This window comes from Notamacropus eugenii, chromosome 3 (assembly GCF_028372415.1).
Source record: "Notamacropus eugenii isolate mMacEug1 chromosome 3, mMacEug1.pri_v2, whole genome shotgun sequence".
Taxonomy (NCBI): Eukaryota; Metazoa; Chordata; class Mammalia; order Diprotodontia; family Macropodidae; genus Notamacropus; species Notamacropus eugenii.
Window position 1 is genome coordinate 46,576,672 of NC_092874.1, and position 140,445 is coordinate 46,717,116.

Below are 140,445 nucleotides of genomic sequence, written 5' to 3' on the forward strand. Positions count from 1 at the left end.
TTAGGAAATGGAAGCAGGCCTTGGGACTGGCCATTCTTGCCTGTCTTAGCATGTGGGTTCCTGGAAGGGACAAACTTCTGCTATCTGAAACATGCTTACTGTGACAAAAGGTAGAGGAAAAGGAGTCCAAAGGTGCTGCCTTCACCATCACAGATAGCAGCCCACCCTATCTCCTCCATCAATCAACCAATCAGTCAGCATTTATAAGTTCCTACGTATGAGCCAGACACTGTACTCAGTACTAGGGATACAAAAACTAAAAAATAATAATAATAAAAATCCCTGATTTCAAAGAGTTTACATTTTCTCTGAGGGGATTACCATGGTCTCAATCCTGGGGGAAGAAATGTTGGCAATAGTGGTCTGGGAGAAGAGAGAAAGGGTCTAACATTTCAGGGACATCAAGCAGTCATCCCTGTTTTCCATGAAGCACCAGAATGTGTGGGTGCTAGATCTCTGCTCTCCTTCCGCAGCTCTGCTTCTGTGCCAGCTCACAGACCAACCTCTGGAAACCCAAGCATGTCTAATTGGGCATCACCACATGCTCTAAAGTAGGTCCTCTCAAACCAACATCCATAGAATCACAAAAACACAGAATGGTGTGTGCTGGGTAGGGTTAGTTCTGGGTGGTGAAAGGGACACAGGGAGAGACAAAGTAGGGGAGAGAAGTGAAGAACCACATAGCATCAGGAAAAATGCTGGCACAGAATGCCAGAACTTAAATCCCAACCCCCTTATTTTATAGAAAAGGGAGCAAAGACAGAGAAAGTCAGAGTGATTGACTTACCCAAGTTCTGACAGTCAATTAGTCCCAGGTCTGGGACTATCATCACATAACCAAATAACCATGAAATTGTGAGATGAAAGAACCTTGAACTATAGAGACAATGTAGTGGAAAGAGCCCTCAAGTTGAAGGAGATTTGGGTTCAAATCTCAGTTCTACTTACATGCTACCTGTGGGACCTTGAGTGAGTCTCTCTACTCCCACAAAGTTCTTGTGAAGAATTAAGAAAAAAATGTACATATGTATAAATCCACACATAATCACATATACACATATATCTATATACCACTTTGTAATTTTACATATGCTTTATAAATGTAAGCTACTATAATAAAAGGTGAATGCAAAGCATTGATTTGTCCAAGTTTCATGATCAGTAAGTAATACAGCTGGGATATGATCCCTAGATTTACAGAATCATGGGCTTTTCCACCTAAATTCAGTTTTTGAAGACTTTTGTTGGGCCAACGCTTGACTAAGATGCAAGAGACGAGTCTTGAGCAGAACAGATATTCCATCCCACAGAATTGACAAAAGTTATTTGGCTTCATAAAATCACAGAGTTATAGACTCACAGCATCTTAGGGTCTAGCCTGGCTCTCACCTTAATTTTCACATGAAAGTCCAGAAAGCGAGTAAAGGATGGATCACAGAAATATAAAATCATAGACATGTGGGACTGTGTTATCTAAGGCCAAGGGAGGTAATGTGATGAGAGAAAAGATCCAGTCCTAGAATCACAGAAAATCAGAGAATCGTGGAATCAGAAAATTACATCCCCATGGAATAAAGAGATCATGGGGTCATAAATTAAAGGAATCATAGATCACAAAATGTTAGCACTAAAAGGAATTTTTAAATTCATTTACTCATAGGATCATATAATTACAGATTTAGAACTAGAAATGCCCTTAGAGGTCCTCCAGCCCTATTCTCTCATTTTATAGGCATCAAGGCAATACAATGGATAGACCATTAGGCCTGGAGTCAGGAAGACCCAAGTTCAAATCTGGATTTGGACACTTACTATGTGACTCTGGGCAAGTCACTTAACCTGTTTGCCTCAGTTTTCCTGTCTGTAAAATGGGAATAATAACACCTACCTCCCAGCATTGCTATGAGGATTGAAGAGATAATAGTTGTAAAGGGCTTGGCTCATAGTAAGCATTTAGTAGTAGTATAGTGGTGGTGGTAGTAGTAGTAGTAGTAGTAGTAGTAGTAGTAGTAGTAGTAGTAATAGTAGTAGTAAGCATTTATTAGTAATAGTAGCTATAATCACTAGCTGTGTGACTCTGTTTGCCTCAGTTTTCTCATTTCTAAAATGCGGATAATAGCACCTGTCTCACAATTTGCTGAGAGAATCAAATGATAGTGTATTTATAAAGTATTTAGCACTCTGCCTAGAACATAGTAGGCACTATAAATACTGTTACTGCTATTATTATTATTATATAAGAAAATAGAGAGATAGATTAGATGAAATTATTTAGATGAGAGAGATGGAGTGACATGTCCAACATCATAACAGAAAAATAATTTTTTCCATTGTATGGAATTTTCAAATCCATTAGCCACTCACTGTCCTATTGCCTGAAGGTTAAATTTACATCAGTTTGCCTGTCAGAGTACTATCTCAGTGCTTCTTTTTTAAAAAATAAATAATCCTAGATGTGATGATAAGGACCATTTTGTGAATTGACTTCAAAAGTCATTTCCTTAAAATTTTCTTCTAGCATTTGCAGAAAGATTAAATCCATCTCATATTTCTCTTGAAGATAAAGAAGAAAAAGTTCAGTACTATGGAACTAACACCATTCTATTCAATGCAATGCCTTCTCTCCCCATGTCCAAGTCCTTCTGCCACCGCCTCTGGCTACACATTCACTATCACAGGACCTGGAAGGATCATCAGAGGTTACCCAGTTCAGGACTCCTATTTTACAGCCCAGCTAGGGCTCCTGGAGAGCAAATAGTTTGCCCAAGATCACCCAGGGAGTGAGCAGCAGAGCTAAAATTCTAATCTGATTCTCTGATTCAAAATAAAATATTTTTCCACTACAATACATCAGAAACACACCAATAAGTCTGTCTAAATGGCACCTCTAGGATGACCAAGTTGAGCATTTTTCCATAGGAGACTTGGTGGCCACTGTTTAAGATGAACATTCAACAAATGTTTACCAAGTCCTCACCCTGTGTGAGGCACTATACAAAGCACTGGGGATATGAAAGTGAATTAAGATTCAGACCCTACCTTCAAGAAGCTTGCAACTAATGGTATGTGTGTTCGTCCTTTGTTGCCAAAGAAGACCATGCCATCAGAGAAATAATGACATGACTTGTACTTGACTTTGCTTTGAGTGAGGGAGGACTGTGCAGGTTACCAGCCTCACTTCTCCTCTAGAGCCATCTGAATCCAGAGACCAGATATTCATCAGGATGACTGGAGATGACCCAGGATGAAGTAATTGGGATTAAGTGACTTGCCCAAGGTCACACAGCTAGTGAGTGTCAAGTGTCTGAGGTGAGATTTGAACTCAGGTCCTCCTGACTCCTGTACTGGTGCTCTATCCACTACACCACCTAGCTGCCCTGCAACTAATGGTGGTCTAGGAATGGCTTTATATCTAATGAGAATAGGTAGGTCCCTATGCAATGAAATCTGAAAGGCATTGGAAATATACCCTCCAACTCAAGTGTTTCCCCCCACTGACACCTCAGTTTTTGTTTACTACCACTTAAAGTCGGTCATTGCCATGGAAAATCATGGCAGCAGCAAGAGTTTTCCTGGTCGCCTCCGTAACCATCTTTTAGAGCCAAGCCATAACAAACTTCACTGTGGTATTTATTGTGACCATGTTTCTTCTTTAGACACGACTGACCTCCTCTGAGCCTCAAGACTTCTGATTATTGTTTGTACAGTGATCCTTCCCACTTACCAATGCAGGAGCTCCCCATCAGCCACTGCCTTCCCCTCCATCAGGCTCTTCCTTTCAGAGAACAAAAGGTCATTGATCAGTATTACACTGCTTGCTCAGCTGAAGTTCATGACTGATAGAGCCAGAGAAACCAGGGTAATAGCAACGACATTTATAGACCATGCTGCCCCAAAGCCCTCCCATATGACTTCTATAGGCATTATTATCCTTATTTTACAAATGAAGAAACGGAGGCTCAGGGAGGTTGTGACCTGCCCAAGGTAACACAAAAAAAGAAGCTTCAGAGATAGGATAAAAGCCCAAGTCTTGCTGACTGCAAATCTGGCATCATCTACTAGCTAGCCATTCTGATCTCAGTGCAGACCTCTTCCTGGGTCCTCTTCCCTAGCAGGGGTACCATTATGTCCTTAACACCTTAGTTCAAGGAATTTGCCCAAGTTAACACATCAGATCCTTTTCTATTTGTCAGGAAGAATTAGAATGGAGATGAAAGGAAGATGAAAGGACAGAAAAAGATAATAAAGAGGGAAAGGAGGACGAAGCACAGTGCACTAAGCCTCTGCCCTAGGAAGGGAGGCTGAATTCAAATTTTGAGAACTCCACATCCCATGTCCTGCTTCCGTGGATTCACATCAGCCATCTCCCACACCAGAAATGTTTCTACCTCCTCTTCATTTCTTTCTTCCAGATCTTCCTCTTCCTTCAGGGCTCAGCTCAGGCTTCACTGCCTTCAGGAATCCTTCTTTGATCTCTTCTTTTCTCTCGGAGAAACAGAACCCTACCCAAGCAGTCACTCCTATTCTCTACCTCTTTAAGTTTCCTTGAGCCACATCCATTTATGTTCATGTTGCATCTCCACTGTAGAAGGTAAGCTGATTGAGGGCAGGAACTGCTTCATTTTTATTGTTACATCTCTATGTTTATCAAATGACTTCACAATTGTGCCCAAGACTGGCTGTTTATGGAACTGAGATTGATTGGATAATGTTGAACAGTGAAGAGCTTTTATTTCTCCTTTCAATTTTCCCTGCATTCAAAAATTATTCCTTAAGTGGCTGAATGCTGTCAGGTAAACATAACCCTTTATGTCAAAGGTAAGAGGGCAGAAAAGGTCCTAGTTATCATTTGGAAGTTATCCCTCTTTTCTAAATTTGAGCCCTAACCCAGTGATCTCTTTGGCAAGCTGGGTCATTTGAAAGTACTCACAGCTTGAGTAAACAAATGACTTTTCCTAACAAGGTTTGTAGAATTACATGTGTCCCCTTTAGGACCATTGACTCAAGTTCCTGTTTACTCTCAAACGGACAAACACCTTTAGTTCTCAGCTCATTTCCAAAGCAGAGATGACTAACTAACATAGCCTGAGTTCACTCAATTATCAAACCTTTACTTGTTTGTTCCAAACTCTACTCATTTCCCCAAGGTCTCTCTCTCTTGAACCATCCCTTAAATGAGCTATACTGACCTTCTCCCAACCCCCAGGTAGCAATCTTCCAAAATCTTATGATAGTTTTAAAATATCACATCAAACACCCCTCAGAGTAACATCAAATAGACATAATTCACAGATTTGAGAACTTGAGACCAGTTGGTACAATGTCTCATTTTGCAGGTGAAGAAACCAAGACCTAAAGAGATTATGACTTACGCAATAATTTAGCCCAATAACTTACCAAGGGATGAAGAGAATGACTCTCCCAAGTGGGAAAGAGGCCAGACTGTTGGTGCATTGGCACTTGAATACCAAAATAGAAGTCTGAGAGGACCAAGAATATTTCTGAGGATCTCCCTTTCCTAGGTCATGGTGGGAGCCTTGATATGTAGTAACTATAACTAGTGAGCTTTACATGGACCTCTACTAATTTCATCACACAGCCATCTATTATTAGACCAATGCTTTCTGATGAACTGGAGGGTTGAGTTCCTAAACGATTTGGCAACTAAAAGCCCAATACTTTTTTTTTTCATTTTATTTCTAATGTGAAGCCTTAAGCCTGATCAGTCATTGATTTAACTTTATATTCCTGTCCATAGTCAGCTCAACATTTTCTCAAGTATACTGTTTCTCATTATATCAACAAAGCTGAACACATAGTATGCATCTATTAAATGAAGATCAACCTTCAAAATACAGAGATGATTTTGTTCATAAATAAAACAATGCCCAGAAAAAATGACAATGCAATGGAGGCATGTAGTTTTGAGATGTTCACCTTGAGTAGTACTCACATTAGTGGGCAAGCAATATTTCTCCCCATTAGAATAGTTTTTACCTATTTTCACAGCATCCAACTACATTTTAAGGTCAATAACTCACCTGGCACTGAAGTCATTTACAGGGAAATGGAGTCATTTGACTTAAAGCCTAAAAAGGATGTGTTTGCTTTGATTTATTTGCTTTTCTCTCATTCATTAAGTTCCTGATTTCCTGTTTGTTAAGTTCAATTTGTACTTTTCCTCTAATGAATGAAAGCTACACTGATTTTTATTTTTGGAATGAGAATTGTATCTGTGAGAAAGGACTTTCTCATTACATTTAAAAACAAAAAAGAATGAATCATCATTAGATTGTGATTCATCCCAATCACATCAGAGTGCCTGAGCTGGGCTCATTACAAAGACAAAGATGGTCCCCCTGCTATTGGTCCCACACAGTTCTCTGCTACAAAAACAGCCATTAGGAAAAAAGACATACCTGGTAGGATCAGAACATATTACATAGAAGGGCAGCCCTGAGTGAACCAAATGGCTAAAAAGGAGAAGCCAAAAACACTTGGATCATAATCTACAAAGGCAAAACACTAAGAGCTTTTCAACAATAAAGAGGTATGGTTGAATAGATTGTGGCACACTAATATAATGGAATATGAAGCATCCAAACTGACAAGGATGAAGCAAATGGAGAAACCTGGAAAGACTTTTAGGAAATAATGCAAAGTGAAAAAAAGCAGAGGCAGAAGAACAGTGCATACTAACAGTGACCATGTAGGAAGAAATGGGACTGAGAATGAATGGGAAAAGAATCCTTTTGAAAACTTAGAACAAGTAACCAAAAATTATGCTTTAATATGCACTAAAATTAATTTGTTTAAATATAAGTAATTGTAAAATGTGTAACTAGTATTGATGTCTAATATTAAGTCTTAACAAATCACTAAACACCTGAATCAGAAATGCATAGAGCTGTTGCTGTACTTGTCCTTCATTCTCAAAGAATACCATGACATCAAGAAGATGATGACATGACTTTCAGTTGACTTATTTGAGTGAGGGAGGGCTGGCATAGAGTTATCAATTTTAGAAGTCAAGGGTCATGGGACCATAGATTTAGACCTAAAAGAGACTTCAGAGGTCACCTAATCCAATCCCCCTCATTTTACAGAGGAGAAAACCAATGCTTCAGAAAATCAAGTGCCTTGCTGAAGGTCACAGAGGGCATAAGCATTAAAGATGGCATTTGTACTCAAGTTCTGTGACTTCAGAGTTAATGCCCTCTCCTCTACAATGGGCTGTCTTTTATATCATAAAATTTTTAACGAATAGTTTTTAAAAAGTTTTAAAGAATAGTTTGGGAATGAATTAAAGGAAGTCCTACTTTGCACAATAAGAAATCATTTTCCCCAAGAAACTCTACAAGCTGAAAATATAAGTAGTTTAGAGATAAGTTTAGATACATAAGTTAGTTCAGCCAACAGTCTGTGGTTGCCAATGACCCTTTAGGGACAATCAGAAGGATTGCAACCCTCTCCTACACAATGATCTTCCTATAAACATAGTATTGACCTAGAGAAGACATCACTCTAACCAACATAATTTTCACAGGTTCATGGAATCTAAATATAGAGGAAGCTAAAAGACCATCTAGTCCAACCTATGTCTGAACAGAAATCCCTTCGACTGTGTCTCCTTAAAAATAGCCACCCAGTCTCCATCTGAAGGCATCCAAAGAGAGAGAATTCACTACCTCATAAAGCAGTTCACTTCACTTCTGAACATCTCAAATCATTATTTTTTTTCTTTACAACAAGTTTAAATTCACCTCTTTGACATTTCCCTCCATTATTCCTATTCTGCTTTCTGGAGCCAAGTAGAGTATAAGGCATATGGGAGACTGTGGAAGAGATAAAGACTCTAATCATTGAACAAAATCTATCATGCTTTAGGTAAATCCAGTAGCAGCTATTATCTTAGCCAACACAACAACAAAAACAGACACGATTTAAAAAGATAAATTGTGAAGCTGCATGAATGCTTATATTCATAGAAAATGAATTCATATCTCCCCAACAGATTAATGCTCAAGGGATATGAACTGACAGTTTTCAAAGAAATCAAAGCTATCTATAGTCATATAAAAAAGACTCTAAATCACTAATATTAGAGAAAATCACTAGGAAAAAACTCTGAGGTGCCACCTCTCAACCATCAGATTGGCAACATGACAGAAAAGGAAAATGACAAATGCTGCATGGTGGAGTGTGTGTGTGGGAGTGGGAGTGAATTCAGACACTAATCCCCTGTTGGCAGAGTTGTGAACTAATCCAGCCATTCTGGAGAACAATTTGGAACCATGCCCAAAGGGCCATAAAACTACATATCCTCTGACCTAGCAATACTCCTACAAGGTCTATACTCCAAGGAGATCAACAAAAATGGAAAAGGACTCATATGTACAAAAATATTTAAAGTAACTTTTTTTGTGCTGGGGAAGAATCAAAAATTGAGGGGATATTCATTAACTGGGAAAATGCTGAACAAGTTACATTATATGAATGTAATGGAATACTATTGTGTTGTAAGAAATTTGAAGAAGATAGATTAAGAAAAACCTGGAAAAACATATGAACTGAGAAAAATTGAAATAAGCAGAACCAGGAGAACACTGTACACAATAACAGCAATATTGTAAAGATAATCAGCATTGAAGGACTTAACAACCCTGATCAATACAATAATTCACCACAGTTCCAAAGGACTCATGATGAAAAATGCTACCCACTTCTAGAGAGAGAACTGATAAGACTCAGAATACAGATTAAAGCATATTTTTCCTTTATTTTTCTTGCTTTCTTTTAACATAACTAATGAAGAAATATGTTTTGCACAACTACATGTCTATAATTGGTATTGTATTTCTTGCCTTTTCAATGCATGGGGGAAGGTATGGAGGGAGGGACAAAATTTGGAACTGAAAATAAAAATAAAATCTAAAAATAAAAAAGAAAGCAATTTGGGATGGTACCCAAAAAGTTATTAAACTCTGATGCAGCAGTATTGCATCTTGATCTATACCCTAAAGAGATCAAAGGAAAGGAAAAGGAACAAATGCACAAAAATATTTATAACAGCTGTTTCTATGGTGGTAAAGAATTAGAAACTGAGGGGATGATCATCAACTGGGGAATGACTGGACAAGTTATGATATATGAATGTGATGGAATATTATTGTGCTAAATGAAACTATATAGGTGAAGTTTCAGGAAAAACCTGGGGAAAATTAGATGAACTGAAACAAAGTAAAAGGGGAAGAAATAAGACAACAGCACAGTAACTGATATTTTAAAGATAATCAACTGTTAAAGACAGTAACTGATTGATATAATAATCCACCATAATTACAGATATTCATGAAGAAAAATGATATCTACCTTCAGATAGAGAACTGATGGACTAGAGTGCAGACTGAGACATATTTTACTCTCTTTCTTTTTCTTGAAGTGTCTTTTTTTAAATGGCTATGCAGAAACTTATTTAGCATGACTTCATATTTGTAATGGGTTTTGTACATATTTCCTTCTCAATGAGGAGGAGAGGGATAGGGGAAGAGAGAGGATTTGGAATGGAAAATAAAAATAAAATTGAATTTAAAAAGAAAATGAATTATTATCAATGTTTTATATATATATACATATATATGCATATATATCTACACATATATACACCAAATGTCATAGCACCTAAAAACAGTTAATCAATTTATAGAAATACAGTAAAATTATATCAGACCTAGACAAATCTAATCAAAAGATTAAAAAAAAAGTTAAAGATCTGAAAATTTCTTTAGAAAAGTTAGATATAATAGATGTCTAGTAACTAGTGGATGGGAACAGAAAAGAGTGCTTATGTTTTTTATCAACTGTAAATGGGACAATTTTTTTTAAAAACTGACCATATATTAAGGCTTTTAAATTTTTTTCAAATTTTAAATATTAGCGAAGAGGCTATAGTAATATATCAAAAAGATCATATGTTATAGCCAACTCATGTTTATGCCAGCCATGCAATATTTGTTCAATATTAGAATTGTAACATTGTAATGTAATACACTATCCTAAAATTAAAATATAAAAAATTCTGTGGTAAAAAATAAACAACAAAAACTAACAGGAAGAGATAGAAAAAATGCATTCATAATAACCAAAGAAAGCATAAAATATCTAGGAATCCACCTACCAAGAAACACACAGGAACTCTACAACTACAAAACACTCTTTTGCAGAAACAAAGACAGAGTAAATAAGTGGAGCAATATTAAATGCTTCTGATTGAATCAGTCAGTCAACAAGCATTTATTAAATATCTGCTTTTTGCCAGGTACTATGTAGACTCAGAGGAGACAAAGAAAGGTAAAAAGCAGTCCATATGTTCAAGAAAGTCACCAATATAGTAAAAATGACAATACTACCTAAATTAATGTAATGATTCAGCATTATTCCAAAAGATTGCCTCATTTTTTTACAACTCTGAAGTTAAACACCAAGTAAAATACGCATTTTCATATATAAATGTAAATAACCATACAAATACATAGAAAAAGAGGATTTTCCATGAAACTGTGAGTTTCTCTTATGGACAGCTTGCTTTTCTTTTAAAATATATGATGACTTTCAACACATAACTTTCAAAGTTATCTTGTTTTGTCTATGATTCTCTTTAATTTTTCTATTCTCTTCTGTGTCTTTTTTTCCAAAGATTCTTCAATGATCTTTGTTTTCCTTTTTCTACTTATTTTTGCTAGAAAATTTGATCAGTGGAATAAATTAGGTACTCATCATAAAGAAGTAAATAAACCTAATAATACAGCATGTGATAAATCCAAAGACCACAACTAGGTAAGAATTCACCTATTCACTTATTCAACAAGAACTCTTGGGAAAATAGGAAATCAATGTGGCAGAAATTAGGTTTAATCCCTCATCTCACATTTTTTATAACAATGTTGTTGTTCATCATCAGAAAGGTGATGCCATGACTTGCAAGTGAATTGGATTTAACTGAGGGAGGGCGGTGCAAAGTCACCAGCCCCAAAGGGAGATATGACCTATATATATATATGGTCACACCATAAACAAATTAAGGGAGGAACAAAGGAAACACCTTTTGCAACTGTAAGGGGAAGAGTTCATGACCAGACAAGGGATAGAGAAGATGAGAGAGAATAAAATGGACAATTTTGATTTAAAAAAAAATTTTTTAAGTTTTACACAAACAATCAATATTGTTTACACAAACAAAAATCAATGCAGCTAAAGTTAGAAAGAAAACAGTTAACTAAGGGGAAATATTTTGCACTCACTTTCTCTAGATAAGTCTGATATCCAAGACATAAGAAACTGATTCAAAATATTAAAATGACATTCCTAAATAAATAATCAAAGAATATGAACACTTCTTTTTAAATAACTTTTTATCTCTTACAAGCATTTGCTTTTTCTACCTATAGACTGCTACGAATATTTTTGCTCATATGGGTCCTTTTTCTCTTTTTAAAAAATTTTTAAATTTTTTTAAAATCTCTACTGCAGTATCTCTGTGTCAAAGAGCATACACCATTTAGTAATTTTGGAAACATGGCTCAAATTGCTTCCTGGAATATCTGGACCAATTCACAGCTTTGCTGTTTTTCTATAATCTCTTTATCATTTGTCATTTTCTTCTTTTGGCATCTGTGACTAATGGTAAGTGAGAGCTTCAGAATTGTTTTAATTTTCATTTCTCTATTAGTAAACTGAAGCATTATTTCATTTAGCTATTGATAACTTAGATTTCTTTTTTCTGAAAACTGCCTATTCATATCTTTTGACCATTTATGTATTGAGGAATGACTCTTGTTTTTATAAATATGAATCAAATCCTTTCATATCTTTGGTAAGATAACTTTAAAAGAGAAAATTATTGAAAATATTTTCCCCCAGTTACCAAAAAGGCAGTCTCAAGAGGAAAAAAAATAAAATCTATCAAAAACCATATGAAAAATTTTCTAAAAGTAGAGACATGTAAATTAAAACTCCAGGGTTCCGCCTTACCAGTTTGATAAAGATGACAAAAAAAATCCAATGACAACTGAGAGGTGAGAGGAAGACAGAAGGTAAACACACTGGCTCACAGTTCGTTAAATGTCCCAGCCTGTGAATTATTTGGCCATTCTGAAAAGAAATTTGGAGCTATACCCCAAAAGACACTAACTTGTGTATATCCTTTCACCTGGCAATGCCAATACTAAGTCTATAGCCCCAAAGAAATCAGAGAAAGAGGAAAAGGATTCATGTGTACAAAAATATTTAAAGGAGCTCTTTTTGTTATAACAAAGAACTGGAAACTTATGCTTATCCACTGGGAAATGAACACATTATGGTACATGAATGTAATGGAATATTATTGTGCTGTAAGAAATGACTTTTCAGAGAAATCTGATAAGACTTAAATGAACTAATGCAGCATAAAGCAAGAATCAGGAGAATTTACAAAATAATAATTGTAAAAATAAATGACTTTGAAAGTCTGAAGAACTCTTATCAATGCAATGACAAACCACAATCACAGAGGATTTACATGAAGTATAGTAACCACCTAATGACAGAAAGGTGATGAATTGAAGATGCAGAAGGAGATACACATTTTTCAATGTGGAAATTATAGATTTGTTTTCATTTGACCCTGGTTACTTGTTACAAGGATTTGGGGGGGGGGGTTTCCCTTTTTTCTTTGTGTGGAGAAAACTGGAGATGGGAAAGAGAAGGGAGCTAGTGATGTGTTGTCAAAAAAAGAAAAGAAAGATAAGAGAGCTATTGAAGCAAATTTTAAAACACACAGAAAAGAATCTAAGTTCAGAAATTAGAGTAAGATAACTTTGAAAGTAATATGATGGATCTATTTTTACTTTTTTTAAAAATCAGACTGTATATAATAAAGATTCTTGCTATCATCTATCATCCTCTATTTCTACTCTACTTCATATAGGGAAATATCATCTCTGTTTTTGGTGTTCACTAAATTCAGAATAAAAACAACAAAAAAATTTTTTAAAGATTCCTGCTCTTGGAAGAAACATCAAGCCAAACTTCAGTACATGCTTGGCACCAAGGAAGCATTTATCAGAAGCTTTCCCATTTATTTCATTTACATCCAATTAGTCTTCTTAATTCTATACCATAACTTCTGGCACATCTGTTGCCTTCTTTCTCCTTATATGCACCATTCTAATTCAGGCCCATCACTTTTTGCCCACACTATTGAAATGGATTCTTAATTGGTCTCCCTATACCTTTCTCTGATCAATCCTCTCCATAGCTTCCAAATTAATATTCCTAAAATACAGGGTCTGACTACATCCCTTCCCTGTTCACAAATTTCTAGTGGCTCCCTATTGCCTCTAGGGTCAAAGACAAACTCCTCAATGGCATTGACAGCCTCTGGCTCCAATCTACCTTTCCAGACTTATTTCACATTTCTGCCCTTCTAACACCCTATAGTCCAGCCAAACTGATTCTATAAACTTGGTGTTTCATCTTCCATCTCTTGACTTTTTTTGGAAACTGTCTTCTATATTTGCAACGTATTCTTTCCCAGACACCACTCCCTGTAAGAGTCCTCAGCTTCCTTCAAGATTCTTTTCCTGTAGACAGATAAACCTTGATCTGATTCCCCTAGTGCTTGATGCTCACTCCCTTCTCATGATCCTGTATTTACTTATCTATATAAATGTTATAGCACTACTTTCCACCCCATTACAGTTTAAACTCATTGAAAGCAGGGAAGGAGGAGAAAGAGGAGGAAGAGGAACAGGAGGAGGGGAGGCATCAATTAAGAACTTTATAATAATTATATATAAAATTCATACATACATAGATGGGTTTATACCGATATATGTATATGGTTATATGTATATATATGTACATAAAAAGTCTGAGGTGGGAGGGAGGAAAGACAGAGACACACAGACAGAGACAGACAGACAGACACAGTGAGATGGAGAGAGAGAAAGAGACAGACAGAGAGACAGAGACACAGAGAGACAGACAGATAAACAGAGAGAGAGAGAGACAGAGAGGGAGAGTGTGTGTGTGGGAGAGACAGACAGAGAGATAGACCAACAGAGAGAGACACAGACAGACAGACACAGAAAGAAAGAGAGAGAGAGAGAGAGAGAGAGAGAGAGAGAGAGAGAGAGAGAGAAAGAGAGAGAGAGAGAGAGAGAGAGAGAGAGAAGGAGAATCTTCTTGGGGGAAAATTGAGAAGCAAACTGGCAGCTTTCACCATTTTTTCCAGCAGACCAGCAGTTTCTCCTGCAGTATTGCAAGTGCCTCCTAGGCAGTCTCTGGGCTTCCCCTATCTGCCACACTGCTACCAAAATGATCTTCCTGAAGCACTAGTCTGACCACATTCCTCCCAGGCCTCAGTGTCTCCCTATCATCATCTCTAGGAAAAAAGACAAACTCCAATCTGGCAATGAAAGCCCTTCACAAACTAGTTTTTTCCCAGGGGTGTCAAGCTCAAATAGAAGCAGGACCATTAAACCAAACATAAGGATCCCTGCAGGTTACATATTGTCTTAGAAAACCACATGTTAGATGGATAGGACTAGAGCAAGCTTCAGGGCACAGAATCATGGGTAGCAGCTGTGGTTCCCAGATTTCTCAACTCACAAACAAAGACAGCTTCAAAGGTCAGTAAGAAAGCTCTTTCACCTGGATGAGAGGAAAGCACAGGTCTAGTCTCAGCTCCAGTCCCAGGGCAGCAGTGGCCACTTTGGCAGCACCACCCACTTTTAGAACCCTCAGCCTAAAGACCCTGGGGGAATCAAGTGGCTAATCTGGATCTCAACCCTGAGTGATGGTCCAGGGTGAGGAGGAGGAGTGCTGGCCTGGTGGAGCTGGTGGTGACAGTGGAGAGGGAACCCTACTCATAGAACCTGGCAGAAAAGAGTGCTTATGCCTGCTCCCAGACCAAAGCACAGGCCAAGAAAGGAGCAAACTCCTCTCCCTTGATGGTGGTACCTTGGAGAAAATGAGAATTTACAGGTCCCTAGAGAATACCCCCCACTTGACAAAGGACTCATAAATCAAGTAACTGACTGGAAAAATGCCCAAAATGGGGGGGGGGGATAAGACTATAGAAGGATACTTTCTTAATGAAAAGGTATTTTCTTCCATCTTTTCCAATGAGGAAGAACAAAGCATATCATCAGAGGAAAGCATCAAAGTCAAGACTTCTACATCCAAAACTTCCAAAAAGAAAAAATACGCAATGGTCTCAGGCCATGGGAGAGTTCAAAAGGGATTTTGAAAATCAAGTAAGAGAGGTGGAGGAAAAACTGGGAAGAGAAATGAGAGCAATGCAAGAAAATCATGAAAAGCAACTCAACAGCTTGCTAAAGGAGATACGAAAAAAAATGCTGAAGAAAATAACACCTTTAAAAGTGGACTAACTCAAATGGCAAAAGAGATACAAAAAGCCAAGGAGGAGGAGAATGCTTTAAAAAGCAGAATTGGCCAAATGGAAAAGGACTTTCAAAAGCTCACTAAAGAAAATAATTATTTAAAAATTAGAGTGGAGCAGGACTTTATGAGAAACCAAGAAATTATAAAACAAAACCAAAAGAATGAAAAAACAGAAGACAATGTGAACTATATCACTGGAAAAACAACTGACCTGGAAAATAGATCCAGGAGAGATAAATTATCAAGGAAAACTGCACTGATATTCTAGAACCAGAGGGCAAAATAGAAATGGAAAGAATTCACCAATCACTTCCTGAAAGAGATCCCAAAAGGAAAACTCCTAGGAATATTGTAGTCAAATTCCAGAGTTCCCAGGTCAAGGAGAAAATATTACAAGCAGTCAGAAAGAAACAATTCAAGTATTGTGGAAATACAATCAGGATAATACAGGATTTAGCAGCTTCTATACTAAGGGATCGAAAGGCTTGGAATATGATATTCCAGAGGTCAAAGGAGATAGGATTAAAACCAAGAATCACCTACCCAGCAAAACTGAGTATAATATTTCAGGGGGAAAAAATGGAATTTCAAAGAAATAGAGGAGTTCCAAGCATTCTTTTTGAAAAGACCAGAACTGAATAGAAAATTTGACTTTCAAATACAAGTATCAAGAGAAACAGGAAAAGGTAAACAGGAAAGAGAAGCCTTAAGAAACTCATTAAAGTTGAACTGTTTACATTCCTACATGGAAAGACATTTTTCGAAACTCATGAGACCTTTTTCAGTATTAGGGTAGTAGGAGGGATTATATATATGTAGGTGTGTATGGATATGTATGTATGTTTATATTATATATGTGTAGGTGTGTATATGTACCTGAGTATATGTGTGTGTGTGTGTGTGTGCATCTATATATAGAGAGAGAGAGAGAGAGACACACACACACACAAACATAGACAGAGGGCACATGGAGAGCTGAATATGAAGGGAGAATACCTAATTAAAAAAAAAATAAAATTCACTGTGGAATGGAATGTACTAGGAGTAAGAGAAAGGGAGAAGTAGAATGTAGCAAATCATCTCACATAAAAGAAGTAAGAGCTTTCACAATGGAGGGAAAGAGGGAGGAGATGAAAGGAAATAATTGAGCCTTACTCTCATGGGATTCGGCTTAAGGAGGGAATAACACACACTCAATTTGAAATGGAAATTTATTTTACCCTGCAGAAAGGCAAGGGGGAAGGGGATAGGAGAGGAAAGGTAATAGAAGGGACAGGAAATTGGGGTAAGGGATAATCAGAAGCAAACTATTGTGGGAGGATAGATTAAGGGAGAGAGTAGAATAAATGAAAGGCAGGATAGGACAAAGGGAAATTATGGTTAGTCTTTTTCAACATAACTATTATGGTTTGCATTGTTACACATGTATGACCTATATTGAATTGCTTGTTTTCTCAATGAAGGTGGGTGGGGAGGGAGGGAGAGAATATGGAACTCAAAGCTTTAAGAATGAATGTTAAAAATTGTTTTAGCATGCAACTGGAAATTAAGCTATAAAGGCAATGGAGTATTCCTGCCCTACAGGAAAATAGAGGGGAAGGGGGATGGAAAAAGGCTGGGTAATAGAAGAGGGACAGACTGGAGGAAGGGGTGCATGGGGTGCATATTGTCCTAAGGTGGGGGATGGGGAGAGATGGGGAGAAAATTTTGATTCAAATTCTTGTGGAAATGAATGTTAAGAACAGAAAATAAATAAATTATATACTGGAAAAAAAGAAAACCACATGTTGATATTACCTAAACGTATTATATTTTCATTTATTTTGTTAACCCTTTCTCAATTGCATTTTAATAAGCTTCCAATCCCACTAGGAAGTGTTGTGGCCAATGTCTGCCATCTCTACACTAACCCATCTCACCAGATTTGACTTCTCTTGAGCTCTGTTCCAGCCAAAACCCTGTAGTTGCTAATCTCCAAACTTGCCCTTCCCCTCCTCTGCCTTTGTCCACCCCTGGCATGTCTTCCCTTCTCCCCTCCACCCCTTACAATCTCCAGCTTCTTCCAAGAATGAAGTCATGTACCATCTCCTACAGCAAGATTCTTCCTGTTTCCAAGAGCTGTTGACATTTTGTGCTTATAAAATCCTTTCATATACAACTTCTCATCTGATCTTGACAACTCTGTGAAGTAGAAAGGATAAGAAATATTATCTCCCTTTTTTGAGGGGAAAACTGAGGCACAGAGATAGTAAATTATTTTTCCCCCAAGTTCACACACAGAGTTAATAAAAAGCCAGGATTTAGAAACCAAGTTTTCTGAGAAGTGTTATATCTTTCCCACTCTGCAAAGATATTTTTCACATAGCAGTCAGTAAATATTTGATGAATGAATGAATGTATGATTGAAAGAATGAATGAAAACTCAAAGAAACCTTCCCCAGGCAGGTTCACAATCTCTCTGTCCTGCTCTGCATGTAGTATAAACTTTCCTGAGCTACCTGACCCATTCTATCAGAGAATTCTGTAATGTAAGCCAGAGGTATCAAACACTCTATGGGCAAGACTCCCAAATGTGCTGGGGACCAGATTAAAATGAAATTTGGAAATTACAAGGTAAACCTGTAATTGAGAAACTCAACAAATTAAATATAAATACAGTGAGAAACAGCAGGCACTATATAGACACTTATTCCTTTCCCCTCCCCCACCTACCTAATGTTTTCCTGATGGAACTTCCTATCTCCCCAAAACATCAAGGATTTTGGCCAGTTGCTCCAAAGCAATCGTGCATGTGCCATTTATCTTAATGACTGACAAAACAGCGATCTGATATTGAATATTAAGGAATATATTCTTTTAACTTGACAGACTATCTCTCATCCTTGGGAGAGGTCCTTTAGGGTCGAGGTTACAAACCGTCTTTGGCTACTCTTTTCAGCTAACAGACAAGCAGAGACCCTGCTCTCTTAATTAGCTGAAATTCCTGTAGCACCAGTTGGCATTGGTGCCATCTTGCCCATCACAAGAGTTTGTTTGAAGATCAGTTGTCGAACATGAGAAATCCAGAGGAGCAAAGCAAGATTTGTATGAGGCATCTGTAAGGGCAGAATAGACGGACCCAAGAACGACGCACACAATGATCACAACAGTAAAAACGGAAAGATCACTACAAGTCGAATTCTGAGTAACCGGAAAACCAAGGACAAGCAGATAATCTACCGTTCTTCTTCCTCAAAGCAGGGCGGCTGGGGACCACCAGGGCAGAATGGGGTATGCCTCCTCAGGTGTAGTTATTGTACCAGGTGTTTTTCACTGGGATTTGTTGTTGTTTTAAGGATGTGCTCAATGTGTAGGGTAGAGATGGAGTTTCTATTTATTTCTTATTTAGCTGTTTTTCAGTGATATCCGACTCCTTGTGACCCCATTTGGGGTTTTCTCGGCAAAGATACTGGAGTGGTTTGCCATTTCCTTCTCCGGTTCATTTTACAGATGAGGAAGTGGAGACAAACAAGATTAAGCAACTTGCCCAGAGTCACCCAGCAAGTAAGTGTCTGATGCCAGATTTGAACTCAGGAAAATGAGTCTTCCTAACTACAGGACCAGCACTCTATCCACTGCACCACCTCGCTGCATAAATAAAAGATTTTAAAAAGATTAACAGTAGAAAGAGATGCTGCCCCCCCTGCCATGGTGAAGCACACCTCCAACTCACCTAGATAAGAAAGTGGCACAAAAAGAAGGAAAAGGCTGAATGGGGGCTACTCAAGAGGCAAGCACGTCCTTACATCACTGGGAGAAAACTGGGTCCAAAATCTGGCCCAGAGTCAAACCAGTTATGGCTTGGCCTTTGTCAGAGGACTCTGCCTTAAGAAGCCACCAGCAATGCCCCCGTGAAGGGGGACAGAGTGTCCCATTATGTCTCCCTTTCATAGAGATGACCGAAATGCAGAGCATTAGAGGCAGAGCCGAGACTGAGGCTCACCTCCACGGTGTGTGTAGTTGCCAGATGCCCCCAAAAACTGACTCCTCAGGTGACTGCAGATAACAAAAAGCCCCCCTCAACCCATCGAAGATTTATGAACCATCTACTATGTTCCAGACACTGTGTGTATATGTATATGTATCTAGATATAGATATAGCTCAAAACTGCACTAAGACTTTTGAGACACCCTCTATATGAACCTATTTAGACACTGTATGTGGTAGAACTTCACATAGATGTAGAAGTTCTTTGTGTCTTGCAGTGTTTGTGATTATTGAGAGTTAAATCTTTGAATTAATGAACTCAACTAGAAGAATAAATATTGGTTGAATTCGCTCTCTGTTCACCTTTTTTTTTTTTTAGTTAGTTGTTATTTTGGCCTTCGGCAATGAAGGACGAACACACACACACACACAGTTAGTTATTTGTATATGTATTATATTCCCTTGTTAACTCATGATGAACTCCATGAGGGCAGTAATTGTGTCTTATTTAATTCTTGTTCCTCCCCCAGGAAATGCAGGGTACCCCAAGGGCAATGGAGAGACACAAGGAGAGAACTGGTAAGTAAATTCTGGCAAATTACAGGCAGTGACTAGTGCCCAGGAAGTGATGTTAAAAATATCATGGGAATAGGAGGTGAGATGGTGAGGCAGTAACAGCAAGGAATAATGCCAGGGTAGCCAGGGTCATGTCACACTGGGTGGAAGGGTGGGGCAGGACATAACATTAAGAGACCTAGAAGAAAGGGCTCCTGCACATCTGGGGAGCTAGGGGAAGAACTCCAGCGCATCTGGGGGGCTAGGGGAAGGACTCCAGCACATCTGGTGGCTTCTCTACAGAGCATCTCTAGGGGGGACATGGACAAGAGCCACAAAGGATGAGAAGACATAGATGGGCTGCCATTGACCCCACTGAAGAGCACATTCACATCAGCAACATCATAGAGTCATTGAAATACTGATGTGTTAAACCCAGTTCCTGGCATCATGTTCAGCACAAAATAGGGGCTTCATAGGTGATTGCTGAAGTTGATCCTCCACCCTAATGCTGCAGGGAACTGATCTCAAGCCAGAGAAATCATGCTTCCAAAGCCTATCCTAAAGCCATGGCTCCTCCTGCACAGGGGTTCTGAGGCATAGGACACAAGTCAGCCTTGGTAAGGCAGCGTGTCCCCAGCCCGTCTGAAAGCCAGTGAAACCCAGCAAAGCAATCAAAGGTCAGGCACAGAGAAAAGCTTAGGGAAGCAGGCAACATTCACAATCCAATTAGGCCTTAATAAGATGTGAATTTGTTTCCCCTCAGAACGATAGCTGCTTACGTTCTAAGCAGGCATATTTTCCAATGCAGCGATGCCTCCTAATAACATCAGCATTATTACCATTCCAGTCATTGCCATGGGATGCAAACCTTGAAATAAAATGTCATTTCTCTAACTAAAGAATGTCCCTACAGGAGATTATTTCCATGGCCTGTAACTTGGAGCCTTAAAGAGACACTGATAGTCTTTGCCGTGTCAAGGGCCATATATTTAATTTACTTGGCATCTATCTGAGAGCTGAACAACTGATTTACTCAGGGTGTTTGAAAGCCTACAAATGTCCTCTCAAAGAACTATCTCTGTTAAAAAGCTAGTGTCTCAGCATCTCTGGGAAGGTTCAATGTGGCCAACTACTCCGATTTATTTACCTGAGCAAAAATGTTTTCCTCTTTTCCATGGCTCTTGTAGGGTAAAAGTGGGGTTTAGAGACAAGAACAAGGGTTCAAATTCTGTTATAGCCACCTACTATCTGAAGGCAAAGCACTTCAGTTATCTAGACAGAGTTCCCTTATCAGCAAAATTAGGGGATTGAACTAGATAACCCTCTAAAACTATGAAGAAGTCAAATAGTCAACTTACTTTTCTAAGCAGTTCGGTTAAGGAATGGATGAATCCAATGGTAGAAAAGAAATGGTAGAAAGAAAACTGGGGCAACTGGGTGGTGCAGTGAATAGGGCACCAGATCTAGAGTCAGGAAGGTCTGAGCTCAAATCTGGCCTCAGACACTAACTGTATGACGGTGGAGAAGTCACAAACTCTATTTGCCTTGTTTCCTCATCTGTAAAATAGGGACACACTGGAGAAGGAAGTGGCCAACCCCTCCAGTATCTTTGTCAAGAAAATCCCACAGATAAAAGTCCATGGGGTCATGGAGAGTCAGACACAACTGAACAACTCAATAACAAAAAAAACCTCAGTTTCCATCCAGACTTCACCACTTTCCATGATGCCTTGGGAAAGCACTCAATTTCTCTGTGCCTCAGTTTCTTTATCTGCAAACAGCAAATAACCATAGCTTCTCTGCCCTGCCTCGCAGGATTGATGTTCAGACCAGGTGAGATAACCGGTGCAAGCATGCTTTGAAAACAGCAACATGCAGACGTAAAGTATCCCTACCAAAATCCTCACTGTCACTGTTATTTTAACTTCCCAAGAGAGGTTTTCTCCTGTTCCCCAAGACTACCAGCTTTTAAGTGCCCACAAGACACAAACCTTAGATTAAAAATGGGCTCACAGCACCCTCTGCTGACCAGCATCAAAAGCTGCAAGGATAACGAATGAAACTGCATTTCTACTTCCTGTAGGGCTTCTGGGAATCATAGAATCTTAGCTTGGAGATGATCGAAATCAGTGATGTCAAACCGTGAGCAGCATGTTTACTTGGAAAGTCACAAGTTCACATTATCTATGTTGTATTGTACTTTTATTTTGTTCAACATTTTCCAATTATATTTTAATCTGGTCCACATCTTACTGGAGAGTGTTTGGCGAGGCAGGTCCTTAGTTTTATTACATAATAATTAATAATAATAATAAAACATCAGTAACCTTGATATTTATTTAAGCGGAAAGATGGGGGGTAGTAGAACTATATAGATATAGGCATACTTGATATGAAAGTAAAATTCTATGGGAAATTTCTTCAATTCATTTTTTAACTTTTTATTATTTTTCTAAAATAAAGTTCTCCCATTGACTTTTTTTATAAAGTATCTTTATTAAGTAAACTAGGGTAGGGGCTCAGAACTGATTAATGAGAGAAGTTACAATTTAAGTAATTAATAAGGAAATCTCCAAATAGGCCCCTTGATTGTTTAGAGACTTACAAGGAAAATGAGCTATACAGGTAGAAGGTCAAACCTAAAACAAACCCACTGGAAGTGGGGATTTACAGCTAAAATTCTGCATTTTTTTCTTTCCTTCAGATATTTTCTCTCGTTTTCAACTGTATTCCTCCCCACCCCGTCATGTAGGAATTGTTTCATTCACTGTATTTGCTTCTAGAATAATAGTTCAGTAACTGATTTGCCTATTTTATTTGTATTTGATACATGTTAATTGTATATAACCATTACTTCGGATTATTACTGCACATAAATATTATTTCATAAGTTATTACTGCATAACTATTGTTTCCTAGGTTATTACTGTTTATGTTGCATGTTTAATCATTAGTTTGGTATAAATAGAATTTTTTAATTACCACTACTTGAAAAAAATGGAGGCTGCCATGTTTAATAATAAATATAATTTTTTTAAACTATAAACTCAGGGATCTATCTTCTGACTTTAAGAGTTGGCTAAAAGAATAAAAACAAGGACATTGAAAGCATATTGAAATAAAAGGTCAAAGAACTAGGAGATTAGAAAATAATTCACAGACAGTTCAGTGCTGGGGATTATGTTGCCAAGCAAGAGTCAAATGGGCAGTGCTGGGCTTCAAAGTTTGGAACCAATATTAGGTACCCCCCAGCTCGGTGACCCAGAGCAAGTCCCCTGTCTGAGTTTCAGTTTCCTCCTTCAAAAATAGGGAAAATAATAACTTAATAACAATAATAATTATAATGAGTTGTGAGGTTCAAATTATATAATGTATGTTAAGGAGTATGCAAACCTTAAAGCATGTAAATAAACATGAGCTGTTGCTTAAATATTCATGTCAGAATAACTAGATTCAAATTAGAAGGCTCTTTTCTCATCTGATAATAATCAACATATGATGCTTTGAGATTTATACGATGTCTTCATTTTTTTTTCAACTGGGCTTAGATGCCTATTTTGAAAAATCGTGAAGCTTGGAGGTCTTTATTTTCCATTCTTTTTAAAAAAAATATTTTTTTTCCAATTATATGTAAAGACAATTTTTAATTTTCATTTTTTTTTAATTTTGAGTTCCAAATTTCCTCCCTAAGACAGCAAGAATTTTAAATAGGTTATATATGTGCAGTTAAGTAAAACATATTTCCATATTAATCATGTTATGAAAGGAGAAACAGACCAAAATGGGAAAAAAAATGGACAAAGAAAGTGAAAATAATATGCTTCCGTCTGCACTCAGACTACATGAGTTCTTTCTCTGGATATGGATATCATTTTTCACCATGAGTCCTTTAACGTTGCACTGGATCACTTTATTGCTGAGAAGGGCTAAATCATTCAGTTGATCCTGTCATACATTATTGATGTTACTCTGTACAATGCCTACTGGTTCTGTTTCCTTCATTTTGCATCAGTTCATGTAAGTCTTCCCAAGTTTTTCTGAAATTCGTTTGCTCATCTCCTTAATAGCACATTACCATTTATATACCACAAATGGTTCAGCTGTTCCCCAACTGATGGGCATCCCCTCAACTTCTGCTGTTATAGCACTCTCTTGATGACTTCAATGGGTCCTTTTGTCAAAAGACCTGGCTCTGGCCAACCAGCAGTAATTAACCTTCATTTAATTTCATTTAATTTCCTATGCTCTCCAGGCATGGCAGACAGCTCCCATATTTCAAGTCTCAGAATCCTGGAGTTGAAAGCCATTTAGTTTCACCAGAATCTGAATGAGAATTCCTTCATGTTCTAATGGTCATCCAGCCTATGTCTGAAGACCCTGGGTGATGGGGAATCAACCCACCACCTCCTGAGGCAAATCGTTCCATTTGGGGGCAGCTGTCACCAGGAGAAAATTTTCTCTTATGTCAAATCAGAAAGGAAGAAATCATATGAAGAAACTCTTTGCTTAGAAAGCAAATTAGTGATTATTAGCCCCCAAATGGAAACTCTTCCTTGGCAATGCCCTCTGAGATGTTGGAGAAAGATGGATGAGATTTTTGAAAGCTTCACTTCTGAGTACTCATCTCTTCAAAGACAAGACATCAAGCTAAGTGCCCTTAGAAGGCGACTGTCACCACCACTCACACATTAATCAAATACAAATCCTCTTCAAGATTTGACTTTATATATGGGAATTCCAGACATTGGCTACTTGTACAATGACAAAACCTAAACTAATGTTAAATCTCTTGAAGTGATTTTTCTCAGCTACCCAAATAACCCTGGTAGGGAAAGCAGAGTGGTAACATGGAGATGATAGATCATAGATTTTATAGCTAGGAGTCTTAAAGGCTATCTCACTGAACTTTCTCATTTTAGTAGATGAGAAAACAGATTCTGAGAAGCAACTCTCCCTTAATCACATAACAGAGGTGGCATTTAAACCCCAATTGCTCTGACTTGAAATCCTATATTCTGGGGCTACGAATTCCAAACCTTCACTTAGGAGACCTCAGTTCAGACCAGACATCACCTTATTCCTCAAGTGGCTACACTACCTTTACAGTTGAGGAAACTGAGGCAGAGATTTAAGGGTCTTGCTCAGTTACAAATCTAGGAGTGTCTGAACTCCTGGTCCATTCATCTATCCAGTTGCCTCTAAGAATTGTTGTTCCATCAGTCATCCCATTCTTTCTGACCCTGTTTTCTTGGCCAACACTGGAGTGGTTTGCCATTTCCTTCTCCAACTCATCTTACAAATGAGGAAACTGAGGCAAACAGGGTTAAATGATGTGCTCAGGATCACAATTCTGGAGGCTGAGTCTTCCTGACTCCAGGATCATACGGCACCATCTAGCTGCCACCAACGGCCTCTAAATAATATTGCCTACCATTTCCATAGCATTTTAAGGTTTGCTTTCTATCTTATTTGGTACTCACAGGCAACCCTGGGACATAGGTTGTTATTTTCCCCATTTTACAGATGAGAAAACAGATGCCTCCTGAATCCACATCCATATTTTGTAGTGTTACACAACCAGATACCATAATTAAAACCCTTGAACACCCAAATTTTTTAAGAATCGAGTTTTGCCAGATCTTTGGAGTACTGTACAATTTTCTGAAGTGTTCTACACACACCTTCTTGGGGTCTCTCCCACTCTATGGATTAGGTATCCTACAGATGGCAAATCAATTCCAGGACCAATCAGAGCCTGCAACCGAGTTCTCTAATTTGAAACAACAAATGAATTGATCTGAAGGGACCGAGAAAGTGCCCTCCACAGACCTCTCTTCCTACCATTACACTCTTACATAGTATTAAAAGACATTTGTAAGTTAGACTGTGAATAAAAAGTTTTTCCTCCACTTTCTGCTTCGAAATCCAAACAGATCATATCACTCTCCTATGTCCATGGTTTACGTACAAACATCACTTAGGGTTATCTGATACTTCCTTAAGTCATCAGCTTTCAGGGCTTTTTTGCTCTGAAGAAAATAGCAGCCTAGCCTAGCATTTAGCAACGTGATTTTCCATGTTAACTCAACCGATCCTCACAGCTGTAGTGGGTTAGGCCTAATACCATTTTACAGACTGGGAAACTTAAAAGAAGCCAAGAGAATTGCCTAGGATGACAGAGCTAGTCAGTATCCAACTCAGGCCTCCCCAACTCCATCGTGGGCTCCACCCACTACACCTCCATTTCTAGGGTCCTTTCAACTGCCCATAAAACCTAAAAGCGTTCCAAAGCACTTCCTGGTCCATGTTCTTGACACGGTCTTCTTACTGACTTTTGGCTGAGGTCTGTGAACTTTGGCTTTTTTAAACTTTGGTATAGATTTCAATACAGCAGGTTTCCGTTATAATCTTTTTAAGCATCAAGACATTCTGAAAAGGGGTACAAAGGCTTCAGAGGCAAACAAGGGGATCCATGACACAAAAAGCTAAGACTACACAAAACCAAAACCTTCTGAAACAGTCTTGGTTTTGAAATGATTCATAAACAATTTTTTAAATCACATATTCTATTAGCAATCATACCTTGGGCTTGACCATCCTCCCTCCCCACCTTTCAAAAAAAGCATATACTATCTGGTCAGGCAAAGAAATAAGTGCCTGTAACATGCCTTTTGCTGGGTGAGCATTATTCTCAATTCCCTGAACAAAGATGGAAATATATAGAGGGTAGAAATGCCAAACAATGGCTGGTCACCAGGTCCCCATGTTCTGGGAAAAGCCCAAGAGCAACAGGCCATTGACAAGCAGCCACTGTAAACACATCCTTATCCCTGTTGGGGCAGCCAGGCTGACGTTCCGAACACCACCAAGGCTTCAGGTGGCATCCATCTATTGGCTCAGGCACACTGTACTGAGAGCTTTGCTTATGTCTGGTTGACCCGAATGGACTCTTTTTTTCAGATTTGAAGCACTTATAAATTTGCTAAATTTCACCATCAAGGTGCTTCATTCAATCTTTGGTCCAGAATAATACAACAGCATAAATGTTATAAGAGTGATTCAGAAAGGATTAAATCCACACCCTAGTTACACTGAAGCTGCTGCTCAATGTCCATGCCACATTCCTAAAATCTCTCTGGCACCAAATCTCCTCAAATCACTCAATAAAAACAAATTTTGACCTTACAGTTAACTCTATGTCAAATGAAGAAATATCAAGGAGATTCCATAAGAAGTCTTACAAACTGCTCTAAGACAGATGGACAAAGTTTCAGGATGATTCTTCCTAAAGTGTGAAAAGCTGGGGCAAAAAATTGGAATAATCAACGTAAAGGATGAAATGACACCAAGAATGTAAGAAACCAATGTTTATTTTTCCATCAGCATTTTTTCCAACATTATTAGAGCATCTGGGGTAAAACTTAGGACCACTCTGTGGTGGTTCCTACCCACTCAGTGGCCTGAGCAGTAGGAGCTGCAGACCAGTCCTCAGTAGCAGGCTGAGCACTCCAATCTTCTAAAAATAGAAAAAAAAAAAGACAGCTCATGAGCTTTGTTCCCAAAGAACATATCCCCCACCCCACTTGCCTTTTAGTTCAATAAGCATTTCTACAAAAATACCCCATGAGAGCACATATATGAACATGCATCAATGACAATATTTTCAAAATCTCAAACATAAAGACAACTGTACCCAACTCAAGGAAATACTCATTGTTACCAACATGCCTGGCAGAAAATATTCACCTCATATGTATCCTAAAGCACAGCAGGATGAAGGTTCCCATTCTCCATGTCCTAATACACTAATTAGGATGCTATTTAAACCCAACACTTACCAGTAGGGAACTGCTGAATGGGTACAGAAGGCACCTGTACTCCCTCAGACCAATCAGCCACTTCAGGCTGAGTAGCAGTGAACTCTGGGGCAGGTGCAGTCCATTCACCCTGAAACTCCTCCTTTGTCACTGCCTTCTCAGCTGCAGCCTGCTCTTCCTTTTCAATCTGGTTTAAAAACATGGGACATAAAAACATCATTATACATGCTAAGTAATTCCCAAATCATTGTTAAACACAGCACATGTTAATTTTCTTAATTCCAGAAAATATACTCCTGTTCAGGGGTAAGCTATAGGACCCAACTATGCCCACATAACGCACAAACTACATTCAACAAGGACCCATCAATTTCAATACTGAACATGACTAAGTTACCTCCTCTGGATCCCTGTAGAAGTAAAGATCAGGCATAACCTCCCATGGGTGTTCACGGGAGATGGTGCCACGCATCCGTAGGACTTCACGGGCCAGCATCCACCACATCAGACCCACTGAGTGAGCTCCCTGCAAAAATCACACTGTTGAATACAATCATGCAAATATTATGATAGCTCTCTCATTTTATATCTGCCCACTGTCATACCTTCTCTAGTTTCCACAACAAAATAAAAATATGTAACATCTACCTGTATGACTCAAAGCTCAGTGTGGTACAAAGGACCTCTCTCAGAAAATCTTACACCAAAGTGCTATCCATCTGCAAATTCACAAAGTTAGGAAAAGGAACCTCTTAATAACAGAGACTAAGAAATTTCAAAGGCATAAAGGAGGAAGGAAGAGTAAAAGGTGCAGAAAAAAGCCTTTATTATACAAGTCATTCCCCAATTGATAAATAGTCAAAGGATATGAACAGGCAGTTTTCAGAGGAAGAAATTAAAGCCATGGTGATATGAAAAAATGCTCTAAATTGCTACTGATTAGAGATGCAAATCGAAACAACTCTGAGGTACCACATCACACCTATCAGATCGGCTCACATGACAAAACAGGATGATAAATGTTGGAGAAGATGTGGGAGAGCTGGAACACTAATTCATTGTTGGTGGAGCTGTGAGCTGATCCAACCATTCTGGAGAGCAGTTCGGAACTATGCCCAAAGGGCTACAAAAATGTGCATACCCTTTGACCCAGCAACACTGCTTCTAGGACTGTATCCCCAAAAGATCATAAAAATGAGAAAGGGTCCAACATGTACAAAAATATTTATAGTAGCTCTCTTTGTGGTGGCCAAAAACTGGATATCAAGGAGATGCCCATCAATTGAATAAATTGTGGTATATGAATCCTAATGGAATACTACTGTGCTATAAGAAATGATGAACAGAAAGACTTCAGAGGCCTGAAAAGACTTATATGAACTGATGCTGAGTGAAAAGAGCAGAACCAGAACTTTGTACACAGCAACAACCAGTGTGCAAGGAATTTTTCTGGTACATTTAGTACTTCATTGCAATGCAAGGACTTAAAATATTCCAAATGGTCTCTTAAGGCAAAATGCCTTCCACATCCAGAGAAATAAATATGGAATTCAATTGCAGAATGTAGATCATTTTCTTTTGCATTATGTTTTGTTTGAAGATTTCTCCCATTCATTTTAATTCTTCTATGCAACATGACTAAGACGAAAATATATTTAATAGGAACGTTTGCTATGTGTAGAACCTATATAAAACTGCATGCCTCCTCAGGGGGAGAGTGGCAAGGCAGCAGGGAAGAAGAGAAGGGAGGGGAAAAAAATCTAAGACGTATGGAAGTAATTATACAACACTGAAAACAAATTTAAAAAAGTATTTGTGATACATGTGAAAAAAAAAATAACACTTTCAAATCAGGGTTCCTGCTTCATGCTTTTCCATGAAGAAGAGATACTAATCTTTCCTATGCACAGAAAAGGTCATGTTATTTTCTGCTCAAACAACAACAAAACAGAAAAACAAACAGTAAAACATTAGCAGCTACCAATCTACTGAATAAATTCTCAACTCCTTTAACTGGAACTCAAAAGTTTTCCACAATTTGTGTGCACCTTAACAAAGGCATTTCATATTACTTGCTCCATGATATACCATAACCTCCACATAAAATATGTGATTCTGTGCCCCGTGGAAAAAAAAAAGTGTGTTAATTATCTGTTGCATGGAATACTATCAAACTCCACTCATTGGACTACAAAGGCCCTTGTGGTGTTAGCGAAAAACCTGCCATTAATATAGCACACAACCTACACTTGTAAGCTCATTGGCCAGTAACTGGCCTCAGCCCCAAGCTCTAACAGTGTGCAAAATGTTGCCCAATGTCTTTCCAAGAGCTAATTCAAGGCCAAACACCAAATGAGATGATTTAGCACAGTACCTGGCACGCTGCAGCCACAATATATGAATGTGCACTCCCTTCCCCTCTCCCCAACAGCAAAGTGGAAAGAAAAAGTGATGGTGAGATCCTGGCTAATACCTTGTTGTTACATGGAATGGCAATGTCCACATAGCGCAGTGGGGAGTCTGTGTTGCACAGTGCAATGGTTGGAAGGTTAACATATGATGCTTCAGTCAGAGGCTGATGATCTGCCCGAGGATCAGTGACCACCAAGAGGCGGGGCTCCCTGAAAGCTGCCTGGATCTGGTTAGTGAAGGTGCCCGGTGTGAAACGTCCAGCAATAGGTGTAGCGCCAGTGGCAGCAGCAAATTTCAGGACAGCCCGCTGAGGACAAAAAAAATGAACCAAAGGGTTACATGAGACCTAAACCACACTCCCCAGCAAGGACAGACAAGAGGATCCATCAACTCTTCCATGCACACACCCAATTAGCACAAGATATTCTCCCACATTTTTATTTCCTATCTTTATGTAGAAAAAGCCTCTCTCCATGATTATGCCAAGAAGAAACAAAATGGACAGTTTCAGAGGAAACTGAAAAGACCTCTATGAACTGATTCAGAGTGAACAGAACAATCTATACAATGATAACATTACAGAAAAAAAACAACTCTCAAAGACTTTAAAACTCAATGATAAACATAGGTCCCCAGAATTGAATATTAATCATACCACTCAGATCCTGTCAGAAGCAAGGGACTTAAAAATCCAAAGACACTCACAGGTTTAGCTGGACTGTATTTATTATGAGGACTTTCTAAACTGTTCTTTTGGTAAAAGAAGCCAATTAGAATAAATGCTCACAAAAGTAAGTTATTTTTTTTTAAAGACTCAAACCCAAGAATATATTCCTGAGAAAATCTTTAAATACAAAACAAGTACTAATGAATTTACTAACTTTTTTATGCTTTCAGTGAATGAACTACATAAAATCTGGCTCAAAGGGATGTTTCCATTTAATCAAGAGCCAGGTTTGCTAAGGTGGGTTTTTTTTTTTTGTTTTGTTAATACTATCACTTGTCTCTAGAATGGAACAAATGCAAACGTACAGAGTAATTCTAGTCAGCAAATTCTAATGGTTTTAGATATGGATCTCATCAGTCCCAGTTTTAAATTTTGTTCGCAACTTATATCACTTATTGTATAACACTAATGAGGTTAACAGGAAAGGCTTCAACAACATACAAACTTCTAATTTCTCCCCCTTCTACAGTGAGCTACCTCTTCGGTTTTATAATCAGCCTTTAGACACCTTCAAGATAGAATGTGCCTGGCTCTGAACTTGTGTTGGAATGTATATTATTCAGAAATACACATTCCTTATATTTATATTTTGCTGGTTCATCTTTTCATATTTACTCTTGACCTTATCACTCATTATACTGAAACAGTATGACAGCAAACCACCACCTAAAAATTATAAATAATTGGACACCAACAACTGATTGACAAGTTAAAGCAATGGATACCCTGTAAGTACCTCCAGATTCCCAGCTATTTAGGTCCACCTAAGGACCCTGGTCATGTAAGAGTGCTGCACTAGTCCTCCAGTGATATATCAGCTTCAGTCTGTCTGAGCCTCTCAGTCACTTCATCCGTACCATTTACCTGGTGAGGCCTGTTGTGAGGATCAAATGAGAATGTACCTGAAGAGCTATCAATGTGACTTTTCAGTCAGAGCCCCACATACCTGGCCAGTGTTCCTGGATGAGATGACACTAACATCAGCTGGGTTTTCAATGGCAACAATGGCACGAGCTGCCAGCAGAAGCTTTTCCCAAGTTCTCTTCAAGTTAATGATGTAGATGCCTAGAGTGGGCAGAACCAAGTTCTCAAAACCAACAACTTCCATGTTAACACTAAGAATACCACTTAAAATCAGAGGTGTGGCAGTGACTACTATCAAACTCCAGTCACAGAGGCAAGCTCTACTGGTGTTAGCGAAAATCCTGCCAACATCCTGTAGCACACTTCCGACACTCAGAAGTTCATTGGCCCAAAACTGGGCCTAAACTCTGGGTTTTAATAATGTGCAGGGTAGAATGAAGCAAACAGTAGCTTTTTGCTTGTGTTCCTACTTCTAACAACCTCATACATATTCCAATCACCTGGATTAGAGCTGTTAAGATGGCTTCTTCTGTTACATTCAATGCCTTTGTGATAACTGCAAATCTTCAGTTACACAGTGTTATCATTTAACTCAAACTACTTCAAGAGATTTAAATATGAGGAAAAGTTCACTATTTTTGAAAAGGTACTGCAATACCTATTAAATGTAGGCCCTAGAAGTCAAAAAACCTTCATTCAAATACAGTCTCATACTAGGTATATGACTCTGGCCAAAGTCACTTAACCTAACTGCCTCAGTTTCCTCAAATATAAAATGGGGATCATAAGAGCACCCAGCTCACAGGGCTACGAGGACCAAATGAATTATTTGTAAAGCCCTTACCCTATGGACCAGCACCAGGTCCACAGTAAACACTAAATAAATGGTTGTTCCCAACAACCCAAATGGAAAGAGATTACACAGTCAAAAAGGCATGGTGATAAACATGTACTCATGTTCGCTTGTCTATGAATTTATCAATTCTAAAATTCTAAACACACAGATGACTGTATTTGCAATGCTTTTTCCTTTTACAAAATGCTAAATTATTTTAAAGAATAAAATGGCAATTTATTGATTTCGTGTGATTACATAATTTATGAAATAAGCTAGATATTTAGCCCTATCACAGGCTGACCTTGAAAATTTGAGAATCCTTAAACTGCCACAAATATACACAATGATTTTGCCTACTGAATGAAAAACCCTACACGTCAGAAATATTTACTTAACACGAGACAAGAGAAGCCTCACTTTTCCTCATCTACAAACGTGGCAAACACTCTACAGAACACGAGCTCATTCCTCCTACTCCTCTCCTTCCTTCACCAGCTCCGAATGCCACTTTCTGGACGGGGTAAAGCCGCAGCCCAGGAAGCACCATGCCCTGGTAGCACTGAGCAGGCCCCCCAACCTGTGCAGCACCTCTGAGCACGTCAGAGACCCACCATCGCTCTTCCTTTTGTAGATGTACTGTTCCATCTGGAAGTCCAAGTTGGTGCCACCCAAATGGGTTCCCGCAGCAAGGAATTTGAGGACATCCTCCTCCTTCATCTGCAGGACATCTAGGGCTCCGGACATCGTGACAGTTTCCCTTTGAAGTTACGACGGAAACCTGGAACAGCAGAAAAAGTTAAGACTCCGGGCCCTTGGCTGCCTTTTCGGCAATGCGTTCGGGCGGTCTGGACCCGCAATCCCCGCACGGCCTGAGGGCGGCCTAACGCATCCGAACTCATCCCCCGCAGACTGCGGCAGGGCCGCCTCGGACGGAGCGCGGGGCTGGGGGCTCCGAGCCCGGCCGCGGGCACAGGGGGCGCCCCGCGCGGTCTGCGGATCGGCTTCCCCGACGCAAACGCGCCCTCTGACGTCTAACGACGTCCTTGGAGGGTTCCGGTTCTCCTGCCCTTGGCCCTGACACAACACCGTCCCGGGTGAGGGCCAGCAGCCGCTCGGCCAGCCGAGGGTCCCAGGCTGCCCACGTGGGCGGTCGCGGGCCCTCCTGCGGGGGAGGCACCCGCTTCCAGCCATGGGGGGCTGCTCGGATCGTGTTTGGGGGGCCCCTAGGAGGCCCAGGAGGCAGCGCGGCTCCCCGCCGGACACGGCCCTGCTGCCTTTCCCCCGCGGGGGAACCTCTCTGCGGAAGGCAGGGCGGGAGGCCGAGAATCGGCCTAGCGGAGCCGCCACGTGCGCGCGCGCGCCCGCCCTCCCGAGGCCTGGGGCCCGCGCGGCGTCAGCGCCAGTCCGTCCTGGGCCCCCCCACCGACCCCTGCGGCCTCCCGCCTCCCCCTTAGGGCCCGTGGCGACTGCAGCCGCGGAAACGCGACGCAGAGCACGATGACACTAACCAAGAACAACGCCGTATGGAGCCCCGCTCGGGGTAGCGCGGAAAGGGAACCCAGACGGAAATGACGTCCTTATATAACCCGACCTCCGGCAGTGGGCGGGGCGAACGCAGGAAGTGCTTCCCGCAAGCGAAGCTCCTTGGTCGCCGCCGGAGGCCGACAGAGAGCAGAGCGGTGCAGTCTCGTTCCAGAGGAAAGGGAAGCGGCTGCTCCCTCCCTCTCCCCTTCCGGTTCTTCCGACGACGACGCCGCGTCTCTGCGTGTGCGTGGGCCGGAAAGAGCGCTGCCGCCGCTGGGAAACACCGCCCTGCGCCTGCGCGCGAGCCTCCGGCCTTGGGCGGGAAGGCCGTAGACTTTCAAATAATTCAGTTATAAAAATAATAATAATAATAATAATTCAGTTATTAAATCCCAGTAGTGGCTTAGGGAAAGGGAAGGGCCAAGAATGAGAAGTAGGGAAGGGAGAGAGGAAGACAAGAAAAACGCCTGAAGCCTGACCGTGGGCCAAGCTCTGGGGAGGCCAAGCGGAAGCCCCAGCAGCCCCTGCGCGCAGGGAGCTTACGTTCTAATCAGTGCACGTGACAGTCACGTGCACGCGTCTGCTGAGACTCGGGAAGAGTTGGGAGGACCTTGTAACTGATTCCCAGAGGAAGAAACCTCCGCCTTCTTCCGGGCCTGGTGCCGCCCTTCGGTGAATTTTAAGTGAAATAACCCCCTCGGGTGTCCTGGGAACTTAGAACTTTGGTCCGTAAGCAGGGCCTGGGGGTGAGAGGCCGAGCCGGCGTTCCCCACGCTGGCCCGCTGGGCCCCCCACTGTTCCTCCTCCGTGAAGGGCTGCCTGTGCTACCTGCCCCAAGGGCTGTTGGGAGGATCCGATGACGTCATGTTTGTGAAGTGCCTGGCACGTGGCAGGCACCTGTCCTCATGGAGTCATTGAGTGTGTAGCTTTCCTGCATCCACCCGCTGTCTGCCTCCTCCGAAATTATATTTTCCTTTCCAAAAGTCCCTTTTCTACAATGTCTGGTCCTTAGCAACAAAGCATGGAATTGAATTAAAGCAATTCTCTATGGCACACTGGTTGGAAAATTAGCCTGGAACGAGTAAGACCTGGATTCAAGTCCCACGTTGGAGAGCTAGGTGATACAGTGGAAGGAATGCAGAGCCTGAAGCCAAGACACTAGCTGTGTGACCCTGGGCAAGTCATTTAACCAGCTTGCCTCGGTTTCCTCATCTGTAAAATGAGCTGGAGAAGGATATGGCAAATTACTCCAGTATCTTCACCCGGCAAACCCCAGATGGGATCAGAGAGTCAGACATAACTCAGAAAACAACTGAACAACTGTCTCGGCTTGGACAGAGAGCATCTTGTCTGCACAACCCTGATTACCTTGTTTATAACCTCAAGAAACTCAAGCAGAGAAGGGGCAGATCTGAGTTGGAAGGAGTTTCCCCACAGGAAATTTCCCACACTTTCTAAAAATAAACAAAGCTGCAGAAGATATATTTGCATTTTAAATGAGATAGTTCATCTAAAGGAATATTTGACTTGGAATGTTGGGGGGAGGAATTTTCAAGGAGAAAAGTCCTTCCTGTAAACCTTTGTCTACTCCAAGCCCACACACCTATGTTTTTTTGTGCATGATAAGTCAGCAATGTGGCTAATTTCATAGGTTCTTGAAGGAGATTATCACCCTTTTATACTTCTCTGGCAAATGCTATCATACAAATAAGATATGTAAAAATACAGATTTATAAATCAAAAGATTCCCTTCCCACTCCTAACCTTTACTCCATAATCCAACTAGTCCCTAAATCCTTTCATTCTTGTATTGGTTCATTCCTTTCTGAGACAGTTTTGCCAATTACTACCATCTTATATTAGTCCTGATTACGATTTCCGTGTAATATGTTAACTATCAGAACATATCTTTCTCCATTTGACTGATGCTCAAAGCAAAGCAGTAGGAGACATCAGAAAATGAAAGAAGCATCAGAGATTTCAGTCCAGTTTTACTGAACTTTATTAAAATCAAAGAACTGGAAACGAAGCAGATATCCACTGATTAGAGACTGGCTAAATAATGCACTTAAATGTAATAAAATATTGTGCCATAAGAAATATTGAATATGAAGGAATCAGAGAAGCATGAGTTTTATATGAACTGATGCAAAGTGAAATAAGCAGAACCCCCAAAAAATACCATGTTACAAGGGAAAGAATAGGAAATGAATGGGATGTAACTAAGATGACCAAATTTGGAATTGTAAAGGAAATGAAAAAATTTGTTTTCCTCTCTTCTGTTCAAAGGGACTATGCATATATCCTACCAGACTCTCTTGATAGGTTTGTTGGTTTGTTTACATTTTTTTCTCTCACTTTTAAAATTCTTTATTACAAAAGGCAATCTACTAACTAGAGGAGAGAATATATTCAGGAAAAAAAAGGTGACATAAAAACAAAAGAGAATAAAACCTTGCTAGGAAATTCTGTGACTAATATTTGTGATTTACATCTTTTATGTTTGGGCGGAGAGTCAAATTTTATATTTTGTTTCCATTTTATATAAATTCTTGAGTTTTACTAAAGGGCACAGAAATCTGTTTCATGACATGTCACTGAATCAAAGAATCACATTTTTATAACAATACTCAGAATTAAGTGGACCATTTTTTACATCTCTAATCACATTTTTCTCCCAAATATATCTGCATTTTCATCAAAAAATGTTAATAGGTATGTTACTAGTAGAATAAATAGATCTTATGTAATGATTCAGCTTCTTTGCAGAAAAAGCTCTTATAATCTTGTGAATTCAGGTCCAGACCTAGAAAGATCATGAACTAGTTGGATGACCTCTATGTCTCAGTTTTCTCATCTGTTTCAATGATGGGATTGAATAAGATGACTCTTTAGCTTCAGTCCTTTTCTAGAGCCTATGATATTAAGAAATAATTTAAGAATAAGATAATATATAGCAAATATTAAGTTGTGTTATCAGAAATTAAAGAAAGGAGAAACCAATGTTTGCTAAAACTACCTAGGAAAGTTTCATGGAAGAACTGGGATCTGAATAAGGAGAATAGCTAAGTGGAATTAGACATAGGAATTGCTCATCCATTGAGGAGAGGTTGAACAAGTTGTGGTATATGATTGTGAAGGAATATTATTGTTCTATAAAAAATGACAAGCAGGATGGTTTCAAAAAAACCTAAGAAGACTCATGAACTGATGGAAAGTGAAATGAGCGAAAATGGAGCAATATTTTACACAGTAGTAGCAATATGGTAATGATAATCAACTGCGAAAGACTTATATCTACTCTGATCAAGACAGTTCCAAAGGACCCAAGATGGAAAATACTGTCCAACTCTAGAGAGACAAGTGGTGAACTCTTGAGTGCAAATTGAAGTATAATTTAAACTTTCTTTTTCTAGCTTTTCTTTTCAACATGGGTAATATGGGAATATTTTATATGAATTCCTATGTATAATTGATATATTGTCAGCCTTCTCAATGGATTGGAAACGGGCTGGAGGGAAGGAGAGAATTTGGAACTCAATATATTTTTTAAAAGTATATTAAAAATAAATCCTAAAATTTTAAAAGAGGGAGAAAGAGAATAGTTAAGGTGAAGGTGTGTGCCTCAAGAGACTGAAAAAAGGGAATGAGTTGGCCTCATTCAGGAGCCAGGAGGATTGAATCTGAATCCTGTCTTGAACACTCAGTACCTTTGACGCCCTAAACAAGTCTCATCACCTGTTAGTGAGTTTTCTCATTTGTAAAAAAACAAAAAAAAACAAAAAACTAACTTAAGGGTAGTTGTAAAGATTAAATGAGCTGCTATATCAGAAAGACTTTACAAGCCACAGCAACAGCTGGTATTTATATAGTGCTTACTATCTGTCAAGCACTGCACTAAGCACTTCACAAATGTTATCTCATTTGAGCCTTCCTTACAACAACCGGGAAAGGTAGATGCCATGATTATCCCCATTTTACAGATAAGGCCACTGAGGCTAACAGGAGTTTAAGTGACTTACCCATGTTCACACAGCTAGAAAGTATCAGAGGGCAGGTTTGAACTCAGATCTTCCTGATTCCAGGCCTGGTGCTCTATCCATTGTTCTACCTAGCTGTCCAGCAAGGTCATATGAATGTTAACTTCCAGGCTTTCCTCACTGCCTTATTAGTGGCACTTCTCTAAGATTACCTTTCACTTACTTTCTCCCCTACTCTTTCTCTCCCCTTCTCTCCTTTTCCTTTCTCCCTTCTCCCTTACCCGTCCCTCCTTCCCCTTCATCTAGTCTCCTCATCCTCCATTACCCACACATGTTTGTATACACACACACACACACACACACACACACACACACACACAGGTATATATCACAGTACCCAAAACTCTTCATGCAGTTTTAAGGTTTATTAGCTAAAACAGCCTGTGTGTGTCTGTGTGTGTGTGCACTCGCATGTGTGTATAAATATGTGTATATGTATATATATCTAAATATACACATATGCACATACACACACACATATCCACACATACACAGTCATTTACTTGTCCTTCCCATCAGAGTGTGAGTTCCTTGATGTCAGGGACTATTTTTACCCTTCTTTGTATCCTCTGGTGGCCTGTAGAATCTGAAATGACTCAGGGAACAAAGGTTTAACTTTTTTTTAATAAAAGGAATCAAAAGTTCAAGTAGTAAATAAACCATTTAAAAAAAAATTTAAATCCTAGAAACATGAAAATACATTTTAAAAAATAATTAGAGAAATTCATCTTTTGACAGGAAGAACCCCTATAGGGAGACCTCCGTTTTTAGTTCACATCCGTTCTCACCCCCATCTACCTTCTAGGATATATACAGTCCTAGAAACCTCCACAGCAGATTCCAACCAACATACATAAGAGCCAGTGTTTCACACAGTGGGAAGCGCAATGCTAATGCATAACCGAGTCATTCTGTATTTCAAATCTTCAACCTCCTCATCTTCCATCAAGTGTCAAAAGTACACAGCTTTGGTGAGAGTGGACTCCATGACCAGGACTACTTTGATAGGATTCTTATTCAAGTAAAAGTCTGTGTGCACCACTCTGTTGTTCACCTACAAGGAAAAAAGCTCAAATTACACCAAAAAATGAGCAAAATTCAATTCAACAATTAGATAGTTGAGCTTCTGCTGGGCAGGGCTAACTTTTGCCTCTTTTCGTGTCCCCAAAGTTTAGCAAGGTGTCCTAAGTTTGCCCAATTCTAGAATGAAATAAATGCTTGTTAACTAGTAGAGGAAAAATAGCACAACATGGAGCATGCATTCATTGATCAATAACTCACTTGAGTAAAAAAATCCACAATATGCAATTTCTTGCCATGTTGCCGAAAGACTTCACTTATTTCTTGAATCATCACGGAACCATTTTCTGGGTGGCGTAGAGCAACGTGATCTACCAGTGGAGAAATGAGAATGTTGTTTACATTTTTTACTGAAATGTTCTAAAAATATACATACACACACAGAGAATCTAGAAAAATGTTTTACCAAACAAGATACCCCTTTGTTCTATAAACACTAGGACATTTTTAAATTGTCACCGACTTGGTGACTTTTTGGACTTTTCCTGCTTCCCAAATCTCTTGGGTCCTTCACGCTACCAGTCCATTAACTAGGCAGTCTCAATGCGCAGCCCATAAAGAATCCATGGCAGATGAAGACAGTAACTAATTTACAATGGACCAAGAACCAAGAAGAACCTCTCACTGTCCAGTAAAATAGTCTGAAGGACACCAGATATTATCTGAAGCCTATATTTTCCCAGTGATGATTCAACCAAGAACTTGCAACTTTCAAAGTCTCCAATAGACCCTGTAAAGTAACTGGCTAGTACCTAGAGCATGGTGCTCATAGTTAGAAGGGATTCCACACCCAAAGAATGTCCCATACAATATCCTCAAGTATATGGTCAGTCAGCCTTCATCTAAAGACTTCAAGTAAAAGAAAACTTACCATCTAAAGTAGCCAATTACACTTTGAACAGCAGTAATTATTAGGTGAGCTTTATACCCTATTCTGCTGGTCCTAGTAGGGCACTAGGAGACCAAGTACGCTATCTGAATTGCAGAGTTTGAAAGGACCTCAAAAACCATCTCCTCCAACCCATCCCTGAATAAGAATCTACTCTACAATACAGTCAACAATTAATGGTCATCAGGGCTTTGCTCCAATGTCTCTAGTGTAAAGGCTCCCCCCAGTTCCCAAACCAGCCTACTCTGGGATGACTCTAAAATATAGGGAAGTTTTCCTCCTCCTCAAACCTATACCTGCTCCTCTGCAGCTTTCACCCACTCTTCTATTTCTGCCCTTTAGGACCAAGCCAAATTAATCAAATCACTTTTACACTTGGTAGTCCTTCAAATATTCGATAACAATCATTGTGTCGCCCCTATCCTTCTTTTGTCCAAACTAAATATTCCTAAATAATCTTCAAAACATATCGCCATTATAGTCACCCTACTTCTATTTGTTCCAATTGATCAATGTCCTTCCTAAAATGAGCTGATTATTGTTGAGTTGTTTTAGTCCTGTCTATACCATTTTTCCTTCTCCAGCTCATTTTAAAGGTGAGAAAACTGAGACAAACAAGGTGAATTGACTTGCCCAGGGTCAAGTGTCTGAGGTCAGATTTGAGTCTTCCTAACTCCAGTACCGACACCCTATGCACTGCGCCGCCTAGCAGCCTGTTGAAGATAATATTCCAGGTGTGCTCTGACCATGTCAGAAGATAGTGGGATTTCCATCAGCCAATTTCTGAACATATTCTCTTAATGCATCTTCCACCATATCACACAATGTTGACTTATGTTTGGCCTGTGGCTCATTAAAAACCCAGATATTTTTTTCAGATATATTGCTCTCGAGCCATATCTCCCCAATATTTTAATTTTGTAATTGAATTAAGACTTTGTATTTATCTCTGCTAAACTACATCATACTAAATTTTGACCCAAATTCTAGCATGCTGAGATCTTTCCAGATTATGATTCTGCCATCCCACTTAGTAGCACTCTCAATTTTCTCTCATCTGAAAATTTTATAATTATGCTATCTTTTGTTTTCATCTAAATAAGCGTTTGAAATGTTAAACACAGAGGCAATGAGATTCTGCCTAACTACAAATGGTTGACCAGGAGGCCAAAACCCTAGTGGTTTGAATTGGTTGTCTATTAAAAAGCTGGGTGGAATTAACCATTTAATCTTTGGTGATCTATGTTTACATAGTGATGAGCAAGAATGGTTTTCCTACACATGTGAAACCTAAATAACCACAACTTGATTTTAAACAATAATGATCATTTTCACTTAACATGTCTTAGCAATATATAAATTCATCATCTTACCCTCTTGGGTGGGATAGATGATATAGTAATCACTGAATGTGGGAAGCCGCTTTTTCTCTGAATCGTCCAGTTCCATTGCTTCATCATCAGCTTGAACGACACCACCGTCTTTTTGTTCTGTTTTTGTGAGAGACGATGTCAATAGACAGTGAGATACACAATCATCTAGTAATCTGATACTGATGCCAAATGGACTCATCAAACATAAGCCCATGTTACTGTATATACGTTGGAGCAGGTAGTTCACAATCACAGGCCCCTATAGCTCCAGAAAAGCTAGGTAAGCCAGATCCCAGGCTAAGGAGCAAGCTGCACACATATCAACAATAACATTCCTCAGTAACATTCCTGCATTGGTAGGCCAGGAACTAGCAATTTCACCATGTTAGAGGCTAGTAGGATCATAGCATCATAGATTTACAGCTGGACGGAAACTTAGAGATAATCCAGCCCAATCCCTCATTTTACAAGTAAGGAAACTGAGCCCCACAGAGGTTTTATGACTTGCCCTACATCATAGAGGAAGTTAGTAGGAATAACGTAGGTAAAGCACTTTGAAAAATTCAAGTATCTATAAAAATTCCAGTTATTATTAGTACTTTTTTAAATGAAAGAAGCAGGATTCAATCCCAAGTCCTCTGCCTCAAAATACATTACCTTTTCCACTGCATTTTGCTGGGCCCTTTGGCCATATTTCCCAAAGTGAGTGCGGATGATACAGCCATGAGGGAACACACATAAAAAAGTAGAAGGGGGGAAAATCATAGTGGAAAAACAGTAAAACCTTAGATTTATAAATACTAAGATCTACTTAAAAGGACCCCAAACACTCTAACTTGTAAGATCCTGACATTATGGCACTTTGGGGCTAGAAACATACACAATTTGATATCTTTATGGATGCAAAGGGGAAGCTAATGAATATTTCTTCTTTTCATAAGGGGAGCAGGAGCCGAGAAAGAAAAATCTTTCTGGCATGAAAATCAGGGTCAGAATTTTCTAGGGACAAGAAGAAAATGTTTATAGCGAAGCCTAAAGATTCACTGCCACTCATGATAGGTTCTTTTTTCTTCTGCTTACCTCCTCTACAAGCCTGGATTACAAAGATTTTGGGTTTCTCTTGAAGTGCTGGACAGTTTTCATTGTTGAACATTTCAAAAATGTGTGATAAGATGACTCTTTCATTCAATTTTGTTTTTATAAAGCCTTTTCCTCCATGGGCCATAAGAGTGACAAGGCAGCAACTAACATCGCCTTTCGTTCCATTTATTCCATCTCGAAACTCTGTTAATTTCTCCATTAACTCCTGTAGCAAATAGCATTGCAAAATGTATTTATTTAAAGGGTTGACTTGTGACCATTTGTATTATCTATAGTAGCTCTTGAAATTCCTTCATTTTGCCCAGGTTGTGACACTGATTGCTCACCATCTAACATAAAATATAGATCCTTAAAATGAAGTGAGTATCTAAGATGGCATCATCCTCATCTCTATAGGCAATTTTGAAAAGAAACCTGGCACTTAGAAACACGGAAGGTTTCGGAAGCAAGAAAAAAAATCAGAAGAATAAAACATTTAATTTTCATTACGACTGTAAGACTCTGGGATTATTTTATATGATTGTATGTAATACCTAATGTAAATTTCATCATGAATTTTCAAGTTACATAAAGGAAATCCAATCTCCAAATTCTGTTTACAAAAATAAAATTGAATGAATGAATGTGCTAAAAATCCAATATTAATTATTGTTGGGAGGAGTGGAAGCAGTGATGGCCTCCCGGGCAAGGGGACTGACTTCCCAGGGCAGTTTTGCCCTTTCAGGAAGAGTATGAGTCAGAGTAAAGGGGAACAAGATGGAGTCAACCAGGAGGCGGGGAATCTATAACAGCCTATCTACCAAGCCATGAATCTCAAATTCTATTCAGTTCTGCAAACCTTGTAGAATCAAAGCAACCAATGGAGCATGCATTTTCTTGAAACACAGAATGGCTTTCCTTTACAGTAGAAATTAGGAAAACAGTAGGCTTTCTAGGCCCTTAAATACCAGTGAAATACTTAAAAGGCTAAAAAGACCCAAGAGAATGTAATGGAATTCATTAATTCCCTGATACTTGTCCCTCAATAGAAGCACCACAATTCTTTTATCAAGGTTTTGAAAGAAAGCAGACTTTATTGGTCAGACAGTACTCATGATGACCTCATGATAAAAAAGTAGGCTATAAAAGTCAGTTACCAATATTGCTGGCTCAATGCTTACCTTTTCGTCAGGATCAATGCATGATGTATATTCAAACTTGCACTCTTCAAGCCAGTTTCTTATTCTTTTTATATCCTGCTCAGCCCCTGGTCTGCCTATCTTCACACACATTACAAAAGCCTTTCGAGTTTGGTCCATATTGTAGCATTCCTTTTTGTAAGCAAAATTAATAAGCACAATTATTTTTAATCCCATGTATACGAAAATATGACACCCCAGACACACAGGCCCATATGCTCTCTGTCCATTTCCTGGGATCAGGGATGGAGTTTAACTGAGATCTCAGTGTGACCATCTCTCTTTAGAGGAAGGGTGTGTTTGTGTGTATGTGTATGTATGTGTGTGTGTGTAAATAGATTCATTTCATTTGTAAGACCCTGAAATTCTCCATTTCAGAGTAGGTCTAACAATAAAAATCATTCATTCTGAAGCACATAGAAGCAGTAAAGCAAGGTCATTCGAACAAAACTGGCATGAAGGTGTCACTGCCACATATAAAACACCTGAATTGTACCACCAATTAACATCACACCACACTGAGATAAGGCAGAAGTTGGGTTTGAGTTTATCTGGGGCATAGGTAGCCCTGTGAGGGAATAGGAGTGAGAGTATCATGGATTCCCTAGGTACTGGATACTTCTCATCCTTTTTACAAGTCAGGAACTTTAGTGTATTTCATTGGATTAGATACACTATATAGTTCCCCAAATCTCCCCAGCTCCAGAGGTATGATACTAATGATTCCAATGAGAACATGCCACTTAAGTCTGTGGACAGATAGAGCCTTGTTCTTTCCAGCTCTCATAAGTCAGAGGCGCCCACCACCAAAAGGAAAGGATACAGAAACAGCAAGAGTGGGACAAGACAGCAACTCTGGCATTCCTGGACATTTGAGCTTTTGGGAGGGGTTGATGGGCAGAAGACACCCTTCCTCCTACCCATCAGCACTTTGCTAAGAGAACAAAGGTGACCCGTCTGCTTAGTTCTTAGGAGCTGGACATCAGTTGTCTTAAGATAAATTGGCTGGTTTAGCGCCACCCCTTGGCCTCTTGGAGGCAGGGAGCCACGTTAGTGACTGGGACTACATCTAGGATGATCTGGGTGGCTAAGACTAAGGAAGACAGAGCAGCCATGCCTCAGTTCTACTCGTTTTCCTTTGGCCTTTTTCTGGAACACAGCAGGGACTCCTTCCCCTTTCCCAGGAACTCTGGTGGGATATGACTGTCTTTTTCCAGATGGGGAGATAACAAAGTAGTAATGGGGGACAAATAAGGTAACACTAGGAATGAGGGTGGGTCTAGTAAAAAAGAAACCACAGGATCTGAGAGGAATGGGAGACAGTCTGGTGGAATTCTGCTGATTCTGGAGAAAATCAAGCAATCCAGTTTGACTTCACTAGAAAATATATGAAGAGGTGCAATATGAAATCCGTTTGAAGAGCTAGATTGGAGCCAGATTTTGAAGGGCTCTAAATGCCAAACAGGGGAGTCTGTATTTTATCCTAGAGGGAATAGACAGTCAAGAGAGGTTTTGGAACAAGGGAGCAAAGTAACATACAAATCTGCCCTTTTACAGCTATGGTTAGGAGCCAGTTTCAATTGCCTGAATGAGAAGCCAGGCAGTTAGTTACCAGATACTTACATTACTCAGGCCTAGATAAAAATTAAGAATTTACCAATTCAGGGCCATCATTTTCATACGGTCTCTTCAAATTCATCCTTGAAGCCATTTCTATTTTCAGAAAAAAATAGACCAAAAAAAACAAAACCAAAGAACAGGGTTACTTTTCTATTGCTTTCCCACATGTTATTTATCTCTTGCACATTTCTTTAACCCCATTTCCTCCTGTGTTCTCCAGCAGATTGCTCTTACAATCATTCCCCTCCTCTGTCCTCTAAACTAATCTACCTGTGGCTTCCTTCCCTACTAAATAGGCCCAAGTCTTTCCTACCTTCCACAGCCTTCACTTTCCCTGCTAGCTATTGTTCTCTCCTGGTTCTCAGTCACACTCCTATCTTCAATCATCCCGTCTACTTCCTCCCCCCTTGGGCCTCATCATTCAACAAAACCTGCTGTCTGCAGATTTACCAGTGACCTCTCCATTGTCAAACAGAATGGCCTTTTCTCAATCTTCATCCTTCACCACTCTGCAGCATTTGACACTGATGACCCTCCCACATTCTCCTCCTAGATACTGGAGAAAAGGAATAAGTATTTACATAGTGGCTGCTGTGTACCAGGCACTTTTCACAAGTGTTATCTCACTGGATCCTCACGAAAACCCTGCAAGGGAGGTGCTATTTTATCCCCATCTTTCAGTTGACAAAACTGAGACAAACAGGTTAAGGGACTTCCCCAGGGTCACACAGGTAGTAAGTGTCTGAGGCTGGATTTGAACTCCAGACTCAAGGCTCTATCTCCTGTGGCACTAGCTGCCTCACTTGACTCTCTTCTTTCCTATTTGGCTTCTCTTTCTCAGTATCCTTTGCTTGACTATCTCCTATATTTATGTTCCCTTACAGTCAGGGTACCCCAAGGCTCTATTCTTCAACAGCTTCTCTTCTCTCCCCTCCCTGTCTAATTGGTGGGTCACCACAGCTACTATTCTCTCATTTGGTAACTTCATTAGCTTCCATGGATTTAATCATGGTCCTGGTGCAGATGACTCCCAAATCTATAACATATGGCCCTAGCCTCTCTCCTCACCTCCAGTCCCATATCACCAATTGCTTCTGACCTGGACATACCACAGATATCTCATAATAGCTATGTCCAAGGCAAAACTCATTGTCTTTCCTCTTCAACACACCCATCTTCCAAACTTCCTTATTTATCTTTCCAATCACTCAATACCTTTGACCTGGGGCAGTTAGGTGGTGCAGTGGATAGAGCATAAGTGCTGGAGTCAGGAGGACCTGAGTTCAAATCCCACCTCAGACACTTGATACTCACTAGCTGTGTGACCTTGGGCAAATCACTCAACCCCAATTGCCTCATCCTGGGTCATCTTCAGTCATCCTGATGAATGTCTGGTCACTGGATTCAGATGGCTCTGGAGGAGAAGTGAGGCTAGTGACCTGCACAGCCCTCCCTCACTCAAAACAAAGTAAAGTACAAGTCATGTCATTATTTCTCTGATGGCATGGTCTTCTTCGGCAACGAAGGACGAACACACACACCTTTGACCTGATGCCCAACTCTCACTCCTCAAATCCAGTCTGTTGTCAAATGTTATCATTCCTATCTTCATGACGAGTCTTCTACATCCCCCCTTCTCTTCCACCCTAGTTCAGCCTCTCCCTTGGCCTTTTATAGCAGCCTCCTTATCAAATCTCCCTTCCTTAAGCTCCTCTGCACTCCCACCCATTGCCCACATACCAGCCAAAGTGATTTTCCTACAGTATAGTCTGACCATGTCACTCCCTTTCTCAAAAAGCTCTGACTCCCTGTTACCTCTAGGATCAAGTATAACTCTATATTATTTAAAGATCTTTACCTTCTAAACCCCACCTATCTTCACAGGCCTACTACACAGCATTTCTTTTCATGCTCCCTCTAGTCCAGCTAAACTGACCTTCCTGCTTCTCATACATAACCCTCTATTTCTCAACTCTCTGTCTTTATACTGGCTATCCACAACACCTGGAATATACTCTGTTCTCATCTCTGCCTTTTAGAATCCTGGGTCTCCAAGATTCACTTCAAGAAGACAATTCTAGGAAGATAGTGGCATAGTTCAGAAAATTCCAAGCTCTTCCAATTTCTGCCACAAACAAGATAAAATGACATCTCAGGGGGAACATAGAGTGGTAAGAATAAACAAGGGTAGGGGCAATATAGTGGCTGAAGAAGGCCTGAAGACCTGAAGAAAAATCCCAGGACTGAGGTTTGGTCAGGGTGAAGAGTAAACACTTCCAGGCTAGTTTTGCTGAAACTACTAGCTGCAAGCCCTAGGGCTAACTGGGTTGGGAGTTACCCTTGGCCCCAGAAACAGGAACTTTCATTTCCGGGATAGTGTTGAGAGTCCATGTTTGAGCCAGGGAAGATTGAGACCTGCTGATAAGGACTACCAGACCCAACTGTGCTGCCGAGAGAGAACCAGCACATACCAGGTGTATGCAGAAGCAGTGCGGGGCAGGGCTGTGAGCACTTATAAGAGGACAGACTTCTTAGTTCCAAGCTAGAAGGGAGTACTGAGAGAGGCCCTGAGGCCAGAGGCACCATTCCTCATATCCCCAAACCAAAGGAGATTACAAAAAATAAATTGCTACAAATAAAGAAAAAAAATGAGCTGGTAAAGGATAAAGAATCCAACCATAGAAAGTTATTATGGGAATAGAGAAAGGCAGGGTTCATCTTCAGAGGAGCATATTGAAGCAAAGAAATCCTCTTCCACCCCAAAGTATAACATCAAATGGTTACCTGTCCAAAAAGAATTCATAGAAAAACTTTAAAAAGACTTTAAAAATCAAATGAGAGAGACAAAGGAAAAATCAAAAAAATAAAAACAATCCAAGAAAAACAAGAAGATAATGAAAAGAAAGTCAACCAATTAGAAAGGAAATCTAGAATCTTAAGGAAGAAAACCACTACTTGAAAATTAGAATTGGGTAAGGAGAAACCAGTGAAATTATAAGACACCAAGAAATAATAAAACAAAATATTAAGAATGAAAAAAATAGAAGAGAATGTGGTATCATATCCAGCAGAATCCTGAATGAAAAAAATGGATATTTAATGGACTTTCAAGATTTTGTTTAAAAAGAAGAAAAAACCTGAACTTAATAGAAGATTTGACATATAAGATCCAAGAGAAATATAAGGTACATATCAAAGATTAATTACAAGGGACTAAGTAAGGACAGACTGTTTACTTTTTATATGAGGAAATGTAAAACATATGCTTAAGGTTGTTATTAGTAACTGGGTAGTTCCTAACAAAGATTGGGGTAGACCTGAGTATGATATGATTTTAAAAAGTAAAACTATTTAGGAACAGGTAAAAAGAGTAACTGTCTTACACAAATGAGGTATGAGAGAAAGAACTGAGTCAGAGGAATTAAATGTAGGAGGAGGGTTATTCTAGACCCTACTTTCATTAAGAATGGGTTTAGGAGGGAACAATACATACATACATACATATACATATATATATACATATATATATATCTAAAAGGATATAAAAGTCTTCTAAATTCAGAAAGAAATAAAAGACTAAGGGGATAGGGAGGGGGGAAAGGATAAGGGAAGGATTTTTAGAGGGGAGGGTAAGGGAATAGAATGGGGAGGTAATAGAAGGGGTAATGGGAGGACAAGGAGGGATCCTTGGAGGGGAGGTAGGTTAAGTAATAAGAGGACAAAGTGGCAAGTAGAAACAAAGTAGAGGAGCCAAGAGAGATAAGAAATAAGAGATACAAACTAATATAAAATAAAGATCAGGAGTAGAATTTATTAGGGGAAAAAAGTAAGAGTAGCAATCATGATCTCAAAGCTAAAGCTAAAATATTTACTCATAAGAGAAAAATAGGGAAACTATAGTATATGTTAGCCATATTAATCAATATTATTTTAGACTATTTAAAATAACTAGACAGTACAAGGTTGGAATATTGCTTGGATATATATATATATCCGTATATATACATACATATATATATATATATATATATATATATATATATATATATATATATATATATATATATATATATATATATATGTATCCTGGATTACTAATATATATAACCTGGATTACTAATACTTTCTCCATCACTTTCTTAAGTCTAGACAACCAACAAACAACAAGTCAAGTCCTGATTTGAAGTGTAAATGCTTTTACTGACAATTTAACCTACCATGAAAGCCAGCTCTGCTACTTAGCATTATTGACCCTCGGGATCCTTACCTGTCAGACAGAAATGATAATATTTGTATAATCAGGGTTGTTGTGAGAAAAACCGTTTGTAAGCCTGATGTGCTTTGAAAATGTGGGCTACTGAATGAGTGGACAAGGCTCCTCTGACTTCTTTCATCAAGCTGGGACTGGAGAATCCCAGTGTTGTGGGGCTAATGACAGGTCCCTGAAACAGTCTCCCTTAGACCCTGCAACCCTAACTGAGCATGCTCAGACAGGTCTTAAACAAAGATGTTTCTGCCCAAACTGGTTGATAACTCTAAAAGGGAAACTCCCTCAAAAACAGAGTCCACCAACTCCAATCTGAGTTTTGAGATACAATCCTCTTCAGCAATCTGGCACCTTTCCAGCTTCATCTCCTGACTCTGTGACTGGGACCCTGTATTGCACACTAATTAGGTCATTCTCTGCCAACCCTCTCTACACTTTCCACCTCCTTGCTCTTGCTCATGCTGAGATCTCTTCCTTCCTGTTCCTCTTCTACTGAAGTTCTATCTACCTTTTAAAGCCCTACCCAAAGGCTTACCCAAGGGATGCTGTGGTACAGTGTAGACTACTGGACTTGGAGTCAGGACAAACTCACTTTGAATCTCACCACTGGCAATTATTAGGGTGACTACAGGCAAATCCCTTCACCTGAGACTCAGTTTCTTAACATATAGAATGAAGACAATAACCCCTTTAGTACCCACTACTCTGTACTACAGTCAGACTAGCCTTGGTCCACCTCCTCTCTTGGTCTTTGCCTCCCTAAGCTAATGGAGCACTTCTGCTTAATAGGATCCCTAACTGCCTTAGCAGACCAAAGTGAATCTCATTTGTTGCTCTGGAGTTGAGAGAGAGAAGTGTGGAAAAGTCCCCTGAATAACATCACACTTTCCTATCCTGATCCCCCAGTTGCTAGTGTCCTCTCAGAGATGCCTTTGCATATATTTTTATTTAATTTTCTGTGTATATGGTGTTTTCCCTAGAATGTAAAGTCCTAGAAGGCAGGAACTAAATTGGTTTTGGCTTTGTATCCCTGGCACCTAGCACATAGTAGGTGCATACTGAATCAATGAAGTAAGCAGGCAGGGATCATTTATTTTGTCAAAGTCCTTCCTTATGGTCAAGAAGCATGAATTACTTCCCATGTGGCCAGCCCTATACTAAGCACCCAAGATATAAAGGAAAGCAAAAACAGAGTCCCTGTCCTCAACACTCTCCCATTCTAACAGGAGACACAGCATACAAGCTATATACAATCCTGCAACTTATAATAATAATATATAATAAAACATTATTATTATGTATTAATGATAATAATAATAATAAACCCATATGCTATATGCCACACACTGGATCTGTCCCAATCAGGATTGGAATGTATTATTACAGATCCTTCATGCACTGCAATGATCTCAAAAGATTAGAGATAAAATCCAAGGATCAAATAGATTATAAACTTCTTTAGGTATCTAGCACCTGCCTGGCATGGAGCTGAGCAAAAGGACATTCGCACCCTCCTTTCCATTCCAAACCAACAGGTGTTTATGAGAGATGAGCTGTGCAAATTAAGCAGACTTGCTGGCTTAGTAGCCGGGGACCAAACGTAGGCAAATCACTTAACCACTAAGCCCCGGTTGGTTCCTCTGTAACATGGAGCTGAGAATACTTCCAGCAGTAGCCTAGCTTGCCAGGGGTCTAGCGGGGCTCGCAAAGGAGAGGCTTTGAAGCCCGATTTGGTCCCGGGGGGTGTGAGGAGGGTGCCGCGGCCAGGTAAGCGTGGAGGGCGGGGCCAGCCTCCCAGGGAGCGGGGAGCCCCGAGCGCGCAGCCCCACCTTACCCCACTCCTGCACCAGGTCGTTTCGGCGCATCCTCTGGAACACCCGGACTAGGACCCTGGGGGTCCCGGCCACGACGTAGCGCTTCAGCAGCAGATCGGCCAGCTCCGAGGTGGTGGAGGCGCTGTCCAGGTCCTGCATGGTGATTCGGGGCTCCTCCCCGGAGTTCCTCAGGTAAAACCGGAACTCTTTCAGCTCGGACGGGTTCATGTCGTCCAGGGTGCTCACCACCCTGGTCCTGAGCGCCTCCATGGCCGGGGCTGCGGGGCGAGGGTGGGGAGAGCGGGGGACAGGGTCCCGAGCTGGGGCTGCGGCAGCGAAAGTGAAACGAGCTCCCCGTGCACTCCCGCGCGGCCCGACAAAGACCCGGGGCTGGCGGGCCGGGGGCGGGGAGCTGGAGCGCGCGGACCCCGCCCCGGGGTGGGGATGGGCGGCCAGGAATCGAGTCTCCGCTCCCGCCTCGGCTTTGCTCTGCGGGTCATCCGGCCCCTGCGTCCCGGCTCCCGCCGCGAGTCTGCCTCTCCGTCTCTGTCTCTATCTCCACTCCCTTCTCGCCCCGCTCGCTCTTTCTCGTCTTTTCTTCCCACCCTTTCTTCCCTGTCTCCCTCTCCTCCCTTTCTCTCCCTTTCTCCATCTTTCCATCCCCTTTCTTTTCTGTCTCCCTCTCCTCCCTCTCCTCCCTTTCTCCATCTTTCCATCCCCTTTCTTTTCTGTCTCCCTCTCCTCCCTCTCCTCCCTTTCTCCATCTTTCCATCCCCTTTCTTTCCCTCTCTCCTCTCCCCTCCTCTACACCCACCCCCCTCTATCTCCCATTCTGAAGTCCAGTATTTCTAACCCTTTATTGCACTGAGGACAAATGCACTTGGGACAAATCTGCAGAATGAATCCCTGTCAGTGACGTGGCCCTCATCCCGCACCCTTCAGTTCCTAACTCAACTAACCACTACTCACTTGGCTTTCTTTTTTCAACTTGCTTTGCACTTTTGGTCACACCTCATGGTGAAAAATACATCTTTACTGATATCTTCAGCTTCTGACATCATCATAGTTGTCCCAAGTACCCACCTCCCTGAAAGCCATCCCATTTTTTTTAATTGGAAAAAAATTTTAGAACTCACGACAGGAGGGGACAGATTTCCAAAATCAAGTTGCAGAATGTGGCAGAGGAAAGGGCAAATATCAAGTGAGGCATGAAGCGGGACCACCAGGTGCTCACCAGGGTCATCAAAGGATGCTCTATGCAAGGGAGATCTAAGCTCAGGTCCCTTACCCTCTGAGGCCCTCATTTTCGGAAATTTGGAGAGGACTCTAGGTTTGAAAGAATACCTGAAAGGACCGCTAGGTGGCGCAGTGGATAGAGCATAGACCCTAGTCAGGACGCCCAGAGTTCAAACATCTCAGCTCATATCAGATCTTAGGCTAAAAAAAAAAAGACCTGTGTGACCCCAGGGCAAGTCATTTAATCTCTTTGGGCTTCATCTACAAAATGAGTAAAAATGTGAGGGTAGGATTATTCTATGATCCTTAATAACCATCCTGTGGCTCATCGAATAAAGACTAAACTCCTCAATCTGGCTTTTACAGGCCTTCTATCATCTGAGTCCTCCCTACCTTGTTAACTCTTACCCTTCATCAGTACCTAAACTGAGCCAGACCATTTTTCTGTGGACAGCCAGCAAGAGATGCCTTTCATTGAAGTCTCCACCTAGGTTCTTGAGTTTCTGTTCTAGTGGGATACAGGCTCTGGAAGGTTCTACCCACTCAAAAAGGCCTTGAGTGTGGGGCTGTACATTAGGGTTAGAGAGACTCATTCAGGGTGGCAATACCTCTCAGAAACCTTTAAAGAGGACTGTGATCTGTGATAGATGAGAGACTATTAAGCAGGAGGCAGTTACAGACCCTTGCAATATTGGCTTTCCTCACTCTAACCCTCTGATGGCAGCAGTGGGGGTTTATTATCCACTTTTTGTGACCTCTTTGAGGGAGGCAGGGGAGTACCTGGGAAAGACCATCAACTCTGAAATCAGAGGGCCTGTGTATACATCACACCTATGTCATATGTTACCTTTGAGGCCTCGAGAAAAGACCTGAACCTCTTTAGCTTCAGTTTCCCCATCTGTAAAATGAGCGGGTTGGACTATAGTGCCTTCCAACACTAGATCTATGGTCCCTTAAAGAGTAGTCCTCTCCAGGTTTCCTGACTGCACATCTACTGCTCTGTCCTTTTGTTACAAACAGGTCCACTGTCCCTTAGGGCATTTGGGAAGGCAAAAACAGATGCTTAAAAAATAATAATCTCTCATCCTTGCAGTGCCCATCCCTTTGCCTTCCACATTCCATGGATAGAAGCAGATGAATGAGGTATTAACATTATATTTCATATTGAGAGATCGCTTAATAACAGACTACCCTGTGAGATTATTCTCCCTTCATCCAAATATTACTGTTCTTACAGGGCAGCTAGGTGGTGCAGTGGATAGAGCACCAATGCTGGAGTCAGGAGGACTCGAGTTCAAATCTCACCTCGGACACTGGACACTCACTAGCTGTGTGACCTTGGCCAAGTCACTTAACCCCAATTGCCTCATCCTGGGTCACCTCCAGTCATCCTGATGAATATCAGGTCACTGGATTCAGATGACTCTGGAGGAGAAGTGAGGCTGGTGACCTGCACAGCCCTCCTTCACTCAAAACAAAGTAAAGTACAAGTCATGTCAGTATTTCTCTGATGGCATGGTCTTCTTCGGCAATGAAGGACGAACACTGTTCTTACAAATGCAATGTTCCTTCCAATTGTAAAAGTGTTTCTCATGAATTGTACAAGCAATACAGAACTCATGGTCTTCCAAGACAATGTACAATGCTGCCAGGAGTAGAAACAGTCAAATTAGCCAAGGATCTGAGCTGGACGGTGAAGGATATTCTGGGATTCCCAGCTAGCCACAGTTTGGAAAGTAGAAGCCAGCAGAATGGTGTACTTGAGCAGGAATCTAATTCTGGCTAGAGCCTGGCCCATTAGGAGGGAAGGAAAACATGGCAAGATGGGTGGTAGCAGCTCAGCCCTTTCCTACTACTTGACTCCTAGATCCAGTTAACTCGCCAAAGGCAAAGTATTGCTGATGCATGTCATTCACTTCTCATTTCCTTTCCCTGGAAGCCTGTTCACCTAGTGATGCCTCTGCCCTACAACCCTTTCTGACCACCAAGTTCATACCCAATTCCATTCCTTGCTCTCCAGAATTTTCTCCCTTCCAGTCCCTTTGTATGTATTATCTCTCCCCCTCCTAAACCCATTAGAACTGAAACTTTTTGAAGGTTAAGATGTCTTTTTTCTTTTTTTACTTGTACTAGTATCCTGGACACTTCTCACAGGCCCTAGCACCAAAGAAGTACTAAATAAATGTTTTTATCTCTCCATCCACCTGGCCACATGCTCTTACCCATAGAGGGGTCTTCTAAAGCAGCAAGGCTCTATTATGCATCTACAATGGGCTCATAACTGACAGCTTAGCAACGGGAATTGGGGTTATTACAAAAGAAACACAGCCATTTTTCTGCCCTCAAGAAACTTAACGTCTCAGAGAAACCAGGCACAAAGATGGAACAAGGGATATGAGAGAATAAGGGCCAAAATGAATTGTACAGGACGAATATGAAAAGGCAGAGATGCCTGGGTTTGGTTGGAAGGAATTGTGTGGGAAGAATTCCAAATGAGCTGGCCACTGAAGGGTGGTAGCCTGGTGTTGGATAGCTGGGGTGGTGAGTGCAGACTGAGTCTGGGCTTAGAGGGGAGCGCAGAGCGAAGATGAAACCAGTCTGGCTGGAAGGAGAGGTCCACAATGAAAACAGGAGTAAATCAGATGAAATACTCTAGGTAGAACAGACCAGATTTTGGATTATAAAATATAATAGTAGAATTATAGAATCTTAGAGATGAAAGGGACCCTCAGATCACCTCGTCCAGTCTCCTCTTTTTATAAACAAAGGGTTATTTCAACTCGGACAAGCGGCCAGAAAGTTGGGAAGAGAGTCCAGGTCCGCAACCCTTGACCAATGTGCTTTCCTCTTAGTGCCTTAAATGTGATGTAGCAGAAAGAGTAAATTTAGATCAAGATCTGAGTATAAATTCTGGCTTTGTTGCTCTCTGCTTGTGTGATTTAGGTCCAGTTATTCTTTCAGAACCATGGTTTTATCTTATGTAAAAGTGGGTGGGGGAATTGGACTCAACTCTCCTTTGGTTCAGGACTTGTGATCCTGTGGGCAATAGGCTCCCTTGAGGGGAGTGACAGAACAGTGGTACTTTCCAAACTCCAGTAACTTATTCAGAGCAACTTATCAGGAACTCTCCTCATATTTCATCTACCTAATGAAGCTTATTTCTTACAAAGAATTGACATCAACTACAGTAGACAAGGGGGAAGTTCCTGCTGTAGGAAGGCTTGCACAACATAAAACACAAAAAATAATTGCTAATAAAAAAGGATATTTATTCAAAACTAGAAAGATCAAGAACTAAAGTAAAATTGTAAATTTAACTTGAAAAGATTATTTTGAAAACAGGCATCATTTTTTAATGCTATCACTTTTTGACCCATTTATTTTCCCCAACAATTCAAACTTTATTTCTACAGTAAAAAAAAAAAATTGGAAAAAATATATAAACATCTGTGCATCTATTTTCTTTTAATTTCTGTAACCTCAAACATACATCTATATTCATAAGTGGCTGCATAGATACCCTGTATATAAGTAGCGTCAACATATTAAATAAAGTCAGAGGGTAAACTATGGTCCTAACTGGTAATTCATGCATATGTAGCTATAAGCACATAAATACATACTGTCTATGAAAAATTAAAAAGTTTATCTTAGTTCTAACTTCCTTTTTCAAGTATTCAGGTATTTTGATTACCTTCAAAGAAGAGTAGGCCCTAAAAAGCAGCTTTCTTTCAGTGGACAAAATCTTCTACTCACTTCTTAACATCTGAACTTCTGAATGCTGAGGCTTGCCATATATGGCAGCAAAAAAAAAAAAAAGTATGGAAACAAAAGTTATTGAATTCTGTAGGGAAGTGTTAGAGACCTAGAAAACTGGGTGCAAAATTCAAAAGCATCCTAAATCATGTTATTTTGTTCATGCTTCAAAATTCTATGGAAGTGGAAATACTTTTTCTTCGATGAACATAATACTAATGTATCTTGTTGAAGTTTAGGCTTCATCTCTGGGGAAAGAGCAGGAAAAATCAGGTCATGGAGCTTTAGCAGCTAGCTACTCTTTGTGCTGGGTTTTTTTTTTCCTCAAAAGTTGAAAAAAAAATTATCTGCTTCCTAAATATTGGGACTAGCTTCTAGATCCAAAGCAAGTCTATTGAGTCCTACCGTAAGGTATTTTGGGGCCTGTTACTGACATCACGTGTTGACCCTTTACCCATATGAACAGTGCAGAGTAAATGAAAAGGGTTTATAAAATGTTGGACCATTTCACCCACCCCCACCATGATGAGGTGAGCCAGATGATTGTCAGAGAAAAACCAACACAGCTTCAAAAATCTGAGCACATAGTTCATACACATCATCTCCAGTCACACCAAGGAGATGCATTAAGAGCAAAATTCTTACCTCAATGAGTTCAAAAAAGATATCAAGCACAACCCGGAGCTGGAAAGTCTCCCAGTGAAGTGCCCTCTTCTTCTGGCATGTCTTACCTAGATCATCTCCGGTGGCCACGGCCCTGGATGACTACCAAAGGGTGGAGGAAGGCATGCACCCCAAAGAAGAAGCTACGCAAAGGCCTTCTAGGATGAGAAGGATGAGAAGCAAACCACACTTAACACCACTGGGGACTGGGAGACTTTCTACCTCTCCTCCGCTCAGGCTGGATGAGTTGATTTGCCTTTACAGAGACATCTTGGATACAGTTTTCTACTGGGGCCCATCCCAGAGGTTTAGAAATTAAAATCTCACTTTCTAATGATTGGGCCTGTAATACTCAAACACATAAGAGAATTCTTTCTGATTGACAGTTATCACCATTCATCTACAGAAAGATACTTAATTTGTAAAGCAAGGGGAAAAATTCACTCATTGATCCCCAAATCCCTTCTCTTTACAATACTGATAGCAGTAGTTCTCATTGGCAGTTCCCCTAAAGCCTCTGATGAAAGGTACAATTGGGGTCAATAATCTCTAAAGTAGGAAAAAATAATCTCTAAAGTAGGATGAGGTCCTGGGAAAGGCAAGTATATCCATTATTTTTCCAGGGTTTCTAAGTTCCAAATATGCCAAATCCTAGCTATTTTCTAAATAGTACCATCTATAGACAGGGAGCATTTTTAGTGTTTATTAAGTCAATTTCTTCTTTTCTTTCCTTAACCTGGTAAGACCCTCAAAATTAGGTATTTTATTAAAAAAAAAATTATTGCTGAACCTTACTGATTTCCTACTCTTGATGAGCCTCATGAAAGAAGAGATGAATCATTTCTGATAATAAAACTTTGATGAATTTTATTAGCCAAGTAATTGACTAATAAAATGAACTTTATTTCCCCATACTAAGTTTTATAGATAAGAGGAGAAACAGAATCAGAGATCTAGCCACCTGCCCAATGTTAGCACTTCCCCAGTCTATAAACCCATAAGGTTTCCAATTTCTCTCATTTCCATTAGGTTTTATTTTGATGTAATGTCAGAAACACAAGCAACATATGGAGTTAAGACTCTATTTAGTCAGTTACATTTTACCAGCTTTGAAATCACGCACTTTGGAGAAATACAAATCAGATTCCCAAGACGATTTTCTTTCTTTCTCTGGATGTAAACATTCAAATACAAGCCTTGAAGAACTTCACCACAATGAACCAGATCAAATTAGCTTACAAGCAAATTGTAGCATTCCTTTGTGAAATGGAAGGGAAGATTCATTAAGTAACTACCAGATTACAAGTAGTACATTTAATGTAGGCCTGGGGAAAGTGTAATCAATAACTCTATAACCTCTCAGTGACCCAAAGGGTTTATCACATTTGCTAGAATTAGAATCATGGTACATCCTATCTCTTACCACTTTAATTTGACTTCACCCAAATTATTAGAAAAATACAAGTGCCATCATAAGGGCAAATTGCTTTTCATTTAAAATCCAAAATATGCCTTGCCTTTCAGATTCCTCAAAAGCTAGGTCTATTCCTACTCTTCTAATGACGTAGCCCACAAAGGAACACAGCTGCAGCAGCTTGTGTGAAATTAGGGGATATGATAAAACAATGCTTCAGCGTCCTCAGGTGGAAAAAAACATTTCTTTCCCACTCTCACCCCCTTGCTCCCCAAATACTTATTATCCACTAGGGAAAGGACAATAGAAAGTTCTAAGAGTTATATAACCTCTGAATGAGAAAACTTGGTTGTCTATGTCCCCTTTAGTACCCCAAGTTTGGGAAACTACATGAGTTAAGCCTTTAGGAAAATCTGCAAAAGCAGTTCTGAGCCCTCCATGGTAGCGGAGAGGGAGCAATTCAGTGAAAAGATGATTCTAGACCAATAATACCAAGTCTTTACACCTTCCCTCTTGAAAAAGGTCTTTGGTTCTATTACTTTGGCAAATTCACAGTAGAGAACACAGCTTTCCTAGTTTCAAAGGGAGTCAGAAGGCAGTTGTCATTACAACAAGCACTAGATTAGAAAGATGGCTGCCTTCCCAATGGAACAGTATCATTCTAAGACAAGGGGACAACACGAGCTAAATAGTCTAAACAGCTTTGTGAATGACAAAGTGCCTGATTTCATAAATCTCAGCATTAGCTGATGAAAACCTCAAAGCAGCTTATTTAACGAGCTTGAAGCCTAGCAAAAATAACATGTTCTTTCTAAGTCAAAAGAGAATTGAACTGACCTGATGGGGAACAACTAGAAAACCAAACTGATCCATCCTTCGGAACAAGTACTGAGAACCCAATGAAAACAAAGGTTTCCTTTCTCCCTTATAGTTTGCCAAAAATCAAAATTGGCTACAGTGAAGGTCTTTTGTCCACTCATCAGACCATCAATAAATTAACATTGCAATTCAAAGAAATTCTCCTCGGCAGAGGAAATGGGCATGACTATACAGTCACAACCTCCTGCTGATTTATGCAAAAGCCCATCCCTATGCACATAGGTGGCTCAAATAGAATTATTCTACATCCTTCTGGATATCACATGCCTTGAACAGGTAGACTTGCATGGTATACAAAAGCCTTTACCCCATCCCCAGCCCAAAGTCAGTTTATTGGCAAGATGGGCTCCTTGGAATGCTTCAAATGGTCAAATACTTCCATTTCCTTTATGTAATAACTGCAGAAGTGAATCAGTTCTGCCTGGAACTCTGGATTAGAAACCTCATCTTTGCCCAACCTAGACAGCCAGCATCATCATTCAGTGGGGACAGAGTGGTGGAAAGAGGCTGAGCCCATCCTTTCTCCTTCCACTCTTTCAGGACTTCAGACCCATCTTAGCCATCATTTCTTCATAGACTGTCCATGCCACTGCTGCCATCAGAGTTCGTCTAAGGGCACGAGGAACACTACCGTAGAAGAATCCGACTAGCCCATAATCCTGCAAGAAGAAAGAATTCATGCTAAGAGCAAAATTCTACAAGCAGTATGACAAGATGCCACAGTGGAGAGAATACTGGATGGGAGCCTGACCAACGGATTCTCAGATACTTTTCAGCTGTGTGATGCTGGGCAAGTCACTTAACCTGAACCTCAGTTTCCTCATCTATAAAATGAGGGAGTTGGATTAGATAAGTCTAATGTAAGGGATAAAAGCTAAGGACCCTTTTAGCTCTAAGTCTATGATCCTTTAGTGCCTATAATATACAGGGTGGCCCATACATCTTAGTGCTAAGACTTTTGGGACACCTCACATTCCCATGTCATCCTTACCTTGATATCTGAACAACATTCTGGATGTTAACCATAAATGAGTCCTGGGCAATGTCTTAGCCCATTCTTTTCACTAGAATGTATTCCCAACCCTAAAGCGATAATATCTTTTCCCATCTTTGGAGAGCTTTAGTTACAAAGCACTTTTTTCTCATAACCCTATAAGGCATGGTGTTTAAGTATTCCTATTCTCATTCGATATGAGCAAATCAAGTCTCCCCCCAGATAACAGGCCAGACACAGACACCCAGCAATGACCAGCAATGAGCTGGCTCAGCCTTACTTTGAAGATGACCGTGACAGTTTGGTCAATCCTCCTAAATTTCTCCGGTGACAACTGCATGTGTGTTTTGACAACATCTGCAGGCTGAGTTGCCAATGATGCCAGAATGCCAGCAAAGGCCCCACAACTGAAGTTCAAAAAGGGCACAAGGGCGGTGTCCAATTCATCTGAAATAGGACAAAAGCAAAATTCACTGGAAAAAGTCCCACCACCCAGGGTCAATACCAACCTTCCTCCTCCTACCACCTCTCTACATGAATTACCAAACTATGGATTCAAAGTCAACCCAAGATCATGTGATTATGAAATAAAACCAGAGGCAAATTAGAAATGAACTATTCTCAGAAAAAACACCTTGCAGTCCCATGTATTATTCCCTTTGTCACTAACTGGTATAACCTACCTACCCCTTCCTTCCTTCCTCCCTTCTTCCTTCTCTTCCCTGCTTCCTTTTCCTCTGTCTATATAGGAAATCATACCCTTACCTGCAAGTGCTCACTCCAAAGGAATGTAAATTTTGAACACTGAAATCTCAGAAGATATCTTGGGGATTACTGGCTAGATTTCTTTCTTGAGGACCATGGCTTTAAACCCAAATCTCTCTGGCTCTCATTGATTGGCCAATAATAGCTCCCAGTCAGAGCCTCACTTGGTCACTGTTTGAGCCTGGTTGGCAATTGTTTTGGTGTTGGCCAAAAACTCTGAGGTCCTTCCCCTCTCAGATTGATTTTTTTTTTTGACTAGGTAAAAAGAGTCCACTCTTTGCCTCATTTCTTACCCAGCCTTAATCACTGAATGGGCATTGCCTCAGTCAATCTGAGATCTGTTAAAAGATCTTAGCTTATCCCTCTTGCTGTGGCTGAAGGGGACCAGTGCAGGACTGGAGCTGTCCCAAATAGCCCCACCTCAGCAAACTGGGAGGAGGTCCTGAGCCCCAGGGGGGTGTAGTCTGCAATTGTCAACAACAGGACGTGCCTCAGTACCCCAGGGGAATTGAAAAGACACTAGTGCAGACCGCAGAGCTTGCCTATGCTCTAGCTCAGCAGTGGAGCCCTCCTGTGGCCAGACCACCCCTCCCCGACACTTAATGCAGCTAGCTCCAGGGAAACTCTGGGAAACCCGAAAAGACTTCACCTGGCCTCTGCTTTCCAACACCAGCCAGCTTAGCACCAGGTAAGCTGCAGCATTTTAGCTTCTAGCTGAAAGAACTAGAAGCCACAACACACAAAGCCTCAAGTTCAAGGTACAAGAACTGTGGGACAGAGCCCCTTGTACCGTTGAAGCAGAGATCTACTTTACAAGCCAGGAAAAGAGTGATTATCATGAGTAAGAAGCAAAGCAGAAAAGGAAAGTCTACAGAATCTTTCTATGGGCACAAGGATCAAAACACAAATACCAAAGAGGTCAGCATTGAGACTGTATTCCCATCTGAAACTTCAGAAGGGAATATGAACTGTTCTGAAGCACAAAGATCATTCTTAGAAGACCTGAGGAAGGATTTTAAAAGCCAAATTAGAGAAATAGAAGGAAAACTTGCCAATGATTTAAAAGATGTGAAAAAAAGAAATCACAGAAGAATTTAAAAGGAAAACTGGACAAATGGAAAAGGTAGTACAAAACCTAACTGGAGGAAATAACTCTTTAAAAGGAACAATTGCACAGATGAAAGAAGAGATGTAAAAACTAACTGAAGAAAACAATCTGATAAAAATTACCATCAGGTAAGTAGAAGCTAATGAATTTATGAGACATCAAGAATCAGTCAAATAGAATCTAAAGATTGAAAAGATATTAGAAAATGTAAAATATCTAACTGGAAAAACAACTGACCTGGAAAATAGATTCAGGAAAGAAAATCTAAGTATTATTGGTCTACCAGAAAGCCATGATCTAAAAAACAACCTCAACAATATCTTCCAAGAAATCATCAAGGAAAACTGCCCAGAAATCCTAGATCCAGAGGGGAAAATAGCCATTGAAAGAATCCACCGTTCACCTCCTGAAAGGGATCCCAAACTAAAAACACCAAGGAATATCACTGCCAAATTCCAGAACTATCAAGTGAAGGAGAAAATACTGCAGGCAGCCAGAAAGAAACCATTCAAATATTGAGGAACTACAATCAGGATTACATAGGACCTTGAAGTTTTCTACATTAAAAGACTGAAGGAACTGGAATATGATATTCCATAAGACAAAGGAGCTAGGACTACAACCAAGGATCAATTACCCAGCAAAGTTGAGCATGTCAGGCAAGGAGATGAACATTCAATGTAATAAAGGATTTCCAGACCTTCCTCATGAAAAGGCCAGAGCTCAATAGAAAATTTGATCTTCAAACCCAAGTCTCAAGAGAGGCATAAAAATGTAAACAGAGAAAAAAAAAACCTTGTTATTCAATTTGGGAAAACTCTTTACATTCCTATAAAAGAAGATGACACTTGTTAATCTGGAGAATTGTATATTTATCATGATATATAAAAGGGATACACATAGATAGAGGGAGTGGGTATAAAGTAAATGATGTGATGATAAAAATGTGATTTAACACTAATTCATTGTTGGTGGAGCTGCGAGCGCATCCAACCATTCTGGAGAGCAATTTGGAACTATGCCCAAAGGGCTACAAAAATGTGCATACCCTTTGACCCAGCAATATCGCTACTAGGACTATATCCCCAAGAGATCATAAAAATGGGAAAGGGTCCCACATGTACAAAAATATTTATAGCAGCACTCTATGTAGTTGCCAAAAACTGGAAGTCAAGGGGATGTCCATCAATTGGGGAATGGCTGAATAAATTATGGTACATGAATGTAATGGAGTACTATTGTGCCATAAGAAATGATGAACAAGAAGACTTCAGAGAGGCCTGGAAGGACTTATATGACCTGATGCTGAGTGAAAGAAGCAGAACCAGGAGAACTTTATGCATAGCAACAACCACAGTGTGTGAGAGTTTTTTCTGGTAGACTTAGATTTTTGTAATAACACAAGAACTTCTTACCAAAAAAAAAAAAAAAATCCCAATGGAGGATCTCAAGGCAAAATGCCTGCCACACTCAGAGAGAGAAATATGGAAGTCACTCACATATTGTAGCAGATCATGTTTGTGTATGTGTATGTGTTTGTGTATCATGTTCTGATTTGTTATACGATTTCTTTCATTTATCTTAGTCTGACTACATAGCATGACTATAGTGAAAATATACTCAATAGGAAAGTATATGTAGAATCTATACAGAATTGTATGCAGTCGTGGGGAGGGAGGGGGGGAGTGGGGGGTAGGTGGGGGGGATAAAATCACAATTGTATGGCAGTGATTGTTAAACATTACAAAATAAAAAAAAAATGTGATTTAAGGGTGCGAAGGGATTGTAACAGGAGATGTAAAAAGGAGGAGGTAGAAAATGGTAAACTACATCACAAGAAGAGGCACAAGAATATATTACAGTAGAGTGAAAGACGGGAGGGAGATGAGCATTGTTTGAGATTTACTCTCATCTGAATTGGTTCAAGGAGGGAACCACAAACTCAGTTAAGTATAGAAATCTAACTAGCTCTATAGGCAGTAGGAGGGAAAAGGGAAAAAAAAAGGGAGGGAAAGGTAAAAGGGAGGGAAGAAGTTGTAAGGGAAAAGGGGAGTAAAAGAGAGAGAGGCTGAAACAAGGAAGGAAGACTGAGGGAGGCAGTAGTCAAAAATTAAAACTACTGTGGAGGGGAAAGGAGAAGGGAGAACTAAAAGCACAAATGGGGGAAAAAGGATGGAGGAAAAGACATAGATAGTAATCATAACTGTGAATGGGATGAACTCTCCCATAAAACGGAGATGGATAGCAGAACAGATTAAAAACTATAATCCAACAATATGCTGTTTACAAGAAACACATTTGAAATGGGGGGATACACACAGGGAAAAGGTAAAAGGTTGGAGCAGAATATACTGTGCTTCATCTGATGTAAAAAAAGCAGGGGTAGCAATCCTAATCTCAAACAAAGCAAAAGCAAAAATAGATCTAATCAAAAGAGATAAGGAAGGAAACCACATCCTGCTAAAAGGCACTATAGGCAACGAAGCAATATCATTACTAAACATATATGGTCCAAGTGGTATAGCACCCAAATTCTTAGGGGAGAAGTTAAGGGAGTTACAGGAAGAAATAGACAGCAAAACTATACTAGTGGGGGACCAGGATCTCAACCTCCCCCTCTCTGAACCTGATAAATCTAACCTCAAAATAAACTAAAAGAAGTTAAGGAGGTGAATAAAACTCTGGATAAGGTAGATATGATAAATCTCTGGAGAAAACTGAATGGGGATAAAAAGGAATATACCTTTTTCTCAGCAGTACATGGCACATATACAAAAACTGATCATGTACTAGGGCATAAAAACCACACCATCCAGTGCAGAAAGGCAGGGATAGTCAATGCATGCTTCTCAGATCATAATGCAATAAAAATTATATGTAATAAAAGGCTATGGAAAGATAGACCAAAAATTAATTGGAAACTAAATAATCTGATCCTAAAGAAGGAGTGGGTTAAACAACAAATCATAGAAACAATCAACAACTTCATTCAAGAGAATGACAATAATGAGAGAAGCTACCAAATCTTATGGGATACTGCAAAAGCAGTTCTTAGGGGAAGTTTGATATCTTCGAGTGCCTACATAAATAAAATAGAGAAAGAGGAGATCAATGAATTGGGCATGCAGCTGAAAAAACCAGAAAAAGAACAAATTGAAAATCCCCAAGTAAATACCAAATTAGAAATACTGAAAACCAAAGGAGAGATTAATAAAATTGAAATTAAGAAAACTATTGAACTAATCAATAAAACTAAGAGATGGTTTTATGAAAAAACCAATAAAATTTACAAACCTTTGTTCAATTAAAGAAAACCAAATTACCAATATCAAAAATGAAAAGGGTGAACTAACCCCCAATGAGGAGGAAATTAAAACAATAATTAGAAATTACTTTGCTCAACTGTATGTCCATAAATTCAACAATTTAAATGAGATGGATGACTTTTAAAAAATATAAATTGCCCAGATTAATAGAAGAGGAAGTTGAATACTTAAATAACCCCATCTCAGAAAAAGAAATTGAACAACCCATGAAAAAATCTCCAGTGCCAGATGGATTTACAAATGAATTCTATCAAACATTTAAAGAATAGTTAATTCCAATACTATGTAAACTATTTGGGAAAATTGGGAAAGAAGGAGTCCTACCAAATTCTTTTTATGATACAAATATGACTCTGATACTTAAACCAGGAAGAGCCAAAACAGAAAAAGAAAATTTTAGACCAATTTCTCTAATGAATATAAATGCAAAAATTTTAAGTAAGATATTAGCAAAAAGAACACAGCAACTTGCCATGAGAATAACACATTATGGTCAGGTAGGATTTATACCAGGAATGAAGGGCTGGTTCAATATTAGGAAAACTATTAGCATTATTGATCATATCAACAACAATACTAACAGAAACCACATAATTATCTCAATAGATGCAGAAAAAGCTTCTGACAAAATACAACATCCATTCCTACTGAAAACACTGGAGAGCATAGGAATAAATGGAACTTTCTATAAAATAATAAGCAATATTCACCTAAAACTATCAGTAAGCATTATATGCAATGGGGATAAGCTAGATGCATTTTCAATAAGATCAGGGGTGAAACAAGGATGTCCATTATCACCACTGTTATTCAATATGGTACTAGAAATGTTAGTTGTAGCAATAAGAGAAGAAAAAGAAATTGAAGGAATTAGAATAGCAAAGAAGAAACTAAGTTATCACTCTTTGCAGATGATATGATGATATACTTAGAGAATCCTAGAGAATCAAGTAAAAAACTACTTGAAATAATAAATAACTTTGGCAAAGCTGCAGGTTACAAAATAAACCCACATAAATCATCTGCATTTCTATATATCACTAACAAAGCCCAACAGCAAGAGATAGAAAGCTATGGCAGACACCATAAAATATCTGAGAGTCTACCTGCCAAAACAAACCCAGGGACTATGTGAACACAATTACAAAACACTTTCCACACAAATAAAGTCAGATCTAAGTATGTGGAAGAACATCAGCTGCTCAAGGGTAGGCTGAGCCAATATAATAAAAATGACAATTCTACCTAATTTACTTATTCAGTGCCATACCAATCAAACTACCAGACAATTATTTTCTAGAGCTAGAAAAAAAAAATAATACCACCCAAAAGGTGATAGGAGAGCTTCAATGGATCAGACCACAATTAGGAATACCTACAGGTGAATTACACCCATTGTATGACATGCTGAAAGGAGATCCTGACTTAAATTCACCACGAGAATGGACTCCTCAAGCGTTGGAGTGCATCTCCAAAATTCAAACAAAAATTGGAGAGGCAGTCAAGGATGTGTGTAGTCATATGCTTCAATGTTTTGCCGCCCATGGCGTCCCACGACTATTAAAGACTGATAATGGCCCAGCATACACTGCTTTGGCCTTCCAAAAATTTCTCTCAGAATTCGGAATCTCTCATGTGACTGGGATCCCCTATAACCCCACAGGACAAGCCATAGTAGAACGTGTGAACCGCACCATAAAACAATATGTCCAAAAACAAAAAGTGGGAGCTTCAGGACCCAGGTCCACAGCACACGATCAATTAAAATTGGCACTTTACACAATCAATTTTTAAAATTCTCTGAGTATGGTCTTACGCCTGCCATGAAATACATGGTCAGCTCAGACTGACGGCTAGAACACATACCATACTAACTTGGGGCAAGGGTTATGCTTGTATCTTTACAGGAGACAAGGAGATCTGGTTACAAGTGAAAAGACTACGGGTCGTACAGTACCAGGAAGAAATCACAGGGATTCTGCCAGAGGAAGAAGAAACTACAACGCCTGAGCCATGAAATTAGTCAGCTGCATCTTACTGCTTCTAACAGTGAGCCAGGCCGAGGACCAGTATTGGACCTTTGGACATTAGTAGACATTTCAACTTTACAGGACGGTGAAGGGCTATCCTTGGTGTTTGTACAAATAATGTATCAGTGGTATTTAGGGAACTATTGAAGATGGATCATGAATTCTATCAGGCCATTCTAATGTTAAGAAATGATGTAATAGCTATTGGAGATGAACTGCAGGCCACAGAAACACAATTGGCTTTAAGATGTGATTACAGATATCGTCATTTTTGCATGATGAACAAATTGTATAATGATACTGAATTTAATTGGGAAGAAATAAGAGCTCAGTTACATGGTTTAACACTCACCAACGTTTCAAGTGAAATGAAACTGTTGGAAAAATTGGCATTGGATATAAATACTCAAGGGACAAAAAAGTTAATACCTGAAAATTTTGTTTCAGACATGATGCAACTTTTTGGTCATTCCACCTCATTGTTTAATTGGCTAGGTCCATTGTTGTCAGGAGGTATTGTTATTGTGATTGTTATATGTCTTATACCAGCATGTCTCAAATATGCCCTACGAACTGTAAAAGATACAATGAAGATGCTTACTGAAAATCAGTTCAAGCTGAGAGATGTACAAACCCATGAAGGTCATCGGGTCTAAAACAAAAAGGGGGAGTTGTAAGGGACGCTGACCGCCACACCATCTGGGACGCCACACTGACGGACATCAGGTAAACTGAGCCCGGAGCAGGGAAGGGTGAACAAGATGGCGCTGGAAGGGACGGCCCCACCCCTGGTTTGTTGTTGTCACTATAGTTCCAGCTTGTGTTCATTTCTATAGTTTCGGGTTTGTTTATATGTGTTACCATGGTTCACTGGGCTAGCTGGCAAAGACTATATATAATAAGAGTGCTTGCTTGAATAAATCGGAGTTGCTTCACTGACCCGCTCTCCCGCCTCGTTCTCTTACTCGCGAGCTCCACAGGAGGATGAGCAGCCTGCTGGCCAGGCATAAGACTTGCTCCTCTCGGTAAGCTATGCCATAACCATAGCAACTTGGCACCAACCAACGTGGGGCCATAGCAAAGTTGATGTTTGTTTCTAAAGGAACCTGCCAATTGTGCATCTCTTTATGTGAGTGAGAGAAGTTGAAAGACCACTGCAGTTAGGCTGCATTAAGAAGTTCAGTATATATACCATGCCTGAATGTTAATGTAGATTTCCTTCCTTAAGGTTCTAAAACCAAAAAATCTTCTAAGGACTTTGAAAGAAGATCTCCCCAAAAAAGGATTTATTTTTGTCTTGATTTCCACTCAATATTTTGAAACTAGTTATTAATAAACCATCAGTCCTTAAATGTTTATGGTACAGTGGCTCTAACATCAAAGGACCTGGGTTCAAATTCTACTTCTGACACATATAGCATGGCCTTTGGCAAGTTATAACTTCCCTGGGCTTGTTTCCTCATTTGTAAAATGAGGGATTTGACTAGAAGTTCTCTAAAGCCTCTGATCCCATAAGAACTAAAGGTACAGAATAGACATACTGTCTACCATTAACTTCCCTGCAAATGTCTCAACCAGTCCCTCAATTTAAAACTGATATAGTTCTCTTAGAATGCATAAAACTATCAAAATAAGCTTTACCCACTTTCTACTTTTACACAGGTGCAGAAAATGAGGCACTTCTGCTTCTTTTCTAATCTAAAGTTCTAGATGAGTAATACAGAAAATCCCATTCAGAGAACAACTATTAAGTGCCTGCTATGTGCCAGCCACTGTGTCAAGCACAAAAAGTACAGAGACAAAAACACAACAAGTCCCTAACCTCAGGAACCTGTACTCGACTGAAAGAATGGAAAATATACAAGAATAAATATAATACAAAGGGGACATATGAAGGGTGAGAACAGCAGCAACTGGCAATGAGTAGGATGAGCAAAGAGAAGCCCCTGATGTGAACCTGAGAAAGTGTTTGCTGAAATGAAGAATCTATACTTTTTTGTCAGAGTTGAAGTGAAACAAATGAAGGATTTTTAAACAATGGGATGACAAAACAATCCTCAACTTTGCTCAAGTTGACCAAACAAGTTACTAGGTGGGAATTCAACAGAGATGATAAAAATATAACTTTTTCTACAGACACTAGTAACTCTGGCTCAAAGAATTATATAGAAAGGCTCTTAAAAACCACTTTTAGATTTTAGTTCACTCTGAAATGGAAGCTGAGGTCCCCTGATACCAAGATAGATTTCCTAGAGTCACCTAAGCCTCAGTTTACTCATCTTGTAAAAGGAAGAGGCAGAAGGGGCTACATGGCATGCTGCATAAAATGCTGGATTTCAATCCAGAGGACATTAGATTGAATTCCATCACTGCTTAAACTTCACTAAGACTTTTAGGACACCGTTAAGAGGGAGCTTCATGTGAAAAATCTCTGGAAAATTTTACTGGACATCACAAACTCTAGATGGCTCAGAGGACATGGCCTGGAGTCAGAAGACTCCTCTTCATGAGTTCAAATTCAACCTCAGGCACCAGCTTTGTGACTCTGGGCAAGTCACTTAACCCTGTTTGCTTCAGTTTCCTCAACTGTCAAATGAGCTGGAGAAGGAAATGGCAAAGTACCTAAGTATCTCTGACAGTTTGAGATTCCTTCTTGGTCAGGCTACTCTGGAGTATCAAGGTCAGTTCTGGGAGACACATTTCAGAAAGGAAATTAATAAACTGTCATGTGCAGGAGGACAATGAGTATGGTGAAGAGAGCTTCAAGTTCAGGTCATAGGGAAATTGGAATCAGGAATGCCTGGAGAGATAAATGGGCATGGTCAGGGAGAAGGAACATTTGAAAAGCTGTCAAGGGGCCATGGGATGCCTATGTTTAGCGTTGGTCCCTGGGGACAGAATTAGGAGTAAAGGATGAAATGACAAAAAGGGAAACTGAGACTTCACAGAAGGTAAAATGTCCCCAAAATTAGAAATATTCAAAAGTGGAATGGGCTGGCTCGGGAAGGAGTAGATTGGCTTAGTGGAGAACATCTTCCAGCAAACTCTAGATGACCAAGTAATGATCACATTATAGGCAGAATTCTGTTTGAGGTACAAGTTCAACTAGATGGCAGAAGTGGTCTCTTCCAACTCCGAAATTCTATCATCCCTAAATATCTGACCTCCCCACCCTCTGGGGAAGTACATACTGAAGCCCAGACAGAAGTCATACTATCTCCAATAATGCCCTAGGTGAAAACACTCTGCTCTCATTCTTTTCAAATTATCTGATATTTACTTTTCTTTACTAATTAGTTTTTTCTTTTATATTATCATGCTGAAGTCAACTTATAACCACACCAAAGGCCCAAGCCTGAAGGCTTACCTTTCATTATGACCTTTTTGGTCTGGTTGTAAAACATCAGGTAGATCCCAGAAAAGGGTGCATCTCGAAGGAGTGTGGCTGTCAATCCCCTGAACAAGCCCTTGTGCCCTTCTGTGCGATAGATGTTCTTCAGAGCACCATGGATGCTGTCATAGTCATACTTCCCACTCTACAAAGTATAGGTAAGACCAATGACTTCCACAGGAAAACCTGAACTCAGAACAACCGAAAAGACTTTGGATGACATGCACCAGAGGGTTTAGAATTACACATGGCCCACTTTGTGTTTTGAATTAAGTTTGATAATCAAAGGTTGTGTCCCCAGCCCCTTCTCCCACCAAAATCCTCTTATATTAATTTTGAATATACTCACAGACCTACCTGTTATATCCCCTCAAAAGGTCCATAAGGGCAGGGACAGTATCATTTTTGTCTGTGTCCAAAATACCTAGCACACAGTAGACACTTACTAATAAATGCCTGATGATAGACAGATCACAGATTTAGAGCTGGAAGTGACCTTAGAGGTCGTCTAGTCCAACCCCCTCATTTTACAGATGAGGAAATGGAGGCCCACTGAAGTACAGTGACTTGCCCAAGGTCACCCAGGCCATAAGTGGCAGAGCCTGGATTCTAACCCAGATCCTTGGTTTCCAAATTCAGCCCATCATATCATCCTATATAAAGTTATAAACCCACCTGAGGTTCAAAGAGGGTCTGCCTTGCCCTTTCCCAGGGCCTCTCCTCAATAATCCTAATGCCACAGGGAAAGTGTTTAGCTCAAAAGCCCAAGACTCACCTCATACCGTGCCTTGACCACAGTAATGGGTAACAAGCAGACCCCTGCAACAGTTCGGGAGCCAATACCCAGCATGACAGACTGAAGGGCTGTAGGGGGCTGCCCCAGGAGAAAGTACTGCTTCATGTAGTAGAGAGTCCCAAAGTAGATCCCAACTCCAGGGACACATCTTGCAATGGACTGTAAAGCAAGAGCAAAAACAAGAGCCTGAGACCCAGCCTAGAGCACTGCTGGATCTCATGGGCATCTATGTGTATTCTAACACACCCAAAGCACCTTATAGAGAGGCAGAGTGGAGAGAACTGGCTGTGAAGGCAGAATGATCAGTGAAGCTCTGGCCAAGTCACTGGACCTCCATGTTCCCCAAAATTCCAGAACAAGTGCCCATATGAATTAGCAGAGGAAGAATCCTCTCAGACAGCTCCCAATACCCAGGATATCACAGGCCCTGTTCTTGCTCCAACCCTGCAGCACCAACATTTATTAACTAAGCGAAGAGGCTGTTTTTCAGTCACTCTTTCAGCAGAGAAGGAAGTGATAAAATAGGAAAACCCAAGAAGATCACAGGGCTCTAGCCCCCCTGACCTCTAGCTCCCATGTATATTCAAAGAGTTCAGTAGAAATGTCTAATCATCAAAAACTGGTGCTCAAGATCCAAGCCAACAGGATGCTTACCGCAGACATTCCTTTCCAAAGTCCAAGCAGACTCTCTGTGCGAACAACCTTGCATAACAAAGATACCATTCCAATGCGTTTTGACCTGGGACAAAAAGACAGAAAATAAGAGTACCATTTAGACAGTTTCTCCATACAGACAGACAGACAGACAGACAGACAGACAGACACACACACACACACACACACAAAACCACAAGTTCTTCAGAGACATCATGGTATAAACAATTACGTTTACATAACCCATGACATTTGTGGTTTCATTTAATTTGAACCTTAGTATGTACATTTACACAACCATATGGAAACATGCATGTATGGAGACACTCATTGTCTTGTGCTGCTTTGTCTATCTAACTGTACAGCAAACTGTTTAAAGGTCAGGACCAGCATTACGTATCCTTAAAGAATCATTCACTGACAACCACTTCCCGCTTGAGTTGGTCAGTGTCACTGATTATATCAAAGTCCTTTGACAATGAATCCTTTGGCAAAAATGTGAAATGTCATCCCAGGGTACAGCAATCTAACTTGATGAATGCCCCAGATAAAGGAGTGCTAGGTTGGAGAGAGAGGCTGAACTCCAAGAAATCAGCACTGGGAAAACAAGTTGGGGCAAGGGACTAAATCTGTCCTGGACTCTGAAACAGTAAGCATGACCTCATCATCAATCAGACCATGACCATGTGAAACAAGAATACCAGCGTCAAGATATGATGAGAGAGATGGAACTATTTTCTGTTATAAACATGGACTAGACAGACTTAGGGTTAGGGTGAAGGAAGTCAATGTCCAAAGAATCAATATCAAGAAACAAATGTGATAGGAGGCACATATATGTTAAGAAATGAAGCAAGATTACAGAATCTTGCTGAAAAGCTTTAGTGTTCAACCAACCCCAAAACATTTATTACTTACTGTGTGCCAGATTAAAAAAAAATTGAACGTGAGATGTCAGTTGACAATGAAATTGTAAAAATAAAGTAAAGCAAAACAATGTGTTTCAAAAAAATTAAAATGTTCATATTATAAATTTAAATACAGACTGAGAAAAAAATTCATCTTGACATAAAAGAACTATAAAAAATTCCAAAGGAAATATCTATATTAAAACAATGACACAAGTGTATCCAAACCCAGTTTACTTCCTAGTCAGCAAGGAGAGCCCCAGAAAGGGTACTTCTTTGAGTAAAATCAGCATAGGATAGAGGAGGACCTCATTTAAGAGAAGATGGAGAGAAGCGAACCTAGAGACAGTACCTTTCCTGCCTAGAACCTCAAATGTATAGGATAAGGAGATAAACCACAGAATTTAGAAATATGGGTACCGAACCCACATTATCCACTAACTTGGGTACAGATGTAGAAACTCCAATAAACTACAAAAGATTTGGAGGCATTCAACCTATAAACAGGCTTCACTGTGATTTTATAGGAGAAATGGTTACCCATTCAGGTAGATATAAGCAATTGCTGAATTATATGTAATGTTGCTTTGTACTTTTTGACACACACTGGAACACACCCACATGCACACACCTCTAGGTGGTTAAGTGGATAGAGTTTGAGGTCTGGACTCACACACACACACACGGTCATGCAGGTCTTACTATACTTAACTGTTATTGCTATTGCTAGTTTTGTACCTGAAACAACCTGTATTGTATTCAATGTGTATTGAACAGAATATTAATATGAATTTAACATACCCTAAAATGATTTTCAGGTATAGAAAACTTTTGCTTCAGGGAGATATGTAACACCAGCTTCACCAGTCTCTCATTGCTACTGTTACTTTAAAAGGCAAAGGCATCTTGGATAGTTACAATTTAACTCATTTTTTGAAGTGTTTGTGAAGAGACCAGGAATTCAACTTGTTTTGGAGATACTGTTAATGTAATGGCTTGAGAGAAAACTATGAGAAAATGGGGAGAAAGAACTTCTTTCCTAAAGAGAACTATATTAACTTTTACCTTTCAAAAACCAAAAGATCAAGAAGAGGCTTTAATCAGTATCTTAAGAGAGCTGAATGGTGGACCGACGTTTCCAGAATTGATCAGTCAGCAGCTTCTGCTGCTGGTTGGTTGTGCTACTGCTCACAATACATATGTTGTAAATAACTGTTTTGTTTTAGTGTCAATACAGTTAATATTTCTTTAGCTAATAATATTTATAAGGCTAAATGATTATGGGGTTTGATAGAGAGGTAAGAAAAAGTTTATGGGAAAGGTTTCTATTGTTTATTAATCAATATTTAATAAAGTAAGGGTACAGGTTGGAGTTAATTGATTATTTAATGAGCAATAGTTCAGTTTTAGTAATTTATGAAGAAATATCTAACTGTATCCTTTGCTTGACAAAGTCAACATGAGAATGAAAAAAGAAACTGAGCTAGTAGCAGATAGAGGGGTGATAACCCCACACCATATATTATACTTGGAATAGTCAATATATTTAAGCCTCCGCTAACAATGATAAAAGGTAACACACTAACTGGAGGCTAGGAGTTAATCAGAAAATAATTTGACACAACGTAATGATTACTAAAAGAACAAGGAAAATAGAAATATGAAAAATGCTAGTGGAAGTCAGATAGATCTAGTGAAGATAATAGACACACAAATAGAGCACAGGCAACATGCAGAGGGCCAGGGATGGGGAAAAGACACACCACCAGGAGGGCAGGAGAAGGGCAAAGATCTCTCTCAGCTCAGATCTCAAGCCAAGCCTTAATTTAGCACAGTGGTGGCAATCTGTTCATGTGCTCCTTCTTCTCTTCTCACTTGGAGGTTTTCTTGGTTTTTTTGGCGGGAGGAGCAGAACGGAAGGCTGTTGAACAGACAGCTGAGGGGCAGGAGCAGAGAGCCATCACAGTACTGGAGGGTCAAGTTAACCAAGTTGGTTTTTTGGGAATTGTAATGTTAATAGAATAGGAAGATCTTCCCCTGCTCATTAATAGGCCTATGTGACCAGCTTTGACCTAGGGCCCAGCTGACTGCAGTGATGGAGCCTGAGTCACATGGAACCCAAGGAGGAACTTGGAGAATGGGTGGAGCAGCAAGAGAGAGAGAGGCGGAGCAGCTGGCATGAGTGAGAGAGGGAGGAATTTTGCCTAGGGAGCTTATTTGTAGAGAGGTTTAACAGAGGGAAGGCTTGGCAATGGGGGTGCTCCCTGGACTGGTAATGTGTATAAACTTCTTTGTTATCACAATGGAACTGGCTTCCTGGCATCTGAATAAATATCTTGGTTTCATTTTTGAGGAAGAGAGCAATTCAACCCTGGAAATATGTCTGCATGTTCACAGCAGCTGCTATGACTATCTCATTGGCAATATAGGAGTGAAGATTTCTTTCTGAATTCTTTCCACAGAGTTGAATTTATGTAATACAAATTTACATCAAGCAAGATCTATCTATAATTAGCAGTGATGGCAATTAGGGAGGACCTACCCATGGTGTGCTGGTTGGAGAGCCTGAAGTCGGGTTTTAAGAAGATCCAGAGGTTGAAAAAGAAGTGTGGAACACGTCCCACTGATGGAACCACAAAGAAAGGCCTTTATGGCAGGATGCAACTGAAACACAAATTGAGCATCATGATACAAAGGAAGAACCAAAAATCATCAGATAAATACATAGGAACTCAATCTCTTTCTTTCCCCCAAAACTACTACTACTGAATCTTCCTTTCCAAATATTATTTCAAGAACTTAAAACAGAAATGAATGATCAGAACTCTAGTTTCCTGACTACCAAAAATAAAAAAAACAAAAAATTCTTAAGACCTTGCCTCCAAACCCAAGATATTATTAATATCCCCCACAATCATTTTTTAAAAACCATCATTTTAAAATCTAAAAACCCAACATCTTAGTTTAAATAATACATTTTATCTTCATTTCTCCATTTACTAATTAACAAACAAAAAAAACCCCTTTTTCTAAATTCATCAGTCATCCCCTACAGATCAAAAGTCTCTATACGAGTTTACTACTTCTAATAATGCCAGCAACTATAGATATCAAGCCAACCCTCCTCGAAAGATATTTTTGACCCAGTCTGATAAAGAGGGGATTTGAACACAGATCTTTCTTTCTTCAAATCCAGTTAGTATTTATATACTGGCTTTAAGGTAGGCAAAGTGCTTCACATCAGCCCTGGGAGATAGCCACTATTTCATTCCCATTTTACAGAGGAGAAAACTGAAGCAGTGCGTTAAGTGACTTGCCCAGGGTCACACAACTAGTAAGTGTCTGAGACATGGTCTGAACTCTAGCCCTCCCAGTTCCTGGTCCAGATACCTAGCAATATACTGTCTCTCCACCATTTTGACAACTCTCTATTATTGGTAAAGTGCTTTCCATAATGTCTTATTAGTCTCCTGAAAGCCCCGTAGGTACCATAGGTATCACTACCTCCATCTCTAAATTAAGTGGGAAAGACACTCAACAGGTCTGAGTGGTCCATGGTTACACAGGTTTATACAGTTCCTATGTGAACAATCCATTAGTTTAGATCCTTCTTAAACTGTGGATCGAGAGTGGAAAAAGTTTAAATTGTGCTTTAGTGGCAAATATGTCACAAGATTCTTGGAAACAACCACTTTAAGGGAAGTGATCTTGTAATTCCAATAGGTTTTTGTATGTTATCTCAACACCTTCAGTAGATCCCTAGAAGGCAGAAGACACAATAGATGCTTGGCAAATTAACGAACTGGAACAGCTAGGTAGAGAAGAACACAGAGTGCTGGACTTGGAGTCAGGAAGACTCATCTTCCTGAGTTCAAATCTGGCCTCAGACACTTACTAGCTGTGTGACCCTGGGTAAGGTAACACTTGGCAAACTACTTCAGTATCTCTGCCAAGAAAACCCTAAATGGGTCATGAAGAGTCAGACACAACCAAAAAGCAAAAAATTAACGAATATTAAGTTTCTGATATGAGGTGGGATCAAAAAGTACATTAAAAAAATACATATTAAAACTCTTACATCCAAATGAAAGCTGTCTCCTCCTAAACTATGACCTTGGGAAACCATACATTATAAATATATGTGATACAACCAAGACTGTCACTGGTCAAAAGTTCTGATAATATCCTTAGAATGGCCTTTACAATCCTAAGCCTGGTTTTTTCTATTTCCTCAACAGCAGACCTTTAGTTTTATAAGGATGTGGTTTTGGTTTTTCAAAGGAACCAAGAAGCTTTCAGAACAAAGTATGAATAAAACAGATAGTTGAATTGGGTAATACTCTTTTGAGGTTACTACACAGATGAATTTATAGAAAGCTATTATGATTCAATGATAGGAACCCTGCATTTGAAGTCTGAAGACCAGGATCTGCTACGTGTGGGATCTGGGACAAGTTATTTAGTCTCTGAGGGACACAGGCTAAATTTCTTCCTTTATAAACTGAGAGGTTTAAAGTAACAATTGGTGAAGTGAATAGAATGGTGGGCTTAGAGTCAGGAAAACTCAAGTGCACATCCAACCTCAGACACTAGGTGTGTGACCCTGGGCAAGTCACTTAACCCTGTTTACCTGTTTCCTCACGTGTCAAAAGGGCTGGAAAAGGAAAAGGCAAACCACTTTCTTTGCCAAGAAAACCCCAAAAGGGGTCACTAAGAATCAAACACAAAAGAAAATGACTAAACAACAACAAACTGATGAGAGTCCAGAGCAGCTCTACTCCTCTCCCTTTTTGGCTCCTTTTAAGGCTCAGCTCTAGGTCTCTGTGAAGACTCCTCCCCCCCCCCCCCTAATTTTTCTATATCACTTTATATTTTTGCAGAGTTTACAAATATTATATCACTTAATCCTCACAACAATACTAGAAGTCACTGTTATTCTACAGATGAGGAAACTGAGGTACAAGTTAAGTGACTGATTTGCCCAGGATCATACTGCTAGTAAATGACTGAAGCTACATCTGAATGCAGATCTTCCTGACTCCAGGTCCCCAGTTCTATCCATTAAGTCACTTCCCAATCTACTCCCCCAGCTCCCATTCTCCCTGTCATTGAAATTTAAGGTTAGTAACCATTTATCAATCACCAACTGTGTGCAAGGTACCATACCAGAGGTTCTTAACCAGGGGTCCAGGAATATATTTCAGGGGGTGTGTGAACTTGGATGGAAAATGAATGTCACCTTTCTACCTGAAACATGCTTGCCTGCTTTCAATTATTTAAAAACATGATTCTGAGAAAGGGACCATAGGTAGCTTCAGTAGTAGCTAGATCTACTGTTGGAAAAAACTGAGTTCAAACGTCCCCTCAGACACTAGCTGTGTGGCGCTGACCAGATCACTTACCCTCAGCCTGCCTCAGTTTCCCCTCTGTAAAACATAAGTAATAATAATCACCACCTCCAATTTTAAAAAGGCCTTGGCCCAGTGCCCAGCACATGCTGTTCAGGGTGTGATTCTTCCTGACCCCTGTGGGGGTTTTCTTGGCAAAGATGTTGGGGTGGTTTGCCACGTCCTTCTCCGGCTCATTTGGCAGGTGCAAACAGGGGGCAGTGACTCACGCAGGGTCCGATAGCTAGGAAGTGTCAGAGGCTGGACTGGAGCTCAGTCCAGGCTCTGAGCACTATGGCGCCAGTCTAGTGGCTACTGTGTTAGTGACAGTGGTAATGATCTCACTACTGCCTGTGCTCCATGCACGCTCCCCAGCCCATCCCCTAGGGGCACCCCCCACGGAGGACCGGAGCACACAGTAGGTGCTTCACAAAGGAAAGTAGGCTCCAGGCAGTCTCGCTATCCCCCTCCTTCAGTGGTCTTCCTTTCTGGACAGCATGGATCCAGGAGTGAAGGGGGGGGCTTTCTTACACACCCCTCCTTTTCTACACACACCCCCTGTATTAAGTGGAGGCATGGCCCCGCCTCCCTCCCCCCCAGGTGCTCACCCCCCACTCCCATCAACAGCACCTTAACAACTATCCCCAACCTGGGAGGAAGCTGGTAGACTCCGGCTGTGCCAATCCCGAGGCGGCCCTAAGGAGTCTGGCCAATCAGAAGGCAGGGGCGAGAAATAAGGTGTGGCCCCGCCCCAGTGGGAGGTCCTGGAAGAAGGGTAGGGAGGATTTAGAAGAACCGGGGGAGGAAGGAGGGAGTTGAGCAGAGCTGAGACCCCTGGGCTCTAGCCCTTCCACATGTAAGGCCATGATGGACGACTGAAAAGGGCAGTGACTCTGAAAGGACAAGTCTTGGGTTCAAGCCCTTCCTGGGAGAGCATTAAAGCTACTAACTTGTCCTGGCCAGTTAACTCTGTCCTAAGTGCTTCACAAACTCACACCCACCCTGCCAGATGGGTGCTATTATGGAAACTGAGGCAAACAGGTTAAATGACTTGTCCAAAGCCACAAAGATTTACAGAGTTCTTTAAACATATTTCATTGGATTCTCACTACTCTGGGAAGGAGGTGCTGTTATTATCCCCATTTTACAGAAAAGGAAACTCAGGCAAGCAGAGGTCAAGACTCTTGCCCAGGATCACACAAATTTATATATTTATATAAAAATACAGGCATACCTTAGAGAGACTGCATATTGGGCTCCAGACCACCACAATAAAGGGAATGTGGCAACAAAGAGAGTCACACCAATTTTGTGGTTTCTCAGTGCACATAAAAGTTATGTTTGCATTATCCTGTAGTCTATTCAGTACGAAAAAGTATTGTCTAAAAAGACAACATACACACCTAAATTACAAAATACTTTAGGTGTGTAAATGTAAACACAGACATATCCTTTAACCTCCATGCCCCTCCCCTCCAGGCAACCCCAGTGGTAGACCCCAAGTGTGTAGGAGGCATAGAGTCCAATTCTCTCATCTCCCAGCTGAGGAAACTCGGACCCAGCAGTATGTCTCCCCAGTGACAGCACATTGGAATGCCAATTTCAGTCACCAGTTTACTGCTAAAAAATGCAAACATCACCAAGCCTTTAGTGAGCCGTTATCTGGTGGAGGGCCTTGCGTCATCGTCATCGTAGACAGCTGCTAAGTCATCAGGGGGTGGTTACTGAAGGCTGGAGTGGCTGTGGCAGTTTCTTAGACAAGGAAGTCTGTACCACAGACTGACTCTTCCTTTCACTTGAACGCTTATTCATCAGCCTAATTTCAATATCATTCAGTTTCAGGGAATAGGGAGCCCTGAGCAGTCCTAACATATCCAACATTTTTAAGTTTGATGCCTTATACTTTCAGGGTGTCACAAAGCAATTACAATTGTATCATCAAAGATCACTGATCACAGATCATTGTAACAAATATCATGACAATGAAAATGTTTGAAATATTTCAAGAATTACCAAAACGTGACACAGGGATGAGCACATGCTGTTGGAAAAATGGTGCTGACTGACTTGTTGGACCCATGGTTGCCGCAAACCTTCAATTTGCAAATAACCAAAATATCTCTGAAGTGCAATAAAGCAAAACTCAATAAAATAAGATGTGCCTATATCTCATCTGATTTTCATAACAACCCCGGAAGGTGCTATTATTATCCCCATTTTACAGATGAGGAAACTGAGAAGACAGTAATGAAGTGACTTGCCCAGGGTCACACAGCTAGTAACTATAATAGCTAGCATTTATACAGCACTTTAAAAACATCGCATTTGATCCTCACAACAACAAAGGAGAAAACTGAGGAAAACAGAGGTTAAGTAACTTGACCAGGGTCACACAGATGGTAAGTATCTGAGGGTGGATTTGAACTGAGGTCTTCCTGACTCCAGGAATCACTGTGCTACCTAACAAATATGCTGAGACAGCATGGTATAACAGGAGGTAGACTACCAAAAGTCAGATGGCCTGGGTTAAAATCCTGTCAACATCACTTCCTGCCCCTGTGAAACTGAACAAGTCAATTAAACTCTCTGGGCCTCACTTTCCTCATTTGTAAAGTTAAAGGGGGGGAGGGGTTGGCCTGGGTGAATTCTAAAACCCTTCCCAGATCTTTTTAAAAAATCCATGATCCTCTCACTTGTAGGTGTGTAAATGCAAACACAGACAGATCATTTAACCTCCATGCCCCTCCCCTCCAGGCAACCCTAGTGGTAGACCCCAAGTGTGTAGAAGGAGGCATAGAGTCCAATTTCTCCCCAGTGACAGCACATTGGAATGCCAATTTCAGTCACCAGATTTCAAAGCTGGGCCTCTCTGTGCCCTGCCCAGCAGTCAGACAGGTGTCAAAGGACGGCCCAGGATCTGAAATCCCCTTCAGCCTCTTTCCTGGCTTCCCTGATGCTGCTGCGGCTGGGGCTCGTTCCTCTCCATCAGTTCAACCTTTTCAATTCCAAATCCTATGTTTTTGCCTCTCCACCAGAGAAAGGCTTAAAACAAAGCAAACAAACAACACCTTTTCATTTATACAAGATGGTTTCATGGTTTAACAGGGGCCATGGAAAGAGCTGGGGCTGTAATCAGGAAAACCTCAGTTCAAATCAGGCCCCAGACACTTAAAGCTGGGCAGCTCATTAACCTCTGTTTGCCTCAGTTTCTTCAACTGTAAAACAAGGATGATAATAATAACACCTATCTCTCGAGAGTTGTAGAGAGATCAAATGATATCAGTAAAACAAACAAAAAGCCACTTAGCATAGTGCCTGATCCATTATAGGCATTCTATAAATGCTTACTCCTTCCTATCAATCATTTTTCTGATGTCATGATCGTCTTCCAAAACGAAAGGTGAACACAGACCTGTAAGGAGACCGAGGAGCTGCCTGAATGGGGACCCCGTTAGCTGGGTGACTCAGCTCATCCTCTTCCTTCTGTCCCCCTCTTCCTTCTCTCCAAAGAAAGGCAAATTTGGATGGCCAGAGCATGCCCAGTTAACTTGGGGTTTACTGGCCAGATTTCTCTCTCTCTCTTGTCGTTCCCAAAACCTTAAACCCAGTGCACTCTGAAGCCCATAGATTGCACACCAATAGGTCCCTGTCCAAACTCCACTTAATGGCTGTTTTCTGGATGTTCCTGGCTTAAGAGTGATTATCAATAGTCACCGTTGCTCTTCCCCTCCAAGCTTGATTTACTTATTTTTTTCTTTTGTTTATTAAAAGGGCCACTCCCTGATTTACTTCTTAAAGAGGCCCATTCACTCTGAGTACCTGAATATGGCTTAGCCAGAAAAGGCCAAGGTCTCCACTCATCCTAACGAATATCTGGTCACTGGATCCAGATGGCTCAGGAGGAGGGGGTGAGAAAGTGAGGCTGGTGACCTTGCACAGCCCTCCCTCGCTCAAGTGCAAGTCATGTCATCACTTCTCTGATGTCATGGTCCTCTTAGAAAAACGAAGGGCTAACACAACTTCTTTCCTTTAGAAATATTAGTTACTAACCCTGTTTTGAAAAAGCAAGTTCTGCACGTCCCGGGCTCTCTGTCCTCTCCCTCCCCCACGCTGTGACACGCAGCAAGTCCAAATGCAAAAAGCCAAGTCTCGTCCCACTGAGACCGGGCCTATCCCCTCCGGCCCGCATCAGCAAGAAGAGAAAAAGGATCTCTCATTTTGGGTACCCAGGGCCAGGTCAGAGAACTGGCCTGGGCGGCGGGGCGTGGGGCTCACAAACAGCCCCCCTTCCCGGCACCCGAACCTCTCCGGCCAATGAATGGGCCCAGTCACCCAGCGCGAGAACAAACAATCCCAAGGCTGCAGGCCGTAGAGGCTCCATCTAGGCCCGCAGCTGGGGCTGCCAGCCCCGCCCTGCCCCACCTCCCCCCGGCCCGGGGAGCCCGGGGGCGGCTCCCTCCAAACCCCGTCATTACCATGAGGGTGTCCACTCGGTCTCCGACATCCTGAGTTTTGAGCAGCGGGGCCCGGGACTTCTGGATCATTGAAGACGATGCGCCCGGGGCTGGCGGGGAAGGGCAGCGTCCGGAGGGAGCCCGCCGGGCTCCGGGGCCCGGGGGGGCACCGCTATCGCGGGAGGGCACCGGCGCTGGGGAGGGAAGGCAGTTCAGGAAGGGCTCAGAGGTCACCCCTTTCCTCAGCGGCCCTCCCCTCCCCCTCCCCGCCGCCCGGGCCCTCCAGCCGGGGTCGGTCAAGTTCACTCAATCTCCCCTCCCCCTCTCCTCTCTGGAATTTACCCTCCGGGCACGTAAACACCCCACGGGGCAGGATCGAGGTAGGCTTCCCGATCACCACGTCCACAATAGTGCCTGGCACACAGCAGGCGCCTCATAAGTGCTGGCTAAACAGAACGGACTTTTCTCGTATGTGTCCGAACCGGGTACCCGGTAGGGCCCGCGCTGCGCTCTCCAGGCTTGGGAGCAGGCTGGCCCGGCGGCCCGGGGCCCGTCTCTCCAACTGGACCAGCCTCAGTTGTCTCCTCCGGGAGGGGGAGCATGGCCAGTGCGCGCGACGCTGGGGGGCGGGGAGGAGCGGACGTCTACCTTGGCTGGGGGAGGGGAGGCTCCTTCACGCGCCGCCCTGACGCCGCGGCTCCTCTCGCCCCACCCCCCAGCCTCTCCGGCCTTCCCCGCGGGCCGCTGCTGAGGTCACACGCCGCCCGCGCCCTGAGGATCTGCTTCCGCGGCCTCTCCGCCCCAATCCTCCTTCCCAGTCTGGAGAGCCTCGGCCCTCCGCACCCCCTCTCTGCCCCCTCTCCTCCCCGCGCAAACCCTTCTGGGTCGCGCAGGTCACCCCCCCCCCCCCCCCCCCCCGGGGCCGGGTTCACGCAGCGGCGGATCAGACCTACGGCGTTTTTGGTGAAGGAGGTGGATAGAAGCGAGAAGAACTGCTTCCGGGGTGAGTGCGGCCGCCGCGGGTCTGGGGCCTGTCGGTCCTCGCCTGCAGCGCCACCCGGTGGGCGTGTCCGGAGCAGCACTCGCGTCATTAACCCCCTCCCGTCTCCGCTCTAGCTGTGCCTGGAATGAGCCATCTGACCTTACAGCTTGGGCACCTGCCTAAGGTAGCAAGGCCTGGAGCCCTAAATCTCCCCTGCTCCGCGCCCCCAGCCTGCTCTGTGCCCCCTGCAGTCTGGTGAAGGATTGCAAAGGGAAGAAATTCTGCTGGAAGCCCCAGCACCCGAAGTCTGTAATAAGCCGCCCTATGCCAGGCACTCCTCACAACAGCCCTGGGAGGGAGAAAGGAGGTGCTGATTGTCCCCATTTTGCAGATGAGAAAACTGAGGCTCCAGTGGACTGAGTGACTTGTCCGGAGTCCCACCACTTAGTTATTGTCTGAGGCTGGATTTGAACTCGTCTCCCTGATTCCAGGGGTGCCCTTCCTAGGACGCCTGGGACATTCTAGGGTCTCTAAGGGAATCTCTGAGGTTGCTGGATGTGGAACCAGGGGCCGGGCTTCAGATACAGACTCATTCTCCATAAATGCAGCGGACGGCCTGCGTCCCCACACGGCTGGGTGATGTGGTGAAGAAGAAAGACACGGGAGGCAGGAAAAGATAGACCGACTCCATTTATTGATCCGAGGGTTAGGGTATATGTAGAGAGAAACTGCAAGTCTACGTGACACTCTGCTCGTCCCCTGTCCCAGTGATTTGGCCAGTCTTATTGTCTTTAAAGACTGTTAGCCTAGAGGGCATCTATTTTACATTATCCCTTGTTTTCTGTAATTCCCTTGTTTGTCTCACGGAGACAGCCACATCTGGGAGGCATGGAGAGCCATTCCCGATGATAAAGAGCACGGTCTCAAAGAACAGTTTCCCGAAGGTCTATCCTGATCTTGTCAACCGCACTCCACCCTGGCCCTCAACAAATAAATCATTACCATTACCGCGTTTTTCTAGGTGGATATAAACATGGGAAGCCTGGATTGGGAGTCAGGCTATTTGGATTCAAGTCCCAACTCTGTCCGTAACTTACCTATGTGATTCCCTAGGCCTCTGGGCAACCATAAAAAAAAAAAAAAAACTCCTTTTTTCCTTTCTTTAGCAATCTTAAGAAATATTCTCAGGAGCACTTTCCAAATTCTTAGAACATCCTCTTGGACAAAAAGGCTTTTCTCAGGATTAAGGGTAGGTGCAAATGCTTCCTCTCCTAATCCCCTTTAATCTTCAGTTGATGGAATCCATCCTGAACACCTCTTGTTTGTACATAATTGTTGCTAGGTCGGTTCTGCCATTAGACTGTGATCTCCTTAAGAAAAGGGACTGTCTTTTTACTGTACATTTAGTACAGAGACTGGCACACAATATGTACCTAATAAATGCGCGTTAACTGTCAAGTAAATGTCAAAATTATTTTAATTAAATTAATTAAATTCAAAAGTGTTATCTAAAATTGTTTTTGGCAGACTTGAGCCTAAGCTTGTTATCGTCTCACTCTGAGCCTAGCACTCAGCATAGAATCTGGTACAAAGTTAGTGCTAAATGTTTCTTGGCTTCTGTGGTTCAGTCATTTTCAGTCATACCTGACTCTCCATGACCCCACTTGGGGTTTTCTTGACAAAGATACTAGAGTGGTTTGCTGTTTCCTTCTCCAGCTCATTTTACAAGCAGGAAACTTTGCTCAGGGTCCCACAAGCTAGTAAGTGTCTGAGGCCAGATTTGAACTCATAAAGATGGGTATTTCTGACATCAGGAGCAGACTCTATCTTCTCTGCTACCTGGCTGACTTGTTCCCAAATAACTTATGTTCTAGATGGAAACCGCTGGAGTAGCGTCCAGTGGAAATGATGAGACCAAGAACAGGTTCATGTGCAGTGACATCACTAAGAGAAATCATGGGTTCTACAGAGATGAAGGAATTGGAGGTATGAGCTGCACAAACATCTCTGAGTGTGTGCGTGCATGTGTGTGCGTGTGTGCACACACGTGCACACGCACACATCTCCAGATATAGATCCTGGCTACACGTGATCCTTATTCATGTGCCTTACCATTTATGTTCTGTTTATGTGTCTGACTCTGTGACCCCATTTGGGGATGTCTTGGAAGAGATAACAGAGTGGTTTGCCATTTTCTTCTCTAGCTCATCTGACAGATTAGGAAACTGAGACAAACAGGGTGACGTGATATGCTTAGGGTCACACACCTAGTAAGTGTCTGAGACTGCATTTGAATTCACAAAGATGAATCTTCCTGATTCCAAGTCCAATGCTCTGTCCTCTGTCAGCTGTGCATATTTAGGAAAGGGTAAGCACCATTGGGGCTCTGATTTGTTTCTGTTTTGTTAAGTATCTTTGCATTAAGCTAATTGTGTTCTCTGTTTGATGGTTAAAGAGAAACACATTAATGGGGGCTCATGAGCTATAGTTTTCTAGTACTGACCATGGAGTACCTTGAACCTTGAGTAGTCATCCCCTGGAGTACCCACCTCCCCACTGGCTTCTATTGTAGATAAATATGAATTAGATAAAGTAGTGGTAACAATTCTAAGATGTGAGTGTGAATCCCAACAGGGCCTCATTTTCTGTAAAATAAGGGAACTGGACACCATTATTTCTAGGATCCTTGCTAAATCTGTGATTCTAAAGTGGGGAGCGCTTTAAGTTTCTCCAGCAGCGAAGGAACATACAATGAATTCCGGTCTATTTAAATTTAACAAGGTCAACACTGGATAGTCCTTGGGAGCTGTCTGTAATGTTTACGCTGTTCCAGATTTGTCGTAATAATGCATGTCTGTTACCTATATTTGCACTAGACCAGTGGCTCCCAACCTTTTCCAGTATTAAGCACCCTCTAAAAAAAAGATGGCTCCTTCTGTGATAGCTGCCATATTATAATTATCTGTTGATGGAGAAAATACATGTTGACAAGAAGTTACTATGAACTCAAGAATGTTTTTTAATAAAACTGTATTTTGTTAAATCACAATAGAAACTATATATTTGAAAATTTGTGATACATATATGAATAACACACATTACTTATGCTAGCTGCAGGAAATATATTTGAGGATTTATGGATTCACTGGGCTTTTGCAATTCTGTAACTTTTGTCCTAATGAGTTTGTGGCCCACAGGTTGGAGACCATTGCACTGTGATATCTAAAATCTTTCTATTCTATATTTTATGATCTTGTGGCCTTATAATTTTCAGCATCATAGACTGGAAAATACACTGGACTTGAAATTTGGTGAGACCTTGGTTTGAATCTCGCTCTGATACTTGGCAGTTGTGTGACTGTGGGGAAGTTACTTATTCTCTCTGACTCAGTTTTACCATCTGCAAAATGGGGTTGATAATATTTGGATTACCTCCTTATCTCACAGGGCCTTTGTAGGGGAAGTTCCTGATAAGTCTGAAAGCACCACGTCAGTGCTATGTTTCTTTTAAGTATATTATTGCATAACCCTGTGAAGTAAATAGGATGAGTTTATTCTGCCTATTTTGCAGATAAGGAAACTGAGACTCAAAAGGTTAAATAACTCATTTATCATCATAGTAAACCTCTAGCCTCCTATCTCTCAGATCTATGCATTTTATGCTATATCATAATTCTCAGATTATTAAGTTGTTGATTACAATAAGGATGCCTATCTATAAGGGCAGATCTAGAATTCTTTATCCACCTAGGACTCATTTGCCTCATCTGTAAAATGAAGAGTATGGACTAGATGACCTCTGGCGCCTTTTAGTTCGAAATCTATGATCCTAATTCACTTGACGTCAGTGGACCTGTTTTTCCATCTGTAAAATGAAGAGAATGGACTACATGTCCTTGAAGACGTCTTCCACCTCTAGACCTAGGGTCTGCTTTGTCTCTCTTTGGCTGGTTCGAAATGAAGCACGTTGAGAATACAGAATACATTTCTCAGCATGCTGTACACTTCACAAATGTTTATTCTCAATACTACTGTATCTTGGCTAATCAGTAAATGCAACCAGCTCAATGTAAAATAGCGATGTAGACGGAGTGATAATGGGACCCTTCCCTCTATGGTAGAAGAAATTGCATGGAAGCTAGGAACCACAAGGGGGCAGCAGCAGCTCACTTGTATTTCCTAGAAGGAAGTCCAGTAGAAGAATTGGGAAGGTAGAAGTGCTCTTTTACCCAGAAGATAGCAGCTCAGCAGAGATACTAAAAGAAAGCAATGCAGCAGAGAGAATGTATCAACAATGGATTCCAGCTCAGCGGAGAAAGCATCTCAGAACCTGGTGGTGCTACCAGAAAACTTCAATAGAAGCTTTGCAGGGGTCAGATGGAAGCAGGATGGGCAAAAAAGGGTCTGAGCAGGGATACCCCTGCCACCTCCCCCTCAGCAGTCTGAGATGCCTTGGCTCTGTATGTGGCCTCTCCTGAGGTCTTCTCAAGTTGTCATAGGAAGAACACTACTTTACCCTGACTTGGGTTTAGTTTCCCCACAATATATTCACTTTGAGACTATGGGTCTCAAAGTGGTAAGGAAAAATTTGGAGAGCTTGAAATTTTCTGACCTACTCCACCATCTTTATTTTAAAAATAAATAAATAAATGCATTCTGAGTGTAAGGAATTGTGTTCAGATAAAAAGATAGAATGGCACAGTCACAGATTAAGGATAGGAGCTGAACCTGTGATTTTATTAATAATAGAGAACCCCATGGTGAGGAAGCTCCCTCTACCCATGCAGGTCAGCATATTCTCTGCAGATTGTGATCTTGGAAAGTTGTTTAGGTCACTGAGCAATCAGTTCACGAGAATTTATAAGGTATTGTTATTATTAAAGTATTATTTAGTATAAGGTATTACTACTATGTAATGGCAATTACTAAGAAATGGGACTTGAAACCTGATCCTCCTGGCTCCAAAGTGCTCTCTTTCCATTATGCCACACTGCCTATAGAGAAGAATGAAGCTAATTGGACAATTTTCCCATCTGTGCAATGAAGGGGTGGGACTAAATATCCTCCAAGATCCCTGCCAACTCTTAATTCATGATCCAATTATCCATAGTGCTTTGCACATAGGTGATTAATACATGCCTATTCAATTGAATTAAATTGGCCTAGTGAAGGAGCTATAATAGCTCAAAATACAACCTTGGACCCTTTAATTCCTGTGCGTGAACCCATTAAGATGGGAGGCATTAGGTAACCCCAAAAATCAATAATTTCATTTGCACACCAAATCAAATTAACTACATCCTAAATAAAAGTACAGGAAGGCCTTTGCTAAAAGAGAGAGTCTCACAGGCCACAAGATCTAAGATGTTGGAAGAAAAACTTACAGGGTATTTCCAGTCTTCAGGAGCCAGACTTCAATTTTAAGGCAAAGGAATTCAGACTTGCAGTTTACACTTGGATTCCTGGGACCCCCATGCAGGATGACGGGATATAAACTATCATTGTAGATGAGGAAACTGAGACTCATGGAGGTTAGATGATTTGCCCAAGTTCATACAGGCAGTAGATGTCAGAGATGGGACTTGAACAAGACCCTTGGAATTAGAGGGCCAGAGGTATGGCACATTCCTGTGTACCACATAGGCCCATCCCTTCCACCCCAGCCCAGCCCCTGATCTAATCAATAACATTATGTTCTCACCTGATCAAAGCCTGCTCTCAGGAAGCTGAAATCCCTCCAGAGCTAACTGGAATAGAATTTCTGAATTGAAATCCCACCCATAGCAGAAGCACTGTTCCCTTTTACAGATCCCAACTAAAGGTAACCGATTCTGCCTCCCCTCAAAGAGCTCCAATGAGAATAGTCCTCCCAGTTGGAATGGCAACCCATTCCACTTTAGGAACAATTCTCATTGAAGAGCTGTTCATCCAATCACAGAAGCACTTCCAAGTTCTAACTTATTTCCTCTCCACTGCAGCTCCATGCTGGGAGGAACTCTAGCTGGAGTGAAGGCTACAGTCCTTATTTTCCTCCAGCAAGTGCCTAAACCAGGGATGGGGAACCTGGGGCCTCAGGGTCACATGTGGCCTTTCAGGTCCCCAAGTGTGACCCTTTGATGGAATGCAAGCTTCACAGGACAAATCCTCTTAGTAAAAGGATTTGTTCGGCAAAACTTGGGACTCAGTCAAAAGACTAAATCCAAGAACCTGGAAGGTCTCAAGACTGTAGGTTCCCCACCCCTGGCCTAAAGTCAGTCCTGAGTTACTTATCTTTGAGATTGTGTATTTTGGTCGCTGAGTTTGATCTCCACTTACCGCAGTTGGAGATAGTGCTTGTAGAAAAGGGGATTTACGTACTTCCCCAAATAGGTTCTCTGGGGTCAACCTCCACTACACAGGCCATAGACCAAGGCCAAACCAAGAGTCAAAGATCTAAAGTAACCAAGTAAGGGGGGGTAGGGTGGGAGCTGGGCAGGCCATCATGCCTTTGACTAATTAGCAGGGAGATCCAGCCTGGAGGGTTAGAAGAGGCTGCAGCGGGTTTATTTCTTTGCTCAGTGAGCCCAACAATGTGAGGAGGAGTCTTGGGACTCTTCTGTCCAGTGAGTTCCATCCCCCTTTTCCCCTCCACCTCCTGCCTCAGGCCCAAACCCCAGGTGGGGCAGACTCCGAGGAGATGGCGCTGCTACCACTGGCCAATCCAGCCAAGCCCAGGCCCCCATGTCCGCGGTCCTACAGGCCCTGCCGGGTCGGTAGCTAGAAACGGACTCTTGAAAATTAAAAAAAAAGGTCATCGATGGGCGGAGAATGGCGGCAGTCCGCAGTCCCGAGGCAGCCTTGGGAAGCCACTTGGGGGAAGAAAGGCCCAGCTTAGGCCAAGGCTTCCAGACTCGGGCTCTCGGCTGTCAGATCCCGAGGGTGTGTCCTGGAGGGCACCTCCTGGAAGGCACGGCCTGGAGGGCACCGCGGGGTACCGGGCCACGCCCTCCTGGCTCGGGGCAGGAGGACGTTGGAAGGGCACGGCTGGTTTTGTAGCGCAGACTCCAGGAGGGCGCTATCAGTGTCCAGGCACTGACAAGAACACGGGCAGCCCACAAGTATCTTGGCAGCTCGGGATACTCGGATCCATCACTTGAAGTGGGGGTGGGGTGTTCACAGGTTCAACTTCCGGTTTCGGACTTCCGGTTTCCGCTCCCACAAAAGGCAGGCGCGGCCCGCGCGGCCCGCACTGCCGGCGTTCGTGCGCGGTGAAGCCGGGGCTCGCAGCTGCCGGTGGCCGAGGGCGTCGGGAACCATAATCGAGGTTGTGTGCAACGACCGGCTGGGCAAGAGGGTCCGTGTGAAGTGCAGCCCCGAGGACTCCATCGGGGACCTGAAGAAGCTGATCGCGGCCCAGACGGGCGCCCGCCCGAGCGAGGTCGTGCTGAAGAAATGGGAGGCGGGCTTCAGGACCACGTGACGCTGGCGGGCTACAAGAGCCCGAGGGCGCGAACCTGGGGATCTCCTATGGATAGGGGCGGCGAGCCCCGGGCCCTGCGCGCTCCGCTGCCGTCGTTCGGACAGCAGGCGTGCAAGTGCCTTAGAAATCAACCGAGCGTGGATTCAGAGAAGCTGGCTGCAAGGGGAGGGTCCATTTATACAGTAACAAAGCCACGTGGTGACGACCCACAACCTCCATCCATGCTGCTCACCTCCCGAAGGGGAGCCGGAGGCAGAGTTCTTTTTTGACGTGACCAGCGCAGGAATTTGTTTTGCTTAATTCTACACGCTTGTGATATGGCTGTGCTGTCCTTGATTTCTTAGCAAGTGGAGGTGAGAAAGAATTCATAACTGAAGATAAAATTGTAATTTAAAGAAAAACAGTTCGTGTGTTATTATGGCAAGCCCTGATGATACCGACGGGAACCCACGAGTAGATTCTCGCGAACCAAAGTGATATCTTCCCACAAGTTTGTTGCTGAGTTCTTCCCCCGCCAAGAAAATTAGCCCGAGAAAGTGATTTCTGGGAAGAGGGCTCTATCAACAGAAAGGTTCAAGATAGGAATCTTATAGCTAGTAGTGCTTGAACTGAGCTCTGAATGGAGCTCAAGATTCTACAGGGCAGAGGAGACAAAATAACGCATTCCAGGCCGAGTGTAAAGATTCTGAGATGGAAATTGTGAGCTTTCCTTCCCGGCGATGAAAAGTAGACCAGTTTGTTTGGAATGTAAAGTACTTGAAGGAAAATAATGTGCAACAAGCCTGGAAAAGTAGGCTGGAGGTCCGTTTGTGAAGTCCCTTGAAAGTTAAATGGAGGTCTTTGTATTTTATCCAAGAGGCAAGAGGAGATCGAGGTGGTTTTTGGGCAGGAGAGTCTAACTTCTTTTTTTGAACAGCACTAATTACTGGGAACATTTTCCTTATTTTACATGGAGTTTAGGAATAGCAGAAATTTGCTCCCCTGTTGGTCCTAGGTCTACTTTCAATCAATTAACACACATTTATTAAGCGCTTATGTGCCCGACTCTTCCCTAAGCTCCAGCAATAAGAAAAAAGGCAAGGGACCCTGGGAAAAAGGTGACTAGAGAGTGATAACAGGCGAGGAAGGAAATAAGTACATAGTTCCTGCTATGTGGTAGGCCCTGTGCTAAGTGCTTTTTACAAATAATATCTCAAGATAAAATAGACAATTTTGATGACATAAAACTTAAAAGCCCTGCACAAACAAAATCAATGAAGCTGAAATTAGAAGGGAAACAACTGAGGGAAAGAGCTTTGCAGCAAATTGCTCTGATAAAGGTCTGATAGACAAGATGTGTGTATCAGATTCAAATATAAACAGGACTTATTCTCTTATACATATATAGTCAAAAGATATGAACAGACACTTCACTAAGGAAAAATCTAAGCTATCAACAGCCACATAAAAAAAAAATCTTCCCAGTTGCTAATAATATGTGAAATTCAAATTAAAAGTACTCTGAGGTTCAACCTCACACTTACTAGCCTGGTAAAGATGACAGAAGAGGATAGTGACAAATATTGGAGAAAATGTAGGAGTATTGGCACATTAATGCATTGTTGAATAGTGGTGTGAATTGGTGCAGCCATTCTGGTGAACAATTTGGAACTATGTCCATAAAGTCACTAAACTGTGTGGTTGTCAAGTTCCAAATAATAAAAAAAGGAAAAGTTACATTTTTGAAAAGGTAAAAATGACCCCTGCCTGTAAGGAGTTTACATTCTAATAGGGCAGACAACATGTAAATAAATAGTCCCATACAAAATACATGTAGGAGTAAATGGAAAGTAATCTTAGTGAAGCACTAACAGCTGGAGAGACATTTGCCTCATGCAGGTGGCAAACAAGACTAACCCCTTTTCTCCACTGCAAACTTTCTAGCACTTGAAGACAATATATGCCACCTAAATTTTTTCATTTTAATTTTTAAAAATACTAAATACATTCTGAGTGCCGAGCATTGTGTTAAGACACAAAAATAAAATGACAGTTATAGAGTAAGGATAAAGTCTGAACCTATGGTTTCACTATTATAGAGAACTTCATGGGAAGGAAGGTCCCTCTACCAATGCAGATCTCTGCAAATTATAGTCTTAGAGAGTTGTTTAGGTCACTGAGCAATCAGTTGACAAGAATTTATACGGTATTACTATGTGCTGGTATAGATGAGAAATGGGACTTGAAACTTGATCCTTCTGGCTCCAAAGCCCTCTTTCCATTATGCCACCTTGCCTATAGAAGAGAATGAAACTAATTGGGCAATTTCCCCATCTGTAAAATGAAGGGGTGGGACTAAATAGCCTCAAAGGCCTCTGCCAACATTTTTTTATTAGTAAAATGGTACTGTTTATTTTAGCTTCTGTTAGTGCAGAAGCCAAAATTTAGGTACTCATGAATTGTTTTAATATTTTGACAACTGTATTCAAATATAATTGGTTTCCTTCATAATGATATATATTTATTTGTATAAAAGCATCATTCTGGGAAGGGGTCCACAGCTTTCTTCAGAATGCCAAGGGTGTCCATGGCACATAAATGGTTAAGAACCTCTGATATAGAGTTCTCAAAGGAATCTCTAAAATGGAGATTTCTGTATACTAGACTTTATGACAATTATTTCTCCAGGAATAAGCAATCATGTGATTATCATTTTGACTATCATTAGTTATGTGACTAATTATTATCAATTTCTTACTAGCATAAGGATTTCTTACCAGATATTATAAGCCTATAAGATTTATTGGACTGATACAGATGAAATTAACTCATTTGCACCAAAGAATAGTTCACGTATCTCAGCAAATGTGTCTTTGTTTTCTGTGCCAAAACAAGGCTGATTACAGGGACCACTGCTTTTCTGTGTTTGATGCACATTTTTGCTCTTCTAGGATTCTTGTACAACTTCCTCATCAACTGTCATTACTCTTCTGTTCTCCTTCAGTGGCATGAATCAGGTGGTTAGTTCCTCCATCAGCACAGGCCTTTAGAAGAGCTTTGCTCCATAGATGATGAAAATTATTTCTGTCCAAACGTTGATTAAGGATCTATAGGCAATACTTCAAATTCCCCATGGGAAGTAGGCATTCCAGTGGGGTAAGGATATACTCCATATCAGATAATTAGCTTCTGCATAGCTGCTCCAACCTGCCCCAAGTCTTGAAGTCTGTGATCCAAACATCCATAGTGCTTTGTACATAGGTGATTAATACATACTTGTTTAATTGATATGAATTGAATTTGCCTAGTAAGGAATCTATAAGAGTTCAAAGTACAGCCTTAGACCTTTTAATTCATGTGCTTGAACCCATTAAGATGGGACACCTTAGGTAACTCCAAAAATAGATTTGCACACCAAATCAAATTAATCACATCCTAAATAAAAGGATAGGAAAGCCCTGGCTATAATGAGAGAGTCTCCCTGGATACAAGATTCAAGATGCTGGAAGTACTTACAGGGTATTCACTCCCAGATTTCAGAAGCCCTGGATACAAGGCAGACTTCAATTTTAAAGCAAAAAAATTCAGACTTGCAGTTTGCACTTAGACTCCTGAGACCCCCATGGGGGATGACAGGATATAAGCTATCCTTGCAGATGAGGAAACTGGGGTGCATGGAGGTTAGATGATTTGCCCAAGATCACACAAGCAGTATATGTCAGAGATGGGATTTGAATAAAATCCTTGGAATTAGAGGGCCAGAGGTAGCTCATTCTAGTGTACCACACAGGCCCATCCTTTCCACCCCAGTCCAGCCCAGCCCAGCCCAGCCCCTGATCTAATCAATGACATTAGGTTCTCACCTAATCAAAGCCTGCTCTCAGGAAGCTGAAGTCCCTCCAGAGCTAACTGGAATAGAATTTCTGAATTGAAATCCCACCCATAACTGAAGCACTCTTCCCCTTTAAAGATCCCAACGAAAAGTAATTGATTCTGCCTCCCCTCAAAGGCTTCCAGTGAGAAAGATCCTTCTCCCCAGTCTTCAGAGGCCACTCATTCCACTTTGGGAACAAGTGTCACTCTATACTGGGAGGAACTCTAGCTGGAATAACCCCTGTGGTCCTTATTTTCTCCCAGCTAATGCCTAAACTCAGTCCTCAGCTGCTTACTGTTGAGATTGTATATTTTGGTCTCTAAGTTTTTTCCCCACTTGGATTTACAATAGGCTCTCTGGGTCCAACCTTCACTGTAGGCCATAAGCCAAGGACAAATCAAGTGCCAAAGATCTCTTCTTGTCTTTTTGTTATGTTTTATTAATTTATTTTTGGTTTTCAGCATTGTCCTGTTTTTTAAAAAATAGAGAACTAATAAAATACTTTTTAAAAAAGAATAAACTTAAAATTAAACTAAATCAGTCCTAAAGTCTCTTAAGCCCTAGATCAAAGAAAACTTCCACAACAAGATTATCCACAGTGATCTGGACTCTTGTTCAGCCTGGACCCCTGGCCAGGCTTGGTACTCCTGTGAGTAGGGTAGGACAGAGACGGTTGGGCTGAAGTCAGTCTTGGGGGATGGAGGAGGTAGAAGAGACAAAGACAAATACATCTAATTACATTCCAAAGTTAACCATAAATGACATTTGCATCCTTCCTTATCTCACCTACGTCTTCCTCTTTACACTTTGACACCTCCAATCGACTCATTATGGGAAATACAGAGATAACAAATCTGTTTTTTGAATGAGATAATATGAATAGAACTGCGATGTCACTTTGGGAGGAGGAGGGACAAACTATTTTCAAAGTTGCTTTAGGCAATTAGAGTTCCGCCACTTTGAAGGTGCTGTCTCTTTTACAATCCTCTGTGGAATGATTTCAAGACCTTCCCCCTCTCTCTCCCCCTACCCAATAATCCAAGCCTACTTGCATCCAGTACATCTCTTTGCTCTCCACTGGGCTCTGAGAGAGTTGGAACGAGATTCCTCTTCAGATCTCAGAGTCTGAGCATTAGGGCCACTCCACTGATGCTGGTGAGTGAAATCTCTAAGCAGTCCCATGACTCACTGCCATCAAGGCAATCCCCTGGAGTCTATCCTGGGTTTTGGCCTAGCATAAGTATTTGTCAAAATATCCCTACTCTGTAAATGGATTGGAAGGAGAGAGTTTGTTCAGATGTTGCAAAAAACTTTTTTTTTTTTCTGCACAAGAGGTACACTTTGAAGATTATATTTGTTGTTATCTTGTGGTTACACAAGATGTCCCAAAAATTTTAGTGCTATGTTAAGCAATTTAGACTGATTAAGACTCTTGGGACATGACAGGCTATATATTTTAAATGCTTTCACATGGAGGGAATGGACTGTGATTTCACGGGTATAGGGAACTCCCAGGTGAGAAAGTTCCTGCTATCAATACCAACTTCTCCGAAACTTATAGTTGTAGAGAGTTGCCTAAAGCTCTGAAGGGTTAGGCGATTTGCCTAGGGTCACATGGTCAATATATGTCAGAACTAAGAGCAATCCATATGAAGAATGAACCTACCATTTTCACCAATGAGCAGATAATTCCAGGAGCCCTGAATAAATGCATCATCCCTCAGGATGCTGGCCCTACTTCTATCCTAGCCCCTACAACCATCATCCAGGAGAGCAATCTCTGTGGCTAATGGGGGTAACATGCCCACCAGCAACTAACCAACCTCCACCCACAGGCCAGCCAAGCAAACTTAGGTAAGATAGCAAGGCTCTGTAAGGGAAAGAGACAGGAGGCATTATGTGATGGACAAGTCAAATCACTGCCACCATATCCACTCAGACTCAAATGTAGGTAGCCCAGGATCCTAAGCCCAATGGCCTAGGAATAGACTGTTTCCAGGAATAGCCCTGTTTCTAAACCAGTCTCCACAGCCAGCATGCAGGGAATCAGTTGTGGAGATGGGACCTGGCAACTACTTCTGCAGCCTCTGCTTTCCCAGGAGTCTTAGCTGTTTGATCAAGGCCTGGGGGGAAAGAAATTCTTACTGCCAAACTCTTTGGCACTGTCAAATGGTTTAACATTAGAAATGTTATGGTTTTATTAATGGAGAAAAACACACTAAAGGAAATGAATTGTCATTTCCTTTGCACACTAAAGACCAAGAAACTTTCTGTATGACTTGCCTCTGAGTGAGCAGGAGGGGAAGAAACCAAGAAAGACCTCCTACCAAAAGTTAAGGTTAAGTGACTTGCCAAGAGTCACAGACCCCTCATGCTTCAAGGGTAAGACTTGAACCTTATTCTTCCTGACTTTGAGGTTAACTTTCTACCCACTGTACCACCCTAACTCTAAAGGATCAATTAGATAAAAAATGTTGCCAGGAGTGGGTTTTGGAACAGGGCCTAGCATGGCAATGTTCTGTATGCAGTTTTTGTGATTTTAGTTTTCTTGGCATGGCACCATGAACTACTAGGGTTTACCAGCCCTGGGAGCTCTACCTTAAGACTACAGATGTGTATGTGAAGAGGACAGAGTCAGGTTGAGAGGTGCTTGATGCAAGATATTAAAAAGGAGAAACCAAATGCTACAGACCACTTAGGAGGAAATGGAGAACAAAGAGAGGAACCAACCTCGGATAATGGTTCCTCTTTTAGCTAAATCTAGCTAATAGCAAACACACCCATGCTGTGGAAATATATTTCTTTGGAAGCTGAGAACTAGTATGACAGTACAAGTTAGGAAAGGAAGGATGGAAGATCTATAGACTACCTTGGAGAACTAAGACTATGTGAAATCAGGAGCTGGGATAGATTACTCCTTGGAGCCAAACATGTCCTTGACCACAGAAGACTATTACCCAGACTGGACACTTAGTCCCTGCCACACTGCATTCACCCAGAAGTCCATCTCTCTGCTTCTTGCCTTGCTCTTTGTGTTTGGGTTGCTGAGGAATGTCCTGGTCATTCTGGGTCTGGTAGTCTATTAGAAGCTGAGAAGCATGTCTGATGTGTACCTGATGAGCCTGGCCATCTCTGACCTGCTCTTCTCCTTCCCCTTCCTGACACACTACACTTTGGGCCAGTGGATCTTTGGGAACACCATGTACGAGGTCATTTCAGGGGTTTATTACATTGACTTCATCACTATCATGAGCATGGACAGATACCTGGCCATCGTCCGTGCAGTCTATGCCTTGAAGGTGAGGACCACTAGGAAGGGTGTGGCTGTCAGCCTTCTGGTGTGGTTGGCAGCCAATTTGACTTCTGTTCCTTTGCTGGTGTTTTACCAAGTATCTTCAGAGGAGAGCACCCTTCCATGATGAGAGAACTATTGAGTGAAAACTCATCACCCACTTTGAAATCAACATCCTGGACCTTGTCATTCCACTTAGCATCCTTATTTACTGTTATGCCAATATCCTGAGGCATCTGAAGGGGTGTTAGAACACCATAAGATCAAGGCCATGAGGCTGGTCCTCATCATAGTGGTGGTATTTTTCTTCTAGGTTCCCTTTAATATGATGTTCTTCGTGAATCCCCTGTATAATCCACACATCCTGGATGGGTGTGACTTGAGTCAGAAACTCACCCAGGCCATCCAAATAACTGAGGTCATCTCCTTAACCCACTGCTGTGTCAACCCTATCATTTATGCTTTTGTGGAGGAAAAGTTCAAGAAGCACCTCTATGACATCTTTCAGAAATTCAAACAGTCTTCCCAGCCAGACAAAGAACACACAACTGAACACCTGGGCATCCACTCTCTTTGCATTCCTTCAGCATCAATTATATCTCGTGAAGCATTGTGACTTTTTGTATGATCTTACCTTTTTCCTTTCAAAGGGAACAAAGTGTTTGTATGAGATTCTAGTATCAGAGTGAGCAAAGAGCATAAGGGAGTTTTGGTTATGAAGAAAGACCTATGGCAAACATTTGATTTTTCCTCTTGAAAGCTCTTCTAAGGGTTTTAATAGACTGCTTACTCAATCAATATAGGTCAGCAGCAAGATATCTATTGCATCCCCTAGCCATTTCTTTCTCTAGCCCATCTTACAGATTAGGAACTAAGGCAAACAGCGATTAAGTGACTTGCCCAGGGTAACACAGATAATAAGTATCTGAGGTTAGATTTAATCTGTGGTCTTCCTCACACTCTACTGTACTTCTTGGCACTCTACTGCAACCCCATCTACCTCTGCAGGAAAGGACCAGCATAATAAAGGGACTGAAGACCTTGTCATGTGAGAAGCAGTTTGTCCCACCCTCTCCCAAAGTGACATCTCAGTTCTGTTCATATCACCTCTTTCAAGAAACAGATTTGTATCTCTGTATTTCCCATAATGAGTCAGCTATGAATTGGAGGTGTCATAGTATATAAAGGAACCTGCTGGAAAGATAAGGAAGGATACAAATGTCAGTTACGGTTTACTTTGGAATATAGTTAGATTCTTTTGTCCTTGTCTCTTCTGCTGCCTCCTTCCCCAAGACTGGTATCAACCCAATCATCTCAGTTCTACTCTATTCCCAGGAGCCCCAAGCCTATCCAGGGGTCCAGGCTGAACTAGAGGCTAGATCACTGTGGGTAATCTTCCTGTGGACAAGAGTTTTCATTGATCTAGAGCTTGAAGAGACATGGGAATGATTTAGTCTAATTCCTACACTTTATTTATTTTTAAGTTTATTGCTTTTTTTTCAATTAGCAAGTATTCATTCTCTCTCTCTTCCTATTTCCACTTTTTCCTGAAAAAAGAAAAACAATACTCTTGTAGCAAATGTGCAGAGACAAGCGAGACAAATTCTCACATTGGCCATGTCCAAAAAATATGCCTCATTCTACGGCTTGAGGCCATGATCTCTCTGTCAGGAGTAGATAGCATGCTTTCTTATCAGACACCTGAAATCTTGATTGGTCATTACATAGATCAGAGTTCCTAAGTCTTTCAAAATTGCTTGTCTTGACAATGCTATTTCTAGCCTATAAATCGTTCTTCTCAGTCAGCTCACTTCAGTATGAATCAGTTCATATAACTCTTCCCATACTCCTCTTAAACCACCTTGTTCATTTCTTATGAAACTATATCATTACATTACATTCATCTAGGAGAATTAGCTCAGTCCAATCCTCTCATTTTACAGGCAAAGAAACTCACCTATAAAAAGACTTGCTTCAGGTCACACAGAAAGCAAAAAAAAAAAATAATAATGAAGTCAAACCAGAGTGGGAACTAGCATCCTCTGATCCTAAATCCAGTATTCTTTCCAATACAATACACTGCATAGAATATTCTGAATTTCTCTTGAATACAAAGTTGATGCTTGCTACAAGAAATGCAACTTTTGTTAGGACCACAAGCCCATTCTACATGAGTCTGGTTTTGAATTATGAGAAAAAAGGAGGAATTATGAGGGATCTATTGAGAGTCAAAAGACCTGGGCAGGAATCTTGGCTCTTCAACTTGCTGTCTGGGCTAGTCATTTATATCCTTGGACCTCAGTTTCCTCCTTTGTAAAATAAGAGCCTTGGACCCAAGGATCTTTAAGGTCCTTCCTTTTCAGCTCAGAATCTTTTGATCCTAAGATCCTATGATATACCCATAGGAAAAAGTGATAGTCTGCATTGCAATTAAGATCATTGTCATTAAAAGATAAAACTGATTAATTAAATCAGTGAATATCAGAGTAAAATAATGTGCCTGGGCATAAGAAACAGGGGAGAACAGCAGGAAATTCTGTATGAGATATAATGCTACTATCTTTTCTACCATCTTCTATGAGAACCTTAACTCTTCTGGTTGAAAAGCAAACAAGGAGTTGATGTCTATTTGTGTGGTTACACTAGGCTCTCCAAACACCCCAGCCTCAGTGAAAGGCTAAGCATCTTACGTGATGAGACAGCTTGAATTTAGAAAGGAGCCAAGAGCTAAGATGCAACTAGGGAGAGGTCATCTGGACTTTGTCTTGGAAATGAGAAGAAATCAGTGGAGCTTGTATTGCTTTGGTTGCTAGAAATAATTGAGGCCATTCCTTAATGAGCAAGAATAATTAGTTAAAATTAGAAGTTATTCAAGTGTGTGCTTAGATGCCCATGCAGATTTGGCATCTTCACCATTACCATTATTGACCTCAATCTTAAAATATGCTGAAGGCTTCCACCATGGACCTTTATGTTATGAAGCCTTTCCCCTGCATCAACTAAATTTACCTTGAAAAGTTGATTTAGTGATCTTCCAAACTGTTTGCCCTAAGTGAGTGTTAGAATTCTGTCCATGAGAAACCAATCTGTCTTTTGCCACTAGAGGACTGTAATAGGCAAAAGTTGAGGGTGGGGTGTGGCATTTTTATGTCTAGGATGAAAGTGAATTCACTAAATGGACTCCAGAGATCATTTTTATAAACAATGCAGGACTTCTGTAACCTTCAAATCAACCAGATTCAGTACCCAGTTTTGCTCTGTCTGTGGTTGACTAGACTACAGTGAACAGATGCATTCTTTAAAAAATGCATCAGATCTACCAGTAGAACTATTGTGTGTGTTCATCCTTCTTTGCCGAAGAAGACCATGCCATCAGAGAAATAATGACATGACTTGCATTTGACTTTGTTTTGAGTGAGAGAGGGCTGTGCAGGTCATCAGCCTCACTTCTCCTCTAGACTCATCTGAATCCAGTGACCAGATTATCATCAGGATGACTGGAAATAACCCAGGATGAGGTAATGGGGATTAAGTGACTGGCCCAAGGTCACACAGCTAGTGAGTGTCAAATGTCTGAGGTGACATTTGAACTCAGATCTTCCTGACTCCTGCACTGGTGCTCTATCCACTGCACCACCTGGCTGCCAATAGAACTATTAGTTGCCCCTTGTTAAACCAATTTATCTGGAATGAGAAGTCTGGCACTTACTATGATTTTAAGAAAAGCCTGAGTACAACCTTTCCTATATTTCTATATTTAAGAGATGCCCAGGGAAAAGACTTGCTATGGAGAGTGGGAATGGATTAAGGAAACCAAGAACAGTATCTAGTTGCTTCCAATATCCAGTTCTCCTAGAAAGAAAAACTTTGTTCTTCTTAACTTGTTCCAGTTTTGTCCCTTTCTCTACCCCTCTTCTTCCCTCTTTCCATCTTTCTCTCACTTTAAACCCTGGGTTCTCCTTTTCACTTCCCTCTCCATTTTCCTCCTTTCCCTCTTTCTTCAACTTCTTTTCTTCTTCTGTCTCTTATCCTTTTTTTCTCACCTTGCTTCTCTCTTCTTCTCTTCCTCTTATTCTCTCTCTGTCTCTTCATCTTCCTTCTTCATCTCTTTCTTCCTCTCTGTTGCCTTCTCTCTCTCTCCCTCATTATTTTCTCCTTCCCTCTTTCCTTTTTTTTCCCTCTTTCTTTACTTTCTCCCTGACCCCTGTGCTTCTTCTGCCAAAAGGACCTGGTGAAACCTAGGGAATTGTAGGACAACTGGCTTCACTCACAGGTTACTAGGTGACTGATCTTTGCTTTAAAGAGTCACAAAATTATAGGTTCTGCAGTGAACTTTTTACAAATGAAAAACAACATCTCTAGTACACATCTTAGAACATGACCTTGTACCCTGTGGTCAAATATATCCTGTGTGGGAGATAGTTGTGGTTGCAGGGTATTGAGCGGTAAGAAGAGATCAAGAAAAGAACTTGTGCTTGGACCATACCATTGAATTATTTGTGTTAGCGTAAAGATCAGATTACCAGATGTACCTTTCCACAACTAGAGAGATTAAATTTCTTGTTTGTTATAGGTTCTCGCTTATATTTTTAAACATTTGAAGGAAAGAAAAACTTTAGGATAAGAGTTATTAACCTGGGGTCTGTAATTTCTTTAATATTCTGTTAATTGCATTTCAATAAAATTGGTTTCCTTCTAATCCTATATATTTTATCTCATGCATTTAATCACAATTTTGAGAAGAGGTCCACAGTAAGAACTCCTACCTTAGAGAGTTACATTAAGGGATTTGGCCTCAATATTGTTAGATCAAACCCAGGTCTTCTGACTTCTAATATATCAGTCAATCAATAAACATCTATTAAGGGCCTATTAAGGCACTGCTAAGTGTTGGGGATGTGTGTGTGTGTGTGTGTGTGAATGTGTGAGTGTGCATGTGTGTATGAGAGGGAGAGAGAGAAAGAGAGAGAGAGAAAGAGAGAAAGAAAGGGAGAGAGAGAGAGTCTCTGCCTTCAAAGGACTCACAATCTAATATATTTCAATTAATTCTTCCTTTTTTCATAGTTCATCCTCAAACTTATAAAAATTGACTTGTAATCATAACCCAAGTTGCATTTCTTATATATGCTTAACTTTTGGGTTTCTTAATTTAGAATAGCCTGTTCAGTGTGTGTTGTAATGAAAAGAATGCTGGATCTGGTTCCCACTCTGGTTTCATCATTTTACTATCTGTGTGACTTGAGGCAAGTATGTTTAGTTTCCTCACCTGTAAAATTAGGGATTGGGCTGAATTTATTATAGTATGTGAATGTAATAGAATGTTATTGTTTCATAAGAAAGATGAAAAGTATGGTTTGAGAAGAACATGGGAAGAGTCATATGAATTGATTCAGAGTAAAGTGAGCAGAACCAGGAGAACAATTTATGCAATAAAAATAAAATTGTTTTTCTTTTAAACGACTATACTATCATATGCTACTACTTTGTACCATTATTTCTTTTTTAAAAAATATTCCTTTCTTCCTTTTCTCCCCTCCCCTCTCCCTGAGATAGTAATTTGATAAAGGGTATACATGCACACTCATGTAAAACATTTTGCAGGAAAACTCAAAGGCAGACTCTCTGTCTCATCCCCAGCACATAGCACAGTACCTGGCATATAGTAGCATCTCTTAAAAAAAGGTTATCTATTTATTTATTTTTAGATTTCGACATTCATTTCCACAAAATTTTGAGTTCCAATTTTTCTCCCCATCTCTCCCCTCCTCCCACCCCGTAACACCTTGCATTCTGATTACCCCTTCCCTCAATGTACCCTCCCTTCTATCACACCCCACCCTTCCCTTATTCCCATCTTCTCTCTTTTCTTATGGGGCAAATTAGATTTCTATACCCCTTTACCTGTATTTCTTATTTCAAAGTTATATGCAATAACAATTTTCAACATTTGTTTCTAATACTTTGCATTCCAACTTCTTTCCCTTCCTCCCTCCCCACTCATCTCCACTGAGAAGGCAAGCAATTCAATACAGGTTATATATGTGTTGTTTTGCAAAAGACTTCCATAATATTCACGTTGTGTAAGACTAACTATATTTCCCTCCATCCTACTCTGTCCCCCCTTTATTCTATTCTCTCATTTGACATTGTCCCTTCCCAAAAGTGTTTACTTCTAGTTACTCCCTTCCCCCATTTGCCCTCCCTTCTATCATCCCCCCATCCCACTTGTCTCCTTCTCCCCTACTTTCTTGTAGTGTAAGATAGATTTTCATACCAAATTTAGTGAGCATATTATTCCCTCCTTAAGCCATATGTGAAGAGAGTAAGCTTCACTTTTCCCCTCTCACCTCCTCCCTTTTCTTCTCCATTGAAAAAGATTTTTATTATCTCTTTTATGAGTGATAATTTGCCCCATTCCATTTCTCCCTTTCTCCTCCCAATATATTCCTCTCTTACCCCTTAATTTTATTTTTTTTGTAGGTATCATCCCTTCTGATTCAACTCAACCTGTGCTGTGGGGGGGGGGGGGGGTGTGGGTGTGGATGTGGGTGTAGGTGGGTATAATCCCTCCCCCTACCAAAACACTGAGAGAAGTCTCAAGAGTTACAAATATTATCTTTCCATAGAGGAATGTAAACAGTTCAGCTTTAGAAAGTCCTTTACGATTTCTCTTTCCTGTTTACCTTTTCATGCTCCTCTTGATTCTTGAGTTTGAAAGTCAAATTTTCTATTCAGTCCTGGTCTTTTCATTAAGAATGCTTGAAAGTCCTCTATATCATTGAATGACCATTTTTTTTCCTTGAAGTTTTATACTCAGTTTTGCTGGGTAGGTAATTCTTGGTTTTAATCCCAGTTCCTTTGATTTCTGGAATATCCTATTCCAAGTCCTTTGATCCCTTAATGTAGAAGCTGCCAGATCTTGTGTTATCCTGATTGTATTTCCACAATACTCGAATTGTTTCTTTCTATTTGCTTGAAAATATTTTCTCCTTGACCTGGGCACTCTGAAATTTGACCACAATATTCCTAGGAGTTTCTCTTTTCAGATCTCTTTCAGGAGGTGATCAGTGGATTCTTTCAATATTTATTTTGCTCTCTGGTTCTAAAATATCAGAGCAGCTTTCCTTGATAATTTCATGAAAGATAATGTCTAGGCTCTTTTTTTGATCATGGCTTTCATGTAGCCCCATAATTTTTAAATTGTGTTTCCTGGATCTATTTTCTAGATCAGTTGTTTTTCCAATGAGATATTTCACATTATCTTCTATTTTCTCATTGTTTTGGTTTTGTTTTGTAAGTTCTTTGTTTATCATACAGTCATTAGCTTCCCTCAGCTCCACTCTCATTTTTAAAGAACTATTTTCTTCAGTGAACTTTTGAACCTCCTTTTCCATTTGGCTGATTCTGCTTTTTAAAGCCTTCTTCTCCTCATTGGCTTTTTGGACCACTTTTTCCAATTGAGTTAGCCTATTTTTAAAAGTGTTATTTTCTTCAGCATTTTTTGGGTCTCCTTTAGCAACCTGTTGACTCGCTTTTCAAGCCCTTCCATGGCGTGAGCCCATTGCATATTCATTTTGGAGGTACTGGATCCAGAAGCCTTGACTTCCTCTGTCAATATGCATTGTTCTTCCTCATCCAAAAGGATGGAAGGAAATATCTGTTCACCAAGAAAGTAACCTTCTATGGTCTTATTTTTTTCCCTTTTTTGGGCATTTTCCCAGCCAGTTACTTGACTTCTGAATCCTTTGTCAAGGGGAGGGTCCTAGTGCTCCTCCTCACCCTAGTATTGTGCTCAGGACTCAGATTCAGATCAGCTGCTCAATTCCCCCAGGAGTGTTATTTGGGGGCAGGGTTGCCACTCAGGGCTGAGGTTCAGATCAGCTGCTCAATTTCGCCAGGGGCTTTAAGCTGAATCACTGCCACCTGACTTAGCCACTGCCATGCAGTGCTGCGGACCTGCTGCTGCTGCCACCACTGCCTGGGGCCCATGCTGGGGGGGACCCTGCTCTCCTCTTACCCAGCTGGGAAAACCCTCTCACTGACCTTTGAAGTTTTCTTTGGGGCTCTTGTGGGAAAAAAGAAAGGAAGAGAAAGTAAGGGAGGGGGAGAGGGAGAAAGAAAAGAAGAGGGAGGGAGAGAGAGACAGAAAGAGAGAGAGAGAACATGCTTTCAGTTCTTTCTCTGGAGGTGGATGACATTTTTCCTCATGGGTTCTTTGTGATTGTCTTGGATCACTGTATTGTTGAGAACAGCTAAGTCATTCATGGTTGTTCATCATACAATATTGCTATTTTGTGTACAACATTCTTCTAGTTATACTCACTTCACTCCATCTCAGTTCATGTAAGTCTTCCAGGTTTTTCTGAAATGATGCTGCTCATCATTTCTTATAGCACAATAATATATCATTACAATCATATCCCACAACTTGCCAATGTGTGAATTTGTTTTGCTCATTTACTAGTTGTGCTGTTCAGTGTGAAGCTCATCAAATTAAGTTGTGTAACAGGGTTGCTCTTGATCAGTCAATTGCCTGGCCCTGAGTATAATTTCCTGGTCAAAGTCCTATAAAGAACAGATATGACAGAGCAGAATTTCCTAATAGAAAAGATTTTGCTAATGCAATAAAAAGAGAAACACAGAATCATGAAGCTCTTTGAGGTCTCAGTGATCATAAAGTCTACCCCTTTGAGTTCTAGCCTCTCCTTTAAGTTGGAGACTTGCATCTACAGCTGCCTTCAGGGCATCACTCCCTGGATGTTTCTCACTGACACCTCTAACCAGGTTTATCTAAAAACAGACTTGTTCTCTTTTCTCCACATTTTCTCTTCCTTTTACCAGGCAGCCCTGCTCCCAAGTTCACAGCTTCAGTGTTGTTTTTAACTCTTTGCTCTAACTCAAGGCATCAAATATGCAGACCCCAGTCACAAACCACCCATAAAACTCCCAAGTTCAGCCTGAACTGGATTAAAATGTAATTGAGAAATGTTTAGTAAAATAAAAATACAACATAGATAATATTGATATGTAGTTTTCTAAGTTAATATGCAACCTAATGCTTCTATTTGAGTTTGTCGCTTAATTGCTGAGCAGGGAATGATCTGTACTAGTAGGAAAAGTTTTCTCATCCAGGACTCTCTACACTTAAGAAATCTTAGGCTTACATAAAAACATCTATGTGCACATGTATTAGATTATACTGACCTGTAACCAAAGCAAGGTGACCGAGAGTGGGAAATTTTTGTTGTGATTTAGTAGTTTGGTGATGTCCGAGTCTTCATGATCCTGTGGACTGTAGCACGCTAATACTGTCCAAGGGGTTTTCCTGCCAAAGATACTGGAGTGGTTTGCCATTTCCTTCTAGAGTGGATTAAGGTAAACAGAGGCTAACTGACTTGGCCAGGGTCACACAGCTAGTAAGTGTCTGAGGTTGCATTTGAACTCAGGCCTTCTTGTAGTTCAGGCCCTTCTACTGTGCCACCTAGCTGCCTCTAGATCTACATTTACATGTATAAAATATATGAGACTCAGCTTGGCATAGTAGATAGAAGTCCAGAAGTCCAGAAGACCTGAGTTCCAGCATTGATTCTTACACTATGATTATGTAACCCTGGTTAAGTCACTTAACTGCTGAACAGGTAATGATCTGTACTAATAGGAAAAGTTTCCTCATCCAAGGCTCTCTAGACTTAAGAAATCATAGGTATACATATATACTCACAATCACCTACGTGCACATGCATATTTATACATATACATACATATACATACTCTTTCTATGCTATTAGAAGAACCCCAAAAAGACAAGGTTAGGATATAGTTTGAAAAAAGATCAGGGGGCTTAGTGGATTGCAAGTTCAATGTGTGATAATAAGGTGATAGAGCAGCCCTGAAAGATTAATTTGATCTTCAGTGGATATAGGAAGAACCATGACTTTCAGGAGAAGGGAGGTAAAAGTTCTTGTGCTTTTCTCTCATCAGACATAGTCTAGAGGATTATTTTCCATTTGAGGGTCACATTGACAAGACTCTCACTTCTTTCCTCATCACAGTTGTTTTTCTGTCTCTTCACAGTTTCATTCTTAAGAGCTCCCTAATCCTTCCTGGTATGATGATGATGATAATAATACTAAATATTTCTTCTTCATTTTCTCCTCCTCCTCCTCCTTCTTCTTCTTTTCTTCTTCTTCTTTTTTCATCTCCTTTTTTTCTTCTCCTTCTCCTTCTTTTTCTTCTTCTGCTGCTGCTACCATTGGTATATAGGACAGCTAGATGGCACAGTGGATGGAGCACCAGACCTGGAATCAGGAAGACCTGAGTTCAAATCTGTCCTCAGACATGTACTAGCTATGTGACCCTGAGCAAGTCAATTAATCCTGTTTGGCTCAGTTTTGCCATCTGTAAAATGAGCTGGTGAAGGAATTGGGAAATCGCTCCAGGATTTCTGCCAAGAAAGCCCCAAATGGCTTATAAAGAGTTGGATATGACTGAAACAACTCAACAACAAAAATTGATAAAGCCCTTACTATGTACCAGGTACAATTATCTCATTTGATCCTCATAACAACACTGGGAGATGGTTGCTATTATTATCCTCATTTTACAAATGGGAAAACTGAGCAAACAGAAATGAAGTGATTTGCCCAGAGTCAAAGAGCCAGCAAAAGTATCTGAAGACAGATTTTGAACTCAGGTTTTCCTGACTTCAGGTGTGGTGCCACCTAGTTGAACTTTGGTCCGTGAGATCCTACCTCTCTCTCTTTTCTACAAACCTTTTGAAATCTGCTCTGCTCAAATTCAGAGTGCAAATCAGACTAGGCCTGGCTTGGCTCCCCTTCTCTATCATAAACCCCAAGATAGATTGGTAACTTCACCCAAGGTTTCTACTTCTCTATGTCAATAACTAACTAGTTCCTCTTTGTTGGTGAGAATATCAAGGAATAGAAGTTTTAAAAAAACCACCATGGCATCGTGGAAAAAATAACTGATTTTTAAAGCAGAAGAGGTTATCACCCCTTTTTTGGTCCTTATTATTAGTAGAATTGCTTCTAATATGCCTTTCCTCCTTATATTGCTGTTAGGCTTCAGGTAGATTTATTTTTATTGCACTGAGGAAGAATCCCTCAATTTCTATTTTTAAAGTGTTTTTAAAAAATTATAACTGAATATTTTCAACATCATTTTCAATATCTATTGGTGTTATTTAATGGATGTTAGGCAGTTAATTTATTATAAACAGGCACACAGACTTGCAGCTACCTGGCAATACAGTTCCATTGGCAGTACAGGTGGTGGCACAGTGGACATTCCATGGGATGCATTCCCCAGTAGAGACCCTAGATCTCTAGGTCCCTGACATTATATCTGATTATTCTTCTTGGCTAACTCATGAGCCTTTGAGAGTCTGGGTTTCTTCTCAGTACCTGACTCATGATCTCCTCTTAGAGATCATGGCTTTGAGGCCAGCTCTATCCAGTGTACCACACTGCCTCTTTTGGAATAATAATAATGAATTGGCACTTGCATAATGCTTTCAGCTTTACAAAACACTTTAAACAGATTATCTCACTTGAGCTTCCCAATAATTCTCATGATCACACTACTGCATAAGTGGGAGAATTAGGAGATGAACCAAAGTCTTCCTAACTCCAGGTTTGGCCTTCTGACCATTGCACCACCATGATTTTTCTTTTGGAGGGGGAAGAAGGCAAGGCAGTTGGGGTTAAGTAACTTGCCTAAGGTCACACAGCTAAGTAAATGTCAAGTCTGAGGCTAGATGTGTCACTCAGATCTTCCTGATTCCATTCACTGCACCACCTAGCTGCTCCCATGATTTTTTTTTTTAAAGAGAGGATCCCATGCCACTTAATCTAGCAACTTGGTATTATTAGATTAATAAGATATCTTTTGGCTTAGTGAGTCTACCCCTAGGATCATATCCTAAGGAAAAGGCATCAACAAGTATTTTAAGTGCTTACTATGTGCCAAGCACTGTGCTAAGTACTGGGAATATAAATAAAAGCAAAAAAGTCTTTACCTTCACATGGCTTACATTTTAATGGATGAGGACAGTACATAAAAGGGAGTTGAAATTAAGGGGCTACAGAAGGTGCCCAAACTTGGACATGGTGTCCAAGTCCAGAGAGTGAGAAGCGTAGTCACTAAAGGACCCAGCTTACACTGAAAAGAGTTAGAGAATTACCATACAAACACACCATGAAGCATTTATTTAGTATCTGCTGTATACAGATTATTATGCTAAGAACTGGGAGATAGAGACGTGATATCATCCTTGCCCTCCTGGAGATTGTATAGTCCATTAGATTGCCTAACAATTAGGGGAATGGTGAGATAAATTCTGGTATATCAATGTAATTTGATATTATTATCCCACAAAGACATCAATAATGGAAGAACACTAATAAATAAGGAAAATCATAGAGTGATGCAAAGAAAGCAGAATTTGAAAAAAAGACATCTACTGAATACAACTACATAAAAATAACAGCAACATATCTTGTAAGTACACAGACAGAAAATATATCAGAAGTGGACACAGGCACAATGGGCTATTATGATTCTTATTAAAATTTATAGTTTTATTGAAATAAGTATGGTTCAGATTTTCTGGTTTTCCTTGGGAATTTTTTGTTAATTTTTTTTTTTTTACTCATTTACATTTGCTGACACTTTCTTCAGTATTTTATAACTTTAGGGATCTATCCATCTATATGAATAGAACTTCCACTGAAGACTGGAACCTTCTTATAACTTAGCAAATGGGTTTAACAGAGAGTTGCTGTGGACTCTCTCACCATGATAAATGCATGCTCTTTGACTGTAAATAGAAGGTATTGGGCTGGGCAGTTAAGAAGAGGATGGAAGTGAAGCAGTGCTTATAGTTAGAGATTGTGGTGTTGTGGAATGGGAACTCCATGTGAAGTCATAAGACGTAGATTCAACTGCCAGCTCTGTCACTGACTACCACTGTGGCTTTGGGGAAGTTATCCTTCTAGGTTTTGGTTCCTCATCTATAAAATGTATGGGTTGGACAATATGAGCTTCGAGGTGCCTTTCAGTTCTAACCTATAGTCTTAGGATGAGTTACTTAACTGTGGGGGACCCATGTAATAAAAGGACATCAGTTAAGGGGGCTTTCAAGGCAGAAAACAAATCAAGGATAGGGAGGTTGGGGGGGACGTTATAATTCAGTGGCTGTAACTGGCAAAACCCAGAAATCAGTGGTTAAGTCTTACACGTTTTTGAATGCCAAATGTCTTTCAGTTGATCATAACACTGACCTTCTGTGGACCTAACCTGTCTATAAGGAGGCAACCAACAAAGAGTTTTGGACTTGAAGTCAAAAAGACCTCAGCTCAAATCCTGCCTCAGATATTTATTAACTGTGATTCAAGTCAGTTTTCTTCAACTTCAGTTTCCTCATTTGTAAAATGGGGATAATAATAACACCTAGCCCTCAGGATTGTTTTAAGCATTACATGAGATTTCTGGATATCTGGAACTATTTGAATCTTTACATCTACCTCTCTCTCCTGTGGCATCCAGGGGTGAAAGACTCATTCACTTGTAGCAGGGATATCATTTAGTTAGCTGGGAAAGAAGGTCACCTTCCTCTCCCCTTAAGTCCAGTGGCATTAAGAAACAAGCTTGAGGTTTGAATCTGCTTAGCTTGTCCTTTTTGGTTCTAGGTACAGACAATAGAGTCCTTGACCCAGAAGCTGGAGCCATGGGGATCTTGGAACCCAGAATTCCAGGTCATATGTTGTAGCTAATTCAAAAGGAAAGCCTTGAGAAGTAAGGGTCCCAGCTGGTACTTGGTGGGTCTAATGCTGTGTAGGGAACAAAGTTAAACTATAAAAACCTAATCCCTCTCTCCTCCCCAAAGACCTAGTAGTGTCAGGAAGATTATGTTCCCTGAGAGTTGGGGGATGGGGGTTGACAATGATACTTTTTCTTGCTATACCTTTGAAGTAAATATTTCTCCATAAAATAATCTTACTGTTAAGTGATTACTCAATTAATCAATAAACATTTATTAAGTACCTACTGTATGCCAGGCACTGTGCTAAGTGCTAGGGATACAAAAAGAGGCAAAAGACAGTCCTTCCCTCAAGGAGCTTAGAATCTGATGGGGAAGACAACATGTAAACTGGAACCAGGATACTTGGACTCCTAAAAGTGGGGGTACACAATATGTGGGCGCTTGAGACAATGACAGCGATTAGAGGTCCTCCAACCCTCTAAGGAAAGGTTGAAATGTAGCACACTTGGCCTTCAGGCAGTGAGAGTTCAGGGAATCATTGTTACTTGTGTATACTTTGTATATCTTTTAACATTGTACCAATGTTATCTTTTATTACAATGAGGAGCCTTCTAGGAGTTCTATCTCTTCGCACCAGCATTATCCAGCGATGGCAATGCTGAAAGTGAGCTAGGATGGTCCCCCAAAGCTAGTGTGCTGTTTGAGGAGGGGGTCTTACTAATAAATACTGTTTCCCACTCTCTCCTCAAAGTTGAAAGTGAAAGAAAGAATTTCTCTAGTGTCAGAAAACTGCATAGGCTAAAGAGCATTCCGGCTAATTTGAACTATCTTTACCAAGTTGGAGGTGCAGTTTTCTGCTTGGTCCTCCTCTCCTTGGTCCAAATTTCCAGCCCTTGGTAGGGCCAGTTTCCTGAAGACACTGGCACTTTTAGGAGTGGGGCAAGGGCAATGAGTAGTCAGTCCTGTTAGGCTAATAGAGTCAACAGCAGCTCAGGTGGTCTGTAATTTAGTTGTTTGTACACTCTGAGACAGAATGGTAGGAGATCCTCCCTTTACTGGCTTTAGATGAGAGCAGGAAAACCAACCTATCACAAAGGAAGCAAAGAAGAGAGAGACACATCATGGCCTGTCAATTCAATCCACTATAATTCACCAGCATTCAACTGATTTGTAAGCAGTAGAGAGAGAATGACAGGAAGAGTGTTGATTTAGTCAAACCCCTCCCTCCCTCCTCATTATTCTTCCAGCATCTTTGAAAATTGACAATTTTCCTTTTAATCACCTTCATTTAGCAACATATTCCTTTCCCTTTCCTGGCCCAGAAAACCATGCCTTATAACAATAAGAAGAATTTATTAAGTGTTTGCTATGTACCAGGCAATGGGCTAAATGCTGGGGATACAAAGAAAGGCAAAAACACAGTTCCTGTCCTCAGGGGACTCACATTTTATGGCGGAAAGCAATGTATGAATAACCTCTAAAAGGAGTTTACATACATACCATATGTATAGCATATGGAAAGTAATCTGGGAGTGGGGGTGGACAAATTCCCCTACAGAAAGTGAGATTTGAGTTGAGTCTTAAAGAGAAGCCAACGGTTCTAGAAAAGAGAGAGAAAAAAAATCATTTCAGAAGAACTAATCAACAAACATGAGTCAGATCTGACCATAATCTCATTTTCCCTATCCATTGTTCCTCACCTCCGCAAGGAAGTGAAGGAGGGACATTTTCTAATCTCTTCTTTGGGGCCAAGCTTGATCATCATAATTACACAGCATCCAATTTCCATTTTTCGTTTGTTTTCGTTATTCTTTCAGTTCACATTGTCGCAGTTAGTGGGAATCTTGTTTTCCTGGTTCTGCTCACTTCACTTGTCATCAATTCATATATATCTTGCCATGCTTCTCAGTAACCTTCATACTCATTGTTCCTTGCAGCACAGTCATATTCCACTACATTCTTGTGCCACTGCTTGTTTGATCTGTCTCCTCCCAATAGACATCTTGCCTCTAGATCCGGGCTATTTCCCTCCTTGATTTTAGCCAAGGCTGGTCTCAGTTTAGCTTTGCCTCAGGCATTAGTCTGGGAGTCACTTGTCTCATCACAGACCTCTGATCTCTGCTCAGTGGCTCCACTTTGAACAGAATGTTCTGAGATGATCACCCACCCCCGATGGCACATTGTGAGCATACTGGAGCCCCATTCCTCTAGGACCATGAACAAAACATCATTGGGCCACTTCAGTGAAGTCCTTGATCATGGGATTAAAGAACATGAGACTCACAAGGGGAAGACTGGCAAGGGATAGGACAAGCTGGTCCAGCAGTTTTGCCAAAACCTAACTCTGTTAAAACAGTCCAGTCAACAAATATTTATTAAGCCCCTATTGTATGCTAAGCTCTGTACTAGGCTCAGGATATAAGTACAAAAAAGTCATACAAAGAAAAAAATCTCTCTCTACTTCAATGAGCCTACAAACTTAGTTCTACAAACTCCAGTGCCTGGAAATATTAAACTGGTATACAGTAGGGACTGAATCCGTACTCCTGGGTCACACAGTGCCTATCCCACATGGCTAGGCAGTCCCCTCCACTCATGGATGAGGGTAACTCTTCTCCAGAACAGGCAGAAATGCAATAACTCAGGCAGTGGGCAAGCCTCTACACAGGCCAGCTCCTTTCAGGTACCTCTAAGGTGGGGTGTTCACCCACCACAGTCTCTAGTGTTGTGTCAGGATCCAAAGCACTAACTGCAGAGAGAGAAGGAAGAAAAGCTCTTAAGGGAATGTGTCAAATCTAAACGGTTCTTTTCATATCTTTCAATTTCACTTGATCTGTGGGCATTCAAGTATATTCAAACATGCAATTACTGCTCTGAACCAGACAATAAACTCTCTTTTTTTTTTGTACTGGGAAGTGATTATTTTTCATTTCAATACTTCAAAGATATTTTAAAATTAAAGTTTATTTCTACCATAGACTTCTGAAAGTTTTCTGAATGTGAAAAATTGATTTATGTTTTATATTAGGAGAGGCAGTGGAGAACAGTGGATAGGAAGTCAGTATCTGAATCAGGAAGACCCGGATTTAAGTCTGATTCTGTTATATATACTGGCTGTGGGACCATAGATGAACAAAACACTTAACCTTTTAGTGCCCCTCCCCCAGCAACCATCTAAGACTAGAAGTTCAATAAACATTTATTAAGGCCCACTAAGTGCCAGGTACCACAAAGACAATCAAAAACAGTCCTAGCCTTCAAAGAATTTATAATCTACTGGATTAGCATTCCTTTATTGCCTCTTTAGCAAAAGAACAAAAAAAAAAAAAGAAATAAACTTTGAAACCCTAAAAGTACCTGATAGTTTGAACACAATCAGAGGAAAAATGCATCGGTCATTCAATGCTATTAGATGGTGTAACGGAGAGGAGAGTACGGAGGGAACATTCCATGGGACCCCCAATTTAGAGTTGCCCTTCCTGATTCAGGATGACCTTTGGGAGTTCTGGGTTCTCCTCTAGCCATTCAGGGGTCCTGTACTGGGAGCACTTGCTGTTCTGTAATATAGCAAGCCCTGAGTGGTCCTTTGATCCTCCCTGTGCCAGCATGGAGTGAGGGATGTGGGGGATATGAGGTCAGGGTGCTCCATCAGTTAAAAGAAGAGATAACATTTGGCTTGGGTTCTTGATTCTATTCATGTCAGGAGGATGCTTTTTCTCTGGACTCCTCATGAAGGGGTGTGGAGAATGGATAGGCAGCATGGAACACCAGCTTAACTAGGTGAGCTTGTGCCTGGTCCCCTGGTTTCTATTTTTGCTTTTCTTTCCCTTCCTGAAAAGGTGATGGGTTCTTGGAGTGGATTCAGCCTTGGAAGTGACTCTGTAATCCTGCATTCAAATCCCAGATTTGAATGCATATTCACTTATCACCATAAAGCTGCTATTCTGAGACAAAATTTAGCTATGTAATGGAAATCTGAAAAACATTTAAAAGGCTCTAGACACTATTTGCATCCAGAGACAGAACTGATATATAGAAGTATAGAATAATTTTACATATATGTGTATGTATACATATGTATGTATGTATATATACATACATATAAATATGTACCTATTTGTATCTAATGGTAACCATCTTTAGGGTGGGGGAGGAGGAGGAGGGAAGAAAAAAAGGAAGAAAAGAAATTTACTTGGTAACTTTGCTATATATTTGGAGGGATAACAAGTTGTACCCAGTAGATTTGCAGTTTCATGTGCAATCATCTTTTTTATTGTACTGTGTTATGAAAATGCGTGTTTTGTTCCATGAATTGAAAATAAAATACATTTAAAAATAAAAATAAAAGGCTCTACTTTCTCTTGTTCTTTACCTTCTCTCAGCCCAAGTAATTTCAAAGGGGAGGAGGGGGCATGGACTCTTCCAGACCACCTCTTTCTTCCTCCACTGTCCAGGACCTAGAGTGTTTTCCCCTAGATGTACCCTATATTCTAAAGCATACCCAATCTTGGTTACAACCATGACTTGTTTTAGCCTACTGGTGAATTTGTTCTGCTCTACATGAATCATTTTTCTTTACTATTTTAGATTATCAATAACTATAAACATCAAAACCATAAACTCTTGCAAAGACAGCTCAGACACCCCAAACTAGGTAAAATGCCAGATATGAATCCAAAAAATCCTAGCCATTCAGAATCCAGTTCTTTGTCCTGATTAAATTTTGTATATTTCCAGTAGTCACAGGCATCCCCCATTGCTCTTTTACCTGCACAAAATCAACAGACAGACATGAATCATAAAGAAGTTTTGATCCTAGGGTTTTTTTTTTTAATACAAAAAAACCAACGAATAAAAGCTACATGTAGACATAGAAAAAAAATAGAAATATCTATCAGGGAGAGACACAGGAGAGGAAATTAAATCTTTTATGTCCTTGAGTTGATAGCCAAGAAGTGGCCACCCTTTGAACTATCAATCCTTTAATCCAACTTCATCATGATTCTTTGTTTTGTAAAGTGGAGGGCTGACTGCTGGGACCAGCCTGCCCTGCTTAGTCTCTGCTCAGAACTCGCAGCATAAAATCCCTGCAGGGGTTTCCTTCTGTCTTGTTTCCCAGTCACTGCCAGCCTCTCCTCTTTCAGTCATGTTAAAAAAAATTCCAGCTTGTGAGAACTTCACCCAGAACTAAATCAGAATTCTGTGACATGGTAGTCTCAGCACTGCAATTCCCAGAACTGAGTCAATCTTTGAATGCCTGACTGCAAATGGGTGGGTTTTCAGCAAAGTTCTCTGAAGTACTTGGAATATACTTGCTTTTTTCTTTATGCCACAGCGACTTGTGCGTTTGTAAGATCCCATATTCTCAATTTACTAATTTTTTTTAGAAGTGTCTATTGTTTTCCAAAAGAAAATTTTAGAAGCTGTCATTGGGTATACAAACACAATATAAACACAGGAAACATACATTATACTGGCGACCACAACATTTACACATATGAGTAAATATAAAGGATATACAAAGTTATTTCAGGAACATGACTGACTATTAACAGCTTGATGGGAAGGGAGCAAGGTGCATCTGGAAAAGTGCACTATGAAGGAAGTGGTCCATGTACTGTGCTTGAAAGGAAGTTGGGGATTATTCCATGAAGCAGAGGTAAGGGGGGAGTGCATTCCAGACCAGGGATGCAGCCTGGGTAAAGGCAAAGAGGTCGGAGGAAATTGTTCACAAAGAAATGAACTGATTTATTCACAGTCTCACACTTGGTTAACAGTAGAGACAAGCCTAGAACGTAGCTTCTTCTGAGCCTCAGGCTAGTGTATTTACATTACATATGCCTCTGGTTTCACCAGGTTAAATGAAATTAAAGTCAATGGTTAGAGACTGGCCATCCCCCACTTAAGAATTCTTAAACAAATCCTTGGCACACCCTGATTTATGCAATCCGCATTTAGTTTGGGTTAACTCCCCCTCTCCAAATAAAAGCATCAGTCAGGGGATATATCCAGAAAATTGTCAATAGCCTTGTATGAAATGAAGGAGGAAAAGAAGAAAATAGCAAATATCTGTCTTCCTTGTAAACAAAACGTCTTCTCCCTGCTTCCTTCCTGCAGTCCTTGGAATCCATACAAACATTTTCTGCTGAGGTCAGGACCATCCTGCTTTACAAAATATAGTCTGTGGTAGAAGAAGCCGAGTGAGGTACAGATAATCTGTCTGTGTATTCCTGGGAGCAATAGCTGTTTTTGCTTACCCAGATATAACGTTTGTATTTCTGAAAGATATCAGAGAGGTGCTTCTTGAACTTTTCCCCCAAAAAAGCATAAATGATAGGGTTGACACAGCAGTGGGTGAAGGAAATGACCTCAGTTATCTGGGTGGCCTGGGTGAGTTTCTGACTCAAGTCACACCCATCCAGGATGTGCAGATTGTGCAGGGAATTCAGGAAAAGCATCATGTTAAAAGGAACCCAGAAGAAGAAAAATACCACCACTACAATGAGGACCAGCCTGATGGCCTTGACCTTTTGGTGGTTCTGACATCTCTTCAGATGCCTCAGGATGTTGGCATAACAGTAAATAAGGATGCTGAGTGGGATGACGAGGCCCAGGATGTTGATTTCAAAGTGGGTGATGAGTTTCCACTCAGTAGTTCTGTCGTCATAGAAGGAGTAGCACTTGAGGATGCCCTCCTCTAAAGATACCTGGTAAAATACCAGCAAAGGGACAGAAGCTAAAACAGCCACCAACCACACCAGGAGACTGACGGCCACGCCCTTCCTGGTGGTCCTCACCTTCAAGGCATAGACTGCATGGACAATGGCCAGGTACCTGTCCATGCTCATGACGGTGATGAAAAAGATGCTGCTGAAGAAGCCAATGTAATAAACCCCTGAGATGACCTTACACATGGTGTTCCCAAAGATCCACTGGTCCAGAGTGTAGTGTGTCAGGAAGGGGAAGGAGAAGACAAAGAGCAGGTCAGAGATGGCCAGGTTCAACAGGTACACATCAGTCATGCTTCTCAGCTTCTTACAGGCTACCAGAACCAGAATGACCAGGACATTTCCCAGCAGTCCAAAGACAAAGAGAAGGCAGTAGAGAAAGGCAAGAAACAGAGAGCTGAACTTCTGGGTGAATGCAGTGTGGCAGGGCGTAGGTGTCCAGTCTGGATAATAGTCTTCTGTGGTCAAAGACACATTTGGCTCCAGAGTGTAATCCATTCCAGCTCAGTCACCTGATCAGACAACACATAATCTTTTTCATTAGTTACTCCCACACAGCCGTTTGTCAAATATTTCTTGAGTCTCTTATAGTGGCTTAGACTCCCACCTCAAATTCTTAGCTATGTGATCTTGGGTAAGGCACTTAACTTTTGAAAGTCTCAATTTCCTCATCTGAAAAATAATAATTTTTCCATGAAGGTTGTTGGAAGGAAAATTCTTTGTAGACTTTAAGCTAACATGAGTGGTGATGGTAATGATAATGGTGATGATGTAAGGGTAAAAGACCCGGGCCAGAGGGACAGAAATGAGTAAAAGCATCAGATGTCTCTTCTAATATTGTTAAGTACCTCATTTAGGTTTACAAAATCCTTAAGGAAATTTGTATGCCCTTGCTGCTAGCTTCTCTAAGGGATTATTATCTCTCCTTTATAAGACTGTCCATTCCTAGCGCTGATCATCACCTTTCTCTTGCTCACTAGTGAGTCAGGTCCATGGATGGCAGACAAACCCAGTCTCCCAGCTGTCAGGACCATCTTTGCTGGCAATTTTCCCAGCAGCACCTCATCTTGTGCCCTTTCCCCACCTCTACCCCCAAAGTTTGGTAGGAATTCAAAAATGTCTTTTGAATCCTTTCATAGCCTTGGTTATTAGCAGTTTGTTCCAGGGCCAGGCAAATTCCCTTGAACCTTTGATAAGCCTCAAAGTAGCACTTAGCAGTACTGGTGAGAGGAGATCTGAGCTAGTGCCTTGGGCCCTATATTCCTTCTACTCTGGCTTAGGTCCCTTAAAACTATTAAACCAATTCTTCCTCTTCATAACTGGAAAAATTGTCACAATACAATTCTTTAACTGAAAGATAGGGGGAGAGGGGAGGGTTTGCCGGTGACTATATTTATTTTAAAACCACAATAGATCTTACTGGTGTTCTGGCTTTTTCTTCTCCTTTTCTGTAACTGTCTATGTAAGAAACCTGCAGGGTGGGGAACCTGTGGCCACGAGGCCACATGTGGCCTTCTAAGTCCTTGGATGCAATCTTTTGACTTAGTTTAAGATTTATAGAACAAATCCTTCTATTAAGGGGATTTGATATGTGAAGTTTGAATTCAATCATAGGGCCACACTTGAGGACCTAGAGGGCCATATAGGCCTCGAGGCCATAGGCTCCCCAACCCTTAAGTTATTGTTTTGTGATTCCCCTAGAACAAGTGTTTCCCTATTTTTGAGGGGATCCCATTCACTTCTATGCTCTCTTTTCAGAAGAGAAGGTTCTTAACATCAAGCAACTTGGTTTTGGAAATTTCCCATTTAAGTCCAGTGTCTACCACAGAGAAAGCAAACCCAGGAATGTCATGATACCATACCAGTAAAAAGCAAACAAATAACCCAAATAATGCTTCTATGCCAGGTCTTGGTCCTCAGTTCCCAGCAGCATCTTTTTATCTGATTAACTAGCTCCCATGATAACTATGTTTCTCTATTAGGGTCACAGAATACAGTGAGGCAGCTTGACATCAGCCAACCAGCCAATCAGTAATCGTTGAAACACTTACTATGTCTCGGTCATTGGGCTAAAAGGGAAAGTGATCACTTTCAGTATGTACAGATAAAAAAATATATAAAAAGTGAATTCAAGATGATTTGGGGAGAATGGATGCTAGCAGCTATTGTGGATCAAGAAAGGCTTCATGGAGAAAGAGGTGCTTGAACTAAATTGAGCTAAATTTTCAAGGGTACCATGGATTCTAAAAGGCAGCTTGAGGAGGGAGAGTGTTCTAGGGATGGAGTCAGCAGGGGTGCAGAGTCACAGAAAGAGGAGATGGAGAATTAGGAGTCTGGAACAGCAGGGATGTCAGGGATGTCAGGGCAGCTGGCTCATAGAGTGGGTGTGAAGCCATAATGTGTAAAAAGAATGTAAGAGTAGGTAGGAACCAAACTTTGAAGAGCTTCAAATGCTGGACAGAAGTTTGTATTTAGTCCTAGAAGTAATAGACAATGCTAAAAATGCTAGAAGTCAACATCAACAAGAGGCAGCCAAAGAAATTCTTGGAGACAAACTGATATCACAGTGTCTTCTTTTATTGAGAAAGGGAAGAAATGAATTAAACTTGCATTTAAAGAAACTGGGTAAGGAAGAAGGTGATAGTCATAGAATCCTGTCATCAGAAAGCAGTCCTAGTGCTCCAGAAAGAGTGATGTCTTCTCCATTCAACTTTTGCATGAAGACTGAAAGTGAGGGACAGTTTATTTGTTCTTGTTTTTTTAAAAAAGAAAAGGTCACAGAGCTAATAGCAGGAATAAATAGAATAGGAAGTGAAATACAATTGAAAAAAACCAGGAATAAATGATGAATAAAACCAGAAGATGACTTAAGGAAAAGACCAACAACTTGACAAACTATTAGCAAACCAGACCAACCTGTGAGGAAAATAAACATCAACAAAATTACAAATGAAAAAGGAGAGATTGCAACTAACACAAAACAAGGAGTTTCATTAGGGAATACTGGATACCCTGTAGGAATGAGATGACCTAAAGCATCTAAGTGATTATCTACAAAAAACTTGAATTACCAAAACTCAACAGGAAATTAACATAAACAGACCAATCTGACAGGCAGAAACCAAACAATTTATGAATGAATGATCTTATGAAAAACAAACAAACACGGTGGTGCCAACATGGCAGAGAGAAGACAGGAAATTCTCTGAGCTTTCTCCAGTTTCTCTTGGAAGCAATATTAAATCAAGCCTCTAAAAGAATTCTGGAATGACAGAATCCAGAAAAATATGGAGTGAAACAATTTTTCAGGCCAATATAACTGAAAAGGACTTCAGGAAAGGTCTGTCTCACTTGGATAAAAAGGGAGCACAGACCAGCAGAGGAAGCATCTAGGCAAGCCAGCAGGAGTCTCTTAGCCACAGCACAAATCAGCAGCTGAGTCCCCCAGCTGTGAGACCTCCAACCCCAGTACAGCGGGCAAAGTGACAGCTCCAGAACCCAAAGTACAACATGCACAACTAGGCTGGACTATGCCCCAGGAGAAGAGTTCAACTTTAAAAAAATGAGCAAAAACCAAAAAGGAATCCTGACCATAGAAAGCTATTATCGCAACAGGAATAGACTAGGTACACAAGACATGGTAGTAAATAATTATAGTAATCTACTATTTGATAAATCCAAAGACTCCAGCTTCTGGGATAAGAACTAACTAACAAAAACTGCTGGGAAAACTAGAAAATGGTATGATAGAAATGATGTAGTAGAAATGAGGCACAGACTAACATCTCACACCATATACCAAGATAAGGTCAAAATTGGTACATGATTTAGACATAAATGGTGATACTATAAGCAACGAGAGCAAGGAATAGTTTACCTATCAACTCTATGGAGAAGGGAAGACTTTATGACCAAACAGGAGCTAGAGAATATTATGAAAGGCAAAACAGATGATTCTGGTTATACTAAATTAAGAAATTTTTGCGTGAACAAAACCAATGCAGCCAAGGTTAGAAGGAAAGCAGAAACATGGGAAACAATTTTTACAGCATGTATTTCTAATAAAGGCCTCATTTCTCAACTATATAGAGCACTGAGTCAAATTTATAAGAATACAAATCATCTCCCAATTGATAAATGGTCAAAGGATATGAACAGTCCATTTATATATGAAGAAATTAAAGTCATCTATAGTCATATGAAAAAATGCTCTAAAGCACTATTGATTAGAGAAATACAATTTAAAACAACTCTGAGGTACCACATCACACCTGTCAGATTGACTAACATGACAGAAAAGGAAAATGATAAATGTTGGAGGAGATGTGGCAAAACTGGGACACTAATGCCATGTTGGTGGAGTTGGGAACTGATCCAACCATTTGGAACTATGCAATCAACCCATGCATATCCTTTGATACAACACTACTAAGTCTGTATCCCAAAGAGATCATTAAAAAAAAGATGAAAGGACTTCTATGTACAAAAACACTTAAAGCAGTTCTTTTTGTGATGGTAAAGAACTGGAAACTGAGGGGATGCCCATCAATTGGGGAATGACTGAAAAAATTGTGGTATTTGAATATAATAGAATGGAACTATTATGATATAAGAAATGATGAGCAGACAGTTTTCAGAAAACCTGGAACGACTTACATGAATTGATGCTGAATGAAGTGAGTGGAGCCAGGAAAGTGTTGTGTACAGAAACAGCAACATTGTGCAATGACTAACTATGATAGACTTGACTCTTCTCAGCCATACAAGGATCAAAGACAATCCCAAAAGACTCATGATAGAAAATTCTATCCACATCAAGAGAAAGAACTATGGAGACTGAATGTAGATCAAACCATATTATTTTCACTTTTTTTCTGTGTGTGTGACCTTTCCCTTTTGTTCTGTTTCTCCTTTCACAACATGACTAATGTGGAAATATGTTTACATTACTGCACATATATAACCTATATCAGATTGCTTGCCATTTTAGGGAGGGAGATAAAATTTGAAATTCAAAATCTTATGAAAAATGAATGTTGAAAACTATCTTTACATGTAATTAGAAAAAATAAAATGCTTTTTACCAAAAACAAACTCTAGCTCAGATGGTTTTAGAGGTGAAAATTTTCAAACCTTACCAGAACAAATAATGCCTTTTGCATAGATTATTTATAAAAAGTATGTGATGCAGACTGAGTAGAAAAGAAAAAGATAACCCAGAAAAAGTAAAGGGGAAACATGTAGATAGGGCAAGCTAGCATAACTACTGAATAATCCTGAGTGCAATTCCTGAAACCTGAAATTCTGCCCATGTCTTATGTTTAGCTTTATCTAACCTATTCATTGCTTTTGTGTTCAAATGTATCTGAGATTTCAGTTTAGTTGTGTCTGCCTTTTGATGACCCCATTTGGAATTTTCTTGGCAAAGATACTGAATAGATTTGCTATTTCCTTCTCCAGCTCATTTGACAGATGAGGAAACTGAGGCAAGTGGAGTACAGTGACTTGCCCAGGGTCACTTAGCTAGTGTTTGAGGCCAGATTTGAACTCAGGAAGCTGAGTCTTCCTGACTTGTGGCCCAGCACTCTATCCATTCTTCCACCTACCTGTCCCTATACTTGAGATTGGTTTACCCTAACTGGGACATATTAAAGATAATTTAGCTCCCTTTCTCAACCTTATTTGAAAATCATGGGCCAAGTAGAGGTCAGGCTATGTCTGCAAAAAGTCATCTTCCATGGTAGCAATTAAGTATATGGCCTCATTTCCCTGAAACTGACAAAGCTGGGGGACTTCGCAGGTAGAAGGGAGGTAGAATGCATTACACATTGTCCCCTTTCTCAGCAAGTACGTACACTAACAAAATGAATGTTCTCACTAAACCCTGTGGCTACTTCCACTGAGCATAAGACTCTGGACTAGATTAGCATCTGGAAAAAATGGAATACTACATACAGTGAAAGAAATGTGGTATTCTCCTAAAACTTGGCAAAGAGAACACTGATAAAAAAAAATTATCAGTCAGTTTCCCTAATGAACATAGATGCAAAATACTAAATAGTAGCCAGCAAACATAGCAATTTATTAAAAGGTATCATTACAGTCAAGTAGAATTTATACCAGGTGTGCAAGTCTGGCTCAACATCAGGAAAATTATAACATTAAAAACAAACAAAATTATATTGATCATTGCAGAAAAAACCTTAGAAAAAAATCCAACACCCGTTACTGACAAAAATCCTAAAAAAGACAGTAATGGAGAAATTTTTACTCAACTCAACAAAAAAACCTGTTTTAAGTTAATGCTCTGTACAATGGAGAAATATTAGAAACATTCTCATTAAAAATGGGTACAAAGTAAGGGTGCTTACTTTTACCATTTTCATTGACATAGTGTTGAAAATGCTGCTCATTATAATTAGACAGGAAAAAGACATTGGAAGACACCAGTGGAAATGATGAGGTCAATGGTCATTATTTGCAGATGACATGATGGTGCATATATAAAATATAACTGACAACCAAAAATGAACTGAAACAAGTGAATTTAATAAGATTATATATACAAGATTTACCTACATAATTTTCTGTGATGTAAAATAACAACACAGATCAAGAGAACACAGTTTTAAAAAAACTGACACAGTGTTTTCTTATCAATTGTAACCTAAATAGTACCTCAGTTACAAAGAAGGCATTATCAGTCTCCTTTCTTTAAGATCAGTGTGGTGTCTTGAAAATAATGCTAGATTCAAACACAGAAGACCTGAACAACTTGGTATTTTGTGAGAATGTTTCTAATGTTTTTTTTTAAATTACATATTATTTTGGCTCTTGTCTAAAAGTAGATTCTTTCCCTCTTCCTCTTAATAGTATTTTATTTTTTTCCAATTACATGTAAAAATAGATTCTTTTGATTGTGTTAAGAATGATTATATCTTAAACATGAATAAATGTTAGATTTTTATCATATACTTTTCCTGCATCTATTAAATTAAAATTTTTTTTTCTCTTGCTAAAGAGAAAGTACTCCTTGCCCTGCTACTTACAACCTGTGTAAGGTGGAACAAATTGCTCAGCTTCTCTGGGTCTCAGTTTCTTCATCTGTAAAAATAAGATGGTTATAATAAAAATAAGAGGTTTAGATCAGGTGGTCTCAAAAATCCATTCTAGCCATTGATCCTCCTGGACAGCAAAGCCTGAGCCAGACAGACATATTCCACATGCCCACACCATTCTTATGAAAAGCTACTCACCTTCCAAAGTGGGCACTGTTCATTTCCAGTCAGTGGTACAGTTGCAGCAGTGATGCATCATCATTATATATATGTATGTGAATATATGCATATCTACACCCACACTGCTGCGTCATATCAAGCAGATAAAAATAAAGTCATTTCCTATTCTTTTTCCTAAACAACAGAAATTAAGCTTAAAGGGCTGAGTCGAGTCTGTGAGCTTGTTTTTTTAAGGTCCTTTCAGACTTTTAAATCCTCTGAATAATGAATTTTTACATGAGTGATTAACAGTATGCTTCACTTACTATGAAAATCAGTGATTTGATTGTTTTCAACTAACTCTGTAAGACGGAATGCGAAACTTTGTTTGCTAAAATATCCTCATTCCTATGAACCTGAGAGGAGGAAAGAAACTTGTTACAGATATTGAGAACTATTTTTTTTATGGTAGAAGAGTCAGTTCAATAAAGATGCATTTCTTAAGGAGTTTGCTGTCATTCTCATCTCACATCTCTGTATTATACTACCAGGGAAACTGCTGTACAAATAAGTATAAAAAATTATACTCTTTGAGGCTAGTATAGCTTACATGCTATTCAGACAAAAGAGCCAGTACAAAGTCCAGCCAGATCTTCCCCACAACAGTTGAGTCATGAAGTAAGAGAGCTCCTCCCCCAAGATCTGCGGAGTAATTCTGACGCCCAAACTCTAGGAGCTTTAACAAAAAGGAAGAGACAGGCCCCATATGTACAAAAATATTTCTAGCAGCTCTTTTTGTGGTGGCAAAGAATTAGAAATTAAGGGAGTGCACATCAAATGGGGTATGGATAAATAAATTTTGGTATATGTAATGAGATCCTATTGTGCTGTAAAAAATTAATTGAAGGATACAGTTTCAGAGAAACTTGGAAAGATTTATGTAATAAACTCATGTGGAATGACATGAAGAGATCCTGTAGGACAATTTGTATGATAATAGAAATACTGTAAAAATGAAGAACTTTGAAGAGTGGTGGTACTGTCAGAGGAGAGAAGGGGATATGCTTAAGAGATATTCCCAGGTTAAAATGGACAGACCTTGGTAACATATTAGATATGGAGGTGGGGGTGGAGTGGTGAGAGAGAGAGAGAGAGAGAGAGGGCGGAGTTGAGGACACCTATATTGCAAGGCTGGGGCACTGAGAGGGCAGGGTACCTTGAAGAGTAAAAGGGAAATTTAGCAGGAGGAAAGGTTTGAGAGAAAAGATGATGAGTTCAATTTGGGAGGTACTGAGTTTAAGATGTCTACAGGACATTCAATTCCGAATGTCCAGTAGGTAGTTGGACGAGGATTGAACAACAGAATGAGACATATAGATTTGGACGTGTCCTGCTTGACTATGCATATTTGTTAGAAGGGTTTTGTTTTTCCTTTTCCTTTTACACCTGGGAAATGGGAGTTGGGAGGGAGAAAAAAATAAATGTGTGATAACTGAAAAACAAATTTTAAATGCTTTGTAATCCTCAATATGCTTACAGAAAAAAAGCCCTATCGTTCCCCTTCCTCTAATTCTCAAAAGAATATAGAGAATTTAGACCTTCTGGAAAGCAACCTTCACTCAAGGGACTCATATCACAAATTCCCCATCTCAAAATGACAGTTCAAAGTTTTCATATCACCTTCTTCCAGATCCATATGCGTACCTCTCTTGAATTTAGAATATAAATTCATTGCAAAACTTTATGGAGGTGAATTATGGAAGATTATGAGCAGTAATGGGGCAGCTAGGTGGTGGAGTAGATACAGTGCCAGGCAGGAAGTTAGGAAAACTCATCTTCTTAAGTTCAAACCCGGCCTCAGACGCTTACTGTATCTTAGCTGTGTGACTCTTGGCAAGCCACTTAACCCTGTTTGCCTCAGTTTCCTCATCTGTAAAATGAGCTGGAGTGGGAAATGGCAAACTAGTCCAATATCTTTGACAAGAAAACCCCCAAATGGGGTCGTGAAGAGTCAGACAGGATGGAAAGTGACTGAACCACATGAGTAATATCATGATAAAGAGAGAAGATGAAGGGGGAAATGAGGCTATATAGGAATTTTGGTATGAGGCTCCTCTAAGCCTGATAATTGCCAAGAGGGTTTATGTATTATCCTGGGAGGAGAATAACTAATTGTATTGATAATGCAGTTTTGCTTATTGTTAATATAATTTTACTTCTTAATGGGAAGCTCTTCCCCACCTTAATGGGCCTGGGAAGACTTGTAGGAAGGCCCACATCTTTTGTTAATTTTCTAATAAGCAATGGTTCTCAAAGGTTGTGATGCCTGGCTCTAAAAAATGTATAAAGACTCTGAGATGAGGTTTTACTTTGGAGCTTAGTTTTGGAAGAAGGTTTGTGTGCCAGATGAGACTGGGAAGCTGTTAAGCAGCCCCCCTGGTTTTGAAAACGCAGATGTTGGTGCTTCCCTCTCTGGTGACTGTGGTCAGACAGTTGGATCTGTCTGTTGGTCTATGTATGGCTTGTCTCAAACATTCGGAAGCATGTCTGTTGACCTTTGATTTCTCTGTATTTTCTCTGAAGTTCAGGGTGCTGACTTTTTCCCCTGAAACAAATGAATGAGATGTACTTGAAAGTTGCCTTCCCTTTTCTAAATGAAGTTCTAAGAATTTGTGCATGACAGGGTCGTTGCTGTTATACTAATAGAACAAAAAATGTGAAAGACCTAGCATTTCCATATGCACTGATTATTGTCACCTGAGAGAGGAAACATTATATTTAGACTCTAATTTCCCAAACCTTGATGAAAAAATAGAAACAAGTTAAGAAAATGAAGTCAAGACAAATAACTGAACCAGACCAGTACACCCTTAGGAGAACAATACTGGAGGTTGCACAATTTTGAAAGCATGGAGACATCAATTTTTAAGATATCTGAAAAAAGGGAAAATACTTGACAATGGAAAAAGTAATAGCATTCTTCTTAAGGAGACAATGGAGAATGTAGAAGTAACTGCTGATGTATATGTCAGTTTCTTATCCAAACTCTGTATGAGAATGCTCTATACACATGTCAACAGTATCCTTGATGAAAGTCTGAGAAAGGAACAGACAAGCTTTCAAAACTGACTTTCTACAGCAGACCAGTTACACTGTGGACTCAAAATTATGAAGAATATGAGATTCCATTGTGTTTATTACTTATTAATTATTTTTAAAGTATTCAATTCAATAGAGCAAGATACAGCTGGAAGGCCTCTCCTTCAACAACGCGTCTCTCATATATAGGTTAAGATCATATATAATTTGTTAATAGATGTAGTCAGAGATAAATTTGTCCAGCAATCTTCTGATTATTACTGTATTATCAAGTGAGGCCCCTGGTATCCTGGTTAGAGTCTAAGTAAAAGAAATCCCTATAGACTAGCATTGTTGTTTAATGGAACCCTTGAGCAGTCTGATAAAGCCTTTTCTTGCCATCTCAGAATCATGTTTTTAAATGTACAAAATATACAGAATTACAAAAGAAACCAATTCTATTGAAATAAAGATGCAAATTTTTCCTATCCAAGTTCATAGATCTAAAGTTTATGAAATCTGGAATCCAAGGATCACAGGTAAAAGGTCCTTGCTATATAGACAGGGAACTGCCTCCATTGCTTCTTTTTGGAGATTCTCTTGTGATTTCCTCAAGCCCCAGAATACTACTGAGATCAGCCAAACAACCCATCCTGAAAAAGCCAAACAAAAGAAAAACGACTAGATTATGTCTAGTTATGTGCCAGATAGATGGGCATTCACTGAGTGGATGCATAAATACATCTATGTTAGACAAGTCTTACACATGAACTGGGTCCAGAATTGAACATGAGTAAGAAATAGGTTTTGTTATTGTTCAGTAGTGCCTGGCTTTTCATGATCTCATTTGGGTGATGACACCATCTTTCTTGGCAAAGATACTAGAGTTGTTTGCCCTTTCCATCTCCAGCTCATTTTTATAAATGAGGAAACTGAGGCAAAGAGGGGGTAAGTGACTTGCTCAGGGTCACATAGCTAGTAAGTGTCTGAGGCCATAACTGAACTCAGGTCTTTCTGATTCCAAGTCCTATGTTCTATCCATTGAGCCTCCCAGCTGACCATGAAACAAGGCTGGAGCACATGTGAAAAATCAAACAATGCTTAGGGTGATCCAACCTGCTCCCATTCACAAAATCCCAACTTCTTAATCCTAACTTCTTAATCTTTGGGGAATGCTATATCACTGCAGAATCATGGGATACCACAATCTCTGAAGGATTAAAATCATGGATGACCCAAAGGACGATGGAGTTGTGTGGGTTGGGGATGGATTTCCTGCAGCAGAGTAACAATTGGGACTGACATGCAAGAAATGGAAGAGGAAGCCTAGCTTAGTGTACACAGCCCAGGAACTGGTGTTGAAGATCTAGGTTCAGATTCTACTCAGACACTTAGAGATAATAGCATTCTAGATTTAGACCCAGAAGGGACCTTAAAAACCAGCTCATCCAATTTCTTCATTTTACAAATAAAACCAAAGCCCAGAGAGGTAAAGGGACTCACTCAAGGTCACACAACTAGCATGTGTCAAAGGTGGGTTTTGAACCCAGACCCTCTGATTTTGAATCCAGAATCCTTTTCTACTGTGCCATCCTGGGCAAGTTATTTAACTTTGAAGACTCTCAGTTTCCTCCTAGGTAATGATATTGTCCTAGAAGCAATGAACATGAGCTTGCACAGATTTGGGGAGATGGTGGGGGACCGAAGGGACTGGTGTGCTGTGGTCTTTGTGGTCACAAAGAATCAGACACCCCTGAGCAACAGCAGTAACAAAATGGGCTCCATGACAGCTTTTACCTCCTGGGGTTGTTGGGAGGATTACATGAGATAATGTATTTAAAACAGTTTGTGAGTTTTAGTGTGTAATTTAAAAGCCAACTAATAATTCTGTGATGGTTAAAAGATTCAAGAAACACGATTTCTGGGTAACTAATAATTTTATGAACAATACTAGCATTTTGTTAATAAAAGAAGTTGGTAGCATTCTCAAATGCCAAAGACCCTCATGGTGGCAGTAGGGTCACAACTTACATGTCCTTAGAAAAGTGGGCATTCCTGAGGTTGGCAATCAACTGTGATTAGTTAACAATTAATGAGAGAATGAATATTATAATGAGAAGTGGGTTACTTCCAATGAGGATCTTGAGGTCCATGATACTGAGCATCCACATCTTGGTCAAAGAGACATCAACATCCACATCACATGTCTGACAAAGGGGAAAATCGACATTTTTCCAAACCTGCCTGAGTAAACACAATGAGCAGGAATCATTTGCTTAAACTTAGAATTTTTTTTTCATGGTCTTTGATTAGATCTTAGACATTCTGGCTGGATAAGCTTTTGAGAAAGATTTCCCACGTTGGTTGATTATCTGAATGAGGAAGTAGAAAAGGGCAAAAACCTTGATCCTAACCCAATAATTACTTATTGATATGTGAAAGAAATGATCAGTTATCTCAATTGGCAGAGCTGATATGCATTCTGGAAATGGTCAACCAGCAGAGGAGGTTGTGCTGTGAGGGCAGAGGATCACAGATGTGAAAAACCTTCAGAAAGGTAGCCATACTGAGTAATAGTGATACTAATATTAGTATAGCTAGCACCTGCTGTCTTCTAGGTACAGTGCTAAGTACTTTACAAATACTATGTTATTTAATTCTCACAACTCTGGAAGGTAGATTATATTATTATTCTCATTTTTCAGATGAAGAAACTGAGGCAGGTTGAGGTCACATGACTTACCCAGGGTCATCTGGCTAGAAAGTATAAGAGGCTGGATTTGAACTCAGGTCTGTCTGGTCCCAAGTCATGCACTCTCTCCACCACACCACCTAACATCCCATAGCTAGGTAGATGTTGGTAGCTCACTCTTAACTAGGTAGCTGTTGGTAGCTCTTTGAGAGAAGGTTTTACAGAATGAAAAGGAGGAGTATCTCACAAGTTGAGAGAGCGTGCCTCTCTCTGACTGGATTGCAGTCAGGGTTTGTACCTCAGCAGGAAGCATCCGTATCAATGAGAACCCAGAACCACTGAAGGTTTGCATTTTCTATAACAAGAATCAATTCTGAATCAGGGGCTGGGGAGGGAAATGTGGGTCAAATTAGATAAAGAAGGATGCAAATTATTAATTAGTTTTTGCTTTGGGAAGTTAGTAAGATACACTGGCTTCCTTGATGTATTTCCAATACTGATGGCTCTCCTGGGCCCTCCTTCCATCTTAGCTGTACCCAGCTCCCAGCAATCACTTGGTCAACCAGTCCACAAGCATTTATCAGGCACTTACTTTGAGTCAGGTAATGTGCAAGTGCTTTTAAAGAAAGGCAAAAAGAGTCCCTGACCTCAAGAACCTTAATGTTCCAATAGGGGAACACAAGATGTAAAGAAATAGGGACAGAAATGATACATATGAGGTAAATGGCTGGTCACCTTAGAAGGGAAGATTCTAGTAGCTGAGGAACAGGTAAAGTAATCTCAAGTCTGTCTGGGTGGCCCCGGAGAGGAGATTCCAGATAAGTAGGGATAAATGGATCCAGGGATTCTTAATTTTTGTTTGTATGTCATGGACCCCTTAGGGGGAACAAGGCGGTGCAGTGGATAAAGTTCCAGGCCTGGAGTCAGGAGGACTCATCCTGAGTTCAAATCTGGCCTCAAACACTAGCTAAGTGACCCTGGGCAAGTCACTGTACTCCACTTGCCTCAGTTTCCTCATCTGTCAAATGAGCTGGAGAAGGAAATGACAAACCCCTCCAGTATCTTTGTCAAGAAAGCCCCAAATGGGTTCACGAAGAAAAGTGACTAAATAGCACATGCCCCTTTGGAAGTCCGGTGCAGCCTATGGAACCTTTCTTAGAGTAACACTTTTATATGCAGAAAATAAAATACATGGCATGACAAAGGAACTCAATATTGCAATACAGTTCTCATAATTTTTTTTTTAAGTCCCCAGATCACAGGAAAAGAACCTCTTTTAACAGATGAAGACACTGATGCCTAGTTAAGAAAGTTAAGCAGCTTACTCCCAGATAATGCAAATAGCAGAATAGAGATGGAACTCATGACCTCCAAGTCCAAATCTAGGTGGTGTAGTGGATACAACAGTGAGCCTTGAATCAAAAAGACCTGAGTTCAAATCCAGCCACAGACACCTTGTGTAACCCCTCGGTTACAAGTCATTTAACCCAGCTTCTGCAACTGTAAAATCAGGATAATCATAGCATCTGCCTTTCAGGGATATTAAGCTCTCAAATGAGATGACATTTATAAAGCTCTAAGCATGGTGCCCAGCATATAGATGGCCCTATCTAAATGTTTATTCCCTCCCCTTAGTGCTCCTTCTATTTATACCATATTGTATCTGAGTTTCTCTTTCCAAGACACCCAACGTACTTAAAAACACAGGGGAAAGAGACCTGAACTTGAAGTCAAGATAACTGGGGGTTTTAATTCCCAACCCTGATAGTGTTATCTTGGCAAAGTCACTTATCTTCTCTAGGATCTGGTTTCCTCATCTGTAAAACAAGGGGTCTGGACCAAATGACCTTTCTGGCTTTAAACCTATGACTCTTTGATCCTAAATACAGCTCCTGTTGGGATCTCAAAGACATTCTACACAGGTCCTTAGGTAAACTCCAAATAATGAAGGAAGAATCCGTGGAGATACATTCAGAGTCAAAAGAATTGAGCTAAAATCCTGGTTCTGTTGTTTACTTGAATTTGGGGAAGTAAATTAATCTCTCCAGGCCTCAGTTTCCTCCTCTGTAAAATGATGGTGTTGGATCAGATAATCTATACAATTCTTTCTGGGTCTGACTCATTTAAGCTCAAAGTTCCAGGATTCTAATAGCCATGGAAGACCACTAGAGACGCAGTAGCTCCTGAGATCTTTACGATGATAGAGGAAAACTCAATCAAAGAAAGGAAAGAATGTGATAGTGAAGTAAAATCTGTGAGGACAGGAAATGGGAGAGAGTAACAGGAAATATTGCATGCTAAACTCAGGGCCTGTCTATCACTACTTTCATCTTTCACTAAAACCTCAGTACTCCTAACTGACGAGCAAACAGACCTTGACTGTGTGGCTATGCTGAGAAATTCAGGGTTTTCCCCTCGACCCTCCCCCTAGACCAGCCTTAAGGGAAGGCTAAACATCTGCTATGATGAGATCACTTAGGTTTAGAAAGCACGTAAATTCTGCTTTATGTCCTGTTCGGAACCCAGAAGACTGTGTGGAGTGGTGGACAAGTGTGTCCTTTGAAGTGAAAAGTGCCTGGCTTTCCTACTTACTATAGTGTGACTTTGGGCAAGTTTTTAAAGTTCTCTGGGCTTCAGATTCTTCCCCTGTAAAATGTGGAAGCTGGACAAGAGAACTTCTGAGGCTCCTCCAAATCTATGACCAGTTAGTCAACGAGTCAGAGCAGGTCATTAGGGCTTTGTCCCAGGACACTAATTTAGGAGGGTTGACTGCACTTGTACTATTTCAGCAGCCAGAAACAACTGAGTTTAACCAAGTTAAAAAGAATAATTAGTTAAAATAGGAAACTTTCACCCTCCAACCTCCCCCCAAATGATGTTCTTCCCAATTTTACTCTCTCCCATTCTGCACCTATAGCCAAATGCTGGTGTCTTCTCTACTCTTAATATGGGGGGACTGGCAATCTGGAGTTGCTTTATCCTCTCAAGAGAGTAGTGTCCCAGAGTCTGCCTGCACAAAACATTGTGTCCCCTAGGTGAGGAGGTCTCTCCTCATCCTACTTGAATTTGTCTCTAAAAGCTGATTGAAGGGCATATTTCTTGCTTGGGTCCCCAAACGACCAGTTAAAACTCTGGCCCGTGGTAACCTATCAGCCTGTTGGTACTGTAATATGGTAGTAGACAGAAGTTGTCAGAGCTTTCACAGTTACCTGTGGAAGAAAAGTTGTCTCTAAAAAGCCTGCAGAGATCATTTTTAGAAGCAAGTCAGGTGGGTCTGACTCTTTGTGACCCCAAGGACCATAGTGTCCATGGGGTTTTCTTGGCAAGGATCCTGGAGTGGTTTCTCATTTCCTTCTCCAGTAAATTGAGGCAGACAAAAGTTAAGTGACTTACCCAGGGTCACACAGCTAAGAAGTATGTGAGGCTGGAATGCTCTATCCACTGCATCACCTACTTCCCTATTTAGGTGGGGACAGGAAGAACTGTCATATGGAATACAGATGAGTATTACACACTTAGTCCCAGAAGGCAGAACTAAAAGCAACCTAGAATGAGAGCATCAGATTTCATTCAGTGTAAAGAAAAACTCCCAAAGCAGCAACTGGGTCATGAACATTGCTATGGAGATATGCAAAAAAAATTTTTTGCATCTCACTATGGGGAGAAATCATCCACCCCAACTCAATGTAGCTGAGTCTTGTTAGGGGTGGGGGAAGATGAGCAGACTGACTTCATTCAGAACTCACAAATACAAAGATAACACCTTGAAATAATGTCCCTAAGCAGGTGCAAGATTCCTACTCTCATGTTTGAATATATTTGCTCAGGTTACCGCCTGTATCTAGCATCTTCCCTATATCTCTCTCATAGCCTCTTGAACTCATACCAAGTATTTATAGCTCTACTCCCCTGCCATTTCCCTTAGGAAATCTTAATTATCTCTTTAGTTGCTAATAAACCTGCCCCTTAGGTATCATAGAGAACTTTGTTTTTCTTTTTTAAAAAATAATTAATTCATTTATAGTTTTCAGTATTCACTTTTATAAGAATTTGAGTTTCAAAATACTCCCCCTCCTTTCCTTTTCCCCTCCCCAAGATGGCAAGTGATTTGATATTTGATAGGCTATACATGTGTGATTATATTAAATGTTTCCACATTAGTCATGTTGTGAAGGGAGAAACAGAACAAAAGGGGAAAACCATGAGAAAGAAAAGAAAGAAAACAGTATGCTTCAATCAGCATTCAGACTCCATAGTTCTTTCTTTGGATGTGAATACCATTTAGATCAGTGTATTGCTGAGAAGAGCTAAGTCTATTGAACTTGGTTATCATTGCTGTTACTGTGTATTATAATGTTCTCCTGATTATGCTCATTTCATTCAAAATTGGTTCATGTAAGTCTTCACAGGTTTTTCTGAAATCTGCCTGCTCATCATTTCTTTTTAAAAATTTATTTATTTTTAGTTTTCAGCATTCACTTGCGCAACATTTTGAGTTTCAAATTTTCTCCTCATCTCTTTCCTCCCTCCGTCCCAAGATGGCATACATTCTGATTATCCCTTTCCCCAATCTGCTCTCCCTTCTATCACCTACCTCCTTCCTCTTATCCTTTCCCCTTCTATTTTTTCTGTAGGGCAAGATAGATTTCTATGCCTCATTGCCTGTATATCTTACTTCCCGGTTGCATGTGAAAACAATTTTTAACATTCATTTTAAAAATTTTGAATTCCAAATTCTTTCCCTTCCTCTCTCTCCACTCATCCTCGTTGAGAAGGCAAGCAATTCAATACAGGTTATGCATATGTAGTCATGCAAAACTCTTCCATAATAGTCAGGTTGTGGAAGACTGTATTTCTCTCCATCATATACCACACACCCCCATTTATTCTATTCTCTCTTTTGACCCTGTCCCTCCTCAAAATTGTTTGCTTCTGATTATCCCCTCCTGCCATTTGTCCTCCCTGCTATCATTCCCTCCCCCTCTCATCCCCTTTCCCCCTACTTTTCTGTAGGGTAAGACAGATTTCCATAACCCAATCAAGTGTGTATGTTATTCCCTTTTAAGCCTCTGGTGACAGTAAGATTCATTCATTCCCTCTCACCTTCCCCCTCTTCCTTTCCACTGTAAAAGTTTTTTCTTGTCTCTTTTATGGGAGATAATTTACCCAATTCTATATTTTCCTTTCTCCCTCTCCCAGTACATTCCTCTCTCACCTCTTAATTTTATTTTTTAGATATCATCCCTTCTTATTCAACTCACCCTGTGCCTTCTATCTATATTATATTCCTTCCAACTACACTAATACTGAGAAAGATCTCATGAGTTACAAATATGATCTTTCCATGTAGGAATGTAAAAAACTCAACTTTGATAAGTCCCTTATGATTTCTCTTTCCTGTTTACTTTTTCACAGTTCACTTGATTCTTGTATTTGAAAGTCAAAATTTCTCTTCAATTCTGGACTTTTCATCAAGAATGCTTGAAAGTCCACAACTTCACTGAATGTCTATTTCCCCCCCAAAGTATTATGCTCAGTTTTTCTGAATAAGTGGTTCTTAGTTTTAATCCTAGCTCCTTTGACTTCTAAAATATCATATTCCACACCCTTCAATACCTTAATGTAGAAGCTGCTAAACCTTGCATTATCCTGATTGTGTTTCCACAGCACTTGAATTGTTTCTTTCTGATTTCTTACAATATTTTCTCCTTGACCTGGGAACTCTGGAATTTGGCTATAATAATCCTGGGACCTTTCCTTTGAGGATCTCTTTCAGGAGGTGATCAGTGGACTCCCTCAATTTTCATTTTATCCTCTGGTTGATAATTTCTTGAAAGATGATCCCAGGATCTTTTTTTGATCATGACTTTCAAGTAGTCCAATAATTTTTAAATTATCTCTCCTGGATCTATTTTCCAGGTCAGTCATTTTTCCTGTGAGATATTTCACATTTCATTTTCTTTATTCTTTTGGTTTTCTTCTGTCATTTCTTGATGTCTCATAGAGTCATTAGCTTCCATTTGCTCTATTCTAATTTTTAAGGAATTATTTTCTTCAGTGAGCTTTTGGACCTCCTTTTCCATTTGGTCAATTCTGCTTTTTAAGGCATTCTCTTCCTCGTTGTCTTTTTGGATCTCTTTTGCTATTTAGGTTAGTCTATTTTTAAGGTATTATTTTCTTCAGTATTTTTTGGGGTCTCCTTTAGCAAGCTGTTGATTCAATTTGAATGTTTTTCTTGCATCATTCTCATTTCTCTTCCCAATTTTTCTTCCACCTTTCTTACTTGATTTTCAAAATTCTTTTTGAGTTCTTCCATGGCCTGGGACCAATTCATATTTTTCTTGGAGGCTTTGGGTGTAGGAGTTTTGACTTTGTTGTCTTCTTCTGAGTGTATGTTTTGATATTGTCACCAAAGTAGGATTCTATAATCTGAGTTTTTCCACTTGTGCTCATTTTTCCAGCCACTTACTTGTTATTTTAACTCTTGCTAAGGTATGTTTCTGTTTCCAGTGTCCAGTGAGACAGTGTGTACTGTCTCAAGCATCAGAGGTTTTGTGCAGTTATTTGCAGAGATACTCCAGGGACCTGTAAATTTTCAGTTCTTTCAAGGTGGTATGATCAAAGAAGAGGTGTTTACTCCTCTCCTGGTCTGTGCTGTGGTCTGTGAGTGACCACAAGTTCTCTTTCCTGCCTTGGGACTGTGAGAAGCATTCCCTCTGCACCTCCACAAACTCTGCCACACCAGTGCTCCTCCTCACCTCAGGACTGCTCCTCTCCCCCCAGGACTGCAACTCAGATCCGGTCATGGACAAAGCAAGAGAATCTTTTCTCAAAGACAGCAAAGTGATACCTGTAGTCTCCTTCTGATCAGTTGTTCGATCCCCCCACCATCTGTGGGTGGAGAGACCTGGAAGCAGCGGCTTACTACAACTGCCCAGAGGCTGAAGTTAGATCATGTTCCTCTTCCATCCAGGTCCTTTGCTATTGACCTTCTAAGTTGTCTTTGGTGTTTCTGGGTTGAGAAGTATGGAAACTGCCTCAGTTGCTAGTGATTCAGTACCCTGAGGCCTGCTCCATCCCCACCTGTACAAGCATAGCCCACACTAGACTGTGCTCTTCTCTCAGACTGGTGCAACAGACCTTTCCAGTCAAGTTTCCAGATTGTCTTGGACAGGAAATTTGTTTCACTCTGTCATTTTGTGGGTTCTGCTGCTCTAGAATTTGTTTAGAGTCATTGTGGTCATTGTTCACTCAGTTCTACTTATTTAGCAATTCAAACTAAACATCCAAAATTTCTCTGGGTTTTTCATATTAGTGCCTTCTTAGAGCACAATAATATTGCATCACATTCACATATCACAATTTGTTCTTCCATTCCCCCAACTGAAAAGCATTCACTTTATTTTTAGAGGTTTTTTGGTACCAAAAAAAAAGATATTGCACATATTTTTGTGTATATGCAAACTTTCCTTCTATATTTAACGTTTTTGGGGTACACACCTAGTCATATGAATTATATCTATACTACCACATCAAAGACTGTACAATTTAGTGACCTTTTCCAGTATACTTCCAAATGTCTTTCATAATTCAAGTGGAATACTTCTTTTTTAAAATGTTTATTTATTTTTAGTTTTCAACATTCATTTCCACAAGATTTTGAGTTTCAAATTTTCTCCCCATCTTTCCCCCCCACCCCAAAATGCTGAGCATTCTGACTACCCCTTCCACCAATCTGCCCTCCCTTCTAACACCCCTCCCTTCCCTTATCCCCATCTTCCTCTTGTCTTGTAGGGCAAGATAAATTTCTATACCATATTTCCTGTATTTCTTATTTCCCAGTTGTATGAAAAACAATTCTCAACATTTGTTCCTAAAACTTTGAGAACCAACTTCTCTTCCTTCCTCCCTCCCCTACCCACCCATCCCCACTGAGAAGACAAGCAATTCAATATAGGCTATCTATGTGTAGTTTCACAAATGACTTCCATAATAGTCATGTTGTGTAAGACTAACTATATTTCCTTCCATCCTATCCTGCCACCCGTTTCTTCTATTCTCTCTTTTTGTCCGTCCCCAAGAGTGCT

The 140,445-nt window shown here is 40.6% G+C and overlaps 4 protein-coding genes, 1 long non-coding RNA gene, 2 other non-coding genes and 1 pseudogene across 8 annotated transcripts; 2 read left to right on the forward strand and 6 right to left on the reverse strand.

The window, feature by feature from the left end:
* Nucleotides 1–27,321: 27,321 nt before the first annotated feature.
* Nucleotides 27,322–34,270, reverse strand: RPSA (ribosomal protein SA). Its single transcript, XM_072651470.1, has 7 exons — nucleotides 34,136–34,270; nucleotides 33,239–33,405; nucleotides 31,872–31,990; nucleotides 30,260–30,505; nucleotides 28,184–28,312; nucleotides 27,808–27,973; nucleotides 27,322–27,485 (listed from the first exon to the last, which is right to left on the reverse strand). Exons 2-7 carry the CDS (start codon nucleotides 33,369–33,371, stop codon nucleotides 27,391–27,393), a joined length of 888 nt encoding a protein of 295 aa, XP_072507571.1. The 5' UTR covers nucleotides 33,372–33,405; nucleotides 34,136–34,270; the 3' UTR covers nucleotides 27,322–27,390.
* Nucleotides 29,936–30,091, reverse strand: LOC140497914 (small nucleolar RNA SNORA62/SNORA6 family). Its single transcript, XR_011964918.1, has one exon. It is a non-coding gene; the product is annotated as a small nucleolar RNA SNORA62/SNORA6 family (small nucleolar RNA).
* Nucleotides 32,064–32,218, reverse strand: LOC140497916 (small nucleolar RNA SNORA62/SNORA6 family). Its single transcript, XR_011964919.1, has one exon. It is a non-coding gene; the product is annotated as a small nucleolar RNA SNORA62/SNORA6 family (small nucleolar RNA).
* A 4,526-nt stretch (nucleotides 34,271–38,796) lies between the features above and the next one.
* On the reverse strand, nucleotides 38,797–51,911 carry LOC140532693 (caspase-14-like). Its single transcript, XM_072651466.1, has 7 exons — nucleotides 51,534–51,911; nucleotides 45,470–45,525; nucleotides 43,795–43,944; nucleotides 42,614–42,839; nucleotides 41,534–41,650; nucleotides 39,473–39,582; nucleotides 38,797–39,245 (listed from the first exon to the last, which is right to left on the reverse strand). Exons 1-7 carry the CDS (start codon nucleotides 51,781–51,783, stop codon nucleotides 39,144–39,146), a joined length of 1,011 nt encoding a protein of 336 aa, XP_072507567.1. The 5' UTR covers nucleotides 51,784–51,911; the 3' UTR covers nucleotides 38,797–39,143.
* Nucleotides 51,616–56,583, forward strand: LOC140532697 (uncharacterized). The gene is made up of 3 exons (XR_011976629.1): nucleotides 51,616–51,705; nucleotides 53,843–53,892; nucleotides 53,987–56,583. It is a non-coding gene; the product is annotated as an uncharacterized lncRNA (long non-coding RNA).
* Nucleotides 56,584–58,178: 1,595 nt separating this feature from the next.
* Nucleotides 58,179–83,882, reverse strand: SLC25A38 (solute carrier family 25 member 38). Of its 2 annotated transcripts, XM_072651468.1 has the most exons (9): nucleotides 83,617–83,880; nucleotides 83,296–83,468; nucleotides 79,470–79,584; nucleotides 75,976–76,097; nucleotides 72,526–72,610; nucleotides 71,851–72,030; nucleotides 71,052–71,220; nucleotides 60,736–60,902; nucleotides 58,179–60,120 (listed from the first exon to the last, which is right to left on the reverse strand). In XM_072651468.1, the coding sequence occupies exons 2-9, from the start codon at nucleotides 83,322–83,324 to the stop codon at nucleotides 59,998–60,000; spliced, it is 990 nt and encodes a 329-aa protein (XP_072507569.1). In that variant the 5' UTR covers nucleotides 83,325–83,468; nucleotides 83,617–83,880; the 3' UTR covers nucleotides 58,179–59,997. The 2 variants fall into 2 exon arrangements, with proteins under 2 accessions (XP_072507569.1, XP_072507570.1); XM_072651469.1 differs by lacking the exon at nucleotides 79,470–79,584 and having other exon boundaries at nucleotides 83,617–83,882.
* A 7,591-nt stretch (nucleotides 83,883–91,473) lies between these two features.
* On the forward strand, nucleotides 91,474–105,361 carry LOC140532695 (C-C chemokine receptor type 8-like; annotated as a pseudogene).
* An 11,908-nt stretch (nucleotides 105,362–117,269) lies between these two features.
* CCR8 (C-C motif chemokine receptor 8) lies at nucleotides 117,270–119,998 on the reverse strand. Its single transcript, XM_072651465.1, has one exon. It carries the CDS (start codon nucleotides 119,867–119,869, stop codon nucleotides 118,811–118,813), a length of 1,059 nt encoding a protein of 352 aa, XP_072507566.1. The 5' UTR covers nucleotides 119,870–119,998; the 3' UTR covers nucleotides 117,270–118,810.
* Between the last annotated feature and the right edge of the window lie 20,447 nt (nucleotides 119,999–140,445).

Coding starts and splice junctions, on each gene's coding strand:
- SLC25A38 (XM_072651468.1), bottom strand. CDS start 83,324: ATGTCGGAGACCGAGTGGACACCCTCATG. Junction 79,585..83,295: donor ACCGAGTGGACACCCTCATG/GTAATGACGGGG, acceptor CCCTTCTTCCAG/GACCTCCCACTGGGGCGGGG. Junction 72,611..75,975: donor CTCCAACCAGCACACCATGG/GTAGGTCCTCCC, acceptor TTTTTGTCCCAG/GTCAAAACGCATTGGAATGG.
- CCR8 (XM_072651465.1), bottom strand. CDS start 119,869: ATGGATTACACTCTGGAGCCAAATGTGTCTTTGACCACAGAAGACTAT.
- LOC140532693 (XM_072651466.1), bottom strand. CDS start 51,783: ATGGAGGCGCTCAGGACCAGGGTGGTGAGCACCCTGGACGACATGAAC. Junction 42,840..43,794: donor GCATTGATCCTGACGAAAAG/GTAAGCATTGAG, acceptor TATTTGCTACAG/GAGTTAATGGAGAAATTAAC. Junction 39,583..41,533: donor CATCTATCCCACCCAAGAGG/GTAAGATGATGA, acceptor CTCCACTGGTAG/ATCACGTTGCTCTACGCCAC.
- RPSA (XM_072651470.1), bottom strand. CDS start 33,371: ATGTCCGGAGCCCTAGATGTCCTGCAGATGAAGGAGGAGGATGTCCTC. Junction 30,506..31,871: donor CATCCAGGAACACTGGCCAG/GTATGTGGGGCT, acceptor TTTTGTCCTCAG/CGGGCTGTCCTGAAATTTGC. Junction 27,974..28,183: donor TCTACAGGGATCCAGAGGAG/GTAACTTAGTCA, acceptor TTTTTAAACCAG/ATTGAAAAGGAAGAGCAGGC.